This window comes from Podarcis muralis, chromosome 10 (assembly GCF_964188315.1).
Source record: "Podarcis muralis chromosome 10, rPodMur119.hap1.1, whole genome shotgun sequence".
Lineage (NCBI taxonomy): Eukaryota > Metazoa > Chordata > Lepidosauria > Squamata > Lacertidae > Podarcis > Podarcis muralis.
The window spans coordinates 35020861-35165039 of record NC_135664.1 but is presented as its reverse complement, the minus strand read 5'-3'; the positions used below and the strand labels follow the sequence as shown (position 1 = coordinate 35165039).

The following is a 144179-nucleotide window of genomic DNA, read 5'->3' as shown; positions in this document are numbered from 1 at the left end:
CGCCCCCCCTCTGGGGCCCACAGCCCTTCCCAGCTGTGCACCGGCTCTCACGAAGGTGGGCAGCGCCATCTTGCCTTCCTGTTCTGAAGCAGCCATCTCCCGGCCCTTGCTGTCCGCCTCCAGCCTCACAAACTCCCTGGAGCACTAGCCAAACGGCCTCTGGCTTCCTGGCACCCAGAACAGTAGACTTCAGGTCAGCAGCCAGGTTGCCCAACTTCTTAAAGTGAGCATGGAATGTCCTCCAAGACCTGGCAGCCTGCCATCCTCTTCCGTTCTCCCAAGGGGCCCCAAGCTGTACTTACAGTTCACAAGCTCCTCTGGCACCCGTGGAGAAGCGATTCCTTGCTGCCTTCAGCTCCGCAGCTCTCCTTGCCTCTTAACACCAGGCAAAACTCACTGAAAGCAGCCTCCGACCTCCGGCCAGCTGCCGTTTCTCAGATCGCCAACTTCAAACGCATTCCGGCACTTCCAGTGACAGTTTTACAAGCGGTGATTAGTACCCATAACCTGTGGCAAAATTGATATTGGGACCCCGCTAATTGATTTATTGGTCCTCAATTAGCTATTTATGGCAGCCCGGTCCGGCGCGCTTCCCTCAGCTGCGCCACTCAGCTCCGTCGTCCCGTAGCTCTCAATCACACCTTAGCAGAGATAAACACAGCGGTGATGAAACTGTCACGTCCTTTGACAAACACATACAGAGTCCAGGTTTGTCCATTTCAGTTCTTTATTCCGACATTCCCCCAGGGATCTCCTGGGCTCCTTGCAGCCATTAGGAGAAACTGCGACTTTCTCCCTCAAAGACCAGAGGGGAACAGACAGAAACTCCTCCCAGCTCCTCCCAGCTTCCCAGCTGACGTCAGAATGTTGAGGCACCATGGGAACTTCTTAACCTGTTAAGTTCCAAACCTGACAATATCAGCTTTCAACATCGCGGTGCATTACCAGGCAAACATCACAGTTTGGCAATATACCACGATGCTGGGAAAAAACAAGATGCATTGGCCTCTGCTCACGAGACACTGGGTTAAACTGCCTCAGCTCTCACCCTCGCAGGCTGAGACAATGCAGCTTGTCCGCCCCCCCGCCCCCCCAGCCAAGACAGGCAACTGTGCTCCCCTCAGCTGAGCAGTTTCACAGACCCTCCACCCCACTGCCAGCTTGCAGGAGCCAGCACTGGGCTGGGGGCTCCTTTAACTGCTTGACTGAGGCAAGGGCAGCTGCACACTCCTCAGTTGAGCAGAGGGGGGAACAAGCTGTATTGACGCCTCACTGATACAGCTTGTTTCTCCCTCTCTATAGTATGATGGCAGAGTGGGATGGCCAGTGCCGGATTTATGTATAGGATAAGTAGGCTGAAGCCTAGGGCCTCTAAATCTAGGGGGCCTCACCAGCCCACCCACTCCGCAGCAGGCAGTCTTCCCTCTCCCAAAATTGCAAACACAAGACTTCATTCGAGGGCAGGACAACTTGGGCCTCTAAATCTGTGGGGCCTCTCCAGCCTGCTCACTCCCCAGTGCTGCAGTCTCCTCTCCCAAAATTGAAAACCCCCTGCTGTGCAGATAATGGAGAAAGCTCATAAATTGTATCCCTTCTGGCATCCTGGCCAACTCTGTTACGCTGGTGTAAACCCTGGTGCACCAGAAGCCCAGAATAGCAGCAAATAAAATTCGCTTATACGCCAGCGACTGATAAGACTTGTCAACCAGTTCTTCCAAAGTCTTCCTAAATTATAAAGCTCCAAAATACAGTTGCCCTCCTTCTTGACATGGAATGCTCTCTATTGGAGTTTCCAGGTCCAGTACAAAGACCATAAGAAGGGAGAGCAGGGACCTTGAAGTTCCCAACAGCTGTTAAGCAAGCAAGCAAGCAAGCAAGCACACAGCTTACCTTTGTCACAGTCAGGACACCTATGTCCTGGACCAAAGCACTCATCAGGAAAGCTAGGAGATTCAGGTGAGGGTCAGATGCCTTGTCAATCCCAGCAGGTGTATAACAGGAAGACCCAGCCAGGCCTGCGGTAGTTCAGTTATTGCAAAAGGTTTTCAGTGTTAATTTTGTGCATTTTTTAAAAAATCACCATGGTATTTAACAATAATATCTTATGTTCTTTAAAAGAGAAATTACGAATTGCAGAATTTTAAATACCCATCATCATCCTTGGCTTCACTGAATTTTGTTTATAACACTCTTCCACTTTCTTCCAGTTGTGAGGGAGGGGGAGGGGGAGGGGCCTCACAAGTGGAATAGCCTAGGGCCTCTCTTCATATAATCCGGCCCTGGGGATGGAGGTTTCACTCAGTGATACATTGCTGGTGAAACCGCCACCGCTCCTGAGTCCCTATGCTAGCATCACCCGCTGGAGGAAGGAACTCTTGACTCCCTCCAGGAGACGCTGCTAGCAGAGGGACTCAGGTGCGGTGGTGGTTCCACCAGCGATATACCACTGAATGTAACTGGCATCACAATCTGCTCCTCATACCGGTCCTGGGCGATATATCACCTAGGCCTAGTCATGTCATCAGGAGTGAAGATTCAGCTGCCAGTGGAGTTAGCTTTGGAGGTGAGTAGGTGCCATGTTGTTATTCTCAGGTAGCAAAATGTATTGGAGTGGCTCTGTATAAAGCTACATTTAGAGCAAAACAAGCGCATGGGTGAGGATTCTAACATCTCCCTGTACCGCCTCAGAGTCCATATCCTGTATATCTTTCTCCTACACCAAGCTCCCATACTGGAAATAAATTCCACTGGAAATGCTTGGAAACAGGAATATAAGTGTTGGTGGTGGGTGCCTCTTTTGCACTCAATGTCGGATTACTCAAAAGTCATTTCATACATGGTTAGGGCAGACCAAGATTTAGACAAATGAGTCTGCCTGTTGTCACTGTGTGTCCCTGATGTTAGTGAGGCTGAGTTGGGCCCATGTGATATTTTATCAAGACTGCTCCATGTTCACAGTTGCATTAAGTCAACCTTGGAAACTGCCTTGTCCCAACTTGATACTGAATCACCTTGCCATTATCTGGATCAAAGTCATGGAAAAGATTGCTGTCTATCCAACACTGAAAAGCACCTTAGTTTCCAAAGTGTGTGAAACTGGTTCTAGATCTGGCACAGCCAGCTTGCCTTATGGGTCATGCTGTTCTCCAGTTACTTGTTTGGGTGTCAGAAGTGTACTTCGTTATGCAGCTCAATCTTTAATAGGCAGTCAGGCTCTATAACTAAGTCACTACCACTTAGATTTTTAAGGTTTAAGGCTTAGGGAACACATATATTTGGGCATGGACAGGGGGCTACATTAAAAAAAAAAAATCCCCCGAGAGATGTAACATTACATTTTTGAATACTTCATATAACTTTGATTTCTCTCTCTCTTTTTAAATATGGGCATTCTGCTGTACTTGGCAGGGACATCTGGAGACTAATAAAATTGCTTTCTGGTCCAAAGCTGCTACATAAGCACACATGTCAATATGGGACGATCCAACAGGTTTCTTGCTACAGGTGTGCAGCTAGTCCAAGCTTTCAGGTAGAGAACGTACTCGCAGCGGCGCAACCTCCTCACAAGTCTCCCCAGCTTACAGATGAGCACTTTTTTGCGTGTAGGAAATCCCTAACGTGTGAAGCAGCAACTCTGAATGCAGGGTTCATCCAGGCTTCCTTTTGTGCCGCATTTCTAGCCACAGGGCGCCTGGCTTTAATCTGACCTGATGCATTAAAAGGTGGGAATCACGTGAAAATTCTGCCAGCCAGACAAACTGGGCGCATTTATTTATCAAACTGCACGTCTGGATGTGCCTGTTTTCCAGAAACGCTTGTCTGCCAGGAAAACAAAAGGGCGCTTCGTTTTATTCTGTATTTCCCTCTGGGAAAGCTCTATACTTCCTGTCATCGCTAGGCGATTCCAGGCGGGGCCCGAGCTGCCAACGGCAGACTTGCAAGGGAGGGAGGAAGCCGAGCTGTCCCGCCACTCTTCGCAGCGTCGCCTAGGATCAGGTTCCCCCCCCCCCCCAGCTTTCCCCATCTGTTCCCTTGCGCCGCCTCTCATTATCCGGAGCTGCCCGCTCCTCCTGCCTAGCGACAGCGGCGGCGGCGGGGCGGCCCAGGTGGCGCAAGGTGGGAGGAGGGCGGCAGAGGCGGCGGGGAAACAGCCGCAAGGCTCCCCACCGCGTCGGCGCGGGACCTTGGGACAAGAGCGCGCCGAATGCCGCGCCAAACTCGCCGAGCCAGGGCTTCGATCTGATTGGCGGGAACGCCAGGGGGACGCCCCGTCGGAGAGAGCCTGATTGGCCGGATTGTAAAAATATGTTGCAGGGCGCCAGAATAGAAGCTTTAGCGCCTAGTGGAATCTCGGGGCTGCGGGGAAGCGGCCAGTGCAGGCACGTCGCAGGCGCAAGCGAGGGAGGAAGGGCGCGGGAGGTCAGCGCTGCATTGGGGCGGGGGGCTCTTTTTCTTCCCCTTCGGAGGCACCCCCATGAGCCTCAAGTCCGGCTGCGGCTTTGGCGGGCCTGGAGGCGCTGACGCGAAGGGCTCCCTTTGAGAGGACAGGAAGGAAACTCTCGAGAAAAAAATGTAAGTTTCTTGAACTTTTCTTGCGGGGCGGGAAAAATGGGAGGTGGGTCTCCCGCGCTTGTGCCGCCGTCTTCTTCCCTGCGGCTGCACCGAGGGGGCGGCCGAGCCAGAGGCTTCATGGCGGGGGGCGGGAGACCACCTTTTGGGAGGGGGGCCGGGGTCTCTCCCGCTCTCAGGGCGCGAGTCTCGCTCAACCGCCTTGGGCTGCGAGGTGGGCAGTTTCTGTCCCGCTTCAGTTTCAAAGCTGGGATTTCACTTCCAGGTTCTTTGCGCCAAAAGTAACTGATCCCGGGGCGAACACCCTGAGCTCCCAAATGACAGATTTGCCCTCAGAAGATCCCCACTTTTCGGGGACACCCACCTCCTCTCCCAGGCCAATTTCTACCTATTCTACTGAATCTGAAGATATTTTAATACTGTAATACGTTTCTTCACCTTGGCCCCCAATCTGATCCTTCTATTATTTTGGGTTTGTTTTTTTAATTTAGTGTTTAGAAAACACTGTGAACTTAATAAGCTTTGCCCAAATTATTTTGGGGTTTGAAGAGGACCCGAAAGCTTTTCTTTTTTTTTTAGGTGGGAGATGATGTAAGGTGCTGACCCTCTTGTGCAACTCTCAATTTTACAGATGGAGGTTAACTGCTTAACGCTAAAAGACCTGATCAGCTCAAGACATGGAAAAAGGGATTTTATAGATGAAGATGGGGAAAGTGCTCAAAAGGTAAGCAGGTGCCTAAACACCCAGTTCAGTATTTTCAAATCTGCTCACGGCAGTCAGGCTTTGTTCTAAACTGTGTTCTCATTTATTAAAATCATGGTGGAACTTACAATGTTTCAAAGTAGTAAAACCTACCTGTAATGTCCAACTCAAAAAAACAAAACCATTTTAAGTATGATTATAGTTAGCGCCATTAAATTTAAAAATAAAATTGTAACAATATACATATTTAATCACTCTTTCAGTTGGGCACTTCTCTCTGAAACTTGCAAAAGATCTTCCCCTTGGTTCTAATTTCGCAGAAAGCCAGTTTCTCCACCCTGCCCTTTAAAGGAAATGCGGAGTCATTTTTTCTATTAATGAGATTTCGTTCAAGACATTTGCCATATGGGCACAGGATTATGGACAATCCTGTCATTCCTGATTGGATGTTTGTGGCAGACTCTTATACCTGTGAAAGGGTTGAAGCTGATGCAGTACTGTATCCTACTAGTGCTCTCACTGAGCAAAATGGATCAATATCTGGTTTCAGATATGAAACAGTAAACCTGAAGAGGTGCTCCTGATTAAACAGAAAGCACAGCAAGAAAAAATGTCTCCAGTGTCAAGTGTTTTTACCTAAATGCAGTGGTCCGGATTTGAATGGAGCAGTGGCATTATGGGAGGGGTACTTAACCCTTTATCTTCCAACCATTCTGAAGCTGCTGTTAACCAAATGAGAGGAGTGGAGTTATATGCTCCGCCGCCGCAGCTTCAGAGATGAGCTTTCCTTCCAGGAAAGGGCTGTTCCGTTCAAACTGGGACACACAAACCTGACAGTTGCATTAAAGCAAAAACAGAATACATCAAGAGATCTCCTGTATCAATGAGGCGTACAAGTCAATGTAATGGATTGGTTTCTCCTGAGATGCTACATTCTATGTTGACTGGAACCTCACATTATAGACTTTATCTAAGGGGGGAAGCACAACCTTCACCTCAAAATAGCACTTTTTAATCTGCAAAAGCAGTGACTAGCTGCTAGTGGAACAATAGGCCTGGAAATTTACAAGCAATGTGTGTGTAAAAGTGAAGAAGCCAGAAGAAAGCTCAATTAAGTATACAAATAATCTTGCTCTCTGATTCAATAGTTTTAAAGCATTAAAAAAATTTTTTTAAAAAAATGCTTGTCTCAGTTTGCTGCCATTGTAGGTATTAATCAGTTCAAGTTCTGCAATCACTTTTGGCTCTTTTGACATTGTCGGTTATCTATAGTAGATCTCTAACACTAGCTAACCAAACAGACAATGCAAGTCTATATGACTGTTGACTGCTGTGGTTATATTCCCACCAGAAAAGCTAGATAGATGTCCCAGTGAGGGCAGTACAATTGTTTTTCAGCCTTGTAAAGTTTCCAAAAGCAGGAGGTTTAAGTAAGAAACATGGTACTGGTACAGCAGTGTGCATTGGCATGACCATATTGGTAAAATGTATTAAATCTGAAGTAGCAGAAAACTAAGGTGTCTTGCAGGAGAAACGCAGTACGAAAGAAAACTGAATTTGGCCCTCACAAAGTCAGATTAGTTGGCTTAGCATGTCATTGATACCTGGGTCCATGGTTATGCTTTTCCTCACTACAACTTGTGTTTAGTGAGAAGAGTCCTTAACTACAAGCCTGGGTTTGAATGACACCATACAGCACATGGTTAGTGAAGAGGGAGCTGAAACATGAACCTACATTTGTGTGGGATGCTAAGTCAGACTTTGCAGGCAAAGTGACTTGTGGGCTTTCCCAGGAGCCCACTTGCACGGAACCTTTACCACAGTGTATGAACCAGGCCTGCATCTCTGGCATTTAAGTCAAGCAAAATATGCAATAGACCAGATTAGTGAGTCTGTTAAATCCCTGCCAAATGAACTTAATCACTGGGTAAAGAATACATGAGTCAGTATGATGTATCACACAGAACAGGGATGAGATACTTGTTCAATAGACAGTTTTCTTCAGAGATTTGTACAATCATACCTTGGCAATTCCCACGGATAGAAATGTATAGTTTCAATGTGAAATTTTCTCCAAGTGCATTCATCAACTTAGCAACTGTTTTTAACCCAGTTAATTTGATTTTAATTGAGATTTTTTAAAAGAGAATTGTGTGTATGTATTTTTGTTATCCCTTCCAGAAAAGAGTGAAAGCATTGCACAATTTAAAAACTGGGTTTTCCCCTGTATTTTAAGTATTGGTAACCAATATAAGATTTCAGAATGTACAGAAGTTATTTCCATAGGTTCTGTCATGTTCTTCTGTGACCAAGAAATAGTAACCTGGACATAGTGTCAACGTTTCCCTTTTTTTAAGGTAAATTCCCTTATTCCGAATAGGATTCCTCGCAAGAAAAGGGAAAAGTTAACAGCTATGATCCTGGACAGGTTTATGAAAATGTCAAGGGCCTATGCTGGTGAATGGCTTCCACTGCGTTCTATGAACAGGGTAAATAGGCTTAAATTTGACACAACTGGACTCTCCCCACATATTGTGGTCATCAGAGTCTGGGACAAAAAGTTGTGTCCCCCCGCCCCCCGGGTTGTTCCAATCCACTGTCTGGTTTCAGTCCACTTTTCACCCATTTACATGAAGGGCGTTTAATCCTATGGCAAAAATTAAATCGCTAATCTTAGGTACAATGCTAACCTTGAGCATTGTTCCCTGACCATAAAACTGTATTTTGGTCTTTGCTACTGGACTGACAGGTATTTAGCTCAGGCACAATATGTTTGAACAAAATGCCTGTCATTGTATTGGGTGAAGCGTGTTTAGAGGGAGGGCCTGTGTGGCTGTGTGATAACTTGCTCTTAAAACATCCTAGCACCTCAGGGTAGTGTCCGTTGGTGGGGACTGGGATGTGAGAGGGGTCACAGATATTTATTTCATTTATTTTTATTTAACAAAATTTACATACTGCTTGGGTGTAATAGAGCCTCTAAGTGGCTTACATGAAATATTAAAATTTACAATTAAAAACATTTTAAAATGATAGAAAAATTAACAGTACAAGAGACTGAAACACCCCAACTTTTACATGTTGGGATGGACCTGCCTAAACAAAACCTGTTTTGATAAGGTCCCGAAAAGAGCCAGCAGAGGTTCTTGTCTGCTGTCAGTAGGCAGGGAGTTCTAATATGCAGGTTTTAAAATATCACTTTCTTTCAGTTGTGGAATAATATTATGTGGCAGCTGTAATGGTGCCAGTTCCCCAGACTGAAGCAGTTGAGTGGGCATGTAGGAAGTAAAATATAGTCGTACCTCGGAAGTCGAATGGAATCCATTTTGGAACTCCGTTCCACCTCTGAAACATTGGACTTCCAAAATGCAGCTTCTGATTGGCTGCAGGAAGCTCATGCAGCCAATCAGAAGCCGTGGAAGCCCCATTGGATGTTCGGCTTCCAAAAGAAAGTTCAAAAACTGGAACACTCATGTCCGGTTTTCGATTGTTCCGGAGCCGAAACGTACGAGCTCCGGGGCGTTCGAGAACTGAGGTACGACTGTATAGTAGTAGAGTTCTTCTAAAGTGCATTGCTTTATTTCCCTGCCTCTATGGCTAAGGTAAAGCAATGCACTGGATATAAACTTGTCTCCTTCCTATGAGACACAAGGGTCTGGGATGAGGTTCCCTCTCACCTCCATCCTAAATTTTAGCCTGTGTACCTTTCCCTGTAGATCTCTATGGGAGCCATTTGTAACTAAGCAGGCCACTGTTTCTTGGTACGATTGGACCACAGCATTGATTGGCTGCTTCTCTGCCTTCCAGTTATCTCCAAAGCTATCTTTTCTTTCTAATAGGAAAACATATTTGATCGACCCAGAATGACCCCAAAGACTCCCATGAAAAATGAACCCATTGATTTGTCAAAGCAAAAAACCTGTACCCCCGAGAGAAGTCCAATTACACCTGTTAAGCTGACGGATAGGCCCCTGGCAGATCCATGGACCCCCACAGCTAACCTAAAGATGCTTATTAGTGCTGCTAGCCCTGACATGCGGGACAGAGAAAAGAAGAAGGAGCTCTTCAGGCCAATTCAGAACAATGAATTTAATGACGCTTTTCCCGATTCCTTGCAGGTAAGAGAGACTTTCCACAGCACATTTGTTTTGAATTAGTCATTTATTATCTGTTTAAACTAAATAATATTTCATTTGTAGCTGTCTCGGCACCTTCTTCGTTTATCTGATTTGTGGACAGCTCTCCCAAATTGTTCTGATTTGACTTTTCGCAGCCATTCTCCTATTTCTGCTCACATAACCAAAGTGCCACTTCCTTTGCCGTCTCTTCACCTGCCATTTTGAGCTGTACTGTCACATATTACTTCCTCTGCACAGCTGCTTCACGGGGCCACCAGCATGGAAGATTTAGAGAATGTGAACTTTCCTTAGAAACAAGAATGCATGGGGGAGCAGGCAGACTCTTTGTGCTTTCCAAGTGACACGAGCAACATACTTAATTTTCTAAACCTTCCCCCCCCCTCCCCAAAATTTCACTGCCGTTACAAATATATTGCACAATAAATGACTATCAGCTGTTGTGTCACTGGAATCATGAATTACAAAGATGTAATTCTGTATACATAAAATATATGAAAAAAATTCTACTCTTCTCCTGTTTTTCGGAAATCCTCATGTCAACGAGTTGACCCCTCCCTGGTTCAAGGGGGGGGGCGTAGGTAGTAGATTGGGATCCACTGGTGAATCTCTAGATAGTTTGCAGCAGAGCAGTGATTTCTGGCTCCCACTTGTTTTACAAAAGCAGTAACAATGTTTTTTAAAAAAAATATTTTATTTATATACCGCCCTTCATCAAACGCTCCCAGGGTGGTGTGCAACATTAAACATACTTTATGGAGCATAATAATAAATAACAGCATACAGCATAATAATAAAACAATCATCATGACAGCCCATACAACTTTCCCCTCTGAAATTAGGCTGCCGAAATGAAGAAAGCTCATTAGCATGAGTTAGACTTTGAGCTTGGTTTTTGTACTGAAAAGGGATTCCTTGGCTCACTGTGTGTCTTTTACACCAGGCTGATTGGTACATCCCCAGGTTCCAGCAGCAGGAGCCAGAGGAGCAGTGTGGGTGGGGCGCTGGCTGCTGCCCCAACCTGCCCACGCCGTGTGTTTCTGCTGCTTACGGAGAATGAGAGGGGCGAGGCGCAGGGAGCTCTGGGTGGTAGCAGAGCCAATACACTTGCTGCTGCACACACGCCACCCTGACCTCCTTGGATCTCCCTCAGTGAGCCCCTGCGAATTGCAGCATTGGGAAGTCAGGGTAGCAATGTGGCCCCACCCTGCTGGCTGCTGCTGGCTTCTAATAAATAGCAAAGGAGGTCCAGTGAGCCTTACGCTACCCATTTGTGGTTTAAAGTACACTCCGATCCAGCTGCTGTATTGTGCCTCGGGTGAACTTCTCCAAATAATGCTGGCTGCTCCCTGTTCGAAGCATGATTACTTGTACTCACTGGCCATATTAAATCTTGCTCCCCTTGGATAAAATCAGCAGTTCCTGTTTAGAAACGCTTTCTGCAAATTCTTTAAAATACAAAGGCCAAAATCTGCCCCCACCATGCACCATAAAACATAGTGCTACCTAAGGCAGCCGAAATCTTCCTGAGAATGGTCACTCCCAGAACCAATCTAGTGAGAACCGCTTTCATACATTATTGCTTAAAATATAACTTCAGGTGGTGGGGGAATGTAAGCTGCAGTTTCTTTCAGCATTTGAGGCTGTTTTAACAAATGTTCCTTTTAAGGACCACTTGTTGCACTGCAGTAGCCCTCAAAGTTATTTACTGGAGCCGTTCCAGCATCTTTTAAGATTTCTCTTAGGTGCAGAGGCCAATTAAACTCACTATAGTGTAAGAGGCTTCAGAAGTTTTCTTTTGTGGTATGAAACCTGGCCTTCGGGGTTGCTAAAGAGCTTTCTCTCAAAATTGCCCTCTTTCTTCTGCATCCAGTTTTCCTTGTGTTGTGCCTTTGGGGCTGTAAGGCAGCAGAAGGGCTACAGCTCAGTGGAAGAGCATTTGCTTGGCATGCAGAAGCATCTACAGGTAGGGATGGGAATGTCCCTTCTGAAACACTGGAGAGCTGCTGCCGGTCAGTGTGGGCAAAAGCTAGATGGACCAGCTACTTGGCTCAGTAAAAGGCAGCTTCCTATGCCCCTAGGCCAATTGCTTTTAATTGGTATGGGGTGCTTTGTGAAGTATAAGTGCTCTACCCCTCTAGAGATAGGTGGAAAGGCTCCCGATCAAAACTAATGTGCATTGTTGCTCATTACGTTCAACACTGTACCAGTTTTATCCTTGCTGCCATGCAAACCACCACATTTCCAGTACTGTCCTGCTTGTCAGAGGAGCTACCAGTGTCAAAGACCTGTCAGCCATGCTGCTGTCTTGGCCCAATGGTCTGGGAAGATGGGAGTTGTAGTCAAGCAACATCTGGAGGTTACTTGGCTATCCTTCATCTACAACTCCACTTTCTAGACTTGCTTAAGAAGAGTTTGGATTTGATATCCCGCTTTATTATTACCCTAAGGAGTCTCAAAGCGGCTAACATTCTCCTTTCCCTTCCTCCCCCACAACAAACACTCTGTGAGGTGAGTGGGGCTGAGAGACTTCAAAGAAGTGTGACTAGCCCAAGGTCACCCAGCAGCTGCATGTGGAGGAGCGGAGACGCGAACCCGGTTCCCCAGATTACGTGACTACCACTCTTAACCACTACACCACACTGGCTCTTATGCATGTATTTCATTTTCCAGCTGAAAGGCCAGGTCTTACGTATTAAAAATACAACATGTATTGCTGGTGCCGTGCTGTATAACAAAGTGTTATTTAAAAAACCAGGCAACTACAACCCATTTTATTTGTTTCTAGTGTGGCACCGTAGATGATGGAACAGTGGATGAATATGAAAAGCAGAGACCCAGCAGAAAGCAGAAAAGCTTAGGGCTGCTGTGCCAAAAGTTCTTAGCTCGCTACCCCAGTTATCCTTTATCAGCAGAAAAAACAACAATTTCTTTGGACGAAGTGGCATCTAGTCTTGGTACGTATGCAAGGAAGCAATACTGACTGCAGGAATGAATGCTCTGGTTGAACTAGATAGTAGCCCCTTTAAGGCAAGCAGTTCTCCTTACAAACCCCATTTAAATTAACTATCCTCTCGTGAAATTTCCCATGCATTTCAGTGGTGTTTCCATGGGAGGGGGGGGGCGGTTGGCATAAAAACTCAATGACTGAAACTGAAAATATTCCCCCCTGATGCTACTTATCAATTATCTGAAACAGGATATTTAATATATACAGCACCATGTTTCTTATTGGATGTAAACCTGAGGTGCAAAATCAGATGGACCCAAATATGTTTTATTTAACTAGATTTGGGCTGTAGCATTCTATGCATTTCTTGTTGTGAGCTGCCCTGAAAATTCTGTGGCCTATAAATTACATTAATTAATAAATGGCCTGCACACAAGTATTTGGAAGAGCACATTTCTTCCAAGAATTGTAACTGCTAGGTCTTGCTTCTAAGCAAATTGTTTCAGGACTGAAATAGAAAACTGCTTTGGGGGCAGAAGTTGCTAAGTTCAACTCCTGTAATTTTGAGTTAAAAGGAGCAGGTTGCAGATAATAGGGAAGCCTCTGTCGGAGAGCTTGGATAGCCACTGGTAGTCACAAGAGGCAACACTGGGATATCTTGTATAAGGCAAAGCAGCTTTTTTTATGTTCCAGTAAGAGTAAAGCAGTATTGGGCTCAATAGTCTGATCTGGCACAGAAGGAAGTTTCACATAAATATGTATAAAGTTATTTTTCATCTTTCTATTTGCATAGCATATTTTCTTAAAATAGATTTTTGACATGGTGTTGTTAGGGCAGATTTGTGTAGCCTTTTGCTAAAGGAAGTTTAATGGAAGATGTAATGAGATGTGACAGCGTCGAGAAATATTGAGCAGGGCACTAAGTCATTTTCACTATAGGCTCGCTGCCCCAGATCTGCTGCTGAAAGGGGGGGGGCACCTCTCCACTTCCACTTGAGCACCATTTTCATAGTTCCCTAAACTCCAATTAATAGTGTCATCTGTGGCTTAGCCTGTGAGTGATGATGCAGGGACACTGCTTGGTCCCAGCTGTAAATCTTCACCTGGAGCATGAATAACGGGTGGATGACTCTACCACAAGTTTGCAGTACCATGCCCTTTCCCAGGTGAATTCCAAGCCTTGTTGAAGTGGATGTTAACATTGTAATTCAAGGGAGCTCCACATCACAGCAACAACTCAACTACACCCAGAGCCCAACAGTTTCAAATCTTCTGCCTGTCCATCCTAGAATAGTAGTAATAAATACTTGAAGGAGGTGGGTGGCAACTGTGTTTTAATACAAAGTAGGCGCTGTGGGTTAAACCACAGAGCCTAGGACTTGCCGATCAAAAAGTCGGCAGTTCGAATCCCCGCGACAGGGTGAGCTCCCGTTGCTCGGTCCCTGCTCCTGACAACCTAGCGGTTCGAAAGCACATCAAAGTGCAAGTAGATGCACTTCCGGAGGGAAGGTAAATGGCGTTTCCGTGTGCTGCTCTGGTTTGCCAGAAGTGGCTTAGTCATGCTGGCCACATGACCCGGAAGCTGTACACTGGCTCCCTCGGCCAATAAAGCGAGATGAGCGCCGCAACCCCAGATTCGGCCACGACTCAATCTAATGGTCAGTGGTCCCTTTACCTTTAGACTGCCTTCTCTTGCCCCATCAGCATACTGCTGCACTGCCGTCCACTCTGAATAACCCTAAAGAGCAGCCCAAGTAGTACCCATCAGATCTTACAGACTACAAGTCCAATCATCCCAGAACATAGGCTGTGTTGTCTGGGGATGGTGTATGCTATAGCCCATAACATCTGGAGGGTACCACATTGGCTACCTCCAGAACAACTTGCTTTCTCTCTGAGGACTTGACTGCAGTTTACAGTTTAGTAGCATTTCTTCTGTTAACGGGGATAATTTATGGATGTTGCCATGCAGATTTAAGGATCATTGCGTAGATTTTAATGCTGTAACAAGCACCACAAAGCCACCTGCTGTTTTTGACTAAGTAACTATACATTATTTACTCTTTTATTGGGGGTGGGGGAGAGACAGAGATTCTAACTACATGAAGATTTCCTATCACCGCCACACTAATTCCTCAGAAGGCGGTCTTATTAGGAACTCTGGTACTTTTGCTTGTCCCTTAAGCAGTGGCAAAGGCAGCTTAGTTTAACACTGGGATGGTAGTCAGCAACCTGTTCTCTCTTGTTCTGCATGACAAACTGATAACTGCCTAATTGATATTTTAAATTAAATTAAATATGTCTAGGTATAGACAATCATGAGTTACTTCGCACATAAAGCTTTTCATTCCGGGATTGGCTTTTTCAAATGATAACGAGAGTGTCTAGACATGAAAGGATGATGTAGGGATTGACTATTCATGTAGCACTTCTCAAGCTGAATGCTTCCACCTTGAGGCACCCAAACGAAGATAAATCATTTTAACAGAAGTAGCTATGTAGGCTACTAGCCATATTGTAAATAAGCCGCAAAAGCCCTCCTAAAGGATACCTCTGAGCCAAAGGACCTGGACAGGTTACTTTGAACACACAGCCCTATGCAGGCCTGCTCAGAAGCAGTATCCGGGGTGCCTCCCTCAAAAGCAAGTTGTTGAGGCTGAGGGGAGACAATATGCTTGGGAAGTGTTTTTAAGCCAGAGACACCATATTAACCCTCTGGTGTTACCTAACACACACATACACACACACACCAGGCCAGGCAGACCATGAGACATCGCTGTGATGCAAATGCTTCAGCTAGAATTAAGTGAAAGTCTCTATGACTTGTATAATATGGAAAGTAGCCCCAAAGAGACCAGTTTTCTCCTGTTATGTAACTTTACAGCACATCTCTAACGAGCCACTGAAAAGTTTTGCTCTTTTGACAGCTGTTGTGTCTATATCTTGTCTGGTTGCTAAACAGTAGAACACGAGTCCATAATTTTGTTCCTTGTTTTGGAAGGAGAATACTGTACCACCATGACTTGTCTTGTAATGTGCCCGGGAAAGGGAGTTTTGTTTTGTTTGGGTGTATTTTGCGATGTTTTGCTATTATTCTCTTTGTCTTGCTTTTCGTTCCACGTCTAGGGGTTGAGCGTAGACGAATTTATGACATAGTGAATGTCTTGGAGTCTCTTGATCTCGTTAGCCGAGTAGCTAAGAATCAGTACTGTTGGCATGGTCGTCACAGCTTGAGTCAAACGCTCAAAAACCTCCAGGAAATAGGAGAGCTGCAGAAATATGAAGAACTTATGGCTTCTTTCCAGCATAAAGAGCTAGACCTTGACTGTAAATTTGGAGAACACAAAAAAGAGACTTTTCTAGATTTCCAAGACCGGCAGTTGCTTGACTTCTCGGAGACAGATTGTCCGTCTGGTAAGTTAGCAAAGGCTACTGGCAAAATAAGAGAGAGGTCCTTGCCATCATCAACATGTGACAGGTGTTCGATTTTTATTTTTGAAGTAAATTACTGCATTGAAACATGATTGTATCTTTGGGGGGGACAAGACTTCTTTTCTTCCAAGTGGTGGAACTATAGCAGGGTCAGCTCTTGCGTCATTTCCATCTCTTGTCGCCCCAAACGCTGCCCTGATATTGCAGATAATAATAATAATAATAATAATAATAATAATAATAATAATAATAATAATAATATATTCATACCCCGCCCATCTGGCTGGGTCTCCTCAGCCACTCTGGGCAGCTCCCAACAGAATATTAAAACACAATAAAACATCAAACATTAAAAACTTCCCTAAACAGGGTTGCCTTCAGGTGCCTTCTAAAAGTAAGATAGTTGTTTATTTCCTTGACATCTGGTGGGAGGGCATTCCACAGGGCAGGCGCCACTACCAAGAAGGCCCTCTGCTTGGTTCCCTGGAACTTCACTTCTCACAGTGAGGAAACTGCCAGAAGGCCCTTGGCGCAGAACGATGCCTTGGTGTCCAGGCAGAACGATGGGGGTGGAGATGCTCCTTCAGGTATACAAGGCCAAGGCCATTTATAAATGGTGCTATGTAAATGCTTTTATAAATAGATGAAATAAATCAAGCTACATATCCTTTTTCTTCTGGTGCTTCTAACTTCTGATTTCACTCTTCTTTGCTCCTATATTATACGCAGAATAAAATCCTCAGATTGTCCTGCTTTCCACACACTCCTTCAAGATACTTTGCTATGACCTTCCTTTCCTTAAGAGAGTTAAAGTGCAACTGCCCATCTGCTATAGGCAATTATTTTCTGCTCGTTAAAAAAAAACATGCTTCCCAACAAGGAAATGTTTTTCTTTTTTTCTGCTTGAGAAGCCTTCAAAACGCTTTCTTGGCTGTGATAGATGTAGCATGCTGAGACTTGGGTTGTGTTTGTAATACAGCGTCTGCAAACAGCAGAAAGGACAAGTCGTTGAGGATTATGAGCCAAAAATTTGTCATGCTGTTCCTCGTCTCCAAGACCAAGATAGTTACTCTCGACATAGCAGCGAAAATATTGATAGAAGAAAGCCAGGATACAGCAGATCACAGCAAGTTTAAAAGTAAGATTGTTTCTGGGATGAATTATCATTTAGTCACTGCAGAGAATAACAGTCATACTGACATCACAAGGGAACATACTTGGTTTTTTACTTTTTTTAGGGGGGTGGGATTCATATGGAACACGGTGGCCCTGCATCATGTCATGCAGGTGATACAGGAGCCTAGTGCAAACCTTAGCCTGTGCAGGATGCAAAGTGTGTGCATGCGTGTACACGAATATTAAATGATTACTTGGCCACTGTGCACTGAAAACAGATTTCTAAAACTAAAAGATAAAATGATCCCCTGTGGTCCTGCCTAAAATGAAAACAGCACACAAAGCTCTGAAACGAAATTTATTATCCTAGATTGGGTTATGAATGTATTTTAAAGAGGCTGCAATCCTGCTAGATTAAAATCAATTCATTGATTTATGTAGGACCAGGGTTTGAACTCAAGGACTATAATATAAAACAATTAGTTTTATGGTTTTTTTTCTTATTGAATATGGCATATTCATGTTCCAGATATAAATCTTTATGCATAGTAATTTTGCTAGGACATTCATCCACCGGTCAAGAGTAAGAGTTCAGACCACATCCACCCACCCACCCCAAATACCTAAAATACATTATATTTTTTGTACCCAGTCCTCATGATTTGACTTCTGGGTTCTCTGGTAGCAGTTCTTCAGCCTAGTTAGTTACATCTTAATGTAACGTAATGCATTTGTTCAATAATTAAACTTGTTTTCTTTTAGCAAAGGTACGGCGATTGTACGATATTGCCAATGTCCTGACAAGCCTTGGGCTCATCGAGAAAGTGCATGTAACAGAGGAAAGAGGTCGTAAGCCAGCCTTCAAATGGATTGGGCCGGTGGAGTTCACTGGAGACAATGGTAATATTCTTTATATTATGTCATTATCTCTTCTTATGCATTTCTTACAGCCTTAACAGCACCAAACCGCCCCAGGTTGGCTCAAATGGTTTCTCCTATTTTTGTAAAGGAGACTCGAGTAATGTGAAGAATAGAAAGCCCAACCCTCAACATTGCAAGGGCGCCATTCAAGGGGCCTCAGTAGGCATCTTCCGATTATAGCTGTTCCACTTCACCTGCGAAGTGTCTTGCTTTGTCAATGGAACTGGTTTATTGCCCAAGTGATGCTCCAGGGCTTCTTCATGTTGAGCTTAGCTTGCGGGTCATCCTTTGGCGAGCTGCTTTTAACAAAGAATGCATCTGTTTAGGTGGCATAAAGATGGAGATTCCGACCTGTGCTGCTTTGACGAAAGCGAAAGGGGCGGCACGTGTCCCCCACCAAGCCTGTTCCAGTAGGAAAGAGCGGCTCTCGCGACATTCTTCTTTTGGCACTGCTCAGCCTTCCGAAGTGGCCAAGAGGAAGGCCAGCTCAGAACCCAGCAGCCCACGCAGGGGAAAACAAGGTAACCTGTGCTCCTCCAACCCACCAGCTCTGCTAACAAGCTAACAGCTGTGCATCTGTGCATCTCTTTTCGGCTAAAGCAGCTCCCTTTCCACAAGCTTAAACTTAGAGCGCGCTCCTTTTGTTAGAATTTGGCACAGGCAGATTAAAGCCCTTTAAATGGAAAGAGAACATATTATTTTATGGTTGCTAGTAAGATGGAGCTGGCTGGAACAATCCTGTTTATAGTACTTTCACACTTCAGCACTGTCAGGCTTTATAAAGTGATTTGAAGGTTTTACTAGAATGGCAATTGGCCCATCTCTGCCTGGTACACGGCGCCCAGCTCAGAAAGCACTGTGTTACCTTGGCCTATGGAACAAGAGAATTGTAGAGTTGCCTCTCTCCAACTGCAAAAAAACTGTGCTTGAGTGTAAGTTGGAGGTGTCGGGGCTGAGCTATAGAATACTTTTAAAAAATCAATCTGATTTCCAAGCCACCATTTTCACTAGGGGGTCCATAAATTCCTGGGATAGGAAGGAGGAAACAGTTTCTGCAATTCCACTGAACCTCAGAGACACTTGGAGGGTACAGCTTCAAGAACAGTCTTACACAGGGGCCCCCTCCCAGGTCAAAAGAAATGTGTATCTATATTGTGATGTTCTTCAGGGCCTCTTCAAGGATCTCTGAAGTGCAGCACAATTGCGGGAACTCTGGGCTCAAGAGAAGGGCTGGGCTAGACCTGGGATAGCTCAGTTCGTAGAGAATGAGACTCTTAACCTCAGGGTCATGGGGCTGAGCCCCACATTGGGCAAAAGATTCCTGCATTGCAGGGGGTTGGATGAGATAACCCTCCTGGTCCCTTCCAATTCCACAATTCTATTATTCTTTGATTTCGTATCATGCTTAGCTCACCGTGAACATGCTAAAGAGCTATGGGGTGTGTGGGAAGATGATCTTTCTCACAGTCATACGCATTCCCAAGCTCAGCGGCGAGTGGGGAAGCATCCTGGCAACCAGATGTTTTAGCTGTCAATGATGACCAGCCAAAATTTGTGGACACCTGTATTTTCAAAATTTGTGGACACCAGCCAAAATTTGTGGACACCTGTATTTTCATATAGGCTAGAGTAGGGACCTGCAGTGTCCAGCCTACTGCAAATCACTTTGAGGGTGACAGTCATCTGAAATCTGATGTCAAGTGATTGAAACTTCAGGTTGTGACTTCAAAGGAAGAACTGGGAGTGTAGCGAAGAATGCTCTCAATACTTCCATTGCAGCCCCATCTGAGACAGAGCCTAGAAAATGCATAATTACCAGATCCTAGATACGTGGTCCCTGAAACAGTACTCATCAACGGTGCTGCCTGTCTTCCTATGTTCATGTCTCTCTGTGAATTTTAGTTGTTTCTCAAGAGAAGACATGATTGGGTGTTTGCATACGGTACAAACATAACCACCCGTTGGTAATTAATTCAGCGTTCTGCTTTTCCTTCATTCTTCAGATGACTGCTGCTCCAAAATGATAAATCTAGCATCTGTTTGCTGCCAGAAGATGGAAGATGACGCAAGGTATGTTGTGGATTTTAAAGCTTGATACTCTGCAAAAGCTTTGGTCTGCATTAAAATGAGCTTCAGTCTTCCAAGTTTAGCTGTTGTGCAACATCCATATGTTATGAGAACAGGCCATGGTTCGGTAACAGTTTGTGCCTTTGCATGTTTCACGAAGAGTTTCATGGGGTACAGCAGCTGCTCCAGTTGGATTGCTCATTAGACTTGAACAAATTTTGGCTTTGCACAAGGTGCAGCACACAGAATAAAGTGAACTCAGGGTGTGATGTTTCCTTGATAGTTGTGAAAATATGCATCCCACTAAGTGAATTAAATAACTAACGTTTTAGCAAAGGTAGACATTTTGAAGCTCTCTAATTTGAAGCTTTGGTTGCCCTAAAATATAATGAATGGCACCTCCGAAAATTATCTGCGCTACCATGGAGAGACTGAATGACAAATCTAAAGAGGAAGCTGGATTTAAATAAAGCTTGTGTTACCCAGTGGCCATTTTATCCTGATAACACAGGTGTTCTAATATTGCGATGGATTAAATCCAAGGACCATCACATCTACTACTGTGGGCAAGAAACCCGTAAAAGAAATGGAATGGCCCTCATAGTCAACAAAAGAGTGGCGAAAGCTGTACTGGGATGCAATCTCAAAAATGATAGAATGATCTCGATACGAATCCAAGGCAGACCTTTTAACATCACAGTAATCCAAGTTTATGCACCAACCACTGGCGCTGAAGAAACTGAAATTGACCAATTCTATGAAGACTTACAAGACCTTATAGAAGTGACACCAAAGAAGGATGTTCTTCTCATTATAGGGGATTGGAATGCTAAAGTAGGGAGTCAAGAGATAAAAGGAACAACTGGCAAGTTTGGCCTTGGAGTTCAAAACGAAGCAGGGCAAAGGCTAATAGAGTTCTGCCAAGAGAACAAGCTGGTCATCACAAACACTCTTTTCCAACAACACAAGAGACGACTCTACACATGGACATCACCAGATGGGCAGCATCGAAATCAGATTGATTATATTCTCTGCAGCCAAAGATGGAGAAGCTCTATACAGTCAGCAAAAACAAGACCTGGAGCTGACTGTGGCTCAGATCATCAGCTTCTTATAGCAAAATTCAAGCTTAAACTGAAGAAAGTAGGAAAAACCACTGGGCCAGTAAGATACAATCTAAGTCAAATCCCTTATGAATACACAGTGGAAGTGAGGAACAGGTTTAAGGATTTAGATTTGGTGGACAGAGTGCCTGAAGAACTATGGATGGAGGCTCGTAACATTGTACAGGAGGCAGCAACGAAAACCATCCCAATGAAAAGGAAATGCAAGAAAGCAAAGTGGCTGTCCAACGAGGCCTTACAAATAGCGGAGGAGAGAAGGCAAGCAAAATGTGAGGGAGATAGTGAAAGATACAGGAAATTGAATGCAGATTTCCAAAGAATAGCAAGGAGAGACAAGAAGGCCTTCTTAAACGAGCAATGCAAACAAATAGAGGAAAACAACAGAATGGGAAGAACCAGAGATCTGTTCAAGAAAACTGGAGATATGAAAGGAACATTTCGTACAAAGATTACCATAATAAAGGACAAAAGTGGTAAGGACCTAACAGAAGCAGAAGACATCAAGAAGAGGTGGCAAGAATACACAGAGGAATTATACCAGAAGGATATGGATGTCTTGTACACCCCAGGTAGTGTGGTTGCTGACCTTGAGCCAGACATCCTGGAAAGTGAAGTCAAATGGGCCTTAGAAAGCACTGCAAATAACAAGGCCAGTGGAAGTGATGGTATTCCAGCTGAACTATTTAAAATTTTAAAAGATGATGCTGTTAAGGTGCTACACTCAATATGCCAGCAAATTTGGAAAACTCAGCAGTGGCCAGAAGATTGGAGAAGATCAGTCTACATCCCAATCCCAAAGAAAGGCAGTGCCAAAGAATGCTCCAACTACCGCACAATTGCACTCATTTCACACGCTAGCAAGGTTATGCTTAAAATTCTACAAGGAAGGCTCAAGCAGTATGTGGATCGAGAACTCCCAGAAGTGCAAGCTGGATTTAGAAGAGGCAGAGGAACCAGAGACCAAATTGCAAACATGCGCTGGATTATGGAGAAAGCTAGAGAGTTCCAGAAAGACATCTACTTCTGCTTCATTGACTATGCAAAAGCCTTTGACTGTGTCGACCACAGCAAACTATGGCAAGTTCTTAAAGAAATGGGAGTGCCTGATCACCTCATCTGTCTCCTGAGAAATCTCTATGTGGGACAAGAAGCTACAGTTAGAACTGGATATGGAACAACTGATTGGTTCAAAATTGGGAAAGGAGTACGACAAGGCTGTATATTGTCCCCCTGCTTATTTAACTTATATGCAGAATTCATTATGCGAAAGGCTGGGCTGGATGAATCCCAAGCCGGAATTCAGATTGCCGGAAGAAATATCAACAACCTCAGATATGCAGATGACACAACCTTGATGGCAGAAAGTGAGGAGGAATTAAAGAACCTTTTAATGAGGGTGAAAGAGGAGAGCGCAAAATATGGTCTGAAGCTCAACATCAAAAAAACGAAGATCATGGCCACTGGTCCCATCACCTCCTGGCAAATAGAAGGGGAAGAAATGGAGGCAGTGAGAGATTTTACTTTCTTGGGCTCCATGATCACTGCAGATGGTGACAGCAGCCACGAAATTAAAAGACGCCTGCTTCTTGGGAGAAGGGCAATGACAGGCCTAGACAGCATCTTGAGAAGTAGAGACATCACCTTGCCAACAAAGGTCCGTATAGTTAAAGCCATGGTTTTCCCAGTAGTAATGTATGGAAGTGAGAGCTGGACCATAAAGAAGGCTGATCGCCGAAGAATTGATGCTTTTGAATTATGGTGCTGGAGAAGACTCTTGAGAGTCCCATGGACTGCAAGAAGATCAAACGCATCCATTCTTAAGGAAATCAGCCCTGAGTGCTCACTGGAAGGACAGATCGTGAAGCTGAGGCTCCAGTACTTTGGCCACCTCATGAGAAGAGAAGACTCCCTGGAGAAGACCCTGATGCTGGGAAAGATGGAGGGCACAAGGAGAAGGGGGCGACAGAGGACGAGATGGTTGGATAGTGTTTTCGAGGTTACCAGCATGAGTTTGACCAAACTGCGGGAGGTAGTGGAGGACAGAGGTGCCTGGCGTGCTCTGGTCCATGGGGTCACGAAGAGTCGGACACGACTAAACGACTAAACAACAACAACAACAAATCCAAGGATGTGGTCCTTTATGTGCATTTAAAGTTGAGTAAAATGTGTATGGCACCATCTTAAACTTAAACACGGCAGAGACAGCTTGCTGAGAATCTTGTTTGGCCTCCAGTGCTCATTTCATAAGGCAAATAAAAATTCCTGAAATGGGTACTCATCGTTGTGAGTGTTGTCATGAATAACACTGATCAGCTAGCACCTTGGCCACACAGCTCTTTATAGAGTGTCAGTTCTCCTATACTTTTACAAGTCTAGCATAAATTTTAAACCCCTTTTACCTTTTGCACAGAAAATTGCTCATGTAATAACATGGTGACTTATCACATAATGTTCTAGTTAGTGTCTGAATCTAGGTGAAGCCAGTAAAAAGGGTGGCAATGGTGGTAGGAGGGTGTGGTTTTTTTATTTGGCACTGCCATTTTGTGACAGAGCAGATTGTTTATTTTAATTTGTTTTTCTCGCCCTTCTGGTGTGAAGGCCTTCAGTGCATGTCAGAAAATTGCAACAAGCCTTCCTCAGGCCTAATCTTGTTCATTGGATTTTCCCATCCTAAACTGGAATAAATAGACACATGCATGCAAACCTTTTGGTGATTTAGTTCTTTCCTAAGCCGGTAGAATAAATCAGGTTTTTCTTAGTAGAGCAAGAATAGCGTGTGCTGTGGTTCTAGACTAACTTATCTCTCCTTTTGTCTTTATAGCAAAGGTCTCGAAGCGGCTGGAAACCTGGGCATCATTTCCCCTTTCTCTGTTCTCCCTGGAGACTCAGACTATTGTCTTAACACCTTCCCTCCCCTCTCCTCAAATGCAAGCTCAGACACGTCACAGCCGTCTCTGCCAAATGGGATAAATGACCAAGGATTATCGGCTTCCAAGTCAGAGGCTGGCAAAACCACTGTGCTCTCCAACCAACCTTTTGTTTACTTGCCATCTCCCTCTCTGTACATGCTGTGTGGCAGTCTTCATGAGAGTCTCTCGAGGGGAAGTCCTCCAGGAAAGGGAAATTGGGACCTCAAGGGCCAGGCTTCACCCTGCCCATCAGAAGGGGCCGAGTCTCCAGTTAAAGCTCAGAAGCGGAGTTCCCAATGGCGTGTTCCTCCCACTGAAGAGGAACCGACGGCAAAAAGGCAGAGTCTGGAGCAGAGTGATGGTCCCATTTCACTGGTGGTATCTAAGGTAAGAGAAATGCATTGGACCAATATCCAGGTTTTGATTGCAGCAGGAGAAATGGAAGGTTGTACTGAAATGACCCTCACCTAGACGAATTAGCATACAGTGGTACCTCGGGTTACATACGCTTCAGGTTACAGACTCCGCTAACCCAGAAATAGTACCTCGGGTTAAGAACTTTGCTTCAGGATAAGAACAGAAATTGTGCTCCAGCGGCGCGGCAGCAGCAGGAGGCCCCATTAGCTAAAGTGGTGCTTCAGGTTAAGAACAGTTTCAGGTTAAGAACGGACCTCCGGAACGAATTAAGTACTTAACCCGAGGTACCACTGTACTGTAGGCAGCATTCATTGCCCCTCACATGTTTGCTGTAAAGCGTGAGGTATTTGCTTCCCCTCTGTGCTGCAGAAGTCATCATAGAGACATGTGATAAATGGCAATGAACTTTTTTTTGGCTAGCGCAGTTTGTTAAGAGCGTGGTGCTGAGAACACCGAGGCTGCAGGTTCAGTCCCTATATGGGACAGCTGTGTATTCCTGCATTGAAGGAATCTCTTCCTTAGGGTCCCTTCCAACTCTATGATTCTGTGTGCAATCCCTCCAGTATTGGAAGAGGAAAGCAAATAAATGAAACGTCTCCTAGAGTTTGAAGAAGTCAAAATGCCATTTGGCCCCCGCCATTTGCTCAGAAGCACCGGTCCACCAACACCTCCGCAATGTGCCACATGCCATGCAAATAAGCCTGGATGAGTCATTCCAGTGAATCAAATCAGACATTGTAGCAGAAGGATTCCTTAATGAGTGGATTTGGATGCAAAATCGCTCCCAAGTTATCAGTCAGACTGAGCAAGGGCAAAATGCTATCACTAAGTCATTGCCCACCCAGCTTCCTATTCCAGATTGTAGCAGTCCTTGCTGTATCTCATTCAGAAACAAATAATTGGTTCTTACTACTTTGGCATTTTTTGCCAGTTCCATGAATTAACTCCTGCCAGTTCTGCATTGGAAATCAAAGCTTCATTTCGTTTTTGGGTTTGGTGGGTAGGGGAGGACCCTAATAAAAAAAGCTATTTTATGATAAATTTATCCCTTGATCAACTATTTTTAACCTTTCAAAGCTAGACATAATTTGTGCTAGGGTCCTAGTCCCATAATAGAGCTGCACCTCTTTTGTTTTGCATTTCTTTAATGAAATGAATTGTGCTTTTGTTTTTCTTAGAAGAACGCTAAGCCAACAGATGCAGGATCTGCCTCAGATCGTAACTGCAGTCCCATTGACCAACTTCAGTCCGAAGCAGGGGTGCCTGCTGCTATAGAAGCTGCTAAATCTTTGGAAACTTGGGAGCAAGAAAAGCCATTTAGGAATAAGTGTTCGAAAGAAAATGCAAAGGAAAATGAACAGGCCTCTCAAGAAAATGGCAAGCAGTCCTTCTTGCCACAGTATCTCTATGTGCAGCCTGCAGCTGGTAAGGCTACTCTTGGGAACTAGGTACTGATGTAGCATCTAGCCAGAACATACTTTAAACTAGGTGCATGCAAAACGCTGACCAATTACTAGGTAGGGAGGTGGGATTTCCAAATCTAAATCCTTTCACTGTTACCTATCCCCTTGTTGTAGCATAACTTGCCCCGAGTCTGGGATGGTATGGAGAAGTTGTGCTATCTGTCTACTAGATCATCTCTACTTCGTAAAGCTTAGCAGAAGTTGTCCAGATTTTTTAATTTTTCAAGCTTAACACTCATGCCCTGTAGAAAGAGTAGCGGGCAAGGTAGTGCCCCAGGTGCTGTGCCCCCCAACTCTCATCCCCCCCCCCAGCTGCTATGGCCAGTAGTTTGTCAACGTAATCTACAGCAGAGCTGGAGAACCTCTAGCCCATGAACCAACCTTGGCCCTTTCTCAAGAGAAAAGGATATACAGTGGGTGGAATTCAGTGTCGCGTTTCCCCAGTATTTTGGTCTGGAGGTTCTCATCACACACACACACACACACACACACACACACACACACACACACGAGTCAGTCCAGTTACTGTCTCATCTAACTGCAAATGTCTGCTTCTGTTCTTCCCTCTGTTTAGGATTGAATGGGTTTAATTTCCTGTTTCCTGCCAACCAAGCTCCTGGTCCCGTCAACCTGTCTTCAAGCCGTTTGCCTTCGCTTAACGTTCCCTGTATGATGGTTCCATCTACGGCCTTGGCACCGTTCCCTCTCATCTATTCCCCGGCAGTCACAAGCCAACTTTCTTCCGCTCCTGCCGGCTCCTTCTCAAATGTCACGTGCATGAATTTCAGAATGCCTGGCCTGGCACCTACAACACCTGTTTTCATTGGGACCCCAGCAGCAGTCGTCACTCCAAATTCATCACAGCTACCAACCCTGGAGCCGCACCAGCAGATTCAGCCAGCTGTACACCTGAGCCCTGTCCTCGGGTCTGCCTGCGGCTCCGTTAAAGCAGACTCGCCGGTTTGCATGGGGCACCCAGTCACCCTCCTGAAATTCCAGCAGGTGAGAATGCAAAGATAGGGTGTGAATGAAGCTCAGATTGGGAGCGCGTAAAATGCGTCTGTTTAAACCAAATCACCTTACGTTTCAAAACTGGCGCTTTTGTGGCAGCTGAAGATCATAAAATTCCTAAACGTTTTATTTTATTATTTTGTAAACAGCAGTTCCTATTTATGAAATCAGCCAGGTGCTTATTTATAAATGAAGCTAGGATTTAGGATTCTCATCCCCTCACTCGCGCAGGGCAAAGTCACTCATCTTTATAATAAGCACTTATATGGACTTACGACCTACACAGGTTTTATGTATTTATTGTATTTCTATCCCATCTTTTTCTCCAAGTTGCTCAAGGTTTTGCCCTTCTTTTTTTCATCTCCACATCCCTGCAAGGTGGTTTAGGCTGTGACTGGCCACCCAATTGAGTTTCATGGCTGAGTGTGGATTTGGTCTCTGGTCTCCCAAGTCTTAATCTGACACTAACCCCTAGACCACAGTAACTCTCTTGTTGATTTCAGTAAAGGAATTCCTTGTATGGGGTGTCACCCAATCAGGAACCATGCAACTAGGGCGAATTAATGCAATCCTATACAACTGAGTGCATGCTTAAAAGTTAAGCACTCTTGTTTTAATGTTAAACACCATCATTCTCTGGAACTCTTGTGAGTGGAGTCCAGCTTTGCTTTTTTGACTGGAGCCTCTTAAAGGCTGGGATAATTAGATATTTGGGTAAGTGCTGCTAATACAAGGGTTGTCCTGAACTGTTCATAGCGGCATACATTCATTCATTCATACTAGATTTGAATGGTTTCTGTTCTATGTGGTGGTCAAATTCAAATAGGCTGAGGGACAAACTTCCTTGCACCCATGGTTTTCCCACCAAAACAAATCAACAGTTTTAATGGGGGAAGAGACCGGTTATAAGACCATGGCTATCATCTAGAAATTGCTCGCTCCATTCAACCTCAATCTGCAACTCATTTTAGTGATTGCAGAGGCAGGGGACCTCAAAATGATGCTGAACTCTTTACAGCCTCAGCCGGAATAGCCAAGGGTCAGAGATTATGAGAGTTGTCACCTCGCAGTATCTAAAGGGCCACAGGTTCCCCCCACCTCTGAGCTAGATGAATTGGATTTGAAAGAGAACGGCTACTGAATTGCTTTTGTCTCTCCCTACAAATAGTCTTCTGCAGCCCCGCTGACTCCTAAGAACATGCATTCCACACCCCAAGAAGTGTTTTTCAAGACCCCCGGCAGCCTTGAAGACCCTGCGGCATGGCGGAAAAGCGAAGGCAACCAGAGCAGAACGGCAAGCTCTGTTCAAAGAAGATTAGAGATCTCCAGCAACAGCTCTGACTAATCCTGCTCACAGCAGAGGTGTAGGCAGCTTAGGATGCAGAGCCTTAAACTTTTTTTACAGAAATAATCAGTTATTACATAAAAAGGAGAGAAGAGGTTTTAAAAACAGGCACGCTTGCCCACTGTGCATTTGCCAACTACGCTGTTGACGTTCTTCCTCGTGAATCACCCCAGCTGTGGAAATATTAATACCCGTTAAAATCTGAATTATGTGCATGCTGATACAAGGGAGCATCAGGTTCTCTTTGGGAAGTTTATGAAATCGTATTAGTGATCAGTTATGTGAGCAGGTTTACCAGGGTCTGTTCCGAAGTCCAAAACTGGGGGAAGCTGGCTAGCACTTATATAGGGGAAATGCTCTTTTACAAACGCACTATCCTGCTTAAGTATGCAGGATAGGCCAAGGGGGACCTCTAAGTAAAAAAAAAGTGTAGGAGCCGGTGCTTCTTTGCTACAACATTGAAGTATTGCAACTTCAGAAAAACAGACTTTTGTGGAGTACTTGAATGTTATTGATGTACAGTTTCCCCTGCACTTGTTAAAAGCGGAGACGTCTGATAACTTACAGTAGGAGTGAATGTATTCATGTGAAATACTTTAAGACCAAAACAACTGTGAAGTTTAAAATATTTCAGTGGGGTTTGTACTAGTGAACTTCGTAGTTTCTCTGTGTCCTTGTTTTCTGCACAAAACGTACCAGCTAATTATCAATTGACACAAAGGCCTGTCCCCAACACTATAGGGGGTGTAATAGGTTGCTTCAAGAATAAGGAGTCTCTGAAGTGTGTATGGTAGAAATTCATCCCTAGTTTAAATATACAGTGGTACCTTGGTTCTCGAACTTAATCCATTCCGGGAGTCCATTCGACTCCCGAAACCGTTCGAAAACCAAGCTGCGGCTTCTGATTGGCTGCAGGAGTTTCCTGCAGTCAAGCGGAAGCTGCGTCGGACGTTCAGCTTCCAAAAAACATTCGCAAACCAGAACACTTGCTTTCAGGTTTGCGGCGTTTGGGAGCCAATTTGTTCAGGAGCCAAGCCGTCTGAGAACCAAGGTACCACTGTAGTGTAATTCTATACTTAACTACTTGGAAATATGCCCCATTGAATAGAATGGGGTTTACTGCCAGGTAAGTGTAAAGGATTGCAGTGACAATCCCATATACAGTGGTACCTCGGTTTTCAAGCATCTCAGAAGCCGAATGTTTCTGAAGCCGAACACCGAAAACCCAGAAGTAATTGCTTCTGTTTTTGATGCGCCTCGGAAGTTGAATGGCTTCCGCTACACTTTCTTTCTTTTTTTCTCCATTGACTTTGCTGACTGCCCTTTGTGCCTCGGTTGCCTAACGTTTCAGAAGTTTCATAGACTAACGTGACACTCATTGCTGATTTTAAAAGAAAATTCATCATGATATTTTTCATTTTTAAATCAAGTAAATAGATAGTGTGGCTGGCTCTTTTTTTTTTTTTTTTAACCTAGGGATGACTTTGTAGCCATGATGTACGTTTCTTGAGGTCAGAAAAGTTTTCTAAACTTTCATTTCACCAGGTTTAAGAAAGAACAATGGTTTTGTGTGACAAGCTATTTTGGTTCATTTAGTTTTGAATAATGAATGTGTTATGAAAATTAAGTAATTAATTTTAGAGCTGCAAAGTAATTTGGGAATATTGTATTTATGTTAGAATAGACCAATAACAGCCTTACAAGGAGTTTAGTGCAACTTAATGTTTCTTAAATCTCTTTAGTTCAATCACAATAGGAGATTGAAGAACATGAAGGAAGAGGACCTTAAAACAAAACTTTTTACACTACAGAATTTTCACGTTTTTGTGACTTTTACCCAATGCATTGTTTTTTTCCCCCACATTCAAGTTTTCCCACATGAAGTGTAATCTGTTTAGTAACAACTGTTGCCAAGCATAATTGCGGCAGGTGCCTGATTTACTGGTGTACTCAAGCCTGTACCTCTTTTGCTCAAAGGATACTGTTTCTCTTAACAGAAAGATAACTGATGTGCCTGCTCTTAATTAGTAATCCCTCCTCCATATGCATTACATGTGGCAATAAAGGGGTGGTTCTCAGCAATTAAGGCCGATGAAAAACTCTTGACTCCAAAACATTAAAAGACAGTATGTCTTGTTTTTTCATGATCAATAGAACTATACATTCAGTAGCCAATATAGTAGTACCTCGGAAGTCGAACACCATGTGACTTGAAGGTTTTGGCTCCCGAGCGCCGCAAACCCGAAAGTGAGTGTTCCCGTCTGTGAACATTCTTTGGAACCCAAACGTCCAACATTGGTTCTGCAACTTCTGGGTTGCAGAAGCTGTGCCTTGGTTTCCGAATGTTTTGGAAGTCAAACGGACTTCCGGAACGGATTCCGTTCGACTTCCGAGGTACGGCTGTACTTGCTTTCTTGGGCATATTTTAGCTGTGTTGGTGACAGCATAGGAAGTGGAGGGGAGGTGAAGTGATTGTTTGAACATCCAGCATCACAGAACTACCAGGGCAAAAAAGCTATCTGTAGGGCATGAACATCTGCAAACTGCTGCCACTTTATCCCTAGGCTGGAAGTTTAAGACTGTAGTTGCGCTAGGCTTGCCGCTACCTCTGTCAGCTGTATTTGCAAGCAAGGTGTGGGGAGGAGAGTGAAGTTAAAGATACCTGGGTTGCGTGAACTGGAGAATCGGCTAGATTCAAATTTTCTGTGCGCCAGCATGAGGTGAGACCTGTTGCATATAGCTAGCGAGAGGGGAATCAGATTTGGTGGCAGCCAAAGTGGTGGTGTGAACAGGCCAAGGTTTGCTTCTGGGGCCGACCTTACTTTTAAAAGACTGGTTGTAAACAGAAGCAAGTGTGAAACTGCAGCTTTTAGTGGTGAAAGCAGGAGCCTGCAGGTCTGGTGACCCAGAATGTGGTGTTTTGTCTTAGGACTCCTGTTTCACAGAACCTGTGGCAAAACTGCTTCAGCAGAGGCAAGCATTCATTTGCACTGATGCAAGTGCTCATGCACTGACTTGTGCAGGATTTCAGGGCTTGTGAAAAACCTTAACTCTGGTACTATGGCACTAACCCGTTTGCAGGGGGGAGAGTGTGTGTATAACTTAATACTTGAATAATATAATATACCACGTTTACATATCTCAGTTCCTTTTGTAAAAGGTGCTATTTCTGTATTTAAAAAGCTGTATTGTTTTTGATAATGTAAAGCTGCTTCATGTTTATAACATTGCACTGCTAGTTTCTTATCTTCGTATTAACGTCTCAATTGCTTGTGGGGCTTCACTGGTTAGAAATTGCTCTCTGCCTGTCTTAGGTTCTTTGCTACACACTGCATTCAAAACTATTAAGAGCACACACTATTTGAACGGGGGAGGGGGGCATATTTTTATACTTAAATTAGATAACTCCTAATCTTTGTAAAATAATAAACATAAAGCCAAAAGTAAAAGGGACTGCTTCTTTTTGTTTCTTGCAAAACCACCAGCCACCATGTATTTAATAATTCCTCAGCTCTGAACGCAGTTGATCACAGAGATCCCATGCATCTCTTTCCTCTGACGCGGCCAAATGAGATGCAGTTCAACATGTCCATTATAAGGGCTCCTGACATTTCTCCCCACCACAACCACTTTTTATTAAAAGCATCTTACATGGGTTGCAGCTGCAGTAGAGGAGGGACATTTAGCCCCAGGCTATTTTATTGGCCTAAATTGTAACGGTAAAGGGACCCCTGGCTGTTGAAATAAAAAAAATTCACTTGCCAGCGATGAGGGAGCCAGTCTGGCCTCTCGAGGAAGGGCATTCCAAAGCCTGGGAGCAGCCACTGAGAAGGCCCTCTCCCATATCTGCACCTGTGATGGTGAGAGGGCAGAGAAAAGGGCCTCTTCTGAAGATCTCTCAGCCCAGGCAGGTTCATATGTGATAATATGGTCTTTCAGATAGCCTTGGCCTAAGCCAGACGGCTTCATAACCAGGCCTTTGAATTGTGCCTGGAAATACACTGCTACATGCCACCCCCAAGCTCCACAGCAGAGTGAGATTCCAGGGAGTTCCAGGCACATTTGACAGCAAGTCTGTGTTTCCTTTTGGACAATGAGGCACAGTGGAGACTGCAGCGTCTTTATGATATGTGGTTTGTTTTTGTGATACAGTATATGGTTTGTTTACATGTACAGTGGTACTACCTCTAGTTATGGACTCGATCCGTTCCGGGGTGCCATTCACACCCCAAAAAGTCCGTAACTAGAGCGGCACTTCTATGCAAGCACGAAAGAGTGCTTATGCGCATGTGCGAAGCGCGCACGGTGAAACCCAGAAGTATACACTTCTGGGTTTGCCGCGTTTGCAACCCGAAAACACGGAACATGAACCTATCGCAACATAAGTTATGAGGTATGACAGTATATACAACCCAAGAGGGCCCCTGATTCTCTCATACGGACAGCAGCATCCTTGCCCTGCCACTTATGTTGCTCCCTCAAGCCACATCTCTTGCTAACTTATTCCCCTGCTTTTTGTAACATGGAAAGGCCAGATTCCCCTTTAATCCTCTTTTGTTAACGACCCATTACCCCAGGCTAACTCATCAAAGGAAATAATCATACATGTTAATTTCCTAGGCCTAGAAGTGTCTAATACACAATTTAGGAAGCTTGCCTATGGAATTAGTCTTTCTCGCATGCTAATTTAAGGATTAGAAGTGTCTAGTACACACTAGCTTTGATTACATTCTAAGACTTGGGGGTCTGATACACAGCTTTAACACACAAGCCTTAATTAAATTCTAGCATCTACAAGCCCTATAACAATATATATCTACGGGCAGTCAAGTTTTTGCCAGCAGCATAGGCTGAGTTACATAATGATCCTAAAAGAAACCTAGGCAAAGAACACATAAGACTTGTCAAAGAAGTGTAGCCCATTTTCTTTGAACAATGTTTCTTAACTCAGGCTGCATACTCACAATATATTTAAAGCACGTTACTTCCTCCAAAGAATCTTGGGTACTGTAGTTTTACTCTCACAGAGTTACAAGTCTCAGCACCCTTAACAAACTACAACCCCCAGGATTCCTTGGGAGAAGTCATGTGCTGTAAACATTTGGTTTAGTTTGGCCTACAGTCACCCTACATGTATGTTGGCAGATCTAATACCTGACAAGAAAAGCTCCCTGAAGTGTGAAACTGCAACATCGCCATTGTTTTGAGGGCTGTGTTAATTGTGTGTGTATGTTCTAGGTATTGGGCATGAGTATTTTGATGAAATGAGACATGAGGCTTCCAAGAGTTCTGTTCTCTTTTTGTTGTACCACTCCCGATTCAAAGAATTTGTCTTGGCTCACCACACGATGGCAGTAGTGCTTATGTGACAAACTAGAAAACTAACCATGCATATTTTTAAAAGGGCATAGAAACATCCTAGTTTGGGTATTTCTGGGTGACCCTCTATAATTTTTAGCAATAGCTCCTTTGGCTATCCTGCAGGTCTAAGCCTCAGACCAACTGCAATCATTTCTTTGTGCATGCCTTATTTCCTAATAATAATAAATATATATTTTTTATTAATGATTATTTATTAATAAAATGAAAAGCAAAAGTAGCCCATGCTGGTCCATAAGGGGAGGAAACCTCTAAAATCCACAACTGGGGGAAGAACTTAGTTTGTATGGGACTTTGAAAACCACTTAGAAGCCAATCTTGGCATTGAACAGCAAATAAATAAATACCAACCAAAATGTCACAAAATTGGGGAAAGCTTTTGAGCTCTCTTTTAAAACAAACAGATATGGTGACTAGTAAGATACAGGTTAACAACAGTAGCAGATATGGGTACAGTGGTACCTCAGGTTACGAACTTAATTCGTTCCAGAGGTCCGTTCTTAACCCGAAACTGTTCTTCACCTGAGGTGCGCTTTCACTAATGGGGCCTGGCTCGCGATTTCCATTCTCATCCTGGGGCAAAGTTCGTAACCCGAGGTACTATTTCTTGGTTAGCGGAGTTTGTAACCCAAAGCATTTGTAACCCGAGGTACCACTGTATTAACATTAGCATTATCACACAGCCAATGTTGTGTGGAACATGCTGTCCGCTTGTTTTCTTAAATTCTCTCAAAACATCCCGTCTACTTTATGGGCTGAGTTTTTGTTGCAATGACAACATGCCAGGTGACATCAATAGAACTTCTGTACTGTTTTTGCTAGGGGTGCCAACTTGAATACAATATGGAGGGGGAGGTAAGCCCCGCCTTGCATAATCAAATCACATGACACTGCATGCACGCTATTTGAATCGCAATGCCCATCAACTTTTTGGGGGTGTGGTTCCTATGGGTTTGGCATTCCTACAGCTGGGGGTATACCCCCTCCAGTTTTGCACAGGCTATGTGACCTAGGGACGCGGGTGGCGCTGTGGGTTAAAGCCTCAGCGCCTAGAACTTGCCGATCGAAAGGTTGGTGGTTCGAATCCCCGCGGCGGGGTGCGCTCCTGTCGCTCGGTCCCAGCGCCTGCCAACCTAGCAGTTCGAAAGCACCCCCGGGTGCAAGTAGATAAATAGGGACCGCTTACTAGCGGGAAGGTAAACGGCGTTCCGTGTGCTGCGCTGGCTTGCCAGATGCAGCTTGTCACGCTGGCCACGTGACCCGGAAGTGTCTGTGGACAGCGCTGGCTCCCGGCCTATAGAGTGAGATGAGCGCACAACCCTAGAGTCTGTCAAGACTGGCCCATACGGGCAGGGGTACCTTTACCTTTACCTTTATGTGACCTAGAGTGCTTGCAATGGTTTGAATTCAGCTGTAGCAAAAGCCAGTGTGCGATTATCATTTCTCTAACCCACCCAAACATAGTTTGCTTGAAACTGCTCCCACAAAGAAATCTGAAACCAAGAGATTTTTGTGACATGGGGATGGGGGAACTACTTAATAGTCTAGTCTGGACTTTAGCAGCACCAAATTGCTTCTCCTAATGCAATTTCCAGGAGAACTTTTGTGCAATCTGTACAGAAAGTAGCATATTTGTGCTTGCCTGTGCTTGGAAACGTTTCAGCTAATTTCATTCAAACGAACTGAATGTAGCAGAATGCTTCTGCATCTCTTATTTTCATTCCCCATTTTATTGGCCCATTGATTCTATATAATAACATTCCTTGGTGCTGTAGGTGAAGCCATGGGCTGCGTCAGCAATAACCCATAAATCAATTTGAGAACTGATGAAGACATTGGAAACCTCTAAAGTCCCACACATTATGACAGGGTCATCAAATTTATAATAAAGCAGTGCAGCTGCTCACACAGGAATCAAAACTTGAATGGCTATAATTAAGCACCAACTTAATAGTCAACTGTCTCCTTTTGCATAAATTGCAAAATGTTGGGAAATGTTAGAAAGTACATTTCACATAAGAACTTTGATTGTAAATATGCCTGACTTTTAGAGTCCCTTCTTTATCAACATGTCCTTCCTTTAAACATGATTAAAGCACCCAAGAAGAATAAACTGTAAGAAAGGATTTCTAAGTCTTTACATATCTAGAAAAACTTGAGATTGCTTGTTAAAGTTCTATGCTGCAGTAAATATATTAATTTAAGTATTTTATGCTGATAGTCAATTATATATGTTGGGGTTTACAAAATCCAACAATAAAACAGCATCCAATAAATCTGACAAATCAAATCAATAAACCAGCCACAGTAAACTGTAGTAGAATCAGCACAACCAACAGGACAAAGGCAACCAGCCTTTCAACAAACAAATAAATAAAAGTCAAAGCCCTTATGAAACACTGTTCAGCTATCTCTAAAACAACAACAACAACAGGGAAGTGGCTACCACAAAGAAGGCCCTGTATTTCCTTCCTCCACTATGGGGATCCTACATACAATTTATTACATGCATATTATGTCTCTCCAGAATCGCAGTAAGCTTGCCCTCTGCAATGTTGGGCTTTCTTGTGTTTGCAATTATGGAGGGTTATGATTTCTTGAGGATCATTTTTCTAAATATTCTGAGCCCAGTGCTGGTTTGAATCACATACATACATCCAGATGTCTCAAATTCTGCTGTACTAGAGGATCACTTGGCTGTCATAACTAATGTGGAAGATACATTCCAATGCTCTGATCCAGCAAAGGAGGAATGAATAAAACACCTGCCTTATACTGAGTCAGACCATCTCACTCAGCATTGTCTACACAGGGCACTGATCTCTGGTTCCTCTCCCAGTTAGCTAAAGCTACAAAAATAGCTTTTGTATGCTGATTCCTTTGTTGTGGGATGCATATGCATGTCCAGATGCTCATCTGCATTGCAAGGTGCGTTTGGAGTTGAGTCATCAATGCAGTCCTCATTTGTGCAGTAAAATACAAGGGGGGGGGGGGACACATTTTCAGAGGCAGTGGAATACAGATAGGAATGCACATCTCCAAGCAGTGTAAACGGAGAAATCGAGCAAATTCCGCTCAGGCATTTTTTCAGATTCTGAACAAATAGGTGAACTAATGTGAATGTCACAGTGTTACCATATCTCTAAACCCTTGCAGCATAAATTCTGTCTCCGCCATGCTAAAATATTCCAACAAGCTTCAGTTTCTCTGATTGCGAACATACCAGCAGCAAGAACAGGCCACAAATGATTACTTCTCATTGTTCCACTCTGTAAGAAACTTGCAATTTTTCATGTTTTGTGAACAATTCAAAATTCAATATGCTTGAAATAAAAAATAAAAAACTTTCTCCTGACATATATTCTATGAGACTATCAGTCTCCAAAGAACTGAAATAAATAGGCTCAGCATGGAGCAGCCGATTTGTGTTTAGAATTTGGAGCAGCCATAAGATAATGCATTCAGGCTTCCAAATGTGTAAAGATTTATCATAGTTTCCCCAGAGCACTTTGGGGGTTGGGTTACAAGGAGAATATAGAGAAGGTTTGGAATGTATTTGTGCTACAAGCGTGGGCCAAGTTTCTGTCCTCTCTGCTTAAAGCTGCAATTATTTATCAGGTCCACTGATCCAATTTTAGTTGTTTAATAATGTGATGCACCATAATCAAGCAGTTACAGCCATAAGCTTTTCATCTGAGCGAAAAGTTGAATGCCTCAGAGGTTGGTTGGTTGGTTGGTTAAGGTAAAGGTAAAGAGAACCCTGACCATTAGGTCCAATCGTGACCGACTCTGGGGTTGCGGCGCTCATCTCGCTTTATTGGCCGAGGGAGCCGGCGTACAGCTTCCGGGTCATGTGGCTGGCATGACTAAGCCGCTTCTGGCGAACCAGACCAGTGCCCAGAAACGACCTTCTGATCAGCAAGTCCTAGGCTCTGTGGTTTAACCCACAGCGCCACCCGCGTCCCGTTGGTTGGTTGGTTGGTTGGTTGGTTGGTTGGTTGGTTTGTAGCAAATGTTTATGACCCACTCTTCATCTATATGAAGACCAGGGCAGGGTACAAAACATAACAGAAAAATAACCCACTGATTCATAAAATGTAACACTACGTATAAAATGGACCATCAAACAAACAGGACAGCTACAACAGACCAAGTTAAACAATGATCAGTTGGTGCTGCTTACTGTATGAAAATATCACAGAAGAATAAAATTCTGCTTCCATGGCAGTTCTGACTTATAGAGTGTTTGGGAATAGTCAAGAGTTTCACTAGTTGTAGTCTAGCAATATAGGGAGCCCCACAGGTTCTCAACACCTATAGTTGAGTATCAGAGCCAGAGCACATTATTTATCATAATAAGTCAGCTATGGGCAAACAAAATCATGTGCTATGCTCATATTTGGGTTATGACTGTCTTCTGCCAGCACACGGATGTGTTTCCCCATGACTACTTTGGCACCAAACTTATATTCAATTCAAATCAATGAAGGGGTTCTACTCATTGGGGACATCATCCACTGAGAACATATCCTCAGTGAGCAGGGTTGAAGAGGACCAGATCTGTGGAGGAGAACTCCTCTGTTTATACTCAGCCCATTCATTTCGATGGATCTTGTACATCAAATGTTTTCATACTGCCTTAAGGTATGTCGGCTCTGCAAATGTAGAGGAGTGGGAACTGGTTTCTTTCAACTGTTTGCTCTGAATATAGAACATATTAAGTAAAGAATGTCAGATGACCTCAGCATTCCTATTAAAAAAACCTTTTCTACATATTGTATGGATTATGGCCCACCCATAATACAGTACTTCTGAAAAGGAAAGCTGATTGGAAATGGTAGTTCCAGAGAAGTACAATGGTGCACTCTGCAATTTCTTAACATGAACATTCAAAAATCCATTTGAAGGTATAAAAATGAGACATTGCCAGCTCTAACCCACCTTTCTCATAACCCTGTGTGTCCACAGAGAACGCCTGTTGGATCAAACAATTTTCAGCTGGCATTAATCACATCTTTCCCCCACCCTTCTTTCAGGCGATTTCTCTCCCTCCGCTTTTGCCTTCACAACAACTCGTGAGAGGTAGGCTAGGTTAAAGGATGATGACTGGCTTAGGATCACTCAGTGACTTTTCTGACCTTAACATGGACTGGAGCTTGGGTCGCCTCAGTCCTAATTCAACTCTCCAACCACTATACCACACTAACACTTATTAGCATAATTGCAAGGTATTCATCACCTCCTATCTCTGGTCACCTAGCCCACTAGGAGTCTTACTTATTCTGGAAATTCTTCAGTGTCGAAGGGCCTTCAGTCTGATGAGAGCAGGGCTTGCTTTGAGCACCACAAGCATGTGAGTGTCTTCTGCTCACTTCCTTTAGCACAAATGCAATCATAGTCTTGCTCATTGAGCTTAGGGAGTATGAAACAACAGCTCTCAACAAGATTTCAATAGCTCTCAACGATATTTCTTATTGCTTCCTTGTGCTGAAACAGTCTACTAGCAGCATATTAAACTAAATCATGCTGAAACGTCAAGGCCAAAGTCCAACAGCTGACTTTTAAAACAATTCTTGCCAATATTCTCACAGATTCAGCACTAGATAAAGGCACACATTTTAAACTTATTTTGTTTTAATGGTTGTTCCTGGTTCTAAATGGGATTTTGCTGCTAGCCAGGGAAATTAAATGCTGCAGGATGCATGAATCATTCCTTATAGAAATGATTTCTAGCAAATCATGTTGAAGCTTGGGGAAGATGACTATTCCCTTGTGCCCTGTATTTTTCTTTTAAAGGATCCAGGTAATTGATTGTTTTAATTAATGGCTGCAATTACTAACGGAATTAGGATAACATATGGGAACATGCAACAGATTGGTGGAGCAAGTAGCATAAAGCGCAGAGATGCAACTGACTCAGAGCCAATGGTGCCCTTCTGCGTTCTGAGGGTTTTCTGCTTGGTGCAGCCTGCGTGAGCTTCATTAACTACAAACCCCAAAACTTGGGATCCCCTCCAAACCTGTGCCAAAGTTTTATAGTCGTTTTGCAGCAAAACTAACCCCCGGCATTTTGCAGTGCCCCCAAACTGAGTAATTGATACTCAGGTTATGGATCATAGGTATCAGCCAAAAACCCAACCTTGTCCAATTCACTCCAAAAAATTTGGCACAGGTTTGGAGTGGGATCCCAAATTTTGGGGTCTCAGCCTTCCCTGCCAGTATAGAGTCATTCTCAGCATATCCTATGCCCCTCCTAATGCCTGGAGGCTAGGAATTGCACTGTAACTAGCCTCCAGGCCATAGGAGGGGTATGGAGATATCTACTCACATCTAATCAGCACATCTCCCTTGCTAAGAAAAAGCATGACTGACTAACCACCATAACTTTGCCTGGACATTTTTAAGGTTATCACCCACACCTTGAATTGTGCCTAAAAGCTGACATCCGCATTTCTCTACAGATAAGGGGCAGGTGGGAACTTTCCAATATATATTTTATATAGCTTGTGAAAGTTCATATGGAGAGAAGTGCTAGCTAAAATATCCTGGAGCCAGGCCATAAAGGGCTTTATAAATCAAAACTAGCACCACAAATCGTGCCGAGCAGATAATCAGTAACCACTGCAGTTGCCACAAAGGTGGCCTTTCACAGCAGCCCTGACCTAAAGACATAAAGCACCTGAAACATTTCCCATTGCTTTTTCTCCCTGGGAGGCAAGGGGGAAGGGAAAGAATTCTTCATTCCTTTGGATCAGGCTGCTGTAATCACAAAAGCAAAGTCAGAACGAAGGTGGCAACAGGCTGGATATGTTATCACTGTCTTCTTACCTGTTATGATGACAATGATGATGATGATGACGACGACGACGATGACGATTTCTATACCACTCTATACCCGTTGGGCGGTTCACAACATAAAATTTCAATATAAAAGACACAAAATACATAATAGAAATATGAACAAAAACAAACCAACACAGTGGTACCTTGGTTCCCAAACTGAATCCGTTCCAGAAGTCCGTTCTAAAACCAAAGCGTTCCAAAACCAAGGCGCGCTTTCCCATAGAAAGTAATGTAAAATGGATTAATCCATTCCAAACTTTTAAAAGCAACCCCTAAAACAGGAATTTAACATGAATTTTACTATCTAACAAGACCATTGATCCATAAAATGAAAGCAATAATCAATGTTATTATAGAATAAATAAGACAGTATTGTAGATGATAAAATTTTTTTTTTAAAAAAATCCCCTTACCTGCACTGAGGATAGTCATTGTTTGGATGGGGGCTTTTATCCATTTTCACAGTCACACAATCAATCAATCAATCAGTTGCTGAACTGGGTTCCACACAGTCACAAAAACAAATTAACTGAAAAAGCCTCGAAAACAAACAAACAAACAAATAGCAAAAACAAAAGCGCCAAACTTACGTTAATTCGTTCCAGAAGTCCGTTTAACTTCCAAAATGTTCGGGAACCAAGGCGCAGCTTCTGATTGGTGCAGGCACCCCAGAAACAATAGCCAACAGCCGCATCAGACGTTTGGCTTCCGAAAAACGTTTAAAAAACCGGAACACTTACTTCCGGGTTTTCGGCATTTGGGAACCAAGGCGTTTGAGTACCAAGACATTTGAGTACCAAGGCATTTGAGAACCAAGGTACCACTGAAATCCCTCCTTCTACAATCAGTGCTATTCTTCTAGAAAAAGAGGTGTCACCTTGTTTTCTTATAATGACAATGGCACCCCCTGTGAGGAGCCGGAACTGAGTTCTGGTGAACTCCAGCTGAAAAAAAGCCCTGTCCACAGCCCATTTAAAAGGGCATTGGGTGTCGATTAGCCAAAGGCCTAGTTAAACTGTCTTTGCTTGGCACCTAAAGGTGTATAATGAAGGTGCCAGCCGAACCTCTCTGGGGGAGCCACTGCAGAAAAGCCACTTTTGAACCAACTTGCATCACCCAAATAATTTTCAGTCTCATATTGCTGGGCTTAGCACACAGAGAGAGATCTCAGTAACTGAAGCAGTTCACACTCTGGGTAAAAAGGCATGAATGATGGCAGCAAGACCCCTGGCACAACCTGTAAATGATGGTACCCTGTATCCATCTCTTGCAGGATGTGGCCAAAACCTTCCACACCAAACCAGTTATGAAAACCAAAGTCTGCTGATGAGCTGAGCGACAGAAAAGACAAAAGAAGTCACCAACTGGAATCAGGCTTTCGCTTTTTCCCCCTGGTGTTGCAGCCTCCTAAATGCAGACTGTTCCTGGAACTTTAATCACAAAGCGCATAAAATCAAAACAAGCTCTTTTGTCACCAGGAGGATATTCATCAGCATTACTTTGTTATGTAAAGTGCCTCAGGCAGTGGTGAAGATTGATCTGGCTGCATTTATGTGGCCGTTAACTGTGGTGTTCTTCCCCCTGCTGTCAGGCAAAACAAACAGGGGCTAAAAAAATAATGAACCACACACACACAGAGAAAAAGGCTGGTAAAACAAGCCTCTGGTGTCATTGGGAGCCACTGGCATGGATAGTTACAACAAAGAGTTACACTGCTTAGCTCTGCTTCCCCGACAGGCTTCTGACATAATAATCCATCCTTAATTCATGGATGTCGAGCACATCGGTGGATGTCCTTTTGCCACCGGAGCTACAGGCAAGTTATCAACATGATCCTACAAACGCATTTTTTTCCCTTGGTGGCATTGTCCTCTGGGTCCTTGTAGCACCACCAGGGGGCTGAACATGGCACTCGCTGTGCAGCTTTGCTTCTGCACTAGCAGAGAAGTTAAATGTCTTTTCTTTATCATTCAGAGGAAATGTGTATTACAGTGAGGGGAGCAGCCTTGCAAACCTGATCCTTTAAAATGGCTTCGGCATGGCGAGAAGACAAATTAAAGTTTGTTATTTTGTACTTCTTATAGCACATATTTTTGGATGCTCAAGGTAACAAACACCGGTCTTCCCACCTCCATTTTATCCTCGCCACAACTCTATGAGGCACATTGGACTGAGTAGCAGTGAGTGGTGCAAGGTCATGGGAGTTGAAGCCTGGGTCTCTGTGATCCAAATCCAGCATTCGTCAAGGGCTTTTTTTCAGCAGAAACTCACCAGAACTCAGTTCCTCTCAGGTGGGCGCTATTGCCATTACAGTCAAACCTCGGCTCCTGAATGGCTCCATTTCAGCTCCTGAACGACGAAAACCCAGAAGTAAATGATCCGGTTTTCAAAAAAAATTTGGAAAACGAACGTCCGACGCAGCTTCCACTTGAGTGCAGGAGGCTCCTGCAGCCAATCAGAAGCCGCACCTCGGTTGTCGAACATTTCAGAAGCCGAACGGGCTTCCGGAACGGATTACTTTCGACAACAGAAGTTTGACTGTATAAGAGAATAAGGGAGGCATTTGTGGTGAGTTCCAGCACCTTTTTCTAGAAGAATAGCACTGGTTATGCCAAAAGCCAGGCATGTTGGTAGCAGGTGGCCCAGGTCCCCCAAGTGGCCTACATGCCAATAATAATAATTTTTTAAAAAACTTTAAATCATGTACACAAAAAGTCAGTGGGGAAGGGCCAGAGCTCAGTGGTAAAGCATCTGCTATCCATGCACATAGGCTCCCAATTTCAATCCTCAGCATGTCCAGGTAGGGAGAGACACTGGCAGTCAGTGTAACCAAAAGTCTGCCTCTCTATAAGGCAGCTTCCTCTGCTCCTAAAAAGCCTCTCGGTGAGTTAAAATGAATAAACAGCATATAATGCCTTCAAGTACAAACACCAGCATATAAAACAAATACAGTGGTACCTCGGGTTACAAACACCTCAGGTTACAGACTCCGCTAACCCATAAGTAGTACCTTGGGTTAAGAACTTTACCTCAGGATAAGAACAGAAATTGTGCGGTGGCAGCACAGCAGCAGTGGGAGGCCCCATTAGCTAAAGTGGTACCTCAGGTTAAGAACGGTTTCAGGTTAAGAACGGACCTCCGGAACGAATTCAGTTCATAACCAGAGGTACCACTGTATTCAAAAATCAGCAGATAACTGCATGATGTGCAACACAAATCCCTGCCTGAGATTTAACAAACTTTATAAATTATAAACTAAAATGATGGCTGACAAAAGACTATAAACTGGCGAAAGTGCTCAAATCTGTTTAAAAGCTGGGGAGAAAATAAGTCTGTCACTGTAAAAATAGCAAAGTTCTCCAGAGGAACTTCCCTGGGAAGAGCTTCTTGCAGCTGGGGGGGGGTCCTCACTGGAAAAGCCCTCTCCATGTATGCTCCAAAATGCAACAAGAGGGGATTCTCAGAGGAGGGACTCTGCAGATGAAATTAATGCCACGACTATGAAATTAACTATCTGAAATATACTCTGAGTCGAGAGTGGATTTCATGCTCTTTATTCAGCTCATAGTGGTGAGGAGGAATGGAAGTTCCCCCAGAATGTCTGCTTTATATACATTATTTACACAATTGGCCCCATGTGATTGGCTAATTCCAGGATTCACCTGTAGGCCAATCAGGTTGCGGATTCCCTTCCACCTGAGGCTGGATTGGGTGGCTCCTGTGGACCAATCAGACTGCTGCATTCTGAATCCTATTGTTCTAGGACCAATCAGACTGCTGCCTTTTGGATCCTATTCAACTCAGTACATAACACTATCCATTTTCCTTAAGTTTAGATTTTTACTCTCTTGCGGTGGTTATATTTTTGGAGAAACGAACTTCCTTGATCATCTATCAAGTCATATGAAAAACCATCTAGCACTACTAACACATTTACCAAAAAACATATACATTATTTAGATAATAATGTATTGCAGTGTAAATCTATATCTATGGCTATTGATGTTTGTATATTTAAAAAAACAATACTTTCTAAACGTCATAGATAAAGAATTCTTAGCTATAAATACTATACCAGGCACCTGATTTTAAACAACATGGTGCTGGGTTTCCATTTGACAGAAAACATTATCGAATTTTAAATGTATCACACTTCGCTGAAACGCAATTCAATTTTAAAATGTAATCTAAAACATCTCAATTACATTAGACATTGGCATGGAGGCAAATTCTGTCTCCTAAGAATATTTAATTATAGTAAATCACATTCCACCTCAGAAATGGAACAAAAACACACCTGGGAAATAGAGGAGACTGTTTCATGAGAGATACAGGAGAAGGAGGGGAGAAGGCAGAATTAGCTATCAATGGCTACTATTCAAAGTGGCTATGGTTTCCCTCAGTTCTCAGAGGCCCTTGCTGGGAATCACAAGTGGAGCAGGTACTATTAAACTCAAGTCCTTCTGGACTTGCAATAGGCATCTGGTTGGCCACTGTGAAAACAGGATGCTGGGGCTTGGTGGGTCTCTAGCTTGATCCAGCAGAATTATTCGTATGTTCTTATCTCTTTAAAGCATCAGATGCTCTTATATGTGTCGATTTCCAAGTGAGAAGGCTCTCTCTGTTGTGATACGACCTCGGAGAGACTCGCTGGGCATTCCAGCGCCAGATGAACACTTTTTTAATCTTCCAGGTTTAAAAACAATAAGCTGTGAGTTTACTGTTTTGAACCTCTCTTTAATTTTCTCTCTGCTGGGAATGTTTAGGCTGCAGGCTGTTTTATTATATTGGTGGGGGGTTTTAATTGTATTTTATCATGTTATGCTTCTGAGCTGTTATTGAGCAGCCTTCTATAAATATAGTAAATGATATAATGAAATAAATAAATCATGACCATTTTCTGATGTCTGTTGAAAGCTGCTTGGGGGATAAATCCCGGAACTGAAAATATATATACCGTATATTAAGCCCAAAGAGATACAGTTAAGGATTTGATATCAAGACACATTAATTACATGTGTGCCATGAGATTTAAATACACCATGGCATCCAATGATACAGTACAAGCAAAACACTGAACATAGTTTGTAGAAAGGCAAGGAGAGCGTTAAAAGGAATAAAAGTGTTATTTTTCAATAGTTTTTCAAGACTTCACAAGCTAGTTAAACAAACAGATAAAAGAGACCTAGAAAGGAAGCATATCCTATCACCAAAGAGCCATTTTAAATAGTAAAAATATACATCTGGTAAGAAAAGAAGGAAATGCGTATTTTGTACATTCTGTAAACTTCTGTGCTAGTGTGAAAGTTGATATCAGAACAGAGAAGTCCCATATATCCTGCAAATGATAACAATTCAAACAAACAATCTGAAAGCCACCCACACACTCCTCCCTACCCTTATGAACACTGACATCAATGCCTTCAGAAATGTAGAAGTGGTTTGTCTTTGGAGGGTTATAGAGCAGGTCTGTATTATATTGATATTATGTAATTTCTTCTGTAACAACCAATCTGTATTGCGAATGCACATAATTTGCATAGGCGAATTTACAACTGTTGTCTCTTGCAAGCTCTGCTCACTTTGTTCTTTAAATACATGGTTCAAACATTTTTTATTCATTTTCATTTCTATCCCACCATTCCTTCAATCAGGTAGCTAACATGGCGTCCATATTGCTGAACCAGAACTCCCATCAGCCCCCATATGACCCCAGTAAGTCAGCGATTTGGGGAGTTGTAGTCCCACAACATGTTTTAGATTATGTTTGCAATTTTTTTAGTGATAACATTATCTTTTTTTGAAAAGTGCTTTGAGGTTCTCTACAATCAAGCGGTATATAAATTTTATGAAACAAACAAACAAACCGCAGCTGTAGGGCACCGTGTTGGCTGTCCCCGCACTACCTTCTGACAATGTTGTTGCTGTGGGAGAGACCAAAGAATGCAGTGCACATTCTCAAACCAATATATGCGTAGGTTTTCTATCTGCGCTGCAGATCAAACTAATCATGTGAAAGCAACTTTGGCCTGTGGGTGGTGTCTTAATGGACTATGCATTGTAGTAATGCTACAGTGTGTTGGGAAAAGAACCAGTGGGAATGCAGGAGAGGAATAAACAGAAGCTAGGTTTCATTTCTGAGACAAGAGGAAGCAAGAAGGACAACTCAGGTAGGTATACAATGTAAAGTTAAGCCACAGAACAGGAAAGAACAGGATCCAGTAATGGCATTAGACTTAGTAACAGCATTAAAAGTCTCTTTGATGTGCCTCTCGCTACACTGTCCTGGGATGTGCAGTTCTATGCCTCAGGCTCTGTCACACAAACCCTGGTTGTATACAGCTGTGAGGAAGCAGAAGGTGACTGCTGTTCCCTCCATGGTTCCTTTCTGCTGCCCTTTTTTCTGTAATCTCCTTATTCTCTCTGTCTATGCTAATATTCAACTCTCCTGGGAATCACCTTCCAGTCTCCTCAGACCAATCCCTTCTGGGCAGCTGCAAAAGTGTGGAAAAGGTTTCTGCTATAGTTATCCCACAGAGAGCCTGCACCAAACAGGATTACACTTACAAATGAGCTATGCTAATTTGAAATAGATGAGTTGATATCTCAGATATCACCACCAGTTTGTATACGTGTGGGGAATGAGAAACCAAGGTAGGATTTCAGGGAGATGTAACTGTGGAATGAAATTCTCTCTCGCACACACACACACACATTCAGGACAAGTGTGTTTGTGTACACACACACTTACCCTAAATTCCACTGAAATCAATGGGAGTTTCAACAAAATATGTTTAGAATTGTGGTGCTATGCTATTTTTCAAACAATGGGTAGGACCAGTAATGTCAAAAGCAGTTTTGTCAGAATATAGGCATTGGGGAAAAATATTCTGCAATTGCAAATCAAGGCTCACAATCTGCCGAGTGGGGCATATACAGTATCATGTGTGCATTTCTCGAGAGTAACCCACCATTAATACCACCACATGGCAAAGCACTTTTGAAACTGAGGGGGAATTTAAAACTTATTGTGGGTGGTGGGGCTGCTGTTCAAGGAATCAAGCCTAAATCCCACTGAGCGCTCCCAGGTTTTTCGACTGCTGCTAAAGCAGCTCTTTGGATTGTGGCCATGAAGTTTTACAAGACTGAAAGCTTGCTTCGGGTCTCTTTCCGCCACTTGTTCCATTTTTATTTTTATTTTGGAAAAAAGGACAAACCCTCCTTTTTGTCTTGTCTGCCTCACAGAGCTCCACTCAGTAAGTCAGAAACCTGTTACCATCATATGTAATGCTTCCTGCAGCTTGAAAGGTTTTTAAGGCCTCCTTCCTGCCTTTTATATCTGGCAGCATGATTTTAACAGAGCTGCCTTTGTTGGCTTCTTTCCTTATCTTACTCACGCACAGGTATTCTCTACCTCCATCAACAGAACTGGGTGTTTCTTGTACCAAAAAGAATGCTGGCGTTCCCTTCACCTCCACTTGCCTTCTGCCACACAGTTCAAGGAATCTTTTCAGTCAGGCTGGCACCTGAGCAATTCCGCTCACACCTGTCTCCCTGGATGCTCTGGCCTCATTTTAACCAGCAGGCTTGTTTTTCAAAAGAGTTTCCATCTTAATCACCTTGCTGGTATTTTTATTTTACCACTGCAATAAAAAACAAAACAGCCATGTAAATAAGCCCACAGGGGCTAACAGCCCAATTCACACAGCTACTCTAATGCCCCCTTATAGCCATACACATACAGCCTAACAGAGAAAGGTTTAAGAAAGGAGCAGAGGAGGGAGAAGGAGGCATCTGAGAGCCACAACTTTCAGCTTCTTGATGAGGACTGAGGGAGAGAGAAGAGTCCCAATTCCTAAATTGGCTTAGTAGCATTTTTATGGGCAAATCTGAGCTTAATAATCAGCACAACAGCAATATGTTATTGCTGTCTGATAGCTGTTGGGGTACTGAAAGTTTTCAAGGTTGTGATAGCAAGAGAGAATTTGTTATCTAAAATGTGGATCTTCTTCCTGCTATCCAGGCAGGTAAGTGAGGAGAGAGATTAGCCTGTCTTTGGGGCCTCTCTGCCAGGAGCCCCAAGGCATTCCAACTTCTTGTAGGGAGGGAAAAGAAGGCAGGAGAGATGTTTCATTAACATTTTATTTCCTGGCTTTCAAAAGAAGTCCTCTGGTGCTTTTTGTTTGTTTGTTTGATTAAATATAAATTCAAACAGAATAACAGGAAAGAACGACAACGTTGTGCAGTGCACATTTTACACAAATGAGACAGCATTCAATGGATTTAGCAAGAGCTGGCTTCCTGGCTTCCATAACAGAGGCCCTTTTTTTGCCTCTTCAACCTGAAACAGAGCTTCCTTCTTAGGTGTAGGCTACCATTCTTACCTGGTGCCTTTGTTACATATCTTTATGTAACATTCCTCAACTCCCAGGCCTTTGGCTAATTAAAAAACCCATGGCCTTTTGAACTGAGGGAAGGAGAGAGAGAGAGAGAATCGTTTTTATTTGTTACAATAGTATGTATTTCTGTGTGTTTGTATCGTAAACTGCCCTGAAATCCTCAGATAAAGAACGGTATAGAAATTTAACAATAAATACAGCAAAAGGTGCCTTTTAGGGGTACAATCTCCTCACTCCTGCTGTATCTGTGGATCCTCATGAAGATGCCGACAGGACATGGAAGTACAAGAACCATGGCACATGAAGGTTGTTTTGCACTTACGGTGATCCTTGGATAAGGATTATAGGCCAGGCCTGTAGAGCAAGGATGTGGAATCTGTCTCTCTCAAGCTGTTGTTGGACTACAACTCCCATAGGCCATGCTGGCTGAGCCTGAGAGGACTTGGAGTCCAAGAACATCTGGACAGCCACATGTTTCTCATTACTGCTATCCAGAACCCTGTACTAGCCAGAAACAGGAACTCATTTGCACCAATGTTGCAGTTCGTTATGGCTCAGTATTTGAATATAGTGATTTAAAGTCATGTTTGAAGCCCATGGCATAAGCAACACACATAAATCATAAATCAGTCACATAAATCTGAGGATTGCAGCTGGAATTATTTTTACACAGAAAACAATAATATTTCCAAGATGAACACTTTAATATGAATCAAACTTATTTCAACTAAAATATGATGTACTAGGATACATGTATATGGAAATAAAGGCATATACATGTACACACATACAGAGTTCAGTATGTTATATGACAATGAACTTGCTAGACTGATAAGTGAAAATCACTTCCAGGATTGTGTCAGTTTGTAATTCTGCATGATTGATGACCCAGTTATAAAGAGGACTTCTCTACTTTACGCTGATCAGTCAGCACAGCACAGCTTCAACTCATTCAGTTTTATTTTAAGCACAGTGAAATGCCCTCTTAAAGAAAAGCTCATAGGGAGCTGTTTCATGGTTATATACTTTTGACATTTATTAACTTGAAGCCAATTCATAGGTCACTTTTTTCCAACACTGAGATTAACGTTCACCTCATTAAAAGCACCATGTGAAATGTTCCTTGAGAAAAGCCCCACAATCATCTGTTTCACTCCCACCATGCACTGGGAATCCAATATGGATATTGATTTCTCAAGGTGTATATTGAGAACAGCCAGCCATACAGCTAAGTAGAGCTTAAGATTTCATTTCTGAAAAAAGACTTTCCTCTATCAGAAAAAAACCACGAAATTTTCAGAGCATTTCACAAGACAAGCAAACTTCATTTTAAGATTTATCACAAGTATCAAATCAGAACAAAACCCACAATTAGAAAGACCCTAAAATGAAAAAACATGAAAATAAATAGGGTGTTTTACCGCAACTTTATAAAGAGCCAAACTTAATGGCAGTACTGCTTGTTAAAATTGCTGAAGGATAAGTACTGATGATACAGTCTCCAGTGATAACATTTTATTTAAAAGAGGGTAGCTCTTTTTTTTTATCTTGCTCCCATATCTTTAACAGCACCCTAACATACAAAAATTAAGAAGAGAATGAAACTATGCAGAAAGCTTCATCAACTAACTTTCTCTGTTTCTGGCCGCTATTAAATGCCCAGGAACAGGGCCAGTAAAAACCTGGCAAATATAGTTAAATTGCAGTTGCTGTTAAGATAAAAAATAAATCCTTTCATTATCTATAGTCTGAATACATAAAGATTGCTTCCTACATGAAAAGTTTATGGGTCCAAGCAAAATATTCCAAATGTTTGGATAACGGGTGCTATAATCCCACTATATATTCCCTATCATGGTTTTTAATATGTTGTGGGAATCTGTGTTAATCAAAACTTCTACCTGTTTCACCATGTTTACTGTTATAAAGTTAAAGAGATGTTTGGGGAGATGGAGGATTCAGTTAGTCAGTTCGGTTAATTGTGTCTAGCAAACAGCCATTACACACATAAAAATAGTAAGAACAATGCTACTACTACTCACAGTGATTTACATTCCCACTCCTCGACCTTTAGTAGGAGATGGAGAATTGCGTATTACACATTACACATGAACGGCATATTAGTATGTACTTTACCGAGCTAACTAGTATAACATATTCAATATGTTTCACATATCTAACAGGACTCGAAAAGTTCAACACTGGAGGCAAGTACCCTGGGAAAATATGGCATAGTTCAACCCCCTTGGCTGGTGCATGGTAAAAACAGTTCTCCAGGGCTATCTGGAAAATGTAAGGGGTGGCCAGATCCAGTTGTCCAGTACTGCTCAGAGCACTGCTGTTGCCACCTACCATCACTGCCAAGTATCTCCACCAAAGCCTAACTCTGGAATGCTGGGGGAGGCCCCATGAGAGGACACACAGCCTAGGACTCCCTCAAACCTGGAGCCAACTGCTTTTGTTTTACACTGCAATTATCGACACATTTTTCTACCTAAATGTTTCTGATGTTCTCCAGAAACAGGGTGCTGTGCCTTCCGCTCTGTTTGTTGTACAGTTTAGCATTCACATGCAGCATAGCCAGATATCCTCTAGGGCATTAGTGAATAATAATTAAGCGTTTTGAAGAAGAGGTGTGTGTGAAAGAATTGTACATGTGGAAACCATCACTGCAAACCTTCCCACAATTTGGCTACCTTTACTGGAATAATGCTGAAAGGTACTTCTCCTCCGAGCAGACTATGCTCCTCTTACTTTCCACCCACCATATTTTAATACTAAAGAGCTGCTCAAGAATTCCTACAGATTGTGTGTGTGCCATCTGCATCAGTAGAGGCCTGCTCCCTGCAACACTGCTCTCCCAAGTGAAAATTCAAGGAAAGTTGGTTAAACTCTCCACCGTCCACAGCTCAAATCCACACCCTTCCTGTCCCCCACACACTTGTATTTCTTCCATTTGTACTTAAAGAGACTCCTGGAGATATTTGCATCAACCTCCTGTTCTCTGGCCAATTTGCTCTCTGCACCACTCAGGCAAACTGAATCCAAAACTATATTGCTAAGGCCAAGACAGTCCCTCCCATCCATCTCCAGGCAGAAAAATCACTTGTTTGTAGCATAAATGGTTTTTTTTTTACTTAAATCGTTTTTGTTTTAAGAATGGGGACTGAAAGGACTTAAACTGTTTTTAAACATGTGTTTGCCAATCCTGCAGTAGTTTACTTCCAACTGATGCTGATGGAATTGGAAAAGTCTTATTCTGAGAGGGTAGTGGGAAAGATGCCTGAAGGATTGCACCCAAATGATGAGCAGAGGGTTCAATCCTGCTGAGTTTGATGTTGTGTGTGGTGTGTGTTCTCCTGCTGGGAACAGGCACATGCAGCCAAAGCTCGCTCTTTCTGCACAACATGCCACCACCTGACAGCTCCAAGAGGTCCAAACTGGAGCAGTCTATCTTCACTCAACTTGGCCAAAGCCCAGTTCCATCCAAATCAACCCAATTTGGTTCAGGATTTGGACGAATCCAGTGCCTCCCCCTTTAAGAATTCTGGGCACTGTTGTTTACCCCTCACAGAGCTACAACTCCCAGCAACTCTGAACAAGCCATCTTGCAATCCTGTACGTATGCATTGGAATTCAGCAAGGCCTACTTCTGAGTAACGTATGGTTATTGTGATGTCTCTAGAAATTGTGACATCTGTTGTAAACTATTAGGTATTTATACAACTGAAATGTTGAAGTGTTTACTAGCCTTTCTTTGCACAGGTGGCGGACAGGGCGAGAACCAGAACAGCAGGAGGCCACATAATTTTTTCTGCCAGGAGACAAGCAACTGTGACAGCAGAGACCGCTTCTGAACCCAAGTAAGACACCTTGCAGTTTAATTAGGTGCTGAGTACAACTGCAACTGCTTAGGTGACTACAGTACTGTATCTTTGCAAGGGAGGAGGTTGGGGAGAAAACCAGAATAACTGGGCCACGTCTCTGTGAGATCCTAGAGCACTGCCACATCTACTGATTGCCAGCCACCACTGGTTTGCATGCATGTGTATGTCTATACTGATAAATTTATAATTCTTCATTTACACACTCCAACCGTTTGGGTTTTGGCCCTCAGGAAGAAAAAGGCTGGAAAATTTCAGCTTTGGAAGGTGGGGGACATTTCAACAAATTATGAACAAATTAAACAGGCCTTAAAGCAGAAATGATAGCTGCAGTTCAGTTCTCTCTCTCTCTCTCTCTCTCTCTCTCTCTCTCTCTCTCTCTCTCTCTGTGTGTGTGTGTGTGTGTGTGTGTGTGTGTGTATATATAATCAAGGACACCATGTGAAAGAGCTTTAAAATTAATACTGCCAACTTTTGAAAGTGTTCAGGCTGAGAAGAAAAGACATCACAATCTCTTTGGCTGTTGCAGGGATTCCTTGTTTTGCACATATGCAGTTCATTTGAAAGGCTCTTTCTATTCATATACCGTAGGAACAGTAGGGAGTTGTTCGTATATGAATCTGTTATGTTAATGATGTAACTTTCATTAGATATTCTGCACTAATGGAAGATTTCTGTAAACTGCAGTGAAACAACAAGCCACACCATTCATAATTCCATGGTCAAAAGTACTGATGTGCACATTTATAACATCACATTAAGACCTCGGTATTGATTGAATTATTTTAAAAAACCCAACAACCTGGAGATGGGTATTAAGAGCCCTCACACCTGTAAAAAGCACAAGCCTCCATTTTGTCTGTTATGATAACTAAGGGCTGGTAACATTTGCTCTTGAACCGTTCGGGTAATTTTTCCCCCAAAAAGTACATAAATACCTGCATGCATATCCAGGACAGAAAAGGATAGTGAAGGGTCAATAATTGAGGGAATGGGAGAAGGGAAAACACTTCCAGATACATTTTGTCAAGTTCTGCCTGTTGGTATGGATATCAAACAGATGATTAGGAATAAATAATTTAAAACTGTGGTGCAGGGGGGGGGGAGCAAATGTTTCAAAACTAATATGCCAATCACACACATATTGAAAACAAATCTGGACAATTCATTTTCATTATAAAGCCTCCGTCTAAAGGCAGGCACACTGTGAGAAAAGGTACCTCAAATCTGAAGAAGTTTTCCTGCCTGTGCAACCTAGCGTGCAAGGCTGAATGAGCCCAGGCTGAAACCCGCTAGAGTTTATAGGCTACAGCCTGTATTTTCTTTATTCACTATACAGCAAAAAATAATAAATAAATAAATTAAAAATACAGTAAGATAATCCCTGATAACATTATGGGACTGCACTGTGAGCTGTCTTTCTGCAGCTCTACGTCCTGTGCAAGACTTCACAGAACTGCATTAAGCAGTTTTTTTCTACTGGATCTAAACCTATAGTGACAGGTGTGATTTGGGACTCCAGCATTTCTTGCCATCCCAAACACATTTGTTTGATTGGAGTTTTGTACTGTGGCGCTGGAGGAATGACCTACCCGCCTTTGATGGGGAAAGTGATCAAAATGCGCAACTTAATACTGTAAGGACAAATGGCAAGAAGAATTTAACAGAAATGGTGCTTTTCAAGGATGGACCTTCTTGAATAATCTTTTTAAAGGATTTTGAGGATTTACAGCAGGCTATTTGACAAATTACACCTTCAACCTCTATTTCACACACAAAAAGGTCCCTTTCATTAGAGGATTTAATGACTGCTAAGATTCATTAGCAAAGGTAATTTTGGCCTAATTAGCCCTCTAATGTATCTGTTATTCCTTGCAGGAATATGCCCTTAGAAATTAGTAAAATGGCTTATAATTTATGTTAATCACCTTAATCTGATTTGTCTTTAATTATACATGCAGTGGGGGATCTAATAAGAAAATGAAGGGTATTCAGGAAAGGTCCAAAACTTATGTAAATTAGAACAGAAGCAGTATTTTATTTCTTCTTAAAAGGGAATGTGTGGGATGTGCGTGTTAAGCGAAGAATAGTAGTTCAGTTGCGGAAATGTAAAGCGACTTTGTTACAAGGACTTTGCTGTGTCGAGTCTGGTTTATAAATATTATAATCATACTTAATACTTGGAAATTTTTACAGTATGGTCATTCAGCCCACTTTATGTACGTTATCTGGTAATCTTGTTGTAAAGGGATGAAAGTTCCCCAACTGCGTAATTAACATTCTGGTTTAGCATTTGAGTAGTAGGAAGTTCTGGAAAATTTAGCAGTTTGTGACTTAAATAGTTACCATCAGTTCTATAAACGAGACCTCACAGACAGATATGTTTCATACTGCCATTGGAGTATGAATAGAGGTCATTTTCCAAACTCTGCTACGAGCACTTCCCCCAGGTGAAAAATTTATTCCAGGAAAAGAAAATTGCATTAAATATGGATCTGTAACATCTGGCTAGTTTAAGGAATGACTGAGTCAAAGAAGTCATAGGTACACATATATAGATCATTCACTTTTATTTATGGTAAGGCTCCTGTGTCCTTTTCTGCAGAAATTCAGCAAGCCATTTCCCAGTTGTGCCAAGAAAAGCATCATTTGCCGAACTGCTTCTTGTGATTAGGCACTAAAGATGCAGAATCCCTACCTGATAAAAAGTACACATGCACACTGATTTATTATTAAATATCTATCCCACCCTTCCCTCCCAAAGGAGCCCAAGAGTGGCAACCTTGCAGTCCGGATTTGCTTCTTTGGTGGGGTGTACATGAATGTTCAACTGAGTACACAGCTAGAAGGTAGAGCCAAAACAAGAGAGACTCATGGCAAGAACAAACTGCCTTCATCTGGGGAGGGAATCACTGTCAACCTTTTCCCGCTCCAACTGCTGGCTTTTGCTCCATGCTGAGTTTTGACGTGTGTTTCAAAGGGCTTTCCCTTCTGCTGCTCCCTTTGTTTCACATCCACCTCCGTTCTATTCCTTTCTCGGTTATTTCCATTAAGTGCAGTCCACAGAAGGTCACGGAAAGCCAAAGGCAAGCAGGAACCGATGGCTGCCAAACCAGAGTAAACAGTTCATGCTCCGAGGAGGGGCCACATGATTTTTATTCTTTGCAGAACCATTTGAACTGGTTATGGGATTGTAGACAGACGAAGGACTGCACTTTCGATGATATCTGCTAATCTCTTCAGGAGAGTGAATTATGCAACAGGAACTGCAGTAAGTTTGCAACCCATCAGTAATTTTTCTTTGCTTACTTTGTTGTCGTCATGATGTGCCATTGCACATTTGCCAATTTGGCATTAGACAACGCTGTTCCTTTGATTACCACCAAAACAAACAGAATCGTCATATTCGAATAATATTTCTTACATACACAAGAATTTGTTTATAAGTGAATAATTGCAAGGCTGCTCTAGTGTTCTGTGTTTGTTAAACACAACACAGAGAACAGCAGATATATATTTCTAAAAACAATACAAAGTCAACACATGTGGCAGAGACCCATTCATTCAGCTGGGAAAGCCCATCAGAACCAAAATGTCTTCAGTTGTTTTCAGAAACCATTGCGCCTGTTGTATCTCAACAGAAATGCTATTCCACAGAACTAATAATGTACAAATAATGAATGAAGTTTTAACAAACATTATTTTCATTTCTTCATTTTTCGGGCCTTTATGCCCAATAAGGAGATGGTGGTGGTGGTAGTAGCAGTAATTTTATTATTTGTACCCCACCCATCTGACTCAATTGCCCCAGCCACACATTGAGCCTGCAACCTTTGGAACACTTGGAAGTAAATTCCATTGAATGGAATAGGATTTACACGTACTTCTGTGTAACCATGTGTAGGCTTATGCAGTGCAGTTAAAATAGAATATCGGTCAGTGGGCTCCCCAGGTGTCTACAGGTGGCAGTTTTTGTGGAGCTGCAGTCAAGTTTCCAATTGACAGAAGAACCCCAAGACACCAAGGTGACTTCATGCTTTCCCAAAGAAAGTCTAGTAAGGAATTCTTATAGCTCTGAAAGCTAATCACATCTCCTGAGGCCGTTCACATGCTGGGTTGTCTCCGAAGTTCCACTGTGCGAACACAAGCACCACAGAATTATGAAAAACCAGAATACAAGCACAGCTGTGGTGTGGATGTGGGTAACTGTAGATGGCATTTGACATTAGTGTTAATGGTTGTTATTGTTATTACTAAGTTTTACCATTTAAGCTGTGGAAAACTTGTGCCTTTGGGAATCCATTTACTTGGAGCCTTTATCTAGGCAACATGACCATTAGTGGCAAATTCTCCTTTGCTCCATTATTAACAGCAGTACTATTAATAAAGTCTGATATTATGCATGTGGCGGTGATGTCATAGGGGAAATCTGTGAAAAGCCAGTGTTTGCATGGCAAGCAACAGTGTTAACAAAAGGCAGGGCTGTGCGGCAATAGGGCTGGAGCATTTCGGAACTTGGCAAATGTGAACCAATTAAACGTCCCTTTACCCTGTGAGGTACATCTATAAGCAGTTTAGCTCTCTAAGTAAATTAATCCCAATGGCTAATCTGTTAATCCTGGTGCTCGCCAGTCATTCTCTGCTAAGCACATTGCTCTCCAATCCAACACCAGTATTACTGGCACATCAGCGGACAGATTCAATATTGCCTGCAGGGGCTTGGAAAAGATCCTTACATGCAGAGATTCTTGAGGGAAGGGAGCAGGGCTCCAGAGCCAAAGAGTATTAGCAGTTAGGCAGGGCTTCCAAACTGGCAGCAAGCACAGGCCTTGGATTCGATACTGGTGAATACCAAAGGGAAGACAGGGTTCCAGAATGGTGAGATAAGAACAAATATTGTCTAGGAACCCTTGCATTATTTTATTATGTCTTTCAGGCATCAGATGTGTATAATCTACATGTTATCTAAGCAAAGGTAAGTGTTAAATATGAGTTTCTTGGTCACTCCATGATGGAGACACTTCCTTCTTCTTCTTTGGCAATCGCTTGTAGCCGAGTAAGATTGTCTTCCATGAAAACGGTCTTAACCATGAGTCCGTGACTGTGGAGGCCAATTCTGGATCCACGTGTCCTTCCACAGTGGGATCAGAGGTTTCCGGTGATCACGGTGAGGGTTTGCCAGATGTGCCTTCCTCTTAGCTCGTTCTTCTTTTTGTTCTGAGTTCATGCTTCTTCAAAGTCTGCAACACCTTTGGTAAAGGCTGTTCTCCAATTGGAGCACTCGCAGGCCAGTGTTTCCATGTAACCAGTGCTTATACTACATTTTTTAAGATTATGCAGTGGAACTCCCCCCTACTCTTCCTGTGTTCTGCTGCTGAAACATAGGAGGAACCCAGAACAGATTAACATGGGAAAGGAGAAGAAGTTCCATTATGCAGCCAAATGTCCTTGGCTGATGGGATGAGTTAGTTGAAAACCTCACAATGTTTTGTTTTGTTGTTTAAATTATTTGTATTGTTCCTTTCTATTATTTGTAGCATCTCTACAAATACTAACACTAACACTTATTCCAGTCTAACCTGGTATAAGGCAACTTACTATGAAATATCCTGATGGGCAGCATTTTGGTTTTAAGAAATACATATCGGCAGCATGATCCAGCCAATATTAAACAGTTTTAATGCCCTATATAAGTGTGTCCGTAAATGTCCCATTAAAATAAATGGGATTTATATGTGTTTGGGATAGATTATGGTTGGCACACAGGCAGTAGTTTTACTTGTTTTATTTTATTTACTTAATGGGATTATATGCAATTTAATCAACAAATACCTCTAAGCAGCTTACATAAAACAATATAAAATATTCATTAAAAATACCAATAAAAGCAAACATGAAAAGCAAACATTTGTGCTGAACTTTACTTGCCTAAACAAAGCATTTGTTAGCGGGAGCCAAAAGAACAAAACAGAGAAGCTGCCCACCTAATATTCATAAGCAAGGAGCTGGAGAGAGCAGGTGCTGCGACTGAAGGATTGATTCCTTGCAAGTGTGGAATGAACATTATGTGACACTTGTTTTAGGCATTATGTTTGAAAAGAAGGAAAACAGATGCAGAAGCCACTTGGGTCTCCTCTTCCCGCTTTCCATGCAGCTTTTAAAGCACTATTATCCGGGAAGCTGCACTTGGTAGGTGTCAGACTACTTTAGACTGGGGTGGAAATAATTTCACAAACTAGGGGTTTCTGTCTATCTTGCCTTTAGTGCTTCACACAAGAAGTTGATAGTGGACATTCAGGGGGAATTATGCAATTAGCACTTCTCTTTTGAATTAAGCTGAAGTCTCTCTCTGTTAAAACAAACCAACAAACCCCAAAGCAATCTAATTCTTCACTGAACAGAGGAGGAATGGTATTTGCTTTTATCACTACAATAGAGGAGGAATTTTAGCATTTCTAGATACAGGAGGGAGGGAGGAATTCCCCTTGAACACTCCTGATGTCAATCGCTCCTGTCAGTAATGTGATTAATGTGGAACCTACAAAGGCAACAATGCAGTCCGGAAATCTTTATTAGCTGTCACTTGCTACCTCAAAGTTAATGATTGTTAATGATTTATTAACAATTGTTCCAACCCCAAAATGAGTTCCTCTAGCAATTGGATGAAATTATATAGGAAATTACTATGCTGTGGCACATCAGATAATTGATTCCCCAAGTGTACATTTAGAGATGTAAATTGCACAGGAAAAAGCAGCATAACCATTACCAGAACTAATGACTCCTGGAACTTGTGATCTTGTTTACCTTTCATTTTGTGTTTCTGGAACAGACCCATGTAACAGCCATGAAAGGCAGCATTATGTAGAGCAACATCTGATGAAGGCCATCAGTTTAGCTCGGGTCCGTCTCCTGACTAGGAGAGAATAGTCTTTTCATGCTACCTGGCAGATGTCAGGACAAGATGCATAATTGCAGGGCCACTTTAAAAAGAATATTTCTGCTCTAATAAAAACTAAAGAATGGGATGGGCTATTCATCAGGTCGTTTTTGCCTAAGTATTAAGCAACAGTACTGCACAAAGATCAAAGTCTATTATCTGGATTGTTGTGTTCTCTACATATTGCTATGAGTTTGGGGGACAGGGCGTCAGGCTGAATGCCTCCCCCCCCCTTCTAAATCCTGGATCCAGCACTGATTCAGTTGCTGGAATAGTCAGGCCAGCCTGGTAATAGCCTGCTAAAGTTGGATCATTAAGGGAAACAAAGGAATGACTCTGTGCCAGAGGGCAAATGAATGGGTCTCCATCCCTCAACTGTCTGTCAGTTAGAAAGACAAAAGACCAGAGTTTGCTGCAATGTGAGCTAGAAGCTGCCAGGGCAGGGAGGCGGGGGGGGGGGGGACGGACGGACGACAACAAGCGGATGATCAGAGAGCCATGGCTGATTTCTGCTTGAATCAAAGGAAGAATGAACTGGGAGAAGCAGGAAACTTGTGGGGTGTTAATGCTTTGAACCCCTCCATCATAGGCTCAGGTTATATTTAAAGGTAAAGGTAACCCTGACCGTTAGGTCCAGTTGCTGACGACTCTGGGGTTGCGCGCTCATCTCGTGCTATAGGCCAAGAGAGCTGGCGTTTGTCCACAGACAGCTTCCGGGTCATGTGGCCAGCATGACTAAGCCGCTTCTGGTGAACCAGAGCAGCACACGGAAACGCTGTTTAGCTTCCTGCCAGAGCAGTACCTATTTATCTACATGCTTTTGAACTGCTAGGTGGGCAGGAGCTGGGACCGAACAATGGGAGCTCACCCCGTCGCAGGGATTCGAACTGCCGACCTTCCGATCAGCAAGCCCTAGGCTCTGTTGTTTAGACCACAGCGCCACCTGCGTGGTGTATATATGTGTATGTGTGTGTGTGTGTAAATAAACCATGTATCATAAAGACACCACACTCTCCACTGTGCCTTATTCCCAAAAGGAAACACAGACCTTGGGTAAGCACCTGGAACCCCTGGAATTTCACACAGCTCTGAGATTGGGGTGGGTTATTGCCCTTTTAGATGTTCAGCTTCCATTACATGTAATGAACTAGTCCATGATGAGTGCTGGCAGAATATTTTTCCCCCATCTGGCTGTTGAAATCTGTAAGGGCTAGCAGAACATCGGTAGCTTAGAAGGCTGCCTGAACCCGCCTGCACATGTCTGTCTGCACTGGAGGTCCAGCTGTGTGTTCCACCTCCATCTGAGGTGCCATTGATGGGCATGAGGGACAGGGTCTTTGTGGTAGTTGCACCCAGCTTGTAGAACATCTGACTATGAGAATTCACTAGCCTCTTCTGTATAAGTCCTCAAGTGCAACTTGTGCTTTTTTAGATGTGCCTTTCTGTGATGAAAGCAACTATTTGTATTTGTAGTTATGATGTTCACTTGTTGTTTTTAATATTTGCTACTGCCACTCATGCTGCTGTTCCACAGCAATATACAACCTTGTGCAGATTTACCTGGGAGTAAGTCCACTGAAGCTAGACTTCTTTCTGAGTAAACATGTATGGAATGGTGCTATGTTTTTTATGTTTGTCAACTTTCCTTTGGCTTTTAACGTTATTAACCACCCTTGGTGGTCCCATGGCAGCAGACTAAACATATTTTAATAAATGAAAATAAATACCTAAATATTATCTAAAGTGCTACATAAATTGGAGAAAAATTAAGAAATATAAAAAACTTTAATATGTAAATCCAAAATAAGAAGAAACATATAAAGGTTTCAATCATGCAATTGGATCTTGTTTAGCAAAATTGGTTCCTGAACTGAAAGGTGAGTCACACCAGGGGGGCGGGGATCTTCAGATTATTCCACCACTTCCAGCAAGCATTGTTAAAACATGTCAGCTGTAGTTTTAGCAAAGGCTGCCTGGCTCTGGTATTTATAAGAGCTTCAAGGGAATCTTGCTGGAAGTGAATAAAAGGCATATGAAAACGAATCACAGTTTAAAGAAACTGAACTGAACTGAACTTTTAAACACTGATCAGCTGAGGAACTAATTTGTGCTGCAATCCTATCCACATTTAATTTGTGGGTGGCAGGACAACAATTCTGCTCTAAAGGAGGCCCTTTTGAGTTCTCTTGCTATTTTCTCCAAGGAGCTCAGTGGGATATATAGTTCTCCCACACCACCCTTATTTCATCCCCACCACAACCCTTTGGTTAGTCTGATGATGATTGCTCCAAGGGCACCCACTAAGTTCCTTGGGTGTCTCCTGTCCTAATCCAGCACTCTAACTGCTACATCACTAAGCAGCTTAGAAGCCTGTTTTGGCATTAAGCAGCATACCAATTAATAATAAATAATAACCACACTGCCTTACTTTCTACCGAACTCCAGAATTAACTGTAGGCATCGTGACCCTGGAATCAGATTCCTCATCTTCAGGGGATGAGGGCAAGGACTCTGAAGCAGAAGGGTGAGGTCAGCCCCAGAAATATGTCCCCCAGAGGATTGTTGTCATGGGCCTGATACAGCATTGTATTCCTCAGACGTGGAAGACTCCAGTGTCAAAGGCCCAGTCAGACCAGAGTTTCTCCTGCCCTGTCACAGTAGCTGATGACAGAGAAAGCTGAAAAGCAGAACGTTGCAGGAAAGGTGGTGCTAACAGTTAGGCTGCACCTACTGCTTGTTGTTGTTGTTTAGTCATTTAGTCGTGTCCGACTCTTCGTGACCCCATGGACTAGAGCACGCCAGGCACTCCTGTCTTCCACTGCCTCCCGCAGTTTGGTCAAACTCATGTTCGTAGCTTCGAGAACACTGTCCAACCATCTTGTCCTCTGTTGTCCCCTTCTCCTTGTGCCCTCCATCTTTCCCAACATCAGGGTATTTTCCAGGGAGTCTTCTCTTCTCATGAGGTGGCCAAAGTATTTGAGCCTCAGCTTCACAATCTGTCCTTCCAATGAGCACTCAGGGCTGATTTCCTTAATAAGTAGCACCTACTGCTACTTATCCTATAAGGGGTCAGTTTCAGCTTGCTGCTTGCTGGAGCTCTGCTTTCGCATGTTTCATAATATAGTGCAACACCTTGTCTCTTGCCTGCTCCTTGCCTTATGCCCAGTTTGAGTCCAACCTTGCCTCAAGTCAATGCTTGCCATGTGACGGTAAGTTCTATCCCTGACCTGGAGCCCATCAAGGTGTGCAGGAGGAATCAGAAAAAATGCCTCCATAAAAACAGAAGTTCACAAATGCTAACTAGTTTGTGCGAGTTCCCTAGCTCTAGGCCAAATTACAACCCATGTCCAATCGCAAAGAAATATAGTTTATTACAGTGCAGTTGGATGGATCAGGTAGCGAATGGAACAGATTCATATTAAATCACAGCAAATGTAAACTTCTAGGCAAGGAGTGGGGAACTTTTGCCCCTCTAAATGCTGCTGGACTACATCTCCCATAATCCCTGACCCTTCCTTAAAGTGAGGAAAAAATATCCTTTTCTATTGTGGTTGCTGACCCTACGGACCTGTTCACAAGATCACACTATTTTATTTTATTTTGCTAATACTCTCTTATTACAATAAGCATGCTTGAATTATATACAGGAGGTATTCTTTGATTGCTTAAAGTTCTAGTTTTGGGAACATGCCCAGGTCTCAATGTCGAAAGAGACCAGAAGGGGTATCAGGGTTGTACGTGGGAACTTCAGGCTTGCATGCCGTCTTGCACAATCCATAACACTTTCCCTAGCATAATATTCACTGCCACACGTTGGGTCAACATTTCCCTGTCTCCCTCCATAAAGATCTGTTTCATCAGCTGTACATTGCAGATTTTAAAAAATCCTCCCACCTCCAGCCAATGAACAGCAGTGGCTGGACAAGGAGGAGGAGGGAAGCGATTATTGAATATACTCAGCTGATGAGTGCAGTAAGCTGGAAGCCACCCTGAAGATTAAGCCCAATGTCGGCTCGATTCCCTTTTATTACCATGCTTCTTCCAAGTATGGGCGTGTCTGCTTAACATACAGCATCATTCCATTTCCTCTGCTCTGTTTTCCTAACTCAGTTCTCCCCACTCCTTGCTTCATTATTCACTTGACTGGCATAGCCTGGATGTTAAGTTGTGGGTGAACATATCAGACGACACAGCAATTCTTCAAACAGCTCTTGTTTATTCACAGGCCAAAACAGAACTAACTGAAGGCTTCAGGCAGCCTGCTTATATAGAGCTCCACTAGAACGCAACAGTAACCATTTTCTGTAACTATCCAATCACTGAATGTCACTTTCGATCCCTTATTTGCATATGTGGACCTGAGTGAAAACTATCTACAGTATCCCCCTGCTGGCCCAGGGTGAGAACTTCAGTACATAACACTGGACATTTACTTTTGTGTATGCATCAACTCAAATATTTGATTGTTTTTGTAATTTTGAACAATATATTTGCGCTAAGATAACCATTCCCTCATTTGAAACTGTTGCCTTCTTAATTTGTATTATATATTTTCTTTTTAAAAAAAAAAGTTGTAGAAAAATTGTATCTGAAGAAGACAGAACTTTGAAGAAATCCCACTATTTTTCCAACTTTCATTTTCAGAGCCTGCTCAGAGGGAAAGGGAGGGATCAACTCAAGAACATGTAAACAGATCATCACTAAACTGGAAGTCACACACAATTCCCTCAATATCAGGAAGCAGCACCAAGCTTGGAATATAGCCGAAATGCATAAAATGAGTGACATCCAGATTGATCACTGGGATAAAGTTCAAGACAACAAGCTTAATTGGAGTCTGCTTTGTGAAAACTAAATAAAGCTGACAGTCCTGAAATGACAACTTGAGACAAACAGCAACAGTTGCTGCACCAGTGAAGAATACAAAAAAGTAGGTTGGGCTATCCCTGCACCACGTGCTCAGTTTAGGAGTGGAGATAGTTTCTAGGTCAATTCACATGGCAGAAGTGCTTGGGATATGGAAACTGTACTAGGGATCAGGAAGCTTTGTTGCTGGAGGCACTTCCAAACCTATTTCACATCCCCTTTGGCAATTAGGATTAATATCTGTTCAGGAAACTTAAGTCATACTCAGACTATATGCACTGAAAATAATGAGCTTAAATTAAGCCCATTGATTTCAGTGGTCCTGTTAGAGTAGGACTAACATTGAGCATCAGCCACATTTTGAAATACAGTAGAGTTTACTGGAATAGATTTATTCCTAATTATTGTGTGTTTGTGTTTTATATGAAGTTTGTAGATTGTTTTATTATCTTTCTGGCTAAGATTGATTCAAGGTCCCTGCAGAATCTTCTTCACCACCCTCTTTCACTACTTGCTTTGCAAATTGTACAGGGAGTCCTGTCCATGGGAAACAAAAGCTATAAAATTTCCTTCTGGCCTAGAGCAATAGTTTCTGAGATGCCTGGAAATAACTGAGATGTGTATTTGATACTGAAAGACAGTAGCAAGATTGACAGTTGCTACTCCCGAAATAATGAATACTGGCATTGCAAGGAAACTGGTACATTATTACATGGGTTCTGAAGACACCGTGCACATAAACCCTCCGAGACCCCAGCTAATAAAAGTACACCTAATACTGTCTGTGGGAGGGAGTGTTCAGAATAGTCAAAGCCCTGGCGTATCATAGCAAATCTAAAGTCAACAGAAAGTCAGAAACAGAACAAAGGAAATTCATAAATAGCTGCGTCTAGTGCCAAAAAAAATTAAATGGAAGACTTTATCTATTTTCCCAAAAGTACAGTGCTCTGTATTTTGAGCAGCTCTGGAAAGTATCTCATTTTTGCCAACAATAATAGACACCTTTAATCAAATATAATCCCTTCCCTATGACTTATGACATATGGCTACTTAAGACAAAATACAGCAGGCATATCTACGTTCTATAACCTTAATTACCTATATAGTCATATTTAAAACATAATAATTCATGATTATGCTTCATCTGTGTTTTCCATTATACATCTATTTGTCCAGATAGTCTTCGGTATTTTTTTTTATATCTGAAATGGAAACAGGGACTTTCAGTCCATCAGTACGTTGTGCTTTAAAGAAGCGGGGGGGGGGGGGGAATGAACTGTTGCAAGCAGATGTGAACAATGCAGCGACTTGCTCTGAAATATTTGAAATCGTAAATGAATCTCTCTCTCTTTCAGTTCCTCAGAAAAAAGAGAGTCATTCAAAACTGTGAAAGAGAAGAAAAAGGATACGGGCTACATGGTGAACTGAGTCAGCATTCAGCAGAGGAATAAGAGGGCATGAACCTAAGGTAAGAATAGTTCCCAGCTCTGAGAGGAAAAAAACATTGGAACAAAGGCTGAATTGCTTTCAGAATGGAAATTGCCACAGGTCCTCATAGGTTATCGCTGCAGTGACCCTGGGGTTTGTGACTATCATTACTAGAAGTGTCATTTATAACCTATGTGCTAGATCTGGGGTTCATAGTCCTATGTGGACATTAATGCTCCTGCGTTACTCAACACAGGAGCAAGGAGTTGCTGAGTAACCCTGACCCCCATCCTTTGTGTGAAGAGTGCAACCATCTGTCGTGACGGGACTTCAATGCAGACTGCTGTAAGTGGCAAAGGCTTTTACATAAACGGGAAGCATGCGCAACTGGAGTTCTGGGTCACATTGATGCCTTCACACATACAACTGTACGCAGCAAGCCTGTCACTAAAAACCATCAAGCTCTTCATACAAAAGCTAAAGGGCAGGTCTACCTTGGCAATGTCCCCCTCTCTAGTTTTGAGTAACAGGAGCATTAAGGCCTGGCTACTGATATACTTTGGTTTCTGTGAGTGCCCTTCCAAATGGTTAGCCTTACTCCATCTTGCACAGTGAGACGAGTGAGTATCAAGTGCTTCAGGTAGTTGTTACAAAGGGTACAGTTATGATTTTAAAAAGGTAAAGGTAAAGGACCTCTGACAGTTAAGTCCAGTCGCGAACGACTCTGGGGTTGCTGCGTTCATCTCGCTTTCAGGCCGAGGGAGCCGGCGTTTGTCCTCAAACAGCTTCCGGGTCATGTGGCCAGCATGACTAAGCCACTTCTGGCGAAACCAGAGCAGCACAAGGAAACACCGTTTACCTTCCTGCCAGAGCGATACCTATTTATCTACTTGCATTTTGGGCGTTCTTTCGAACTGCTAAATTGGCAGGAGCTGGGACTGAGCAACGGGAGCTCACCCCATCGTGGGGATTCGAACCGCCGACCTTCTGATCAGCAAGCCCTCGGCTCAGTGGTTTAGACCACAGTGCCACCCACGTGTTATGATTACTCTCACACAAAAACATTATCTTAAACAAGAAGTGTCAACTTAGCCGCTGAATCTTGTAGACAATCAGGATTTTTTTTTTCTGTCCAGGAAATGAGGGGGGGAATTCTTCTTCCAAACTAAAAAGGGGAGGAAAGGGGGGAGGGCCCTAGTATTCATTGGGAACAACCTCCAACTGAACCTGGCAAGAAGCACTCTAACTACACACTTGAGAATTGATCTGGCTAAGGTAGGTAATTGAACTTGGAATGTACAAAGCGCAGCAGCAAATACAGACTCTCACCGGAGAAGCAGTGAGAGCAACAGGATTTACAAATTAAATAAAGCTTGTTTTATATTAGGAAATAGGGGGATAATGCCATAAACCACGAAGAAAAGGATAAACGACACCAAAGGAGGGAACAGTTTATGTGTGTGTATATCCAACGGAGAACTAAAATGGAACAATGGGTCATACGTGATACAGACAAATAGAAAGCGAAGGGAGTTATTGAGGAGGAGCAAAGAAAGCAGTACATATTATCCCATGTATGAAAAGCAATACAGCGAAGCTCATAAAGTGTATATACCTTTTACACTAGAACATCCTAAAATAAGACATGCATGCATGTCCTGCCCTCTGGGCTTCCCAGAGACATCTGGTTGGCCACTGTGGATGCTAGATTAGATGGGTCTTAATCTGATATGGCAGGGCTGTACTGTTCCATGCTTTTACCTTCTTAAAATGAATCATTAGCTTGTTTATCTTGGGGACTGAGCCTCAGTTCAGCAAGGTGTGCTAGAATCGAGATCCTCTAAAACAAAAATTCATTCTCCGGCACACCTGTAAAACAGAACTGTAGCAGAAAATTCTATGGCCTTGTATTGTGTGTCCAGTAGGATGGTTAGAATGTGATTGTCTAAAACATCTGGATTTGTTTGTTTTCCAAATATTGCTTAAGATAGTTTCAAGGGAGGAAAAGGGGAAGGGGAAAGAAACAATAGAAAGGAAGTAATTAGAAAAATCTATGGAGAGTTCTGAGAATTGCCGCTAGTGTGGTGGCTCTATTCATTTTTACTCAGAAATAAGTCCCACTGAGTTCATTAGGGCTACTCCCAGGTAAGTGTGAAAAGGACTGCTGCTGGAAAATTGGATGAAGAGCAACAGAAAAAATATTGTGGACTGTTGTTTTGGATTGTAGCCTAAAGCAGAAAAAACAGAATAGGGAGAATAATAGCTCAAAAACATTTCCATGGAATGTAAGCCATATTTCCAAAGGATTGGGGAGCAAAAGAACTTTTATTTAAACTGTCAGCATTTATTTCGACCAAGAGCTTCAGCAGAAAGCCTGCAATACTCTGCACACCTGGGGATTTCGAGTAAATGAGATTTTATTATGCATATATCAAAAGCTATTCAATGTTCTTCCTGCAACATCAGCTTCCATAAACTTTACATTTGCAGAAATTTATTTTGCTTTCAGGGAATACACTTCTTACAGGTGATGGTAATAGAAAGTCTATAGATCACTCAGCTATTTATTAAACCTTTTAGGTGACAATGAAGGTAACACACATGCAGGCAGCTGGGAAAAGATAGCATCGGATAATGTCCAGACACCAAAGCTAGCATACAGTCAAGTGCTCAAGCCAAATGCCTTCCAAAATAAATGTGTTCCAAAATATGATAAAAGGTTTCTGAACACACGGTCTGAGTTTGGAGCGATCAAGCTCAGACATCCTATCTGGTAGGGTTGCCATGGCAGAAGAGAGAGTGAACAAAGAAATCATCACCCAAGATGAGGGGGTGTGACCTAGTCAAGTCTAGCCAAAACAGCATACTCTACTATCTTAACCCCTTCATGCATGTTGGTTTATATGAAGCTAAATTTCCCAGACCAATCAATCCAGTTTCTGAGTGAAGGCATTCCAGAATGATATAACTTCACAACCCTGAGTTGGGAGATTTAGAAGTAGAGATCCAACTTTTGGCAGGTGCTCACAAAGTAAATCAGTAGCTGCCCAGGGCAGTTCAAGAACTGCATTTAATAATTTGGTTACTCCCTGTCCTGCCTGAGAGGTACAAACACTGACCCGTGACAGATTCTGTTGCTTAATACTGCAAAGACTTTCCATCCCTCCAACAAGGAAATAGCAGCATGACCAAATAGCAGTGCAAGTGTATCTTACAATATTGTTCTGTCCTATCCCTTTTGTTGTTTAGCCTACTGAACATTTATACAATTAGAAATTATTTCCACAGAAACTGCATTTGCTCTATTTTCTTCTGAGCAGTCTCCATACAAGTTTTTCCAACTACAGAGAAATGCACTGCACATGCTCTGATCAGCCACAGAAAGCTGCCTTTGTACAGCATTATAGGAGTAAGTGTTACATAACTAGTCCCTTTTCTAAGTGGATGGCGTTGCTGGAGGACAATTACCGAGCAAAGTGTTGAAAACAGATTATCATCAGTACACAAAAGAAGCTCTCACTGTCCTTGTCACTCTTCAGCTACTCCAGTTCTCTTCACAGTAAGGGGGAATTGTTGCCAAGGTGGTGCTTTGACAAGTCCTCTTTTTGGTACAAAGCTGTTTTACCTCAGTAGCTGAGTCAAGAAGTAGAGCATTGTATAAACTGCAGGAAACAGAAGTTTCCGTGGGGTGTAGTGGCTTGTATGTGGGACCAGGACTCAGGAGCCCTAGGTCCAAATCTCCACTCAATCATGAAACTCACTTTGAGTCTGTCTGCGTCTGCCTGTCTTTCTCTGCAGTAGGTTAAAATGAGGGGTGGGAAACCATGTACACGATCCAAAACACCTTGGAAGAAGACAAGTTGTCATCTGGCTCGCCAGCAAGGGAACATCAACCTACTGCTCCTTCTTCTATCACTAGGTGGTGAAGCAGAAGTCAGTTTAAGTCAGTAGTACTACCAGCTTCCACTAGCTCCTGAGTTATTTCACTAGGCAGTCTCCTCACTTGAGGCCAAACTAAGTCTTTGATCATAGGTGCCAACTCCCTGGGGCCCTGGGTGCCTGAGCACACACAACCATTTCCCATGAAGAGGCTGAGCACCCATGAACTCTGCATGGCACCCATGGCCCCAGGCACCCACAGTCATGGGACCAAGTTGGCACTCCTGTCTTTGAGCAACAGGTCTTGCCCCAGCTGCACATCAGTAGTTCCTGCACCCCCATACTCCTGCATGATCAAGCACTTAAGCTGCTGGTAGTCGTCCTATTGACCCCTTGGGGTAGAGTTTTATCCTCCCAGATCTCCAGATAGGGCTGTGTACCTGCATCCCAAAGCACCCCACCGTGTCCCCTCTGCAGCCTCCAGAAAAAGCTTGGTCTCTTCTCTCCTTCTTTCCTCTCCACCTGCTCCACCTTGCTCCCTCTGGCTCCTAAGGCAATTTAAATGGCCTAGCGCTGGTGAGCAGCCGTCTGTGTCCATCGTTCTGTTATGCCGCCTGTTGACTAATATAGACAGTAGACCCACTTTCCTTAAATCAGTTTTGTGGGTGGCAGCCACTGGTGCTCAAATCACAGCTTTTTAGAAGGCTACTGGGGGAAGGCAGCATGATTAACTAAAAGTGGAGTCAAGGATTGACACTTGTGGGTTTCTTTTAATGATGCCACCACCTTTTCGCCCATAATTCAAGACCTGACAGGCCACATTAATGTAGAGCGGAGTATGTTTGCCTCTACTCCACACAATATTTTTCCTGCTGATACATGTTACTTTCCCAGGGTATACTGAAAGTATAGAAGCCGATATAAACAGGTAATTTAGCCATGACCTTCCTAAACAAGATTAAAGCTGTTAACGTGTACACCATCAGAATAAGTATGACTGCCTTTTAGAAATCAGTGGTGCTATTTCACCTTCCCCTTCAAAGCAGTGGTTAAGATTAGCAAGTGTTGAATTATGCTGCAAAGGGATTTTGAACTATATCTTCCTGGTATCAGGAAATGCCAGAGTCCCATATGCCCGCCATAAGGCCAACATGCATGTCGGAAATATCTGAGGAAAACTAGATATTATAGAATCATAGAATTGTAGAGTTAGAACGGGCCACATGGGTCATCTGGTCCAACTCGCCTAATACCCATGACATCGTTTCTATTCTCTAAAGTTACAGATATTTTGCTTAAAAGAAAGAAAGAATTTAAGCTGGGCAGTGGAACCAATATTAATAGGTCCCTATTATTATTATTATTATTATTATTATTATTATTATCCCACCTCTTTCCCCGACAGGGGCTCAAGGTGACTTACATATGAAATAATAACAGCTAAAAACTTGGGGTTTGTCATTAAAAATAATTGAACACACATATATAAATCTGTTCAAAACATACAGCTAATTACAATAAAGACAGCACAGTACCAGCCTTTCATTAATAGCAGTCATTTCCACCAAGCCTGTTGGAATAAAAAGGTCTTCACCTGCTGGCAAAAGGGCAAAGAGAGAGTTCCAAAGTTTGGGTGCAACCACTGAGAAGGCCCTACATTCCTACCAAGCATTCCTGTGAGGGTGGCAGGACCAAGAGAAGGACCAATAAATCTCAGAACGCAGGCAGGTCTGTATTAGGGAATGCAGTTTTTCAGATAGCTTGTACCTAAGCCTTATAGGGTTTTATAGGTCATCAGCAGCACTTTGAATTCTGCCTGGAAACAGACTGATAGGCTGTGGAGCTGTGGTAACAAGGGAGTTGCATGCTCCCTATAACTCGCCCCGGACAACAATCTGGCTGAAGCTCTTTAAGCCAGTTGAACTGCACTAAGTTATCAAAATCAGCAGCAGAATTGGGCAATTTCAGAGAGATTAGGTTTTAGCCCAGGAGCTAGCAACCTTTAGCCTGGAGGGAGAGAAGAAGTGCAAGCAGAGAAACATTGGGACAGGGGGAGGCCTATAAGAGATGGAGCGGCCATTCTGTAAACAGTCAATCAGACCTCTGACTAGAGCAATCTATACCCACCCCAAAAGCCTGCTGAGTGGATGAGAGGCAAGAGAAAACGGTTGAGAGAGAGAAAAGATGGCTCTGCCCAGTTCTGGCTGCTGACTTTTGCCTTGCATCCAACTTCTAACAGTGTTATAAACTAATGCAGTCTTAGACTAAGGTCCTCCCCAGACAACCTGTTTATTGATCATTCATCCTGGTTTGCTTGTACAGAGCTTACACAGAGGTTAAATGATATCCAGTCTTTATTGCACATCAGTTCCAATTCGTTTGTGGGGCAGTTATATGACAATGAACAGGCAGAGGGCCTTCTCAGTAGTGGTGCCCTCCCTGTGGAACTCCCCCCGCCCTTCCGATGTCAAGGAGATAAAGAATTACACAACTTTTAGAAGATATCTGAAGGCAGCCCTGTATCAGGAGGTTTTTAATAATAATATTCATTCATTCCCTGCCCACTCTGGGCGGCTTCCAACAAAATATTAAAAATACATTAAAGCATCAGTCATTAAAAACTTCCCTAAAGAGGGCTGCCTTCAGATGTCTTCTAAAAGTCAGTTGTTTATTTCCTTGACATCTGATGGGAGGGTGTTCCACAGGACAGGTGCCACTACCAAGAAGGCCCTCTGCCTGGTTCCCTGTAACTTCGCTTCTCACAGTGAGGGAACTGCCAGAAGACCCTCAGCGCTGGACCTCAGTGTCCGAGCTGAATGATGGGAGTGGAGATGCTCCTTTTTAATGTTTGATGTTTTTATAATGTTTTTATATATCCTGTAAGCTGCCCAGAGTGGCTGGGGAAACTCAGCCAGATGTGCAGGGTATAAATAATAAAATTCATTCATCCCACATTTTAAAAAATGCATTTCCCCATTACTTTCAACAAAGTGGGTTTGTTGCCTTAGGATGTCACAGACCTTTAATAAATATCAACTGTACTCACCTAAAGTTCCAGCATGTGCTTGAATACCTTCCACAAAACAGTCACACCCTGGAGACTCCCCCACCCAAAAGGTTATTCATCACTGTTTTAGCTAACAGAATTCTTCACAGTACAATATTACAATGATATAATAAAACAAGCTCAACTTTTTAGAGAAATACCTTGTCCTAAATTATATTCCCTACTGCGAATGATTACTGGAGATATTGAAATTCTTTGGAACAGGTTCCTTCAATGGAGCTTGTGATGGGCTAAGCTATTCAAAGAGTTCCATCCAGGGTTCTCAGATCTTTAATTTAATAACCTCCTTATTTTGCTGTGCTTATCACATTCAGGTGCCATGATAGCATCTGTACCTGCGGTCTGCACTACACATTGTTTCTCTAATTGCATTTAGGATTACATATAAATTGCATGCTGCTCTCACCTTCTTAGATAAACCTACTAGCATCTCAAGTGGAGTTTAAACTACGGGCAAATTAAGAAAAAAAATTAAAAAAAGATATCATCTCTCTAAACATGCTTCCTAAGTTGCTGAAATATTTTTTCTTTAACTTTGTACTCAATACATTTAACAAGCAGCTCTGTTCTTCATGAGGATGTACCATATTTTTCGCTCTATAGGATGCACCGGACCACAAGACGCACCTAGTTTTTAGAGGGGGAAATCAAGAAAAAAAATATTATTTCCCCTACCCAGCCCCAAAGAGCTGCCTGTCCGCTTCTCCCAGAGCTTCTTGGGGCTGCGGGGGAAGCCCGGGTTCCCCCCCCCAGCCCCAAAGATCAAAGAAGCCAAGACAGCGAGCGGGATCCATCCCACTCGCTGTCTTGGCTACAGCCGCGCAACCTCTCCAGCTGGGAGCTAAACCTCTCCAGCGCGGCTAAAGAAGCGTGGCTAAAGAAGCCAAGGCAGCGGGCATGATCCATACCGCTCGCTGCCTTGGCTTCCTCTTTAGCCTTGCGCAACCTCCCCCAGCTGGAGAGGCTGCTATGGCAATTCCCCCACCTCCTGCAAAAGCCCACAGGAGCCGCGCACCCTTTAAGGAGCGCACGGCTCCTGCGGGCTTTTCTACGAGGAGGGAGAAGGGACTGACTGGCCGTGTCAGTCCTTTCTCCCTCCTGGGGGAAAGCCCACAAGAGCCGCGCAAAGCTTGGGGGCTTTTCCTGCCTGCCTCCCCCCTGCATTCGCTCCATAGGAGGCACAGACTTTCCCCCTTAGTTTTTAAGAGGGAAAAAGTGTGTCCTATAGAGCGAAAAATACGGTAAGTTTTATTACCGACAGAATCATTCACCTTTTAAGATTAAAACAAAAAAATATTCCTTCCAGTAGCACCTTAAAGACCAACTAAGTTAGTTCTTGGTATGAGCTTTCGTGTGCATGCACACTTCTTCAGATACACACTTTTAAGATTGTTATTTAGCCCAGTCTACTGGCCAGTCCTCTTTTGCCACATTTAGCATTTTACTGTACTCTGTGTGATGGATGCTAGGATATAAAGAGCACCATATTAATTGAAACAAGTTTGTAAATCAACCTGGAGAACTCCAGAGCCGATAACAGATTTGAAATTACTCCAATACATATAATTGCCTCGGTTTTAACAAGGTTGTGTCCATGCTAGAGACCTTTAGGCATTGCCTTTTCTTAGTCACCAAGATGTGGAATTAAAACAGAGGTTCTTCACAGCACTGTCCCAGAATTTAGAGGCTTTTATGATGTTTACTTGCCATGGCCTTGGTCTTAAGCTGAGAGTAGGAGCAGGAGACCGCTGAGCCTAGAGCTGTGGTGATACCAGCTGAGGAACTTGACTTACGGCTACAGATGTACCAGACAGTGCCTGGAGCACACCAAGCTGGTGGTCACAAAAAGGCAAGTGATTGTGCTCCTCTTCCCTTTGCTAGATGGTTGGGGTAACTTTCAGTGGCTGTGTGTGCACTGTAGCTTTAAAAGCATATAAAAAACACATTACTTCCCTCAAATGATTATGTGCACTGTAGTTAAGGGTTGCTTGGAATTGTAACTCTGTGAAGGGTAAACTACAGCGCCCAGAATTATTAATTTTTTTGGGGGGGGATGTGCTTTAAAGGTACAGTGTGTACATGGCCAGCAACTCATCATCCTATGAAAATAGGTCTATTCTGCAAAATTCTGCAATGGAAGTGGGCAGGCCAGCAACAGTTGCTCCTAGGTGGGAAACCAAAGAGGCTGCAGGTATAAATTTACCAGGGTTCTTGATATTTTCATCTTTCCACAGCAGGACAAGTGATGTGGATTTTACCCTGACTTGAGATTTATACTCAAATGCTGCCGTTAATTTTGTACATGTCCCATAAATGTATCACGAATAGGAAACAAAACAGCTTGTTCAGCAGCTTCCCAACTGCATAGAACACACAAAAAATAATAATTTAGAGTGAAAAGCATATTAGCGTTCATCCTTATTATCCATATGCCTTTTATACACGAATCCATTCATTGTTTATATAAATGTGATTACTTTGGTCTCTGCAATTCAACTCCCCCCCCCCCAAATAAATAATAATCCTTCACTTAGAGCAATTACATTTTTGTATGAAAATACTTACCTTCAACGGAAGACAATAGTTTTCTATTGCGGCATTATTCAGAAGTTATGCCTGTGTGACAAAATAAAACAAAAAGAGCTTTGTGTTTAGAAATACTCAGCTGATACAAAGACTGATCCTCAAAAGTTCTGTTGGCACCACCCTCTACGGACTGAATTAGGGCTTTTTAGTATATCAAGAAGATAAGTCTAGCTGCAGGGCAGCTAGTCTTACTGTGTGTGGCACGGGAGGAGGAGCCACATTCCTGATCTAATTCTTTTTATTCAATTAATTCTTACTTTAATTTGCTGCTGTGCAAAGACCCAGCCTACATAGAAATTTCAAAAAGAAAATGTTCACAAAATGGTAGGGCATTGTTCTTGGGGAAAGGACAACAATATTTATCTTTATGTTTTTCAAAGGGCTGGATGAGCACTCAACTTGGATATTACAACTAGGGAAATTCAACCTCTAAATTACAGGTGGGGAACAGCCCGTGGCCCACCGGGTCTCTCCATTTAGCTTGCATGGCCATTTTGACCAAACCATACCTACCTGCCCTAAACCTGACATATGCTATCAAGTGTGGGGCAGGTAAGGGCCTGTGGTTTGGTTGAAAGGGTCTTTGCAGACCCTCCTTCCTAAGTGCTGATTGTTGGGCACTTTGGAAAGCACTGTGCTTGGTGCTGCAGAGCACTCAAACATCTGACAACCAGCTGGTTGTGAGGTGCTTTGGAAGCGCTGTGCTTGAAGAAGAAGAAAAAGAAGAAGGAGGAGGAGTTTGGATTTGATATCCCGCTTTATCACTACTCGAAGGAGTCTCAAAGTGGCTAACATTCTCCTTTCCCTTCCTCCCCCACAACAAACACTCTGTGAGGTGAGTGGGGCTGAGAGACTTCAAAGAAGTGTGACTAGCCCAAGGTCACCCAGCAGCTGCCTGTGGAGGAGCGGAGACGTGAACCTGGTTCACCAGATTACGAGTCCACTGCTCTTAACCACTATATCACACTGGCATTTCCCAAGCACAGGGTTTGTAAAGCCCACCACTTCTGGTTATTGGTCCAGTTATTGGTTGGTTATTTGTCCAGTTTTTGGTCCATGTCCACCTTGCCCTGGAATATATACTTCAGTCAGCAATAGCTCTCTGGGGTGTAAGGTTTTCTCTCTGTCTCCCAAATCTTGCTTTTCAGAACGGGTGCTAGACTCTAAAGAAACCTTTTCCAATCTGGTGCCATCCAGATTTTGAACTGTGGTCAAGCTGACAGGGAGTGAGGGAAGTTATAGTCCAAATTGTTTAGAGGGCACAAGCATAAAGAACACTGCTATACTGAAACAAGGACATAACAATCTGCCATCTCAGACCAAAGGCAAAGGCTGCGGCTTAGTAGAGAATCCACTTTGCCTGCAGAAGATCTCAGGTTCAATCCCAAGCATCTCCACAGGACTAAGAGAAAAGTCGGAGAGCTGCTTGCAGTCAGTGTAGGCAAAGCCGGCCCATCGGGACAATGGTCCGTCTTGGCATAAGTCATAAGGCATCTTCCTAGGTCTCATCTAGTTACCGTATTTTTTGCCCTATAGGACGCACTTTCCCCCCTCCAAAAATGAAGGGGAAATGTGTGTGCGTCCTATGGGGCAAATGCAAGCTTTCGCTGAAGCCTGGAGGGCTTCCAGGCTTCAGGAAGCTATCCGCAAGCCTTGGGAGCCCGCATGAGTTCCCGCCAGGCTCCCTAGGCTTGCGGATAGCAGCCTGCATCCCGAAGCCTGGGGCACGCTGAGCAGCGCGCCCCGGGTTTCAGGCAGATATCCGCAAGCCTGGAGAGCCCATCGGGAGTTCCCATCGGGCTCCCTAGGCTTGCGGATAGCAGCCTGTTCTGGGGGCTGGGGTCAGGGGAAGCTCGGGCTTCTCCCACCCCAGCCCCGCGCCTGGGGGGGAAATAATTTTTTTCCCTTTATTTCCCCCCAAAAAAACTGGGTGCGCCCTATGGGGCGAAAAATACAGTACATTTGTTTTGCAATTCAACTGTTACACAAGTCGCTCAGAGAGCGTTATGTTTTAAGGCAGCGTACAAATATTGTAAATATACGATAATAAGAACAATAGTCCAGGACAGTGCTTGCCAACCAGGTCCCTTCAGGAAGGCCACAAGCAGGGCTCAGAAGGCAATATAGTTCTCCTGCTGTCACTTGCTTGTCCCCAAGAAACACGTTTGACTCGTCTTCTGATATTTGAGGAGAAAGGTACCTCCATAATTTTGAGACACTTGACAGATGTCAGATGAAGGAAGAATATTTTTGTCTGTATTAATGATTTTACTTTTTAAGCTGTAAGCAGTACCAAAGAAAAAAGACATTCCAAGCTGAGCCACAAATTTGAATCTTTATTTCCAGAGGGCAGTCAACACACAAATGGAGAAGAGAGCATTATTTTCCTTGTTCAGCAGGAAAAACACACACCCCCACCACAAATTCCGACTACTAGACACAAGACATTTTTTTTATTTCTTGGGGACCTTTATAATATAGAGGAGTCTGGATCGTCAGGAAAGGCTCTGCTTTGGAAAGCAATGCATGTCGAGCTTCCTCAGCCCTCCCCCTCCAGTCTGTACTGTAAAAGGGGACAACATCTAAGGCCTATTTCTGTGTGAACAGTCGAGGGCCGTCAGAACGCTCGCGCGCGGGGGCGAGCGAGGGAAGGCAACCCTTTTGGGCGAGGGCGCGCCGAGCTGCTAGGCGTCGGCCGCTTGAACGCGCAGGGCGGGGCCTCGCGGAAAGAGAAAGGGCGGCCCAGAGGGAAGGGGCTTGCCCGGCTACGCTCCGTCGCAGCACCGCCCCCTTGTGGGACGCTATAAACAGCTGCAAGGGAAACCCGGCTGGCTTCTGCGCTTGTCGCACTTGTGGCGGAGTTGGTGGGGAGCCCTGGGAGAAGGAGCTTCGGAAGCAGCTGGTGGCCTCGCGCCCAGGTAAGACGCGGCGGCGGCGGCGGCGGCGGAGCTTCCTCAGCGGCTCGCTTGATTTTGTTCCCCTTCTGTGTTCGCCCTCCACAGTCTCGCCTTTCTGCACAGGTTGGGCGCTTCGCCTTCCTAGGTTTTTAATGGGGGCGCGGGCCACGCTGGGCTGGCGCCCCTAGGTTTCCATCTCTTTCGGAAGCGGGCGTCCTGGCGGTGGAGCTGGGACGCCCGGCTCTGTTGCTCCGCGCGTGTGGATGCTCCTGCTGCTCTTCTGCGGGGAGGGGGGGGGGGAGAGTATAAATCTCTGCACATGCTCGGAGAAGCGAGTTGGGTTCAGTGTATTCCCGTGTTTTCGTGGGCTCTCTTGGAATGGACGGGTCATAACCCTAGTCAGAGGCAATTTTATCTTCTCCCTTCTCCTGCCGCTTCTCCCCACTTTGCGCAGCCATCGCAGTTCATGGAAGCCGGGCGTTAACCCAGCTGTAAGCTGTGCTTCTCTCAAAGCTTTGCATATAGCGCCCAGCAGCGCCCAGTGTATCTGGAAAGGTGAACGTTTCAGAATTGAACCCATTTTATGGCAGCCTTTTCTTCTGCTCCTGAGCACCTTTTGGAAAAGTTTCACTGGGAACTTCGGGTGGGGTGAGATAATGAGGTTAAAGGAATTTGTTTAACTCTTGCCTGGAAGCTGCTCTGTTTCCCAGCTCCCTGTGCTCATTTGTAAAGTTTGGCTTATTGGTGAGAAAGCAGGAAAGCTACTCAGCGCACTTCTTGTTTCTAAATGATGCTAAGTCTAGTGAGGTGAGCGAGCAGTGTGTCTGGAAACGGGTTCCCTTTAACGTGCATTGGGTAGAGTCTCTTGGGGACATACCTATGGATAGTTGACTGCTATCCTGTTAATAAACCAATTCTTAAAAGCTTATTCAGGTTGGCCCTGCATACTAATCTATAATGGAAGAAACTACTGCTTGGTAAATATCCATGTTATGCTGTAGGTATTCTGCTTCATTTATAGATCCTGTTGAACAATCTTTGGGCAGTTTGTTTTTCCAAGTTTGTGAAATGGCTCTTTTAATAGGCATGGATTAATTAGGAAAAGACCAGCTACTTGTCATAAACCCCTTAGTGCAAAGCTAAATGCTGCAGGTAATGGGATTTAGTTGCAAGTCACATGCCCTGACAGCAAGTTCAAGTCACCTGCTTGTTAATTGTCTTGACCCCAAAATTAGCTACTGCCAGGTTGAAGATAGGCTAGTGGCAGGTTTTTAGTCTTCTAAAAATGAGTGTGCAGCTGTTGACATAAGAAGTAGAACAGAATTGCTGCAAAATCCATTTAAAGTACCGTAGGTGACTCTGGAGACTTTTTATTCCAGTGTCTGGATATATAGAATTTAGAATGTATAAATGTTTATTGGCTATATGCCATTGTAGTAGTAGTCTTGGCAAGTACCGTATGCAGTATTCTGCTATTCAAGAAGCCCTTTTATGAGAGGCAAAATGCATAACTGTCTCCCTCGCTGCAAGGGTTTGGTAAACTTCATGCAATACCCCTTCTTCCACACTTTTAAACCATTTTCTTTGGGTTTTGTTTGAAATTGTTGTAAGCAGCGCCAAATTGCTTTTTGACTGAACAGCGGTGGTACAAAATATTGTAACAGATAATAGATGCAAGAGTTACGGCTTTGGGGTTTATAACCCCATAATTGCTTACAGGGGGGAAACTCCCCATTTTTTGCAACAGATTTTTATTTCTCCAACACCTAGAACAGGTTCTGTCATGAACTGCAAGAGTCAGGAGGATGGAAATGGAAAACTGAATCCCATTGGCCCTTGAAGGTAGTTGCATAATTCCTTGGCTCTGTCATGCCTGATTCTTCAAACTTGTTTAACAGCCTGGATACTATCCTATAGAACAGTGTAGATTATTTTCTAGCCTAGATTGCCTGCTCTGTGGCTGCTGTTGGATTAGTACTCTTAAAGTTAGCCTAACACTTTTAAAGTTTAACAATTAATATATTTACATATTTTGTTTTTGTTTTTTTAAGCATTTTTAGCTTGCCTTCTGTCACACTCAAGGCAGTTTACAATGCAAAATTATATGCCACAAATTAAAATAACCAAAACATAGACATAGTAACACCACAATATTGTATGGACAAACAGAATCAAGTGTGTGGGGACTACTAGAATTACTGAGATCTAGAATCTGTAAGGAGTTAGACAGGGTCATTCTTTTCTAGCACAGCAAATAGTACATCCCTCCAAGCTGGGAGAACTGGCATTGGAATGGTAAATACATAAGACAAATTCATTGAGAATAAAGCTCTCAATGACCCCTAACTATGCAGGTTTCCCCTTCTGAAATTAGCAATGGAAGCTTCCTCCTTGGTGGAAAAAACAGTAGCTTCATGAGGACAGGGAGGTTTTCCTCAGAATGACAGCATAAAGCGAGGCTTTAAAAAAAAAAAAGCATCCTGTAATCTTGGTCCTGATCTTGCAGCTGCTACTTATCTTTCTGTTAAATATGCGTGCTAATTGCAGTTGTTCAAGTAAGGTTGCATCTAGTTTAGCCCTGAGAAATGCCAACTTGCTGAAGATCTCCTACTATAAACTCTTTGCCAAAGCTGACTTCTTATTCCCAAATCATATGTACTGCTGAATCCAACTGCACTAGCAGACACATTCTGCTCACTAGGAATTTCAGAATAGTTCTAGAGTTGTAATCCACAATAGATCTCTTCTGTAGAGAGAGATTTTTCAAATGGAGCAAGTTGTGTTCCAAGATGGACCGCTTGATGGTTTCCGAAGTCTCTCCTGCAAGTGGTTTGTGAGTGCCGCCTTCTTGTAGACCTGCATTATTATTTATTTCGTTAATTTTCTGTACCAACCCTCATCCGAGAATCATAGGGTGGTTTACAATACAAAAACACAAAAATATAAAACATACTGACAAACAGAAATAATACCCTCCCAGTTTAAAAAGCCATAGGTTGCTTAATTAGCCAAAGACCAGAGAGAAGAAGAATACTTTTGCCTGGCACCTAAAAATACGTAACTAAGGTACCAGGCAAGCCTCCCTGGGGAGAGCATTCCACAAATGGGAAACCCTTGCAAGAAGGGGAGATTGGCAATTGGCTAGTAATTAGATTTTGAGGACTGCTTTTACCACTGCCTCCTTCAAGCAGGCAAGGGCCCCCTGTCTCACCAGGAAGCATTAATAATCTCCTTGGCCTAGTCAGCTGTCTCCTCCCTACTAGTTTTTATCAGCCAAGAGACTGACTGATCCCAAGCACCTTATCCATCCTTACTGAAACTCATCCAACATAACCAAACTAGACAGTGCTCTGGCGGACACCTCTTGAGATTCACCTGTTGTAACATTGGAGTCAAGGTCCAGGCGGATGCAAGTGATTTTATCCTTAAAATGCTTTGCAAACAAGTGACAGTGAGCTACCATCTGTTCTACCACCTCCTTCGGACCAGACTGTAAAAGGCCCCATACTATCTGGAAAAGCTCTGGTGGACGGCATAGTTTGCTGCCTTCACTGCAACTAAGTAGGTCTGATTATGAGTCCACATTCACATTCAAGTGGAGTTTTCCTCCATTTGTGTTCAAGCTGTCTTCCAGCTTGTCTCATTGCCTGAAGCTCTGGAGTATACTAAGGAGCCAAAGCAGGAGAAGTTGCTCAGGAGTGATCATGTCAACAGCCCAAGCCATTTGAATGTACCAGAGTTCAGCCAGCACTTTGACAGAAGTGCAAATAATAGCAGCCAGAAAATTCCCCAGAGCTGTTTGGAAACCCATTGGATCCACCAGCCTCTGAAGGGTGGGCCATCCTATTAGGCCTATGCAGAAGGGAAAAGGTCTGGAAGCCTAAATCTCAACAGGAAGTGATGTGACCATGACAAGGGATTGTGATATCAATAGCACCCTCTTTCTGCCCAGCAGAGAATACAAGGTCCAGAGTGTTGCCTGCTACATGCAGTGGGCAATGGCATGTTGGGACAGCCCCATGGTCATCATGGCAGCCACCCCAGAGCCAGTCACCTTGGCATGGATGTTGAAGTCCTCCAAAACTAGCAGTCTGGGAGTCCTCAACATTGCCTCTGAGACCAGTTCTGTCAGTTCAGGCAGGGAGACTGCTAGGCAGCGAGGTAGGTGGTGTTATTGAATACTGCTTGACAGGTGTATCAAAGCATTGTATTGTTAGGGAAAGGATTTGAAGAATGGTAGCTTAGAACTCTGCTGCAGAGCACAATTGGCTCCACATCATGCAAAGCTTTACTGCAGTGTTCTTAAATACGTTATGGGCATGCCATTACTAGCTGAGGGCACATCAGAAGCGGAAAGAATTACTATAGTAAACCAAATCTGGATGTATATTAAGCACATTCATCTTGAATGTAAAGCCCAAGTACAGATATTGGTGTTAATAATGAATGTTGACCAAGTGCCTTCAGCTGCTTATTAGAAGTCAACTCTCCTGACATCTGTTGATAAAATTAGTTCAACGCCATTATTTCCTCTTCTGTACCAAAATGAGTATTTACATTAGCGCAGACATATTGCATGGCAGTTGTGCAGTTCTGAGAGGCTGCGTCAGTGCATCAAATGATGCTACACTTGCCACATGTGCTTATATGCATGCAAATATAAATGCAAAAGTTTCCCAGTGCAATCTTGTTCTGATGACTTGTTTGTGGAATGAGTACCAAAAGCAGGGCCAGCCTACTCATAGAGAATCGTTTTTATGGGAAAGAGAAATAGCCAGACCAGGCAGTTGCCATTTCTTTGTCCATTACTGTTACTATTATTGTACACATTTGTACACCACTTTATGGCATAAAACCATTGAAGCAACGTACAGGGTAAAATACAGTACAGAAAAAATACAGAAGCACAATCAAACCAATTTAACAAACTATTAAAAAGAACATTTCATGAAAACGGAGAATTGATCTTTCATAAATAACTGGGTGACACCTCAAGGAAAGCTTTCCTAAACAAAACATGTATTCAGTAGGTGCCTAAATATCGTAATGCTACATGCCTGTCTGATTGTGGCTGAAAAATGAATCCAGAGGGTTGGGGCTAAAAGCCCAGTGCAGACTAATTGAGCCTCTGTGTCAGACATATGGTATTCTCAGCAGTATCCTATCTGAGGAGCACAGTTGCTGGGTGGGAGTCTCATGGGCAAGACGATGCCTTAAATATTCTCATCTCAAGTTTAGGGAACTAAATATTAAAAACAAGACCTTGAATTGTGCCTGGTAGCATTTTGGCAGCTAGTGCAGCTCCTTCAGCAGAGGATCTGAGATGTTGATGGGGTACCCCAGTCTAGCTGCTGCATTCTGCACCAGCTGCAGCTTCCAGGTTTAGTCCAAGTGAAGCCCCACGTAGAACACATAGCAATAATCCAGTCTTGAGGTTACCAGTGCCAAGGTGAATTCCTTAGAGTATGTGGTCTTTAAAGTGGAAGGAAATGAACTTATACATACACATTAAAGTGGGTTGCCAACAAAGGAACAACAGAACCCCAGTTAAAATTAAGTTCCTAGTGGGTTTACTTTTTAGGAGATTCTATAAAGTGGGAAGGAATCTTATACTGCAAAGTTCTGGAGAAAGGAATGCAGCTTATATCCGTCTTAGGGTCCTGTTTGCTATGATTGATATCAGCTGCTACATAGTAGTGCAGCCAAACCCTTGGATAAATGTAATGGAATCCCGACATTTTAGATTCCAGTGGTGCCAAGAATGACAAAATAACAGTATATGTCATAAGTAACCGTTTCAACCTCATCTTGACCATTATATAATGCCAAATCCTGGAAAAGCAGTATTAAACTCTTGAGGACTCTTAAAGGGATGTGCTAAGTAGTTAAAATTAATGTTGCTACCTAAAATGGCGCTACTAGGGTCATGCAGAAGAAGACTTGTAATTGCTGGGTAGGGAATGCACTAAAATGTCCTGATCTGGATTAATCATTAATCTTCTTTTCCTACATTCCAAGAATGGTTTACTCTAGACAATGGTCACTTAGCTGTGCAGCTCTGCTTTGTAAGATTTTCTGGGTCACTCTCTCCATAAAGACTAAGCTGAACTTGGGTTCAAGCTATCTGAAAAAGCTAATAGAATAGCAATGATTTATAGAAAGATTCTTTTATCTGTACACTTAAAGGAGTTGGCTGCTGTTGTTTTTCACTGTTTATCCAAAATCACTAGGAGTTGGGCCAGGTTCACAATGTGATCCAACCCAACACACACACACACACACACACACACACACACACACGGAACTGTGTATCAGAGCAACCTTGTCTGCAAGGCAGCAGCTCCAGTATTTCAGCTACACAATATATGTTCTTGAAGCATCAGCGTCAATGGAAGTGGTTGCAGATGCTATTTCATCTGTGAACTTCTGTCTTACATTGTCTGGGTTGTCCAAAGGGCTATTTGTTGATGGGTGACTCAGCAAAAAGAGCTGTTAGATAAGGATGTGTGGATAGGTATCATTATTTTCTGGTGACTGGAATACAGTGCCCCTTGAAGCTTTACTAACTGAGAGGTTAATTTGAGAAAAGGCAATTTAACCAGTTAGTTGTTAAAGTTGTGAAGGACACAATGGTGTCATTAACATGATTAAATAAAATAAGATTTGTAATAGAGGATAAATGATATTATAACAGACCTCACAATCAGCTTCAAAATCTAGTAGTTGTATCTTGGATCCCAAATGCCTTGCAACTCGGAACATTTTGGCTTCCGAATGCCGCAAACCCGGAAGTGAGTGCACTGGTTTGTGAACGTTCTTTGCGTTGAACCTGGATGTCCGACGCAGCTTACGTGGCTTCCAATTGAGTGCAGGAAGCTCCTGCAGCCACTCAGAAGCCGCACCTTGGTTGTCAAACGTTTTCAGAAGTTGAATAGACTTCCAGAACAGATTCCGTTTGACAACCAAGGTATGACTGTAGTGGAGTGAAACTGAAAAACTTTCCATTCCAAAAATAAGGCCTATGGAAGACAGGCAAACAAGATTGCCTTATCAGTGGCTCAGAGGGAGTTTAGCTTCATTGAGTATCAATAGTTTGAGGTCAGGATACCTTGGGAGCAATTGCTGCTTCCAATGTGGACTTCACTTGACTTAGACTCTTCTAGTTGTCTCTCTCACCCAGTAGACAAATGTTCAGTGGGACAGATGTTCTCTCTGCCCCACATCACCCCCGCTAAGCAAGCAGAAACTGTGTTTCAACAGGCATATTAAAAGATTTTTAAAAGAACCTTTTATTAGTTTTTCCTTGTTTGTTCTTGGGCTGCATGTTAAAATGGAAAACAAAGGTCACTTTTTTGCCACATAGAGATGTTCCATTTACCAATTTTAAAAGTTTGGATACACCTTTCTAAGCAAATACCCACTCCAGGCAACTTACAATATTTTAAAATATTTGTTTTCCTTTTTACACTTTCTTGCTGTGTGCTAACCCCCACTGGAGGATAGAAACTGGCTTTGTGTTTTTGAGGCATTTCTCTCAAAACTAATCTGTGTCTTTGGTCAGTAGAGTTTAATAACATTCCTTGCTCCTTTCCACCCCAAAATATATTTTCTTTTGAGCCTTCAGGATCTGCTCATGGTTCCAGTTTGCATCCTTCTCTCTTCTATGGAAGAGGGAGCTGTGAAGAGTTTACTGATGTTGGATTAGGGAGACTGCATCAGAGACATTTAGGAGAATGGGCCATTTGTTATTGTCCCTTGCACCCCTCCAGTGAGGTATGGTGCTGCACATGTTCACTTCCTCTGCTGATTGGAAAATAGGTGTGTGTGAGAGAGAACATGCACTGGGGCATGTTGTTTCTGGTTCCAGTTGTGTGAATGAGGGTGAGATTACTCCCCTGCTTTCTGAGCATGATGGAGTTGTCTGGAACAATTGCTGCACTCCAGTGGATACTCCCAACTCTGCTTTCATCACATTGCTGTAATCATTCTCTTACACGGAATATCTATGGAATGCTCTTACGATGTTGTAAGAAATCTATGCATGACAAATGATTTGTTCCCTTAAACCTAGTATGAAGGCTTTACTGTTTGAGAAATGTATGAAAATTTACCTCAGCCTGCAGTTACTCCAGCCTGTAACTCCCAACTCTCCCCCCCGCCTTCCCCCCAGCAGCAAGATATCTATGACAAAAGTGTCTCTCACTAAATGTAAATGAATTGTGAAAAAGACTCTTAGGAATTGAAAATGGAGACGATAGACGTACCCTTCCCTGTTCATTTGTTTTGTAACACACACAAAAAACCTTAACGTAAAACTAAAACTGATGGAGTGGAAGTTGGAGGGAAAAATTAAGATTGTTCTAGAAAAGTTATTGTTATTTTCTACAAATGTTAGCAAAGCTCCTGCTGTGGAAACACAACCTTTACCTTGTTGCTAATTGCTAGCATCTCTTTTGCAGACTCAAAATGCCAAACTGGGGAGGTGGCAACAAGTGTGGGGCCTGTGGCAGAACAGTGTACCATGCAGAAGAAGTACAATGTGATGGGAGAAGCTTCCACAGATGCTGCTTTCTTTGTAGTAAGTACTCTTTTCAGTTGAAACAGTGAATGGGCAGTGCAAGTCGTGAGCAACAGGACCATAATTTTTGCTATTCAGCTCCAAAGACAGACATCTTATGGCCTCAAGGAGCAAAGAGTATAAAATACCAAGCACTATCTATGTTGCCTTGAGCAATCTTGAGTTCCTTTCTTCCCAGGATGACTCGAGAGGACTGTATCTTCAGCTGAGGAATGCAGTAGTCTTTGTCAGGAGAGCATTTTCAGACACTGCATGACCACCACAGGAAGTGGACCTACTTGCATGTCTCGTATAACCGAGCACATGAACAATAAGAAGCTGCTCTAGCTGTTCTTTGGAAGAGAAGTGGACCAGCTCTGTCTAGTACTGAGAGTATTAAAAGGACTGGAATTAGCGGGATTCAAGACTGAGCTATATCACCATCTTTGCAAATGAAAGGCTTAGGTCAGTGGTCGGCCGGTTATGGTCCTCCAGTTGTGTGGGGGCTGCAACTTCTATTGGCCTCAGCAAGCATGGTCAATGGAGTTGTAGTCTCAGAACATCTGCAGGGCCCCAGGTTCCCCATGCCTGGTTTAGGTTTTCACTTTGCTACACGTTGGTCACTTCAAATCAAAGCCACCATTTCAGTTGGCTCTGAGCTGCATTTATATTCTAAGATTAAGCATGTTAACAAAATACCAAGTTTAATCCATAAAAATGCCTGTTTCACACTGTAAGTTGTTCCAGCAGTTTACATTTTAAAGATCATTTTGTGAGAATTCATTAGTTGGCTCTCTTCCTCATCCATACCAAATAAGTTAATTGAATGATCTGGTTGATTTTCTATTTCAGCACAGTGGAGCCAAAATTCTGTTGGGCTTTGGCACAGGAGGCTGTTGATTGTCTTAAATGAGCAGAGTCTATGCGATTATGTTTCAGGCCAACAGCTTATTGAAGAATTGCATTTTTGTACTAAAAAGCGCATTTATTAGATACTAAGCAAAGGATTGCATCAAATAACTGCTTTGTGATGCAGCTGCCACAAAGAAGAGCAATTTTGTTGTGACATTAAATGTGGATTGTAGTTTACCCAAGCTCATGTCATGAAATTAGTAAGAGCAACAAGCAATTTGGGTGGGGGAGGCAGGGCCTGGAATTTTCAGTAGCTGCACTTCAGGAAAAGCAGGGCAGTTGATAACAGCTGTCAAACCTCATGGTAGCAAGAAAGTCAATGAGCTAAGCAGCAAGGCTGGGAAGGTAACAGAATAAGCTCAAACTATTTGCAGTTTAGCTTCAGGATTGCTTCTTCCTGTTTAGGCTTAGACATGGAAAATACGAAGGAATAAGTTTCTGAAGATGCATAAAGAACTCAGCTGTGAAGGAATTGGTTATCTCATTTGGCCTCTACAAATCTGGGATTAAAGGCGAGAGCCCTCCTAGCCAGAAGGCATGACTTTTCCTGACAACTTTTTTCATGAAACTAAACAGTGTCTTGTGAGATAATAATGGAACACATTGTACACTACACAATTTGACCACAGGAGTCAAAACCCAAAGTGTGGCACTGCTCTGCTTCAAAAAGAAGCAAAAACACAGACAATAGAATCTAGTTCTGCAATGCAGCTTGACTCACATTTGATTTGGAATAGTGATGGGCAGATGAGACGTGAGCAGAAATGCATTTCTATCTTCGTAACCTTTGCAATGCCAGTTAAAAGGTGGCTACTGTATTTTCATTGGGTGTGATGAATGGCAAGTGCTGGTGTCAATCCTCTGTGCTGTGATCTTGACTGCCACTCCCCTGTGGCTGCAATGTGCAAAAAATTAGAGTGGAGATGCATTTGTGCACCTATTGTTATGTCACATTTTGTCCTGATACAGACCGTTAAATGCAAGAGCTCTTGCAGTCTTATGGATCAATATATATATTTTTCTTACTAGGTGAGTTCTGAACTGCCTGTTTCTGGTGATATGCAAAAATAATACTGAATTTTGAAGTCGTAGTGGTGTTAACTAAAGCATGTTGCCCTGAAGTAAACTTCTTGAATGTGAATGGTGGAGAGCACATGGACTCTGTTGTGCTGAGTGCTCATATAGAACTGCCCATATTTTCTCATTAACAGAGAAGTTCTGGCCTCATTCCCAGGAAACAGAACAAGCAACTTAAAACTGTAAAAGCAGAAATAGGTTACTAATGGTATTTCAGGACATGGATTTAAGTTGGGTCAGTATTCCCAGTAAGTCTCTCAAATGGAGTATCCATAGAAGGTGCACTAATTATTATTTTTTGTGCCTCTAGTTATGGATACTTTGTAAAGTAAAAGTGGGAACTGTTGCATAATTAAACATGTTGTGTGGTTTTAAAAAGCAGGAGGGGAAATTGCTGACCTCAGTTCCTGGCTGCTTTTGCAGCCTTGTTAATTAAACTGCATCAAGCTTCCATTCTGTAAATGTCACAATTAAGAATGGAAAGGAGGGACAAGTCCCTCAGTAGAGCAAAATATAATCCAGCAATTCAAAAACATTCCCCTCTTTTCATTTTCCAGTAGTCCGCTAAGGTTTAAGAACTACCAGAGGCACTTTCCCCCTCTGGCACTTAATGTTCCTTTCTGTTAATAAATAGGCATCCGTTTCTTGAAGAAGCAAATTCTTTCTTTCTTTCTTTTCCAGTGGTCTGCCGGAAAAACTTAGACAGCACAACAGTAGCCATCCATGACGAAGAGGTCTACTGCAAATCATGCTATGGAAAGAAGTATGGTCCAAAAGGCTATGGCTATGGCCAAGGAGCAGGCACTCTTAACATGGACAGAGGGGAGAGGCTGGGCATCAAGCATGACAAGTAAGTGTAACTTGCATTCTACTTGAGCTACTTGTAACTGCAGCTGGCAGTGTGACCCTACATGAAACAGCCTGCAGGCATGCTTTTGTCATGTCTGTATTGTGTATTGTCCCTAAGCAATGGTGGAATGGTAAAGTTCACTCTGATTATATAACTAAGCCTTCGTTATTAGCAGCTGTCCAGGGAACAAACATCTCTGGAAATGAGTCAACCCTGGATTTCTCTGTGTGTAATAGTGATTCAGTTTTCTCAGAAAGCTCTTTATTATGGAAGTAACGCAGCTAGGCTCTGTTGGCAAGTGTTTTATAATTAAGGGTCCACCTCTTAAATCATGTTATGTTACTTTTGAATCTCATGAATATCCAGCCTAATATATATGATGGGGCAAACTAATGCCTAATTCACATGTGACACCAAACCATGGTTTCGGCACAATGAGAATTGTGCTTGCGTGCACTCCCTCTTCTCTTTATGCACTCGGCTTCAGTTGCTTCCTCTTGAATCAAAACCAGTGCACATTGGCTTGTGCAGCAGTTGCGGCTTCAGTAAGCCAGGAGCATTGGGGGCGGGTAGTAATTGCGAGCAAGGTTTGGTATTTCATTTGAACAGTCTCAACATGTTGGATGCTGAGCAGTTCCTTCTGTTCAGATGAAGGCTTCAAAGCCTTGATATTATGCCTCAGATGAATTTATAGTTCTCAAGGCTATAGAGCGCCTTCACTGTAAAATGAAAAGCCATGATGTATTCCACCACAACCTCATTGATTGTAGTAGGATTTTCAGGGCCCTCTAAATGGATAAGAATACTTGGCTGGTGAGGGCACCTCCCTAAATGACAGGGGATATGTTTTAAAGACAAACAAGCCACAAGGCAAAAAGGAACTCAGATCTGTAGAAGGGCTGCATTTTAAAGAATACAGGGAATACTGTGGCACTCTTTATCATAGCCAGAACTTCAGGCACAAATGAGGCTGTATTGATGTGGGCTTTTGATAAAAGTTGTTTTTATAAATTCCAGTGAACTTTAGAGCAAAAATCCTGATGTGAGGCAGTCTTAAATAAGTACATTTTTAGCAGCGCATATTTGTAAACCTAGAGATTGTTCAAACTAAGGGATAATTTGCGAACATGGCTGTCTTTAAAAACCTCTTTCATATTACAGGTGCGAATTGAGGGGAAATCATTATAACAGCATTGTGAAAGTTCAGTGAGCCCACATATAGAAGTATAACTGTGGGCTAGCATGCATCTAAACCAGGTTATTGGTTTGTGGGGTTTCCCCCCTGTTGTTTTTATTATGTATTTTGTATTTTTATGTCGTGAACCGTCCTTTGATCTATGGATGAAGGGCAGGACACAAATTTAATAATAATAAATAATGGATTCCGCTGAAATAGGATATTCACACTTGGGCACCTTTATTTTAGTGCACCTTCTCACCGACCTACAACAAGTCCAAATACTTCAAAGTTTGCCCAGAAATTTGGAGGAGCAGAGAAATGTTCCAGGTGTGGTGATTCTGTGTATGCAGCCGAGAAAGTAATAGGAGCTGGAAAGGTAAGGTGGCATATTGTTGCAAATACCTTGCCAAGCAACACTGACATTTTTCAGATTCATTAATTGTAGATAAAATCTTGACTTGTCAAGAGTGGGGTAGCTTGCTCTCTTACAAGAGGTGAGCAAGTAGATCTCTTTGAGGAGGAAGAGATTTGCAGTCTTGAGACAGTGGCCAGCTGAATCCAGTTTCTCAAATATTTGTACTTAAGTGCTTTTTTACTAATAGATCAAGCTCATATGAATAGCAAGATAACTCTAAGAAGACAACTTTTTTGGGGGGGGGGGGAATGGCTACTTGAAAATAAAGATTTGGAATTTTTTTAATTGTGCAATACAGAAGCCTAAAATAAATGTGCTCTCTTTCTATCTAGCCTTGGCACAAAAACTGTTTTCGCTGTGCCAAGTGTGGGAAAAGTCTTGAATCAACAACTCTGACAGAGAAGGACGGTGAAATCTATTGCAAAGGTAAGAGGTTAAGGCAGAGGGCATAAAAATTGCTTGTTCCGGTGAAGAGTCGTATGGTTTGATTCCAGGAAGGGGTGGTCAACAGGTCAAAGGAAACTATTCTGCAACTGTTCTTTAAGTGGATAAATATTTTCTCAATTTAAGTGATAGTTGGAGAACAATGGTACCAGGTTTTCAACTAAGAAAGTAATCTTAAATCATTGCTGTGGATGGTGTAGGGACAACTATTTTACACCAGCCAAAAGGATTTGTATAGCAGTTTCCTTCTTTCAGAAGTGACAGCTCTATAGGTATAAGGAATAGTTTTGCCCTGGAAAACAATAGAAACTCATTTTAAAAAATGTTCTGTAAATCTGCTTGAGTACCTGATTTTATTATTTCACCAAAACAACTGCTAGAATTGAACTGATAGTCTACTATTTATCCTTGCAGGTTGTTATGCGAAGAACTTTGGCCCCAAAGGATTTGGCTATGGGCAGGGAGCTGGTGCTCTGGTTCACGCTCAATGATTCGTTAGTGCCATTGCACTGAAATGGTTCTGTAGTTACAACTTAAATGCCACTAATTACTGTGAAATTGATAACTAGTGTCCTATGCCGTTGCTTGTCTTAAAGTATTGCGTTTTCTCAAGCCTTAAAAGCACACTTTTTACATGCACTGTCAATTGGGTTCAGTAAATCTTTTTGCTTAGAAGATTAGTGTGTCGAAAGGCCCCCTGGAGAAAATTGTTCTGTTTCTACTGCCTACAGATCTGCATCTATATATTGCTTTGCCTGCAACATTTGAAGCATGGTATGAGTTGCTTGCTGCCTAAACAAGCACTTCATCAGGTAATGGGAAGACTGGGAGTAAAAAACATGTTAATCCATTATAGCCAAGTCATTGTAGATTTGCAGTAGCCCTGCTCAGGCATTAACCTTCCCAATTATGCTCATTGGTCTTGCCTACTCCACGTTGGAGAAGTAACTTCTAAAGCAGGAACCCCCTCTACTCATGGAGTCTATGATTTAGAATCCTGGTGTTACTCCACTAAGTATAGCAGGTTCCCTTCTAGGGAATGATGGGATAATGGCAGAGTTAAGGCCAATAAGCTGACAACCACCCACCCCTTGCTCTGCCCCTTTTGCAGTTTTATAGGGGATGAACACCTGAACAGGGCTAGTGCAAATGGCCATCATAGCACTATGCTAATTGTCCATCTCAGTAGTTTCCCAGACAACAGATGTGAGGTACCTTGATGTCAGAAGGGCAGCAACTTCTAAAAATGCAACTGAGGTATCTTCTGCAGTAGATCTCTGCTCTGGCTATTCTAATTCATGGTATCCTAAAGAGAGACTGGGGGGGGGGGAGGGATCCATGGCTTGACTCACAAGGAAGTTCCCTTCCCTACTCCCATTTCAGCTGCACATGCTGTTTGGGAAGAGGTTGGATGGAGCACAGGGGGAACTCTATGAACTCAAGTTTACTATAAGATCCAAGTCTATGATATATACTGCAGTTATTGAGAACATTAAGAGTTTGGAGTAACTTCTAGAAAGCCTCAAATCTTGTTATTACTCTTTGAATACCGATGTTCTGAATTGCTTGTAGAGTTAGCCCTACAACCATTGCTGCTCTATCCATAATTGGCCAGGGTTATGACATTTTGGAATATACATAGTAACAAAAATGTCATTTGTGATTCAGACTTCTGCAAAGGGACCAGTACTTCCAACCAATTACTAGGGTATCTTCAAGATTGTGGATGAGGCAGTTCACCAAGGCACTAATTTCTGGGGACAGGGGAAGAAGCAGACAGGACAGTAACTAGAAAGCGTAGGGAAACTAAGGTTTCACTTGTTAAACAGTTTATTCTTGTGTTATAGACAAAAACAATTTTTGTCAGATTTTATTCATTTGGTAACTTGTTCCCATATCCCTACTCCATAGTAGACTTCACTACAGAGATTTTAGACCTCTAAGTATATATGAACTATGGGCTTTGCTATTTTTGCAGTATGAACTGGGATAATGGACATCTTATTTCAAGCCAAGATGCTATTTTGCTTTTGTTAATCATGCGAGTTTGCTTGGTATGCTTATGTACATGTGGGTCATTTTGAAATTTTTGATGCAAGGACAAAGTATGCATGTCTCAACAATAAATGGTTAGGCTGCCAAAGAAATGACTTCATATCTCCTTTCAACGTCATCTGTGTGCACAGCACAATTCTGAACAAGGATCCCCAAATCAGAGTACTAATTATTCTTTAACTCTGTGTTCTTACAACCATATAATTAACAAATCGAGGCCAAGGGCATATACAATAAGAGCAAGAAATGCTTATGCAATAGTAACACCAAGCTAGTCATTTTGGCCAAACTGCATCTACCTGACAAACTTAGAGATCTGCTGTTCCCAATCTAAGCACCACAGTAAGTGTTACTATTCTTTCATAGTAAAAAGCAGCTCTGTCACCCACCTCAGAAATTATTCTTTTGCCACCCCACCTTTCAGTTCAGGTTGGGGGTGCAAAAGAAGAGACATGGCTTTAACTTTGAATCACCTCTTCTCCCCGTGATATCAGGTGAGTGCAGTGCAGGGCCGGGCCTGGACCAGTTCTTGATTCAACTAGCTCATCCCTGCTGTAGAGCATGATTGAGAGCCAAGATCATACAGGAAGGCGTTAATAGCAAAGGCTGGGGATGGGGAGGGAAAGTACAAAGTTGGTTTAAGAATAACTGTTTCTCGCAACATGTTAAGTGTGTAGGTGTGTTGCATGAACGCTCCCCGCACTCATCTAGAGGCTGGAAAACCGAAGGACTGTGTGGTGAAATGATGCATGTCTACAAAGTGTCACCAACATGCAAAGTTTAACTCCAATGCTGGAAAAAAAAATGCTCCGCTAGTCTACTTACTGAGGTAGCAATGGGCTCTTTGGAGTAACCTCCTAATTAGCAGAAAAGGAGCCGATCTCCTAAGAAGAGTAAGTTCCTGAGTGTTCTGAGCAGGAGAACAAGAAACTCTTGCTGAAGTAAAGACAAATGCTAGCATCTAGGAGACAAGTATTTATTTGATTAATAACTTACAAAAAATGACAATTTTAATTTATGTAAGGAGTGCTATTTTTATTAAACATTTTACAGATTTTGTTCACCATGTAATACATCAACATTTTGACAGTAGTAAAATAATGCTTGGCACAGTTATAAATAAGGTAAATTAAAAAAATATTCAGTTTTAAACAATGATGCTCTTATGCATATTACCTGTTAAAACAACTTAGGAGAGCATTGAGAAACTTAAAACCTGCAAAAAGAAAATAGCTTATCTAGGGCAGAAACAAATTTTTCATTTGCTTGTTCTGAATAGATCAATGAATATCTATCCAGTATATTTGGATCGCTTTCATGCAGCCCTCTAGAATGGTGTGGTCTGCTGCAATAAATAACAGAGTTCTTGGTAGAAAAAAATGCTGCATAGATACTGTCCCCCCCCCCAAAAAAAATCTGCCAGATTTCAGAAAAAAACCGTTCAATATTTCAGACTACTAGAATTATTCTAGCTGCCTCAGATGTAGAACCTTCTTCTGGGCAATTCTAACTCCATTATATTTTCTTTTTGCAGCATAGAGTTAAGCAAAATTCACACCCAAGTATTTTGGCTCAACTGAAGTAAGATTTATTTTCACTATCAAGGACACAATTATTTGTACAAGGAATCCATATGGTGCACATTACCGTAACTTGCAAAAGAAATAGAGATGTATGTTACACAGATTTTTCTGGAGCTATGAAATATATTTAGCAAATAGATTACGGAGGGCTTTCAACATCAAATGAGATTCTGCAGAGCTACACTTTCTCCAAAAGGGAGTCAATTCCATGTAATGTAAAATAAGAAATAGATGGCTCTGCTCAAACATCTTCAGCTTGAAACTAAAGTTTACAAGTAGTGTTGTAAGAATAATATATTCTTATTATAGTTCTAAGTTGCATCTGACAAAATGGCACAGGCCTCTTTTGCCATCCCTGCACCCAACTTCATTCTCTTTCCCTCAAAAATAGTGTGTCAAAGACAAGGTTGAATTTTTCCAGTATTAAACATTCAAGTACACTAATGTTGCACTTCTGTACATCTTGATATCTGGTACTTGCAAACTATGCACACCTGGTGATCAAAGAAACGGCTAGAGGGAAAATGCCTACTTGAAAATACTGAACACCAACTATTTACAGTTTCACTGCTCCTCTTACTAAGGCAAGGGGCGGGAATACCACTAGATTGCTTTAATACCTGTAATCTGCATATTACAGGAAATGCTAGTTTTGCCAAGCATCAAACATGCAGTGAAGTTGCAGGGTACAGTGCCTATTAACAGCAATATTGATCATTACTAACAAGCCCATTAGATATCTTCCTACATTTTTGGTTGGATAAAATGAAATGAGCAGCTTTTAAATATACTAACACACACACGCGCACACACACTCACAAAGAGAAAACTATTTGATAAATTATGTATATACAGATAAACATTCTTTACACTGGTCTCAATCATCTGTATTAAGGTCCCCTCCCCAAATCCCCCTCACAGGATTCTCGAACCACTATGTTGCTACAGCACTTAAAAAGAGAACTTAACCGATTTTTCAAGTCTCTCTGTAAACAATAGTTAAGGAAGCAGTGAATAATTCACAAGGAATATATAAAAATGCTGTAACATAAAATCAGTGCATCACATTCAACAACATAAAACTCTTCTGGAATGCAACTTCATACCACTCCTTACCTTCCAAATATATCTGGTTCTGGTAACTTTGAGACAAACAAAAGTTAAGGGTGTTTTCCCACTTGCTATTACCATATTCTTCAAGAAGCCATGTAATGTTTTTTTCACTTAAATCTGCTACAAAGGAATTATAACTTTCTTTAGCTTGAATTCCATCATTTTATGTAAAGTAAAAGACTTATTTGTTAATCAGTTTTTACTTCTCCAGCAGCCACATTCAATTTAACTGCAGTCATATCCTTCCCTGCTCCCCTATTACTGAGAGTTGGCCCTTTCACTCTTTGGTTCCACCTACATGACTTCGAACATCCTCCAATGACTGTAGACTACATCATGCAGAACTGTACCTACTACTTAGGTACCAGCATTTTACTGACTGCATATATTATACGTTTTTATTTAGTTTTTGCAGATTATTATGCTATATTTTGTTTTGTGGTCTAATTTTCAAAAGTCGTATCATGCACCTAAGTAGGGCTTTATACTGGACGAGAGAGATGTAATTTTGTGCAACTTCACCCACCCTCCCCAAATATACATCTTCACACAAGGCTTATTACGAGTAATTCAATATATCGGAAACAAGACAGCTTTAACAGCCAACAGCTATTACATTTATGTAACAGTTTTGTGACTAACATCCTTCTGCGTCCTGCTGCCAACAACTTCACGCTTTATGGTGGATTCCCAATAAGACCACATGATTCTTCGGAGTACTGAATGCACATTTTCAATGCACATAATACTATAGCAAATCTGTACAAAAATTCCATTACAGGAAATATAATACATTGATCTCAAAGTCTGGCTGCTTTGTAAAATTTGACTTTAATTCCAATGAAATTGTTCAAATTATGAAATAAATATTTAATGTTCAGCACAGCATGACTTTAGTATGTTTGTATTTTAACAATCTCATGCTCCATTGTGAAAGCAGTTAAAAGGAAAGAAAATGGCGTGAATATGTCTTTGTGAATCATTCCCACGGTAAGGACAGTTAAAATCCCTTTCTCATCTTCCTCCTCATTGTCAGGATTGGCAGTTTATTCTGTCCTTTGATTACATCTGTTAATAAAACTGATGTAGAGAAGGTACCATTAGATTGACTGTTAGCTCTATTCATAGCATGCTACTGTTCAAGGGATGTGGATTTGAGAGAAACAAATTTTCAGGCACCACTCAGATACGATATGCTCACAGGTTTGGAGGTGGGTGTTACACTAGCTGGTAGCCACTTCCAGTTGTTTGGTCATATTCTATTGTATACTGCCTTGTCCAGTCCACAATAACAGGACGAAAAAGACCGCAGCATCTGAATTCAAAGAAGTCTATAATGTTTCTTATGCATCCATGGCTAAAAAATACAAACAAAAATGGTTACATAAATATTATGTTAGTCCAGCAAGTGCAACGATGTTAATAGTTAACATTAAGGAGGACTTCCCCACCCCCATACATATAACTGTGCTTGCTGATACTTACAGAAACATTCACTGCTACCGAGGAGTGAAACGCGTCAGCTATCAACCAAGAAGCCACACAGGGTTCTAAACTCTCAACAGGAAGTTTTAGGCAAGCTATGATTTCTTGGCTTCAGTTTATCTTTCCCCTTTATAATGGGGAAAATACTTCTGACCTATTGTATTGGGTCTGGGGAAGGACTGATTACATAGAACACGTGAGCAATTACAAATACCCAGTTTAATTGGCTAGAACTGAGTGAATTCATGGTTCTGGTGGAACACAATTCACGTATCTAATGTGGTTGCACAGTCTGGCTACTTCCACAAGTGAGGGTATGATCACTATTTCATCAGATATTCTACAAGTCTCTGGATGCTGCTTTCAACAGCTCTGGATATGGTCATGTTTCCCCCTAAAACAGCTTTCCAAACTTTTTATGTTGGTGACATACTTTTTAGACATGCATTATTTTGTGGCACAGTAATTTAGTTTTATTAGCAAACTGGAGGTTAAACTAACCCATTTCCCCAGGAGGAGTGTAGGGAGTGTTTGCATGGCACACCTACACACTGCAGCTGACACACTAATGTGTCGCAACACACGGTTTGGAAAGCTCTGCCCTAAAAGTTCAGGTCTGTGGTTTGTGGGTTCTCATGGATCAATTACTATCGCCAGAGACAAAAGTGGTCTCAATGGCTTGAGTGCCTTTATGGCTTTGTCTAATGGCCTACTCCTTATGGATAATCCAGCTTCAGTGGCTTCATCCTTGGTAACCTCATTTAGACAACTACTGGAAAACTGTTATATGTAGGGCTGCCTTTGAAGACAGTCCAGAAACTGCAGCCTGTGCAACCAGACTGCTGATTAGACTTTTACTTTTTGATGTTATTAGATTGCTGCTGTTTGATCATACTATTGGTGCCCTTAATTCCAAAGGAAGAAAGATGCACAAGAGGAAGAATAAGGCAGGCTGAACGGGATAAAGAGGTTTGGGGAAAGAAGAAAATGTAGGAGTCTTTGTCAGTTATTAATGGGATTGTAGAGAAGAGAAAACGGGACCAAATTAGGGAAAGAGAAAGCAGATGTCTGTGTACTCTAATTATTTTCTAAGGGATAATCTTTCATTTATGATCATGTTTATTTTGAATGTTACTAGGTAGCTAGGATTTTTTGTGCATGTCAGTACTAATGGCGTAATTACTTGCAAGAGAATCCAAGTATGTGAACAATATGAAATGGTAAATATTTGCATATGCATGAGGGAGAGAGAAAATGAACTGTATGCTTTTTAGTTTTAGGATTTTGTTTTGTTTTGAATTTGAGGGTGTTTCTGCTCATGTTCCAGTTATTTGTTTAAGGAAGTTGTAGTTCACATTTCAATTTGTATAAAATTTCCAGAGCAGGTAAACTATACAACAAAAAATACTTCGATGACCTTCAAACAGTTTCCCCAATCAAGATGACAACCCTAATTCAGCTGCTTTCCTGGGAACATGTGGAAAGAGATTCACATTTCTGTGGCTACCTTTTAGGAAAGGGGGGAAACAACCCAGTACACCGAATCCATTCACAGGCGCTATTTAAGCTTTCCCTCACTTGTGAATACCACCCGCACGTTTGTATAAACACATTTCCATGTTTCTTTATCTATGTACTTACTTAAATGGGCTTTCGATAGATGTTGTTGTAACTTTAAAGTGCTTATATCGTCTTGCATTCATCCTTTCATTTGTAGTAATACCTAAACAAGAGATCTGGGAGAAATGGAGGAGGAGAAGTATTCAGAATCTTTGAAGATGTAGTACAGTGGTACCTCAGGTTACATACGCTTCAGGTAACATACGCTTCAGGTTACAGACTCCGCTAACCCAGAAATAGTGCTTCAGGTTAAGAACTTTGCTTCAGGATAAGAACAGAAATCGTGGCCTGGCAGCGTGGCAGCAGCGGGAGGCCCCATTAGCTAAAGTGGTGCTTCAGGTAAAGAACAGTTTCAGGTTAAGTATGGACCTCCGGAACGAATTAAGTACTTAACCCGACGTACCTCTGTATATGAACCCGCTAAAGTAGGCATGGGGAACTTCCAGCCCCTAAGTCTTATTAGGCCTGGAACAGGTCCCAATTTGGTCCACAAGGTGGTTCCACCATGTCCATCTGCCCACATCTGATATCATATATGCATCAGGTGTGGGGTAGGTAGAGATGTAGCTGTCAATGTACAATAGGGAGCCTTTAAGTACTTTCCCAACTGCTAATTAGCAAGGGAGACTTACTATCACCACCAATCGACTGTCTACTGGGATCAGCAGGCCTGCTGGGATAGATTGTGCTATGCCGCTTCCCATGGGGTACCCCACAGAACAGCAAACCGCCTGCTGAACTCGATAGTGCAGCGAATCCAAATGGCCTTGAAGTGAGAACCTATCAGCTGACAGGTAGTGACTTAAAGCCCACTGGAATAAGATGCACTATTAAAACCCCTATAGGGAAATCTATAGCATAGGCAATCCCTGCAGAAAGTGGAGGTTGAAGCCAGAACTGTTCTGCTGTAACTTCAAGACCACCTTTGACAGCTTAGTACAAAGATGAAACAAGTTATAGCTAAATGGAATACTTTTTCTGTATTGCATGCTAATGGAGTTTGCTGTTAATGCACAAAAAACCTCTTTGATACACTGGATCTTTGATACACTGGCTCTGAACCATGGTGAACTTAATAATAACTGAGTTAACAGGTTTAATGATTTATTTTCAAAAACAGTCAAGCAGTAACTTTGGGCCTGCTAAAGAGAAAGTTTACCATAAGATTAGTCTCTGTCATGTTAACATTTTCCTATTCCTACCCGACAAAACATTGTTAGTGTTTTATTACTTTGCCTATTATTTTGAGACACTGACACAAATAGGCTGTGCTTGGATTATCATAGTATATCTTAATAATCCAAGATAAGAAAGAGTTTAGCTCCTCCATTTCTGCAATTGAGGGAACATGCCAGGACGTCCCAGTTAACAATAGTTTCTTTTTGTGTCTTAATTGCTGACCCTCATTACCTAAGCAAACCCTCACCCCCAAACACTAATGGCTACTTGGATCAATTTCTTTAGTGAGACTTTGCATGATCTGAACTTGCCTGGGTCAAGTCTTTATTAACTGTGTAAAAACAGTCAATTGCGTTTCAGTGATGCAAATTCCTTGCCAGCAGAACAGCTGCATCCAATATGTACTTGACGCCAAGTCTTTTCTATTCTCCTGTGTGTTTCTGTCACTCATGATCATTTATGATAAAAGATACATGAAAACAGATTTGAAACTAGCCACTTATTTTTTTTCAACGTTTTTGTATACCAAAGCCAACCAAGTTCCATAGTGCTGGCAATCAAACCTGGTGGCACCCAAAGGCTTGGGAAATAAGTGCATTTCAAGTTTGATTGCTTTGCATTAAAGAGAGAAACGGCCAAGGGCTTCAATATGCATTCAGATCCTCACATATGCAATGGAATCAACCCCCGGATTCTCAGGAAGGTTTCTGTCAGCAGAATGAGGAGGTAAGCACTTTTCAGTGATTTCCCATCTCCTCTGCAGCCCTCCCTCAACCCCAAATCTGCTCTGGAGAATCTCCCATCCTTCTGAAGCAGATTTACGAGGCTGGGTGCAAGGGGAAGGGTGGGGAAATTAAAGTTCTCTTGTCCCTATTCAACTGGCCTTACTGCTTTACTGTCAGTGAGCAACACCGTTGAATGCAACCCTGCTTGTTTGCATATTAAGTGCTTTCTCCTACCTGATACATCTGACACATTAGCAGCACAGCCACCCACATGAAGTGAAACACGCTATTCAAAAACATCCAGAACATCCAAGGTGAACAGGTGGCTATTTGTGTAATATACGTCCAAAATCCATCTGCTGTGTAAGTAGTGTGACAGTGGATTCCCCAGTCTGGAATTAAAAAATGCGTATCATTGGATTAGAAAATGATATCATTGGATTAGAAAATGTTCCTGAACATGAGCCTGCAGAATACAGGGCATGTTGCATGGGGAACATTTCCAAAAGCATTTTTTATGAGAAAAGAAAAACCCTACCAGGCAACAATCAAGGTATAGAACAACGTTCACACAGAACATTGCAGGCACAGTAGGACTTAAACTAGGCATTAAGAAAATGGTTCAGCAAACAATACTCACAAGAGATACATCCATAAATCATCCAGCAAATCATGAATAGTAAAAAGAATAGATAGCCCATGAAATAACGATGGTTGCCAGCTCCTGAGAAGAAAGAATGGAAGTAAATATATTTGCTTTTAATGCCATTTTAACAAGAGACCAGAAAGGGTGCTTCTAGTAATACATAATATATAAAGCATAGCTTTCCCTGCCACAAGACTAGAAGAGTCTTATTTCAGCACGGCAATGCAGTTCATCACATGCTTTGCAAATAAAGCACAAGCTCCCCTGGGGAAAGAATTGGGAAGTATTCAAGAAGTAAATGAATAAGTGAGCATAAATATGCAATATGCAAATATACAATATAAAGCTGACCTTCAGCCCAGTAACCTTTTCTCCTCCAAAATAAAACTATTTCATTTGTTTATGAATACTAATATTACCCTGAAATTTATATATTTATTTGAATATTTATAAACCACAAACTCAAAAAAATGAAAGTGGTACACAATAAAACTATTAATGCATCATAAAATTGTAAAATAAAAAAAGACCAACACTATATCAAAACAGTTCTCTAAAAATGCTCAGGCATTCTGATGAGATGAATCCAGCTGGAAGTGCTTCAAATGCAAAGCTTAAAGACTGTGTCTTAGCTTCACAGTCACTAAGATTTGTGACCATACTTGCTTCAAGATCACCTATCAAACATTCACATGAAAAATCTGCATTCCCACAAAAAACAACAACCCTGCTCTCTGCTGTATTCATTTGCTATACTGCTTTAGCTCCTAGTGACGAAGACTGTTGGAGGTCAAGAGGCTGGCTGAGCTTGCTTATGCTTCTAAACTATAGTATAATTTTTTTTTTTGGCATCTTCTTGGTCTGATAGCAGTGGTGAATACATGAATACTAAGAAACCATGCTATGCTAAATGCACACACTATTTCAGATTGAAAGCTAAATGCGATGGAAATTTTCTATTCCTTATCAGTACTTACCTACGCAGTTACCAACCCAGGGGCAGTGATGATCAAACTTGGCTATACATCGATTGCACACACCACAGTGTTTGGACCTCACCGGTTTCCGTATCTGTTCAACAGATTTTTATATGCATACAATGTAACCTGCTTTTCATATTATCAATCTTTAATATGAATTTTGAACACAATGTTGCTATTGTTGTTGCTTCTACTACTCATATGCATGTCATGATACCAAGAATTTAAGAATGTAACCATGTGGAGCCTGTAGTTCTAGCTTCACCTAGCAAAAACATACTTCCCTTACTTTAACTTTCCTCTAAATGGAAGCTTTGAATTTGTCACCAACACCCACTGGACAAGTCTTATATACTATACACAAGTCTTACAGCATTTGCAATCACCAATCTCAATTAAATTGAAACAAAAAAATTCTCCTTTCCATTGCAAAACAGAATTTCCCACTGTTCTGTTTACTGCTGACAGTGAAACTCTGAATTAGAGATCAAAGAAACTGATGACGATACTGATGGAAAAGCTTGCAGAGTTTACAAAAGATTAAGTATTTTGGTGATTTTTATCATCTGCAGTTAGATCAGTTACTTATGGGTGGATGCATAAATAATTTGTATTCCATACAGAAAAAACTGAGCATAACACTGCTGTAATGCTGTCGGTGAAAACATTTCATCAAAACAAATGTTAGCGCACAAAAGACATTTTATCTTGATAATGACACCTACAACATTTAACATTTGCATTTTAAAAATAGTGTATCTATCAAGTAATCAACAATTTGTCTGAAATACAAAGTACTCAGATCTGTAGTCAAGACTATCTTATCCATGTCCCAAAGTAAGAGAACACTTATGTTTCACCATATCTCAAGTTCTTAAAATATTTTCATACAGAGCAACAAGTTTTTAAATACCATTATAGTAGCAAATAATTTATGCAGCATGATAAATGGTATTTAGTTTTAAAGGTTTTATATTAAAGAGTCCAGAGTTGCACGTATTTAGATTCTGGAAAGGAATATAAATGTATCATAACAATCTCACAATTCCTGTATATTTTGAGAACATTCTTATATGAAGCTCATTCTGCTTACTTCATTACAGATGTTTTAGATAAGGCAAAACTTTTACTGAAGTGACAGTTGATAATAACTAATGTTGATATTTACTTTATACACACCACAAACTGAACAACTAAATTTCCTACAAAAAATCCAGTATAAGAGGTGTGTGTATCTAACATGGCACTGTAAATTTAATCTGAAGTTGTTAATGGAAGTGTTTTCATTTTGCTCTACACTCAGAGATCTTGTTTGATTTAGTCACAATCTGAAGTAGTCCTGTTCTCTCTCCTATTTTTAGGATTCTAATCAAGGATTGTCATTAAGATACATAGGAACAACAATAACTTTAAGAATTACTAGGAACTCTTGTATTGCTCCTGCTAAATACTTTGGTAGTGGGAAGTCTTACCACAGCGAGTGGCAACACCTAGTGTACTAGAACATATATTTTTCTATTTGAAGGCCTGGAACAGCCTGCTGCCCAGATTTCTATACTGACTTAAGAGAGCCACTGTATTTTGATATAAAAACCTGTGGGTGTTTTAAGTTAAGCTTCTACCCAAATCCATCTGAACTTGTGTCAAGGACATCCCACTGGAATACAGAGTCCTAACTCGGTGGGACAGGGACTCCAGTAAGGAATTTTGATATCCTGCTTTCTTCTGGATCCATCACAACCACACTATGGACTTGCCTTTTCTTATTCCTAGGAAGCATGGCATTCATATGCCCAAATACTGGCTTAGTATTTTAGTTGGCAGAGGCTCACTTATACCCTGTATGAATATCGCAAGGTCAAAGAATACACTCATTTTCTAAACAGACATGATGTTAAAATTGGTAATTTAATTACATGTAAGCAAAAAAGCATACTACCAAACAGGTACTGCAGAATATACTGAGATCCAGACTTCCTGTCTCTGCAAGTTCCACTATTGTCTGCAGAAAAGGAAAAATAAGAATATTTAATCATTTAAGAACCATATTCGTACATGCTTCATAAGTCGACTCTAGTCGACAAACTTATGTCATAAAACAATTTGTTAGCCTTCAAGATGCCAGGAGATTCTTGGCTGTTTTTACTGCAAAAGCTACCCCACTGAAAATCCCAGCTTCTATTAACACACTCCGATTAGTTTAACACCATCTCAATCTTGGGCAAAAATATCTTAATGCCATTTTATTCACATCAAAGAAATTCGGCACCATTAGAGCCTACATAAACACACATGTGTAATTGGTTCTGCCCCAATTGCCTCTAAGATACAAGGGGACTCTATCCAGCAGCAAGATCATTAGTTTCTGGCTGCTTCTCAAGATTGCACCAGCATTAGGGCAGTTGGGCTGCTCCAGTAACGGGCATATCCTTTCCAATCTCAAAAATGTATCCCCTTGCATTCAGTTTGAAGCCGTCACTACCACCCTATGTTCTGCTGCGGTGACATAAAGAGGATAGCTGGGATACATTAAAATCTCCCAATACACAGAACACTATACCAGGAAGGAGAGTCTACAGCCTAGTCTTTTTCTGGACATGCTGGTTTCCTTTCAAGGATGACATCTTCACCTTCATTTTCAACTGGTCCAAAAAACAATTACACCATGTGATGAGTAATCTGTCTGGGCTTAACCTTCAAGGTGTCACAACTCCTTCCACAATTATTTCTTGGAAGTTAAGATGCATACTTGAGGGATTGTGTGTGTGTGTGTGTTTGTGTGTGTGTAAGAGAGAGAGAATGTGTGTGTATCTACACACACACACACACACACACACACGTACGTTTTAAACAAACACCAGAAATATCTGGATGACCTCAGCAGATTTCTCAGTAGCAAAGCATTCACTCTGCTTAGACTACAATTACCTCTGATGTTCTTAAATGGAACAACTTGGCAAAACAGAGACAGAAACAATTTTCAGCAACTCTCTGTCTCCTCTGCAGCCCCCTGTGCCCCTCTGCGGGAGGCTGGGTGGGGGACACTTTCCTGTAATTGCTTTGATTAGAAAACACTTTGAGTGTGTACACAGAAAATCTAAACAGCATCTTCAACCATTAACAAGAATGGACTGTTGTGCTTTTTACCTTTTTCTTTTGTTCTTCCGTGGCTTTAATTATTCCCGGGTCTGATTTCCAAGATTTTCCAAAATTGTAGAAAAGTGCAACACTATTAGCAAGAAATGGAAGGTGGATGAACACAAAATTTAGATGTATTAAATGTTAAGGAATTTAAATATGTTTTCTTTCCTGTTAAAAATAATTATTATTTGAAAATAATAGAATTCTGCAATACACTTTTTTGTTGCTAATGCATTTCACAGGGAATGTACTAGATGCATGTCAAGACATCTAATAATCCTTTTTGGCCATTATATGCTGTTCAAGTGTATCATCTTGTCTTAATTTGTTTGATAGCTCCAAAATTAACAGTGCAACATTATAAATGTTCTCTCAAAAGTCTGAATTCAGTTGAGCTTATTTCCTAGTCAATATGTTTAGGATTGCAGCTTTTGTATCTCTTTAAATCATTTTCTGACATAAAACATTCAAATAGTCAACCATTTTTAATATATTTTTTACTGTTTATGCCTATTAGTGGCCTGAAATTCCAGCTAAATCACAAAAAACACTCTATAATAATAAAGAGATTATACAGGGAATGATGAATACAATAATAAACTCTTTTGGGGGGATGGATTACATTCATGTTAAAGATTCCTCCTCTTCTTCCCCTCTTAATAATTTACTGAAAAAAGGAACATGTACTTTACCTGGAAATGAAAGTGTTGGAATAAATTGCAGCCCCTTGGATTTACCCCCCAGTATTTGAATTCCAGCTGCTTCACAATTTGAAGTTAACTTTGTTAATACCTAGGTATCTGTATTTTCTTCACTTTAATTTGCACATAGTAAAAGCTAATTATATTTTAACAGATTTAAATATTTCTACCATGAAATTACAAATGGCCCCAGTAGCACCTTTTCTGCTTCAGTGCCTTAGCACTTATACACTTCATTGCCAAGGAATGGCAAGCTCTAAACACAAACACTTAAAACCTATTTAGCTAACATCACAAATTTCAATGGTAACCCATCGGTTTCAAATACAAATATGACACATTGGAAAATATTTTTAGCATATGTAAAGGGGTTCCATAGCACTGAAATCAATGTGGGAAAGAGTTCCCTGAAGTTAGAAAGCCTGAAAACCACTGTGTTGCTGCAGATCATCAACAAAATACTGACATCAAGAAAACAATGAGCCTTAAACTTACAAGCCTGGTTTGCACATTAGTGCCAACACACAGCATGTTGGTGCAACATGACTGAAACTATGGGTGCTTCATTCCCTGCTTGTTCCTACCATGCTGCTATGCGTTATGTCCGGATCCGGACTCATGATCTGTTTCTCTCAAACAAGCCATGAGCCGTTACCAAGGCTTGTTCCTGGCTTTACATTCATAGGTTGTTTGGACAGAAACAAACTGTAACAGACAAACAGGGCAGTCTTTAGCAGATGTGGTGCTGAGGTGCAAATTTCCGCCCAGCGCCCCAAATTACTACAGATAGTGGGGGCGCACGCGCAGCTGCGCACAGCCAGCCATGGGGGGGGGACTCTCCCCCATGCAGCTGTGGGACAGCAATCCCCGCAGAGGCTTGGGAGGGGAGCTGCGCCCCACCAACCATATGGTTGGCAGGGCACAACTTCCAGCCTAACCCTATGCAGGGATCGCTCTCCTCCCAAGAAGGCTTGGGAAGGAAGCTGCATGCCCGCCAGCCATTTGGTTGGTGGGGCGCAGCTGGCGGACGTGCAGGGAAAGGGGAGGCTGCTGGCAAAGCCACACAGCTCCCCCACTCACTGAGGCGCCCCTGAGAGGCCAGCACCCTGGTGTGATGCACCACTAAGCCCTATGGGAAAGACGGCTCTGCAGACAAAACACCAAGTCAAACCATGTGCTTGTTTCTCAGCAGTCTGATAAGAGGAAGGGGGAGCACACTGCATGTTCACATTAAACCATACTTGATTTAATGTTATATGCAAAGAAAACCATGGTCACTTAAGCCCATTTACCCATGACATAAATTTCAATTAGACTTCATCACCTTTGTATAATGTCATTATAACAGGGCTTTTGAGTCTAAGTCTCATGCAGTTAAAGCCCCTAAAAGAATATGGTACAGTCGTACCTTAGAAGTCGAAAGGAATCTGTTCCGGAAGTCCGTTCGACTTCCAAAACGTTTGGAAACCAAAGTGTGGCTTCTGATTGGCTGCAGGAAGCTCCTGCGGCCAACTGGAAGCCGCACAAGTCCTGTCACTTCCGGGTTTGCAGATTCGGGAGCCAAAATGTTCGAGAACTAAGCTGTTTGAAAACCAAGGTATGACCACATGTTTTAATAAGTACCAGCATTCATTTCAATTACTAAACCACATGTTTAGACCAGTAAAAAGAAGCTAGCAGAGAAAACTGTATTATGTTCTACTATGAAAAAGCTAGATGCCCTTAATTGTCCGTCTGGCATTAAACCTCTGACAGAGAGATGCTTTCAAAACTGGACAGTATGTTCCTGTGACTAAGAAGCAAGAGATAGGTCCAAGCCAAAGGAAGAGATTAGATGGTTCCCCCCTACCCTTGTATGGTCACATTTGCCTGCTTTTAGTGCTCTACACAACGTGCTAACAGAACTACCTCTGTGGTTGGGCCTCTGAGCTTATTTAAGTGGGGAAAGTTAAGAAGACTTTGCTACATGAAATGCAGACATCTTGAAAAGCACTTGCTTTAACAGGAATAGAGGACAACATATCCTTTATCCTAATAATGGCGCGGAAAGTTTGTAAGAGTACTGAGGGGGATCGCATGGTATCATCCAACACCAATTTCTCTCTTTTATAGGTTGTCTTTCCTGCTGTTGTAGACTATTATTGAAGCTAACCAGATTCCCTCTTATGTAAGGTTTATAAAACAGTATCAAAGCCTGTTTTGATGCAAAGTTAGAAGGCAATCCTAGACAGCACAGAAATAACTAAACAGACCTCAAGAGTCCCAATTGGAATGCAGTGAGTAAATACAAAATATTACTTTTCATCATAATTCTAGTGACAAGTTAAAAGTCAATTCTAGATATTTAAATTAATCAATCTGGATGCCCTTTTATTTCTGATCAAAACATATTCCCGAAGCAGATTTATAAAAGGCTGCCACAGAGACATTTAGTCAGATATCACATTATGCTTCCTACAGAGAAGAAAGAAGGCACTGTTCTCTGATGCAATTGGTTTCATCAAACTGTAAGACATATGAGAATAAATTCTTACCCTGACCACAATTTTTCTACTTCATTCTATAAAACAGAGCACATGCCATATATTTTTTTCTAACAAGTTGCAGACAAGCTGACTGACAGCAGAACTTGAATGGCTAGAAGAACTAATAATTGAGGCTGGCAACATTAATCAGTTAAAGTAAACTGACATGTAGGATTTAGAGGGGACTGTTCTGGCAGCACCCACATCGCAAATGTAGTGTCTACTTGTACTCTGCTATAATGTCATTAAATGTTCATAAATATTAACTTCAGAAGGAGCCAGTAATCGGGATACGACAATCAGCACAGCTACTGAGAAAGCAAAGTCAACATGAGCAAGAAGGAAACACTTATGTAGAGCCAAAAAAATATATGAAGAGATTGAAAGCAAGGGGGTAGAAGACTAGGACGAAATATTGCTAGGTTTAAGGACTTGTTCAAAAACATCTTATTTTAACTTATTTTGACACAAACCTGTGAGCTTGTGTTTTGAGTAATTTAACTAATGGGTATACACACACACAATTAACAATGTTGTCTGGGGATAATGGGAATCCAGCAACAGATTCCCCATCCCTGCCTTATGTAATTAAGTCTGCCCCCTTCAATCTGTATGTCCTACTATCTGCTTTTACTTGTTCCATCTGGTCCATTCCCCTTTTACTTACTGTCATGTTTCACTCCCTCTCGTGTTCGCTTGTCTCCTGCTTCAGCTTTACTGAAGTCCCTTAACCCTTTTCCATGACCTGTCTGAACCATAAAACTTCCACATCCTCTTGCTAAAACTTCCATTTCTTAAAATTCTAGCCTCTTAATTTTCTTGAATGTGAGCACTGGAATATAACCCACTAAAATGAAAAAAATTCAAAGGCTGAGCGCAATATAAAGGATATCGTTCCAAAACCAGAAAAACCATGTCACATACATCCAGAATTTTGTTGCTAGGTAGATTCCAAGGGGCAGTGCACTATGCATTGAGTGATCAAAGAATGATCTGCGAAACAAAGAACATAATAGGTTATTACATATTCAAATATGGGTGTGCTAGCTCATTCACAAACAAGTAAATATAGCCTTATTTTTAAAAAACAAAGAAACAAACACTAGAGCTTTAAATAACCTGTCCATTTGATACAAAAGGTCTTAATAATCTAAATTACTCAACAACCAGCAAGCACTTTTTTAGACCTCAGAAAGTTGCAAGAGTTCATAATTACTAGGTTCAGAACATGTATCTGTTCAGTTTGTAATGTTTAAATGAAGAAGATTTTACATATGCATGATCAGAGTTCAGGATGACCAGGCTGCTCTGTAAGCATGTTCACCAATGTTGTTAACCACTACATTAAATTATTAATTTAAACTATGTGACCGCCTGAACAGACAGATTTTTGTTTGTTTGTTTGTTTCTAATTTTTGCTTTTTAGGTCAATTTTCCCAATTCTTACTTGCATACATATTACATGTGCTGTCCCCTAACCAGGTCTAGAACAGTTTCATACTCCTGCTTGCATGTGTTTTGTCAAAGTAGATTTGGAAATAAAGTTTTCTTCTAAAGCCACATTTTGACAGCAGTTAAAAATAAGGCTGAACAGCACTCTCAGCAAAACTCAAAATGATAGTTATTTTAACAGACTTTGAAGAAAAAGCCAAACCCAGAACATGAGCTGTAGTAATATAATCTCTTATACTTACACAAGAGATTCCAGTGTTTAAAATATTTATCTGACATGTGCTATATTACACTGACAATAAATAAATTTAAGATACTCAACCATGCAAACTTTCTTTGTTTAATAATGTTCTTACTACGAATGCATTTCTCTTTGCCATTAAAATTAGAGTCATTAAAATTAAGAGGCATATAGAGGCTATCATTGTGTTGCACAGGGTTTCTGCTCCAAAACCCTGTGCTTGTCAGTGGAGCCCATGTAAGTCAACCCCACCCCTTTTGTGATGTTTTTGGGCTACTTCCAGGTTCAGAGCCATGCACATAATCAAGTGTCATTCGAACATGCCTAAACTGGGCAAGGCCTGTAATAATTCTTGTCTTTTTTATCCACTCACTGAATACTAAGATCCCTTTTAAAAAATCCAAAAATATCCTCCTTAAATAAGTCTACTTATTGCAGACCATTAAATTATGGAAATAAAAGAGTAGGGTATTTTCATTTCTATAGAAAATAAGCTAATCATTTTATAGAGGGATTTCAATATTTGGTTTGTGAAAGAGGAAACATTACTGTTGGGCAGGCAGACACATTTTCATACAACACAACTAGTTGATGATTCATAATGTGACTGATGTGGTATTTAAGGTTCTTTTTGCTCAGAGCTAAAATATGAATGCCACTTCAATCTAGCACAGTAGGTCTCCTATAAATTAACTGGAAGGCAGGATGGAAGGGCATCAAAACACAATTTTCTTTGCTTATGCTGAACAATCATTTAATGGAAGAGTGAATTAGGTAAAACATTTCCCCCCAAGAATGGGGCTTTTATACATCTGTCAGGATTTTATGTAAAACCAAACTATCTACTCCAACATATTCCCTAATTAAATACTTACTTGGAAAGAAATTGAACCATAGCCCAAACACCACCATACATTAGTCCTTTAATGAGCCAAGAATCAATATCAAGGTCGGCTATAAACCCAACAAGCCAAATAACTAGGAAAGGTGTTCCCAGCATCACTTTCTGACGAAATTCCTACATAAAAAGACAAACAACAATTAATTAACCTGGATATTTATGAACTGTATAAAAAGTTAGTGCTTCATTTTAACACTCAGATACTTCATAGCAAGTTTAATATGTACAAAGAGGGGTTTATCTGCAAGACTAGGAAGGATCCTAGATTCAGAAAAATGCAAGATGCCTAGGATTGGTCAATCATTTCTCACTGCAGTGAGAGGAGAATGGCAAATTTGGGGATAGGAAAGACACGTAAACCCAAGACTCCTGATACCTCCTGGTACAAATTATAGTGGGGTGTCATCTAAGCAGGGTCAGAAATTATTTTTAAAAGAACACATTACATGAGTCATCACGTAAAGATTCTTCTCACCTTATCAGCCCTCAGCTTTCTGAGAAATGATGGATTGTCATATCCCTTTGCCTGCCTTGCCTCCTGTAGATGGTTTATCATCCAAACATTTTTTCTTTGCTTTGCTAAATCAAGTGGTGATTCACCCTGTCAAGAGTATGAAAGATTAACAATTTTAAAAAGGGGGAAAAAGCACAACAATTTCACTTTTAGAAATAGTAACTTAAGCATTTAAAACTACTTAATAGTTTTAAAACATGTAATATTACTATGTTGTTCTTATAAAGCATTATTTTGGTTGCTACTTTATTTTATGTTATGGAGAGTTACTTTCTTCCAATCTTTTCTCAGTTTAATCAGTTTCATCAAATGAAATAAAATCTTTGCTATTTCTGTGTATTGCAACGATGAGTTCATTCATTATCCTTAGTGTGCATATGTAATAATTAATGGGAGTTTAAAAGTTGCTTAGCTCTCTAGTTTGGAACAATTGGTTCTCCCTCAAATATTAACAAGCAGCAATATCCATTCATGGAATTTCACAAACAGTGAACAATGCTTATTGCTTAGTTATCAATGCCATGTACATTCAGTTGATACAGATGTTCAATCTGTACCTCTTGTGGACTGCATGTGTAGGTGTGTATTCGACTGTTGTTTTGATGCACTTACATGCAGTGAAAAATCAAAATTATACTTGCTTACCCTACTCCTACAAGATTTTCACATTTTGGATTTAACACTTTGATGGGTAGAGTTCCACACACCTAAGTTCTATCAGCATGTTCTATATATCTTTTACTGTGTACAGATTACACATCTGTAGGATTCTGTGTATGTAAGCCCTAAACCATGTGGTTGTTGGAAGCCTTTGCTGGGGACCCAGAGCTAATCAGGATTACTCAAATGCAAAGAGAGAGTGTTCCTCTTGAGTTCAGGCATGCTCTCTGGCTTGCCTGAACTCAGCACTAAACAGGCGGTCCTGCTGTTTATTTTAGCATTGTTCCAGATTTAATGATGGTGGGAGATGCTTCAGAGAGAAGGTTGGCAAACCACTCTCTGAGTGCCCCCTCCCTATTAAACGTCCTGGAACACTGTTAAAAGCAGGCTGGCATGTGCTTCAGAGAGTGATTTGCAAAGCATTCTCTGAAGCTCCTCTTGCCCTCCTTTAATCATTGCTCCAGCAAGGGATTTTGACAGGTAGGTGAGGCAGTCCACCTGTATGCAGACGGAACATCTGCACACGTGCATCTGACACACACATTAAAAGCACCTGAAAACAGGTAGGTTTTTCACAATTCACTAGTACTCTAAACAACCACCACTAAAAGTCTAAAAATTGAAACAAACTAATGTATTGATTGCGGATACCTAATTGGCAGTTTGTACTATTCACAGAGCATTCAGAAGTACCATTACTAGCCAAGCAATGACTAATTTTTATAATCTCTTCCCCAATTCAGGTTGAACAGAATGTCCTATAACAGGTACCTATCTACAGCTATTTTAGGCAAATGTGATTCTCCATTCTTCCTCCCCCCCCCCCCCAGTGCATGCACGGCTAACAATTTGTGGTCGCTTCCCTGAGCAAGCCCCACCCACTTTGCGTAAAATAACAATGTCAAAGGACAAAGATATGTGAAGTTATAATCCAATTGCACGAGTTCAGAGCAAGGTAATTCCTTTAGATTACTCTATTGTAGAAATCCTCCCCATCTAAAAAGCAAAAGAAAAACCCAAACTGAAAACTGCCTCACAATATATGGGGTGGTACCCTAAATCTATCACAGTGATTTCTTACAGAACCGTACTGCTGATTTACACCTCAAGAAAGAAAGAAAAGGTTGTGACTGTTCTTGTAGTATAGAGGAGGCAAAAAACAACCAACTGAAGGTACCTCCAGCTCCAGTTTTGCACTCCTCCACTCTTCTACTGAAGGTAACTCCCCTCCTAAACAAAGCATTCATGGAGGCTTGAAAAATGGCTGAATCCTCCATCGTTCGGCCCCCGCCTAAAAAAAAACGAGACAGGTACCAGAAACTGAAAAATCACCCAAGGAAAGGCAAATAGCCTTTGAGACAAGAGTACAAATGCCAAGGAGTACACATCTGAATTCCAGAATCAGTAGAGACTAGACACCTAATCAGAGTTAGGCATTTAATTTCTATTGATAGGATTTGTGCACCAAAACCTTATGGGTGACTTGGAAATTTAGCCCAATGATAATCACTGGGGAATTTGAAAGCAGCGAAAACCAGGCAACAATATTTATTGGTCTCCAAAGGGAGAGTTTCCTTCCACCTGAACAGTGTATTGAAAAAGCTTAGGCCACAAAGATATCAATTTACCAAACAGGACTTTCCCCAGCAGAAGCAAAAGAAATGAGCTCAAAAGCAGCTAATGCCCTGCTAGTCAGTACATCCACTCATTTCCTACATTTGCACAGCTTTGGAAACCATTATCAATGATACAGGGTGAGTCTTTTAAAAGAGGCCCCATGGAAAATGTGTACTCTGTATCCACAGGGCCTCTTTTAAAGGACTCACCCTGCAGATAGATGATGATAGATAGATAGATAGATAGATAGATAGATAGAGATATAGATAGATGATAGAGATGATAGATGATAGATAGATAGATAGATAGATAGATAGATAGATAGATAAGATAGATAGATATAGATAAGAGAGAGAGAGACCATACAAATCAACTAACCAAATTTGAGGCTTCTCTCAATAATATGAAGCCATAAATGGGGAACCCTCCAGAGCAGATGGGGGGAGAGGGGCAGGGAATGGAGGACTGCCGAAAATTCCCCCCCTCCCAGTTCTGCTGACAAAAGCCTTATTGTCAGCTATGGGAATAGATGCAATAGGTGACTCTTAAAAGTAGAATTACAGGTTACTTTTAGAGGAATAACTAAAGTTGCAAAACCAAAGTTAAACGTAGATATGTATGCTTTTCTTTCAAATATATGGCAGGAAAAGACCACTATATATTAATTATGAATATGTACCATGTTCTATATCATAGCAAATGAGATCTGAATCACCAAAAAGCTTCCTAACATATGCTTCTAGTGTATATTTGTATTTTTACCTAGCAAGTTCTTTAAAGCCACTCCTGTAGCACATTCACTATTAGTATGCATACTTTCCTATTATTTTTCCTGGTCCCCCCTCCCCCATAATCACAATATCCAAGATAAAAAGAAATAAAATTATATCCATACTCAGGCCCTAAATTAGATCACACCAAGATACCTCTCATATTATTTTTTTAAAAAAAGAGGTAGCATGCTTTTGCTCACTTCGGTGCCCTGATGTCTAACAAAGGCATAATACTGCCTGTTCAAAAAGAAATTTATGTTACTGAAGTCATGATGAACTTGCTATCCAATCAAAAAGGCAGGCTTTTATTTTTAAGTGTTAGGTTTAAAAGTGTCTCAGAGGAGATGTTCCAGTAAAAACAAAGAATTCTGCAAGTTAAGGGCATAATTTATTATAAGACTTATCACGCCTTTCAAGGATCAAGGGGGGAAAAAACCCTTAAAAGGCTAAAGAATGACAGTAACTTTATCCCTACAATTTCAGCTGAGTGTCAGAAGGCACAGCCAGAAATAAAGCAACAGTTTACAAAAAAAGTTATTACTCCCCTCAAAGGGTATACCACAATTCAAGGGGTATGATCTGCCATCCTGTTGCAGGGCTTAAGATTCTACAGGCTTCCTCTATTACAAACAACCAGCAACATGTTTGTATTTCTTACAATTTAGAGAGGGGAAAAGAGAGAGAAAATACTTAAACCCACCCCGAGGGCCTAGGACAGGCAGAAAGCCAAGATGATACTCATGAAAAAACTGAGATAACCTACAGAGAAGAAGCCTGTCAAAGTACCCTACTACTCACTTGACTATTTCATTACATACTTCTATTATACACTGGCCAAGGTACCCAGCCATATGCCTAGAAACTCCATGCTAAAACTAAAAACAGCTATTTGATTTCAATCCAATCAAACCGAAATGACGTTCCTGACAGCTTAAAAGGCAAATTCAGGCAGAGAGAACATCCAACTTTTCACTCATTTCTCACCGCAGCCTGGGGAAGTTTGCTTTTCTCTGTCAAATCCCTCTGATAACCACATGTAGTGTGAAACACACACAAGAAACCTAACAGTCAATTTTAAGAAGTTTATTAAGGATGGTGGTAAGAGAACAAAGGGGAAAGGGAGAATGGTGATTTAGGAAATAAGGAAAACCTTTTAGAAAAACAGGCTAAGTCTATGATCTGTATACTCACAAAGCTAGGGGCTTCATCATAAATAATGCAGCATCTTGGGTGGTCAGAGGGGAGGGTAATGGATGACAGAATGTTGGTATCATTCCAGATTTTAGGGTTCTCAACCCAAGTAAGATTGATTGACAGATGGCTTTAAACAGCCAATCAGATAAGTGGCACACAGCCAAGAAAGGTGTTACCACCTTTGGGAAGTTGGGAGATGGGGCTGATAAGACCTTAATGACTGCCAGATTTAGCCAACATCCCTGCTAGATAACAGGCTTTTCTCAGTTTGTGTATTTGGACTTGGTGTGGAGCTACATGGTATGTCTGCCTCTATGTCAGCAGTGGCAGAGGTGTATGGTGGCAGCAATGGCCATACTGAGTTCTCTCACCACCAAACTCAAACACATCTTCACTGCAGCAGCAGTGATGAGTTGCCTCACACCAGAAGCTGGCAGCACAACTACCATTGGGAGCAAGGCCAGTCCTAGGACCAGCACCACCAAGAGTTCTCTTATTGTTAAGCAGGAGGCAAGGCTGTGCCACTGGCTAATACTGGCAAGGTCAGCTTGAAAGGTGTGGAACTTGAGCAGGGTATCCCAGAGGAGATGTCAGATGCAGTGTATATCTCACCTGTCACCTGGGAGCAGCCAGACTGCCTCAGTGGGACAGATGGGAAACACGGATCACTCCCAACAACCAGCTTGATCAGTCACCTCCTACCACTGAAGTGTGCTGCTTGGTCATTTTAAGAACAACTGCTTAAGAATTAATGACGGACTTGGATTTCCCCCCTTCTTCCTTCTTCCTTCCCCTTTTCCTTGTGCACCATATTTTTGTAGATTGCAAGCCGGTAGCCTTCTTTTAATTGATTTCATGTATGCCACTCTAGAAGCCTTTTTAGCTGAAAAGCAAGCTACAAATCCTCTTAATAATAATGATGGTCTTCAGTATCCTTTCCTCAAGAGAGGCAGCAGCATGGCAGTGATGGGCGCTGGGGAGGAAAAGGAACAGCAACCAGCAATTCTCTCTCCTATACTACCACCACTGAAAAGCCACCAGCCCATCACACCAGCCCAAGCACAAGAGATGGGATTACTTTGAGCTGGCAGTGGACCCAAACTATGCCATCTGCCTGCACTGCAGGAAGCAGCTGAGTAGGAGGAAGGTTCCAAGGCATTGCATCACCAGCAACTTTATAATGTACTTGCACAGGCAGCACCAGTCCTCTTGATTAGGGAAAAGGCAGAGCCCAACAAGTCAATCAGGAAGGGCAAGAGGTGCACACGGCAGAATGACTCTCAAGCTGCCCCCCCCCAAACACCCAAAAAAAGCAGCAGCTCAGGCAGGATACAATGCAGGATACGCGGCAGGGAAGTATGGATCCACCAGATGAACGCTTCCAATTCCTATGCCAACCTACTACTAAATCACTTTTCTTGCCGCTTTGTGTGCACTGCTACCTGGGTGCCCATAAACAAAACCACTAGGAGAATACTGAATCCCTTCAGCCGCCCCACCCTCAAAAATTCAACTTTAAAGGCGGCTAGTACAAAAACCTTCTTGTCTACAATTTGGCAGGTTCTAAACCTAGGGGGCCTCATACCTCCACTTTTCATAACAATTGCTGACAAAACACATGGGGAAACAGAGGGAATCTTTTTCTTTTAGCCATTTCCCAAAAGGCTACCCTTTGCGGGAAGAGTCATCCCCTCAGTAAGGAACAAATTTTATCCAATTCTCTTAAAAAAATAACACTGAAGATTATCTATAAATATAATTTAAAGGAGCGCAGCACTAAATCTCCTGGACCTATTTGCCTGTATTTGCAGGCTTTATCCACTCTGAATAGGCTATAACACCTGCAAATTTTACATCCAGTTCTGTCAAAAGGGGGGAAAAGAAAGGTACCATCATTTTTTAAATTTTCCTTTAACAGTGAAGTGGGTTCAGCCTCAGACCCTGCTCTGAATCAGTCAGACTCTGGTAGCTCACACTCAAGTTGGTGTCACAACACTTTCCCAGCCTGGGCAAAATGGGGAGGTATGGTTAGTTGGAGTTTTCCTGATTTGTTTGCTCACACCATAAAGGGAGATTTGAAGTAAAAAGTTCATTCAGACCTGAGATACAATCAAAGATGGTCACTGTGTCACTTCAACTGAATTAGTCTTTTTGAAGACACAGTGCCCTGAAAAGTCAAAAGCACCTCACAACACATAGTTCGCAACAGCTAACAGTTCAAGGAGTCACCTTTTTCATATTGCATAAATCCAATTCTGCATTAATATAAATCAGTGTTTTATTGAGAGTAGGATCGGTATACTTTTTAGACATCCTAAAAAAGTAATTCAGCAACTAGCTCTGCAGGCAACTCAGCCAGGGGAAGGCAATGATGAATCCTTCTCCACTGCCTTCTTTGCTTCTCTTCCCAGCCTTCTTTAAAAGGCCCAGAGGGAGGGAGAGGAAAAAGGCCACTTTCAAATTTTTGCAACCTCCTTTCTCCTTCCCTCAACCTGGGCCATTTGAGGTAACATGGGATGAGTCTTTGTGCAAGAGTTCTAAAGATTAGGATAGGGAAGAAAAAACGAGTAAAGGTATATATTCTTTACTCTTGCAACACTTGCTTTGCAATTTCAAGGAGCACAAAGCAAACTACAGCAACAGGTCACCTCAGGAGTCTGAATTTTGCTGGCTGCAACTAGTACTCGCCTGTACCCTACAGGTAGGCCTGCTATATGTCTGGAAAATTCCTGACATACCAGGAAATTGGATGCCTAAAATGGCATCCTGGGGAATTTTTTTGAGAGATGTCTGAAATTTCCCCTATGTATGGAAACCCGGTTTTTTATTTCTGTTTTCTGCCCCCCCCCCCCCCACTGAGTAGTGGAAGGAATGTCCCCACTTATGTGGGAGACCCAAAGCACACTTGTGACCCCAGCCTCACCACATGCAGCAGCCCCAACTGAGGAGGAGGAAGAGGGGAGTGCGGAGGACAGTGGAAAGAGGGCAAGAGCAGCCCCGAGTATCCACCAACCACTGGGAAAGGGAAATAAAGATGACTCAATTATCCTGCTCCCAACTTCCTCCTCCCCCGAGACACACTGCGTTACCTTCTCGAAGCTGCCATGGCTGCTGCCTCGAGGAAGACAACCCCTCCCCTTTTCAGGATGCAGAGCAGGAGGCGAGGAGTCCGTCTAAAAGAGAACAGGGCACCTGTGGCTACTTGCTCAGGAGCAGGTCCAAAGGAACTTGTCTCCTCAGTCCCACTCTCCCAAAGTGGGGGGAGGGAGGACTCTCAACAAAGAATCTTCCTTTCTTTCCCTGCTAGAAAAAGATCCAGCTCTTGGAGATGCTGGGGTGTGTGTGAGGGGTTTTTTGTTTTTTTTTGGGGGGGGGGGCGGGCCATGCCAATGACCCTTCCCCCTGGTTTTTTTTTTCCTTTGAGAGTGTCAGGAATTTTACTTTTTGAAATATGGCAAGCCTACCTGCTGTGCTAGATGCATTTAGATTACCATAGCTGTGTATTCTTAATACATAGCAATATTTTGGATCAACCCATCAATATTTTTACCAACAGGCAGTGTAGCAGAACCAATGTGTACTGTCCATCATGCACAGATTAGGGTGTAGAGACAACACAGATATATGTTTACTCTACCCTGTGTCTATTAAGGATAAAGAAAAGAGAAAAACAACAGGTAAAAGGAACAAAACAGCATGGGCCGGCAAAATACGGCAGAATACCTATGATTTTGCACAATACTTGCAAACAAAGAGAGAGAGCTTTTAATCCCCAATACAGAGTCAACAAAAGGCACAAAGATACATAATTTCTTCTTCTGTACTGACTGGAAGGGAGGGATTATTTAGCTTCCTGGTGCAATCAAGTGTAAGTGGCCTGCTGGTGCCTTCCAAGAGATACCTGCTTCAATTTTTTGAGAAGTATTAGCCTGCAGCATTTTGCTAATATTATGAATAGGAGCTTTCAGTTCAAGTATCTGACCACTTTTGTTTATTCTCTCTTCCAAACATTTCAAAGACTAAATAAAATATTCTCCCTGCAACTCTTATCTGCCAAGATGGAGAAAGCTTCCTGAGCTTTCTCTATAACGTATCAATATGGTACTTTGTTTATGTATGTGGTTACACGTTCTTATATGTTGTTTCTTTTTATTGGTATCCCATTGCTTCATATGGAAAAGTATGTCTGCAGAAAGGTACCATGGCATACTGCTGCTTGCCATTAACTGAAGAGAAAACACACATGTTCCAGACTAGAGGAGCTGTATTTAGGGAGATCTAGAAGTAAAGGAAGACATATTGACAGTAGAGAATTTTAAGTGAAAATTGCTTTGTATGAAAGCAATGTTATAAACACTGGGTTGTATCCAACTGGATTTAGGTTAGTCAATAATTTAACTTGGTTTATTCTGAGAATAACCAGTGCTGGATACAACTGGGGTGGCAGGAAGCTAAGTGGGAAAGGGCTCAAGGAGATAAGGGAGTTAAACTAGCCCAATCCAAGTCATGGCAGCTCAAAGCACAAAGGTGGAGCACTAAAATCATGAGTGTGGGTGGGAGGGATAGGAGGATGTGCATGAAATGGTAGGGAGCATGGGTTTAGAATAAGAGGAAAGAGGGTTCATGGATGTACAGGATGCAAGTGGGAGAACCTCCCATAGTTGTATGAACCAGAGTACCTGATTTTCACATGGATCAGAACCAACCAACCAAATGTGCAAACATGATTTACCTTGATATTTTGGGCATCGACATTTGCTCCAGCTTCTAGAAGAAGACTAATCACTGTGGTATTTCCTGCTAGCACTGCCCAATGTAGTGCTGTGTTCTTATGATATTTGTCTCCCAGATTCACTGAAACGTTAAAAGTAAGTAGCAACCGAGTGGGGTCCACACTGCAAAATAAAAGCAAAATTAAATCCATAAAAACATGGACTTATCATTATCTTCATATTAATCCAGGGATCAGATCCCCTTGGAGATAATTTATTTGATCAATACTAATCAGATTTCTTTCTCCAGTATTAAAAGCACTAATGAGCAGGGGGAAGGGATTTTCTTCCATGGAACTCTATAAAATACTCTATGAAATAAGAGTTAATGATTAGGGTTGGTTTTTTTTACTCTCTGAGGCAGCATTTTATACAGAGAGCCCCAATTCCCAGAAGCAGTAAAAAAAAAAAAGGTCATTAGCAATTTTAAGACAAGACTAGATATTTGATCTGCATTGCATGAATTAATATTCTTCCCCCTCCTTATCTCAGATGCCCAGGGGTCAATTTCAACATGAAATCACAAAAATGACATTTCAGCTTATATCTAGGATATTAACAGAGGGAGGGAGTGAGAACACATAGTTCAGTGGTCCCCAAACTGCTGTGTGCTAGATGCCGTATGATTCTTAAATGTATTGTATTACTTCTTTTATTTCTTATATTGTATTTTATTTCATTGTATTACAATTTGAATTCCATATAATTAAAATTGTGTGCTCTTCACAGCCACAGACCATAGTCTGAAAACCCCCAACCTGGTTTAGACATACAATTGGCCCTGCCTTCAAAATGTGATGTGTCTTCTTTCAAAAACAGTATTACTATTTAGCCCCTTTTCAAAAGTTTTATTTTTCTTAACACAGACAATACTGGTGATAGTTCAATCTGAAGAATATTTGACTACTAAGAAAACACAAAAAATAGCCAGCTTCTGCTCAGAGTAAACTACTGAAATTAGCAGGGCTAGGTTAGTCATGTTCAAGACTTTTTTTTAGCCAGAGCTCACCAGAACACAGTTACAGCACTTTTCAGGTGGGTGCCATTGCCATTGTAAGAGAACAAGGGAGGTGTTCATAGTGAGTTACGGTACCTCTTTTTCTAGAAAAATAGAACTGATTATGTCCATTCATTTCAAAAGGGCTTATTGTGAGTACGTTTAATATTGGATGTAGACCAAAGATTTTGACTCTTCTTCTCCATAATAACCTAAAGTTGGGACAGAATTTTGAAAATGGGAGAGGTGCACTGAACCTAGGAAATACCTTGTGTCTGTCTCTGAAGATGATAATTGGAAGGAAAGTGTGTAAAAAAATCCACTTTGTGTAAATGCCACAAAGACAGATATTTTCAACATATGTCAACAAAACATGCTAGGAATGTTGGTCCCAATGTGACATTCCTGTAATGCTAAATCAGTTTTCCTGCTCATGAATTCTTAGAAATAAAGCTCCCTTTACTAAAATAACAAAAAAAAAATTAATCAACTCTAAGGTAAAAATATATTACACATTTTGTATAGTTCCTTATTCTATTTGAGTAGTACAAAAAGCTTCAGATTGGTCAAGTTTTGAATGAGCAAATTACCTGTGTGTTCTATAAGCTGCCCACATCAAAGGAGTCATTCCATTTTGATCCATCATATCTACATCCTGATGAAAAGAGCAACAGTAATCAGACATGCACATTTATTGAAGTTGAAGAAAAAATATCAAGGACAAACTTCCAGATGTCTAGTCTGGAAGGGGTCAATAAATCATTATAAACCAGGGGTAGGAACCTGTGGTCCTTTGGATGTTGTTGGACTCCCAACTTACATAAGCCCCAGTCACAATAGCCAATGGCCCCAGATGAAGTGAACTGTAGTCCAGGAACATCTGGAGGACCACATGTTTCCCATCTCTGTTAAATGGTGTTAAATGGTACAGTGATGTAAATAAGCAAATATTTTAAATAGTGAGGTTTTCACACACTGCAAAATGCATAATAAACCACACTGTATGCATGTAATATAAGAGATCAAACATCACAATATATGCTACAGCACCATCTGCTGTTACAACTCTGCCATTTTTGCAAATGAACTACCCAAATAATAATATGTACATCTTCCAATCAGAATTAACAATGAAGTAGGAAGAATGAAATAATCACACTGGGCAGGACCCAAAGAAATGTTCAACTGGTTCTGTGGACCCACTTCTGTTTCTTGAACAGATGGCTTCCATGCTATGTTTCAAACAGATTTCAAAGAGGAGGGAACCTTGTTATACATCACAGAGTTTTGTGCAATGTAAGAAAGTTAAGAATCAAGAATATTCCGCTCTGTAGGTACAAGACTTTGGCAGTTTGACTAAAGGAATCTTTGGATGTGAACAATAATCTGAAATTCCTCGTGTTTAACAATATCATATTGGTTAAAGTTAACCTACAGTTCAATCCTTTTAAGAGTCACAGATGCTTCAGAAATAATCTGCATATGCAGGGACAAACTCAAAAACCATGAAGATTTGACACAGGTCCATTAGATGAAACTTTGAGCCCTGCTTGTCCCATGATAATGAATGCTTTTCAACTTGTGCAGCTCAAGGACATGGAGAGGATCTTTGGAAATCTGAGACTTACCACATCTGTGCCAGAACCCTGCCCTTCCTGGCTCATTAAAGGGCCATTGGGTCATGGGTCGAGTGGATAAAAGGAGTGGTCAATACGTCGCTTAAAACAAGGCAGGGTGTCAGCATTTATAAGACCTATACAAATTGAAAAAGCCCTCCCTGAATCCCACCACATTGTATAATTATTGGCAAGTTTCCAATATCCCATTTACTGTATGGGCAAGGTACTGGAATGTGTGGTGGTATCTCAGCTCCACGGGTTTCTTGATGAGATGGATTATCTAGATCCATTTCAATATGGTTTCAGGCCTGGTTATGGGAAACAGACAGCTTTGGTCACCTTGATGGATGACTTACAACAGGGAATTGAACTGGGGGAATGTCCTTGTTGATTCTGCTAGACCTCAACTCTGACTGCTAGACCATGGTGCTGCATCTGCACAGACCTTCTATTTCATACATACATTTTATTAAGCAGATGCACTATCTAGAATACAAATCTAAGAAAAATGTACAGCAATCAGCAGCAGGAAAAAAATTGTGATGCATCACCGTCTGTATCTGACCATGTTGTACTCAAAACTGACCATCAGAACAGGCCCACTAAAGCTCATTAATGTCAATGGGTTTATTCAGAGTATAACTTGGTCAGGCGCAACCGAATGGATTGGAATCCAACCAAGTTGTACTTGGAATAAGCCACGTGAACTAACGTCGGATACAATATCATTAACACTTCTGAGGAGAAAATAAATTTGAATTATAGCTACCTACCCACACATACCTACCCTTTAGATCTACGTAAACCAGAGACATACCTGAACACTGTACCTTAAGAATGGAACATCCTTAATATTTTTTTTTTGGATTACACACTGAAATTTTACCTAGACATACTCTATTTTCCTTCCCATTCCCTTTTCTTTTTAAGACTGTGCACTTTCAGGCAGGGTCTGCTTTATCTTTTAATACAAGTGCAACACTTTAAAAACTTACTGACCTTATAACTGCTTGTTATCTTATTCTTCTTCATCATCATCAATGAAGAGGAGAACAAATTAGTGTTTAACAGTAGAATGTCTTGGCCAAAAAATGTCAAAAAAAATCTCCACCTAATTAAATTCTGTAATAATGCGGACAGGATCCATTCCGGAGCTCCAGTCAGATCCCGAGGTTTCCGCAACCAGAGGGACTGCTTCTGCCCATGTGCGTGGCGCTGTAGAGAACTTCTAAGCATGCACGCGCGGCGAAACACTTCCGGGTTTGCCGCTTTCACAACCCAAAGTTTACGTTACCCGAGGGTAATGTAAGCCAAGGTGCTACTGTATGTGATCCTTGAATAATGAAGAGCTCAGAGAGAAACATGGAGTAAAATGTGGAGGTCCTGCTGCATAGGTATGGTACAACTGATCAAGGGTTTTTATTCAAACAATGCAAAATTGATGGTGCAATCCTAAGCATGATTAATTCAGAAACAACTTTTACTGAGTTAAACAGGACTTACTGTGAGGTAAGTGTGCAAAGAATTACAGCTCTAATAGTAGCTTATTAATCTGGAGAACAACTTCATTTTGTGATATATAAGGATGCGTTTAAAAACCCAGGAAGACTGGGTCTTTAGATTCTACCACCACTAAAAACTACAGAAAGTTAAGTACATACATACCTGCCCCTTGGCTATTAAATAAGCAACTATCGAGGTATGTCCAAACTGAGCTGCCAAGTGAATACAACTACATCCTTCCCCATCAATTAATGATGGATCTGCACCATATTTCATTAGCTGTACAACCATTGATAAATGACCCTGTCTGAAATAATAAGAATATAAGATTGAAAAACCTTTAGACTGTAGTAAACCACATTAAGAACTTTACATTGACAAGCATTAAGGTTCAACAAATCAAAGAACTCAAAAACAGGGTTTGCAATGTATTTTGAATCCTAGTTAAGCAACACAGGTTTATTTTTATCTTGGTACAAATAAATGCACATATAGAAGGAAGCAAACATGTATCTGATCCCCTGATATCTGGCAGGGTCATCTATCCACTAGACACCTTGCCCTAAGTTAAGGAAGACAACAGGGTTCCACAAGTAGAAAGAAGATGCAATGGAAAAAAATAGTGCAAACTCATAAGAGCGTGGTCATTTCGACACCATAAATTTAAAGCAATCTTATACCACTTTAAGAGCCATGACTTCACTCTAAGAATCCTGAGAACTGCAGTTTGTTGTGGGTGCTGGGAATTGTAGCTCTGGGAGGTACCTCCAAATAACTCTCAGCACTTGTAACAAACTACAACTCCCAGGAGTTTTGTGGCAGGGCAAGCCATGACTGCCAAAGTGGTATAAGAGTGTTTTAAATGTATGGCGAGGATGTGACCTGAATAAGCCACACAATGCAATAGCTGTGTTTGGAGCACATCTGTGCCAGCTGTTTATTCGAGTCACACAATCCTGCGTGGATAGCACTCTACTTTTGGGTTTTGTTCCAAGAACTCAAAAACATCCTCCCACCCCAATTTTTTTAGCTGCTCAAGAATAAGCTACTTTAAATTTACTTAGTCAACTTGTCCTGTTGTCAAAACCACACAGAAGATAAGAATTTTATTTGGGGTATTTCTAGTCATTAAGAATTTGGACAGCCAAGCACCTGGAAGTTCTATCTTTCTGTAACTTAACCAATCTGTTTTTAAAACTTCTACGTGGTTTTTATTGTCTATGCTCATGATAGATTTTTAAATATTCTGTTCTGAATAGCAGTATACAAATATATCCATACTATCTATAAACAGACGATCTATAAATAAAATCAAGAGAAGGACATGAGTGAAAGTGCCTTTCTGTCACTGTTGTTCCCCAGCAACTCATAATCAGCAGCATGCTGCCTCCAATCCTGAAGGCAATATATAATCATCATTAATATTAGGAATTGACAGCCTTATCCTCCATTAATTCACTTAATCCCCTTTTAAAGCTACCCAAGTTGGTGGCCATTACTGCATCTTTTGGTAATAAAAGCCTTAGTTTAACTATGCACTGTCAAGAAGTATTTCTTTTTGTCTGCCCTACCATTCTACATCACTGGATGAGCCAGATTCTAGAACGATGACAGAACGGAAAAACATCTTCATATCCATTTTCTCCACACTCTGCATAATTTTATTTGCATTTATCATGCCTGCCCCCATCCCTTATCTCCTCCCCCCAACTAAGAAACCCCAAACTTGTAACCTTTCTACATGAGGACATTTCTCCAGCCCCTTGATCATTTTGGCTGCATTGGCTGCATCTTTTCCAGCTCTTCAATGTCCTCTCTGAGATGCAGTGATTAATAATCAACAAATTTCCTCTGACAAAACTGAAGAGAAAAATGCTGAAATCTTCCCCACCTTGTTGCCCAGTGAAGTGGTGTGGAGTTCAGGTCCCCTCCTAGCTGGTCAACAATAGCACCTTTTGATATGTAGTACCTGAAGTCATAAAACAGGTGCAAATGTAGTAATGCAAGATAGTAATTAAAGACATGGTTATAAAGAGGTGTAACACATTAAGAGCAACTATGGAAATGAATATAATTTCACAGCTTGCCCCGTGATTATGTTCTCCTTTATAACACTGGCTTAAGATTAAGGAGAAACCAGGTACTTTTAAAGTGACTAGAGGTTAAATAACATATTTATAATTATCATTTATTTTAATATACAGCAATTAACTAATGAAAAAAGTTTTGACATAGGAGAGTATCCATGCTATCAGCATTACTTTTTGACTGAGGAAAGAAAATCACACCACACACAAGTCCATATCCACTGTAGAGAGGAAACACTGCAATTTAAAACATCACAACGCAAGGAGCATCCTCAGAAGTCTTACGGGCAGTGTAAAGCCAGTGTCCAACATCAACCTCCTTGTACACTGAGGTCATCTGCAATGCTTTCTTTTGAGTGCCCCTCACTGATGAGGTGGATGATGACTGGAGAAACGATATTTTCAGTTGTGACACACCATTTATGGAATTTCTCCCCCAAGAATGCTTGCCTGATGCCTATGCATCTATCTCTTCAGTGACAAAACAACACCTTTCTATTCTTCGGGGCCTTAAAAGCAATGTTTTTCATTTGTTGGTTTTTCTACATTTATATTCTTTTTTAAAAAATGGTCTCCTTATTCTGCTTTCTTGAGGTTTTTTGTTATTGTTCATAGAATATATATAATCTTATGAATAAAATCTCAGAAGTTGCATTTCTATAGAGCTCATCAATATAAGCAAACTGATATCTACAGTTCTAGTGAAATCCATAGCTATTAGGAGGCTGCATAAGAAGTCTGTTGATGGTCCACCTCCCCTCCGCACTAAGCAGTGTTCCTGTGATTCTCTGATGACCTGCCTAACAGCAGATCCTTTTCAGATCAGTTAACACATGTAATGGAACATCACTGCACAGGAAAATTGAAATATACTGTTAAAAAACATGACAACCAAAAGCCATAAGTAATGTTGACTTCATTTTTGGTATCATCTATATTTATTTATTTGGAAATATTTATAAGCTATTAATCAGAGCAGTATGCATCATAAAATTGTAGTTAAAATACACCTAACACCTTCAAAACTATTTAAAAACAATATACATGATATAATTATCATTACCACACAGATAAAATCAATAGGTAAGGAGTTGCAAAGGACATGTACTGCTACACTAAAACAGCGACTCCTTGCAAATGCAGAACAAATACTATGTGGCACCTGTAGAAGTGCAAGTTCTGCAGATATAAGCAGTCAACTAGGCATATGTAGGCAATGTGATTCTTGAAGTAAACTGGCCCTAAGTTGTTATTGCACTAACTGCAGTTTCCAGATCAGCCACAAGGCAAGCTCCACATAAAAGTGTATTGTAGTAATGCAACCTTGAAGGAACCAATGTGGCCGAGAAGGGTCACACTCTTATACCTGCAGAAGTTGGTAGAATGAAGCTTTGGGGAGTGACACAAAACCATGCAGTATAAAAAGTCATAGCTATTTAAATTACTTTGCTTTAATGCACTCATTTATTCTAATATAAAGGTCCAGTCGTGGCCGGCTCTGGGGTTGTGGCGCTCATCTCGCTTTATCGGCCGAGGGAGCCGGCGTACAGCTTCCGGGTCATGTGGCCAGCATGACTAAGCCGCTTCTGGCAAACCAGAGCAGCGCACGGAAACGCCGTTTACCTTCCCACTGGAGCGGTACCTATTTATCTACTTGCACTTTGACGTGCTTTCGAACTGCTAGGTTGGCAGGAGCAGGGACCGATAAATGGGAGCTCACCCCGTTGCGGGGATTCGAACCACTGACCTTCTGATCGGCAAGTCCTAGGCTCTGTGGTTTAACCCACAGCGCCACCCACATCCCTTATTCTAATATAGCAGGGTTTTATTGATGTATGCTTCTAATGATGAATTCATTTTGGTAGGAGAGTACTACTTACTTCACTAAATCTAATCTATTGTTGATTGCAGCCCAGTGAAGAAGTGTAACATTTTCTTTATCTGGTTGCCGTACATCGTAGCCTGCTTCCACCAACTCTCGACAACGTTCATAAATTCCATACCTAGACAAAAGATTCCATTATGATAATCAGATATTTTGGACAAATAAAGACAAAGCAGATTTGAATCCTATTATCTTATTTTATATATACTGCAACTGTGATTTTAAAAACATAGGACACAATATATAAAAAATACCAGTGTCCCCATGGAGCTCAGTTACTTTATTTTCCTTCCTCAGATGTTCCTTGATGCGAGCTGTAGTTTATTCACAATCTACCCTTCACATACTTCCAAGGTCCCAGATGTCAAGTTGTGCTTGCCCTTCACAATCAATTATTTCAATAAAAACTGAATACATTTTCAGTACTAAAACCAAGGTGAGGCCAAATTTGTTGGTCATATCAATCACAGTAAGAATGTATAGTTTATGATACTGTTGCAAGCCTTGCATTTTACTGTTTCTAAATACTTAAGCAAATGGAGCAAGATCTAATTAAGTCATACCTGGAGTAAACCTACTGAAATAAGTGAAAATTTACCTGCCTATTGATTTCAATAGTTCTACTCCAAGTAGGACAAACACTGGATATCACCCATGATTAATTACTAAAGCCAAAATTGTGTATTGTCAAAACCCATTTGATTCAATGGCAGGTGGGATTGCCAAAGTCATTTTCCCCCAAACCCCACCCTCTTTCTTTTCTTCTTTTTTGCCACTCAGATAACATTGAATGTGCACAAGTTAAATGCATGCAAGTTGCAGGCTTACTGTACCACACTTTAAGTATCCTAACTTATTACAGTGTCTTGTAAGATTCCATACTACAGTGGTACCTTGGATTAAGAACTTAATCCGTTCTGGAGGTCCGTTCTTAACCTGAAACTGTTCTTAACCTGAGGTACCACTTTAGCTAATGAGGCCTCCCGCTGCCGCCGCATGATTTCTGTTCTCATCCTTAAGCAAAGTTCTTAACCCAAGGTACTATTTCTGGGTTACTGAAGTCTGTAACCTGAAGCATCTGTAACCTGAAGCGTCTGTAACCCGAGGTACCACTGTACTTCCGCAGTTTAGACAAAATGGTTTTCAGGTTTACTTTTACACATACAAATGAAAAATTGAGGTTTACCTTGCATAACTAAAGCAAAAGTAACATAAACCTTCAATCTACTATACATCATTAATTTTGGGCTTTACTATTAACTAAATGCACAATCTTAGCTTGTTCAGGGACAGCAGAGAAGAAAATTAGTGTTCAGATATTAAAACACTGTAGCTATTTTTAGGCAAAACATTAGATGGTGCTCACTTCCACATTTCTCTTAAGTATGAAACAGCTTTTACTAATATCCTAAGGTAAAACACTATCATCACCATTTATATTTGCATGAAATCTTTTTCCAGCTGTTATCCAGTTTAACTTACAACCTGAAACTGGATCTTGGGAACAGAAGGGAGATAATTCATCTTCAATTTTATCTCATTTTGCTCTCTAAGTTATCACATTTGTAAGACAAACACCTTTATTCTAGTATTACAGCTATGGGAAGAACAATGCATACTCTGCATGACCGTGATTCTATTAAGTAAATCTTAACACTAGACTGTGAAGAGGGGGGAAATATAGAAGAGATTAAATACAAATTCCTCTTCTCTTGGCCCTTCCATTATTAAAACTACTGTTGGTGGCTCTCTACATAGGTACCTGCTTGAATGAAGAGATATGATTCAAGTTAAGTATAATCACATCTGAGAAATGAGAGAAGGCAGAAAAATAGCTACATCAATCAAGGTGTACTGTTTCCATGGTGTAGTGCAGGGGTCACCAATGTATCACCTACAAGCACCAGTGTGTCTGCCAATACTTCCTGTGTCTGCAAAAGGTCTCAGTAAATGTCCTCTCAAAACTCCACAATGCACAAGTGACTGTTTGCTCTTCCTTTGTTTTCGCTTGTGCTGGGTTAGTCTCTCCTACACTGAACACAGCCCCTTAAACATGTCCACATTTCAGTGCATACCAGGATTGGACACCCACCCTCCCATCTTCCTACTTTCTCACTTTAACAATTGGTAGCAACAGCTGCAGCATTAGGAGAGTAACAGGGCAAAAGCATATATTGTAGTAATGGCTGCTGTCTTTGCAGTGTTAAGTAGCTGGCAGGAAGAGGGTAGTAGGGCTGGCAAACAGAGGACTGGTGAAATGTAACTGGGCAAATATACTCTGTGATGCTCTTATTCTAATTATTTTAACACTCACATTATTGGATTCTTAAACTGAAGCTACAGACAAACAAGACTGAAGTGTGTTTGCATACGCATTCTTTCCTCCACAGACTTTTCAAGATGTACCAGTCCAAAATTGCTGTTCCGTTCCTCAAAATCTTTATGCAGACATTTTCAGAGGATTGTTTTCCACATGGTGCCAAAATAGACAAGCTGTCAAATAAACCCACTTACTGTGTAGCTTTGACGATATCCCATGTGCTATAATCATCAATGTGACTTTTGCGCCCAAGAGATTCACTGTATCCATGGGTATAATGTGCTTGGGGCTTGATTTCCTACAAAAAGAAGTTCATTACACTATTAGATTCATTTTAAGATTTCTAAAACAGAAGAAAAGCTCTGCTGCATCAGGCAATTGGCCCATCCATTCCAGCATGCTGATTCCCCAGAGTGGTTGCAGCGAACCCCCTCTTAACTACAGGCTAGTTTATGGTTATTTAAAGTCTGGCACTTGGAGACCTGGCGAAGTTAAGCATGGAAAAGATTTTGTTTTAGAACAAAACTGGTAAAACATAAAGTGTGCCAGGAGATAGAATTTTATCAAGAAACAGTTAAACTTATGCTGTATATCTTAAATTCAGGGGATGTTACAGACTTCAAAGCAAGGTGGTAAACGCACAGTTTCTTCAGCTAATTATATAGGTGTTACTCCTAATACTTGGGTTCCTAAACAAGGTGGTTCTTTATTTGAGTTTCCCAGTCTTCTTTAAATCACACTCCTGAGGCTTCTCTAGGGGTATAACAGACCAAGGGATCACCACACCCCTCCAACTGATTTGGGATTCTTCTCTTTCTCTATCCCCTTCTTACTGAATGGAGAAATGCTGAGCTATGGAACTCCTTGCCATGAGGAAAAGACTATGACAAAGCAATATCCAAAGATGGATTAGATATCAGTACAAAATGGTGCCAGTAATTCTCAACTGATTATGCCACATTCTGCTTCCATCTGCCATTACGTTGAGACTGGCTGTGTCACTGCACCACCATTTTGTGACTGGTGGGCATCAGCAATTTTAAGCCAACTCTAGTGGGCCCCAGACAACCCCTGACTTGAAAGAATTATTTCAACAATTCTATGTTGATTTCAGTGCAGTTTATACTATTTAAGGCATTTGTTTCTAAATAGCAACTTGTGCTAATTACGAGAGAGTAAATAAGGTATATATGAACAATCTGCAAGTGTTGACATTTGACAGAAAATGGATTTAGATTTAACAGATGCACTAGCTTCTGGGGGGGGGGTGTCAAAAAATCGATAGTTGGGAAATGTCACAAAAGTATGGCAAGTTTTCAAGTTCTCTGTGAACTCTTCCATCAGGCTAGATGTCACACAAAGCAGGGAGTATGGCAAGTTAAAAGCTTGTTACACGTGTGTGACTTTTCGGTTTGTCCTAATAAATATACTGTCTAACTCTAGATTTTGGAATCTATTCTCATGGACCAACACAACTAGCTTTAATTTTTCAATGTAGATTTTAGGAAACCATTTGAAATAATTGGTATCTAGTTTAAAACACCTACTATTAGGAGGAAGGAGATACACAGCAGACACAGAATAGCTTCATCTTTTGCATTGTGCCAAAGCTCTCCAAATTTCCAAGCTTTCTGTGTAACGGAACCCTTCAACAAAATTGGAAACCACAACCAATGCCAGTGATGAATTCACAAAACAGACTGATGGAAAAGATTCTACGGCATTCTATTAGCCACCCCTAATTTAGGGAAAGTTGGGAACAGTAAAATGGGCCAATCCCTACACATAATGGGGATTTAGTATGAGCCACTGCTTCCCTTATATGCACACTCCAGTAAGATAACCCAACTTCTGCTGCTGCTGGATAATTTAGAAGGGTGCCTGGCAGCTGAATTATTTGGCAAGAATCTCTTCATTTCAAACCCTATTATAGATGATAACCAATCCTTCAGGATGAGAAATCCATCTAATGTCTAGTAACAAACATTCAAATTCAGTTGGGAGAAGCTGCAACTGTAAAGCAGACAGCATATTGCAAGTACTAAAGGAACATCTTGATTCCACCTCCTAAGGAAATGGAAAAACACTGCATCATTGCTTTTATTTTTTTATCCAGAGCACCAAGAATAACTCAATCTACTATAATTCCAAGATCTTCTTTCCCTTGCTGGTGACCACAAAAAGTGACACTAATCAATACATTATTGCATTAAGCCTATTAGATACGAAGTGCCACTAGCCAGAGTTGTGGCTACTACCTTTCTAACAGTATAGCAGCTGCGTATGTAAACTCATCCTCCTCTTCCAGTGCATTGGATGCCCAGAGAACAGCTACCACAACTAGCACATCCCAAACACTTCCAACAAAGCAGGGTGTGTGGGAAAGTGTACAAAGAACACTGAGCTAAGGAGCTCTCACAGTCACCATCAATGCGTGTTGGAGTAGAAGTGAAAAGAAGAGGAAGGAAAGGCTTGCCCTGGCCAGCTACTGCTAGGAAGGTGCTAAGCACGCAAGCACCCTCTGCCTTCTTGTAGTTGTACCTTGGAAGCCGAACAGAATCTGTTCCGGAAGTCCATTCGACTTCCAAAACGTTTGATTTCCAAGGCACAGCTTCCGATTGGAAGCCGTGGAAGCCCCACCGGACATTTGGCTTCCAAAAGAATGTTCGCAAACCGGAACACTCACTTCCAGGTTTGTGGAGTTCAGGAGCCAAAACGTTTGACTGCTAAGGTGTTTGTCAACCAAGGTATGACTGTATATTCCCACAGTCCAAAGACAGTGAGGTGGAATCAAAACTGATATGTACATCAATCAAAATGGAAGGTAGTTGCATGCAAATATGTGGAAAAGTCAACCAGACTGCAAGCAGGAAACAGTGGATCAGTTTGCATGTCATTATGAAATAAAAGTTAATCATTTATTAGGAACACGCTGATTTCACCTGCTTTGCTCCTCCTCACTAGCATGACAAACAAACCACAATTTTTGGCTTAGCAGTACATCTGATTCAAAGATTGTGGCTTGTTTTGCTCAAATAATAATTTCTTGCGTATTTAGTAAAATCCACAAACTTCTTTTTTAACACATTTACAGTTTAATGTGACATTTGAACAAAGCCAGTAGTTAAGAGTTTTGTTTTAGCTTACAAAGTTAACGTTAAGGCAGGCTTGCTCAAACTTGGTCCTCCAGATGTTTTTGGCCTACAACTCCCATGATCCTTAGCTAGCAGGACCAGTTGTCAGGGATGATGGGAATTGTAGTCTCAAAACATTTGAAGGGCCGAGATTGAGGAAGCCTGCGTTATACCAGTGGTCTGACTTGGTATAAGGCAGCTTCTTATATCCCAAACCCAGTACAGTGGTACCTCGGGTTAAGTACTGAATTCGTTCTGGAGGTCTGTTCTTAACCTGAAACTGTTCTTAAGCTGAAGCACCACTTTAGCTAATGCGGCCTCCCACTGCCGCCGTGCCGCTGCTGCGCAATTTCTGTTTTCATCCTGAAGCAAAGTTCTTAACCCGAGGTAGTATTTCTGGGTTAGTGCAGTCTGTAACCTGAAGCGTATGTAACCCAAGGTACCACTGTATACTGACTCGAACAATGTACTCCAATGCTTTTCTGTGGTTACACACAAACTATTACTCCTACTACCAATTCTTTTTGTTTAACTAACAATTGTTTTCAGTTTGATTACAGTTATTTATTAGTTTACAAACTTGGCCAATTATTTTGAAAGATGGAATATGCTATTTAAAAATAACTGACTACATGCGTGTAACATGGGCAAAAGGACTTCAGACTGATATTCTGTGAGTGCTAGCTTTGAATAGAGAAGAGAATATGCTAGAGATCCTTCAGCTGTTTTTTTTCTGCAGGAGAAAGTTTGTGCCATTATAAATATAAAAACTAAATTGTTAACTGCAGAAACAAGAAGCACAATGTTTGAAACAATTTGTGAAAGCAAACAGCACTAACAAATTGCATTTTTTCAGATATTCAAAAATAATTCTTACAAACTAATAGAAAACAACAGGGGAATTTTATTCAGCAAGAATCAGTCGTTTAACTAACTGATTAATCCTGCAGATTCTCCAATATGCTTATGCTGTTTTTACATAACAAAGGAATGGACAGATGCATGACCAGAGCTTTTAATCCAAACACTGCATTTGGAGGTCAGAAAGATCATGTGATTTCATGCACAGCTGGCATGGAATAAGCTGTCACTTTTTTTTTTAATGGACCATTTAGATTAGTTAAATTTTACTCATTCAAGCTGAAATACACATGCATTAAAATCAATGGGAGTTTTTGCTCTATTGACTTCACCAGTCCGTAGACTCTGCTATGTCAATCTATGTTTTTTTAAGAAGTATTAAAAGGGTCAAGTATTCTTGTCAAACTGTTTTTCTATACTTACATAACATCTTTAAACATTTGTTTACTGAGAACACCTCTTTAACAGCATATGGATTTAGTTAAATTTCTAAGAATAGAATTTGTTCATGTAGCATAAATTTAAATGGGGGAAATATAACAAAGACTTTACAAAAAACCTGGGTATAATAGAATCTACAGTTAAAGTAAAGGTAAAGGGACCCTTGACCATTAGGTCCAGTCATGACCAACTCTAGGGTTGCGGCACTCATCTCGCTTTATTGGGTGAGGGAGCCAGCGTACAGCTTCTGGGTCATGTGGCCAGCATGACTAAGCCGCTTCTGGCGAACCAGAGCAGCGCATGGAAACGCTGTTTACCTTCCCGGTGGAGAGGTACCTATTTATCTACTTGCACTTTGACGTGCTTTCGAACTGCTAGGTTGGCAGGAGCTGGGACCGAGCAACGGGAGCTCACCCCGTCATGGGGATTCGAACCGCTGACCTTCTGATCGGAAAGTCCTAGGCTCTGCGGTTTAACCCACAGTGCCACCCGCATCCCTTAGAATCCACAGTTAAGCATGCTTAAATCCTGTTGATTTCAGTAAGATTTACATGTGCTCAACTATGTAGTGTATTATTACCATTCTCAAACTTGAGTCTTTAGCTACTGTTGAACTACAACTCCCATCATCCTAGCTAGCAAGACCAGTGGTCAGGGAGAGTGGAGTGGAGACCCAACTACAAGTGGAGTGGAGATCCAAGTTTGAGAAATGTTGTCTTATTCCATTGCCCCACCAGAACCATCCCACTCTCTACTGTAGGTCTTCAGAAATGGGAGGCAGTGGGGTTGGAAAGCGGGTAAAGTTATGAAGCAGCAACACAACTAGAAAAGGAAGTTGGGGGACATGGAAGAGACACGTGGATAAAAGAGCAGGGTTCTTCCATCTCTACAAACACCACACAAAATTACAAGCAGTATCAGACAGTCTTTAAAACGCCACAGAAAATCCTGTGTTAAACACAAAGAGCTATGTGAAGAATTAGAACAGCTGCTAGTGCTGTTTCACAGCCATTTGCACACAAAGAGTTCCTGGCACATTCATGCAGGTAAATTATCCAGCAATTCTTTTGATTCCACTTGAGCAGCAGCCTGCACACATGGAAAAACCTATCTGGGTTTTAGTTTCACTTTTCTAGTTCAACACACAGGAACAGCTTTGGATCCAACCTACTGTTGTTTTCGTTGCAATAGAAAACCTGACCGCTATTCTAGCATTCATCACATTTTCTTTAAATCACTGCAGCCTATTTTGACATAAAAGCAACTGTCCAGCAGGGAACAATGGAAAGGAGACCACTGAAAAACTTTATGGCATGCACCAATGTTTTGTGCACATAGGCTAATGAATGTCTTACAAGCTAACTCTTAATAATTTCTGCTTCAGAAAATATACACTAGAGATGAGGCACAGTAACTCTTAACGGAATTAAACAGTACCTTGCAGAGATAGTTCTTACATGGCAGACATGGGCTGGAGCTACCAAGTTTAGACAGAGGATCTTAGTCACATTTGTTAAATAAATACAAGAGTTTATCAAGACTACTTACTATCTCATGAACCATGTTTGAAGTTGTTTGTATAACAAAATAGTATGAATATCATATGTGCTAACGCCGGCTCCCTCGGCCAATAAAGCAAGATGAGCCCCACAACCCCAGAGTTGGTCATGACTGGACATAATGGTCAGGGGTCCCATTACCTTTTAATGATTCTCAGTTCCATCGTATCTCAGGTGAGGCCTAAACCAGGGTCCAGATGCAGAAATGGACGGGATCCTGGCAAGACTATGGGTGGGTGGATTGCAATCCAGGAGTTGGGTAATGAAACCAACCTATTTTAGATGGAGTTGCACTCCCTGCAAAAAACTGTATATGCCATTTGAGAGTACACCGTGACTCTTCTTTGTTCATAGGAGTCCAGGTGGCTATGGTGACTAGGAGTGCCTTCTACTGGATTTGGCTGATATATCAAATGCTCCAAGTCTTGGACCATGACAGCCTGGCTTCTGTGACCTATGCACTGGTAACTTCTAGACTGGATTACAGTACTATAATGCCCTCAATGCAAAGTTCCCTTTGAGGTTGGTTTGGAAGCTGCAGTTGGTGCAAGATGCTGCAGTGAGGTTACTTGGTGGAGCATCCTACTGTGCACATACTGTACCACACATTAAGGAGTTGCAGTGACTGTCAATGAACTACTGGGTCAACTTCAAGGTTTTGGTTTTAACCTACAAAGCTCTGAAAAATACCTGCAGGAGCCCTACTACCCTGCTTAAGTACTGTGCTCAACTGAAGAGCCTTTTATTTTTTTAGAAGGCTGCTCAGGATTTATTAGTTTCCATCAGACAAGTACAAAACAAGAATTAAGCGTTAATAAGGCTTTGTTGGGTGGGGAGAGAGGGGAGAAGATGCAGCTGAGGATGGTACAGAAGATTCCCCCCCTTTTGTTGCCATTTTTGCTTTTATAAAAACCTATGTCTAAGAAGTACTCAAAGCAGCTTGCTCTACTCTACAGGAAGGGGGAGTGGAAAATGGGTTCTGCTTCCTAGTGCTCAAGTCAGAAGCTTCTGGCCAGGGGGTGTCAGTCTCCTCATGCAGTGGAAACGGTATTCGGTTTGCTGGGCTCACTGGTGTAGCACTTCCACATCACATCCTGAGCCAGGCCACATGTAATCATGCAGTTCGCCATCTTTAAAGTTCCTGGGTTCTCTGGGGATTCCGACACAGTTGTCATGACTGGGTGGGTCGTCTTTCCAAAGAAGATGCTGGCCTACCAGTGCCCAGGGTCAGACTTGGGGAGACCTGGATGGTGAGGGATGTCTTCCCCATATTTAGCACTTCCACAGGAGCTGTTGCTAGAAGTGGAAGCCAGAGGCTTTCGGTAGCAGTCGTGGGCTGCCACAAGAGAGCAGCTTGGCGATACTGCTGCCATGTTTCTTTGTTCTTGTGCAAGTTGTAAACCCTTTAAGACTTAACACTGCACTCAGCAAAATCCTAGCCATTTCAGACCACAGGTGACCTGGCTCGGGGGGCGCGCGCACTAGGTGATGGAGCCCATTTGCAAAGGAGATACTAGGAGTACACACCACGCACACCCAAAAACACCGAGGCGTATATGGATTTCAGAGGCCCTCTTTGTTGTGCCACAATCTTGTTTAGTGACAACTAGTGTCCGCCATAGCTGCCCATTTCCTATAGAATTACTTCTTTATAGAGCTCCAATAAGCACAAAATGCTAAGGATATTTCTGTATTTCTTAAAAATACACCTGCACACTCAAGGTTCTTCTGATGTTTAATGTCAAGAATTAATTAATGGTGTGGAACTTTTACATTCTAGCTAATCCCCATTCATCCACAGCACAGAGTTAGGGCTTCCATGTTACTGACCCAAAAGTAAAAGTCACTCAATTTTGAACTTTTTAGGGTGTTTAAAAATGTCCAAACTTACGTTTTAATTCTGCATTTAAGAATGTGTGTATTTATTTCGTGTCAGTTACTACTGACACAAGTGCTACTACAGTCAATCTTGATCACGTACCACCTGGAGGTTAATAAGAAGTGTTATGCTGATATCAGCTGAGACCCACTCCTTCCATTAAAACCTCTACTCACAGTTCCATTTACTTGGCAGTCTCACACCATCTATGTGTCTACAGACCATATGCTCCATCTCTATAATTACCTCTGAAGTTGTGAGACTGGAACAAAATATTCTTATCTGCCTCTGCCAGGTCTCATACCAGAAAAAGCAATGAAAGAGCCCTGCTGGATCAAATCAAACACCTAACCAGTCCAACACTCTGTTTTTACAGGGGCCAACTATGGGAAGCCTGCAAGCAAGACCCAAGTGGAGCAGTACTCTCCCCACTTGTGATGCCCAGCAAATGGCATCAGGTACAGTGCCTCTGACTGTGGAGGTAGAACACAGCCATTATGACTAACCGTTGTTAATAGATCAATCCACCATCAATTTGTCTAATCCTTTATTAAATCCATTCAAGTTGATGGCCATCACTTAATCTTTGGGGAGCAAGATCTAGAAGTAAACTATGTGCAGAGTGAAAAAGTATTTTCTTTTGTCTGTGCTGAATCTTTCAACATTCAACTTTTCTTGGGTGGCCACCAGTAGCATCTCTCCTACATAAAGAAAATACCTTAAGAAACCATGTTTTGGAAAAAGCTGAGGATATACACTTTAACTTACAGCAGCAATCTAGAGAATGTTAAACGTCTCATGAACTCAATCACACTCTTGATCAGCCTCAATTTAGAATCAGAACCACACACTATTAAGAAGACTACTTAAACCAACCATCAGTCTTCCAGCTCTGCCATCTCTGTTAAGTTTTAGTTTGATCTAAAAAAGACCAGGAATTGAGAATGTTCAGATCCAGCCCCTCCTCTCTCCACCTGCTTCCCCATTATCTTAGTTTCCCTTTAACATTTCCTTATTATATATCCATCATTAAAATGATTTAGCTATCATTAAAAGGTTAATCAACATTCAATGACCGGATAGCCTTTAAATGTATCATATGTGGCTTTCTCAACAAAAGACTACTTGTGGAGCATGAAAAACACTACACAGGAAAAGTATTATGGCTTTCATTAATTGTAGGTACTTAACTACACTATGCTTGGACATCGCTGAGAACACAGGCCCAGATACAACAATCAAAAATTGTCTGCCCCTCCCCCTTTTCTTTTTTGACATTCAGTGAATGTGTTCTGGGATCATGCTAAACCACAGTTTAGCATCATGGGAATGAGCTGCAGTGAGCCTTAGACTCAAGGCAGCAATGCTTCTGAATATCAGCTGCTGGAAACCACAAAAGGGGAGAGTGCTCTTGTACTTGAATCCTGATTGCAGGTTTCCCACAGGCAGTCACTATGAGAACAGGATACTGAACTAGATGGGCCATTGGCCTGATCCAGCAGGGTCTTCTTATGTTCTTACATGTTCCATCATTCCCAATCTTCCTCTGGTACAGCTGCATCAAGTTTGGAAGCTTTTGCTGCTTTTTTTATTTAACCAGTTTGTTGTAGTGTACAAACTAACAAACAGTGATTAATGTTAACTCTTCGTCTGAAACAAGCTAACATCCAACACAGTTCATTGGCTCATTTTCATGTTGGCACTCTCACTGGCAAAGTTCCCAACTAGTGGATTGTGTTGGCGTTTCTAGAGGAGCTGGGCACATATCTGCTAATTATATGCCATTTTTAAATTTTCTGATTGTGTTTCAACCACCCGCTTCCAGGGCTGACTATACACAGACTATGGGGGTGATTACACTAGCACAGTGGTGATCTCCCCAGCTCCCCTCCCCAATTGGAATATAGGATTGCTATGTAAAATACTCCCAAGTGCATGGCATTTTCTTAGCCATGTCTTGCTACTATTTTACTTGTTTTTACCATAAATATTTTATTGTATACCTTCAATTACATTATTTTCACTGATGAAATCAAAAGGAAGGAAAAGGATTATTAAATTTAAGATACAGCTTTAGACAAATCCTCAATAAGTTGACTAAGAAAAATACCATCTGCTCAGTAAAAAAACAAACCCAAACACACACCCCCCCCCCGATATTTGGCACACCTTTTAGTGACATAATATTTCATAATTAACCAAAGCATGTCCTTCATTATACTATGCAGGAAGCAGCTATAAAACTAAAAAAATGGCCTTCAAGACCATTTATTATAGGGCTGCAGCCCTATAAAGAGATTAGATTTTGAGTACTAGAATATTGACAAGTTAACGTTTTAAAATAAGATGACTACCAAAGGATTTTCTTGGCACAGGTTATCTCTGCTACTGTTCCACCACCAGCATCTAAACAGCAAAATATAATATGTCCCTGCTATACTGGACGACTAGTCTTTCTGGGGCAGGAAAGACTGGATTTTTAAAATGTAGAAGACTTACAAATCTTCAAAAGAAAGGAAAGCACAATGGACAGAGAAACAGTTGGAATTTGTTTTTTGTTTTTAAGTGCAGTGGCATTTTTAAGTACACTGGCAGGTAACTGAGAAACAGCTAAGGCACCTATTAATGACAACATAGAGCACTATTCATTAGGTGCCCATAACACCACTGCAGTCATCTTCCTGATAGTCACGCTTATGAGAGTAGAAAAGAAATTGGTGTTTCCCAGCAACTGATTGCCTGGAAGTCAGTAAATCTCACAAAGAAGTCTATTCTTTGTAAGTCTGTAACTAATTAGTCTGTAACTAATGCAACTTCCAGAAACTCTGTTAATCTGCCAGAGAGAAAAACATAACTTTGCAACACCTTTAAAAACTAACAAATATACAGGGTGAGTCCTTTAAAAGAGGCACCGTGGATACAGAGTACACATGTTCCATGGGGCCTCTTTTAAAACACTCACCCTGTATTATGTCCTAAAAACTAACAAATACATTACGCCTTAAAAAAATAAACAAAAGTTTATCCCATGATTAATATGCCCATCTTCAGAGAGCTACCACACTCTTTGTTGTTCCTCTAATTTATAGGACCAAGCTGTAAGCCACAATAGGCCCCAAACTCTACAGCGAAAAGGGAGAAAGGAGATCAATGACCCCACAAGACCAGAGAGAGTATTGCTCTTGTTTAAATCTAGCTCTGAATCCTTTTACCCAAACAGGCGGAGAACAGCCAAACCAGAAAGCTGCCCTGCGGGCCCCTAAATTGTGCAATTGCGCGCTTGGGCCATTAGCAGGTTCAAAAGCCTTTTTCAGCGTTTAACTAGAGGAGTGTGATACTTCTCTCTTGAGGTTTTTGAGTCTCAGGACACCCCCCTTTTTTTCCCCTTCTTTTTTCAAGTAAACTCAAGGCACCTGCAGTTCCGCGCTCCTTTATGTGCGATTAAGGGAAAGCGGTTCATTGGGTACGGATTGTCCAGGAGGACACCCCCTCCCCATCCAATTTCCACCCCAAATATCCTTGTGAGGGAATCAGAATTGACGAGGGGGACAGGGCAAAGCCTCGTCCTCTACCTACCCACCCCTGCTGGGCACTGGGGAGCTTGCCTGCCCAGCCTGTTCCCTTCCCCTCCCCGCAGCCCAGCCAAGGCGCACCCGCCGCCGCCGCCGCTTCTCCCTCCCAGACAATCCTGCCCGCGCCTCCGGGCCAACCTCCGCCCCCGCCTGGGAAAGGAGTGCCAAGAGGAGGGCGGAGGCCTCCGCTGCCGCCGCCACGTTCCGCTCCTCCTCCTCCCTCTCGCCGCCACCCAGCTTCTTCTCCAGGCTGACGGGGTTGCGAGGGAGGCCTTAAAGCCAGCAGGGCCTCACCTCAGGGTGCAGGATAGGGACGCAGCCCGCTTCTTTCTCGTACTCCTCCAGAGGCGCCGCCATCTTGGTGCGAACGCGCCTCCCGCTGCATGCCGGGTAACGCGCTCCCTCGCGACCTCGCTCCTGCTCTCTCGCGCTCTGCGCCGGTGGAAGCGGGGGGGGGGGGGAGCGGATGGGCCGCCAGACGGGGAGAGCCGAGGCGCGAGAGAGGAAGCGAGCGCTCTCCAGTAGTAGCCGCTCGACCCCGCTCGCTCCTGTGCTTTTGCTGCGCGTGGATTCCAGATAGGGCCTTAGATTGCGGGGGGGGGGGGGGGGAGGGGAGGCCGCCTAGGTCCACCCACGTCACCCAAAGCAAATGACAGCGGCCCATAAGTAGAGGGGGGGG

The 144179-nt window shown here is 41.9% G+C and overlaps 3 protein-coding genes and 1 pseudogene across 10 annotated transcripts; 2 read left to right on the top strand and 2 right to left on the bottom strand.

The window, feature by feature from the left end:
• The first annotated feature begins 4014 nt into the window (after positions 1-4014).
• E2F7 (E2F transcription factor 7) lies at positions 4015-31612 on the top strand. Of its 6 annotated transcripts, none has more exons than XM_077934742.1 (14): positions 4015-4572; positions 5193-5293; positions 7630-7761; positions 9112-9390; positions 12197-12365; positions 15485-15772; positions 16770-16928; positions 17669-17806; positions 18154-18348; positions 19831-19897; positions 23840-24314; positions 25523-25769; positions 26382-26809; positions 27987-31612. In XM_077934742.1, exons 2-14 carry the CDS (start codon positions 5201-5203, stop codon positions 28161-28163), a joined length of 2847 nt encoding a protein of 948 aa, XP_077790868.1. In that variant the 5' UTR covers positions 4015-4572; positions 5193-5200; the 3' UTR covers positions 28164-31612. The 6 variants fall into 6 exon arrangements, with proteins under 6 accessions (XP_077790868.1, XP_077790866.1, XP_077790867.1 ...); XM_077934740.1 differs by having other exon boundaries at positions 5149-5293; XM_077934741.1 differs by having other exon boundaries at positions 4016-4572; positions 5201-5293.
• A 46621-nt stretch (positions 31613-78233) lies between these two features.
• CSRP2 (cysteine and glycine rich protein 2) lies at positions 78234-93913 on the top strand. Its single transcript, XM_028747648.2, has 6 exons — positions 78234-78352; positions 86791-86909; positions 89559-89727; positions 91154-91283; positions 91655-91748; positions 92181-93913. The coding sequence occupies exons 2-6, from the start codon at positions 86798-86800 to the stop codon at positions 92255-92257; spliced, it is 582 nt and encodes a 193-aa protein (XP_028603481.1). The 5' UTR covers positions 78234-78352; positions 86791-86797; the 3' UTR covers positions 92258-93913.
• Positions 93914-94783: 870 nt separating this feature from the next.
• On the bottom strand, positions 94784-143951 carry ZDHHC17 (zDHHC palmitoyltransferase 17). Of its 3 annotated transcripts, none has more exons than XM_028747645.2 (17): positions 143795-143951; positions 132249-132352; positions 129730-129852; positions 127654-127731; positions 125925-126069; positions 123231-123295; positions 121604-121766; positions 112589-112714; positions 112088-112230; positions 110412-110512; positions 106300-106424; positions 105089-105154; positions 103150-103243; positions 102167-102250; positions 101761-101918; positions 99644-99738; positions 94784-97874 (listed from the first exon to the last, which is right to left on the bottom strand). In XM_028747645.2, exons 1-17 carry the CDS (start codon positions 143855-143857, stop codon positions 97736-97738), a joined length of 1872 nt encoding a protein of 623 aa, XP_028603478.2. In that variant the 5' UTR covers positions 143858-143951; the 3' UTR covers positions 94784-97735. The 3 variants fall into 3 exon arrangements, with proteins under 3 accessions (XP_028603478.2, XP_028603479.2, XP_028603480.2); XM_028747646.2 differs by having other exon boundaries at positions 105092-105154; XM_028747647.2 differs by having other exon boundaries at positions 106300-106381; positions 110444-110512.
• LOC144328968 (pancreatic progenitor cell differentiation and proliferation factor A pseudogene) lies at positions 132359-143783 on the bottom strand (annotated as a pseudogene).
• Positions 143952-144179: the final 228 nt, after the last annotated feature.

What these genes read in the sequence shown, in the direction of transcription:
- E2F7 (XM_077934742.1), top strand. Translation starts at nt 5,201, where the DNA reads ATGGAGGTTAACTGCTTAACGCTAAAAGACCTGATCAGCTCAAGACAT. An exon ending in CACTGCGTTCTATGAACAGG is followed by an intron (nt 7,762 to 9,111) that starts GTAAATAGGCTT and finishes TCTTTCTAATAG; the next exon opens with GAAAACATATTTGATCGACC. An exon ending in AAGATGGAAGATGACGCAAG is followed by an intron (nt 19,898 to 23,839) that starts GTATGTTGTGGA and finishes TTGTCTTTATAG; the next exon opens with CAAAGGTCTCGAAGCGGCTG.
- CSRP2 (XM_028747648.2), top strand. Translation starts at nt 86,798, where the DNA reads ATGCCAAACTGGGGAGGTGGCAACAAGTGTGGGGCCTGTGGCAGAACA. An exon ending in CTGGGCATCAAGCATGACAA is followed by an intron (nt 89,728 to 91,153) that starts GTAAGTGTAACT and finishes CCTTTATTTTAG; the next exon opens with TGCACCTTCTCACCGACCTA. An exon ending in CGGTGAAATCTATTGCAAAG is followed by an intron (nt 91,749 to 92,180) that starts GTAAGAGGTTAA and finishes TTATCCTTGCAG; the next exon opens with GTTGTTATGCGAAGAACTTT.
- ZDHHC17 (XM_028747645.2), bottom strand. Translation starts at nt 143,857, where the DNA reads ATGGCGGCGCCTCTGGAGGAGTACGAGAAAGAAGCGGGCTGCGTCCCT. An exon ending in CGGAAGAACAAAAGAAAAAG is followed by an intron (nt 105,155 to 106,299) that starts GTAAAAAGCACA and finishes CCTTTTCTGCAG; the next exon opens with ACAATAGTGGAACTTGCAGA. An exon ending in CTGGGTTGGTAACTGCGTAG is followed by an intron (nt 102,251 to 103,149) that starts GTAAGTACTGAT and finishes CTTTCTTCTCAG; the next exon opens with GAGCTGGCAACCATCGTTAT.